The sequence below is a fragment of the Neomonachus schauinslandi genome, chromosome 1 (genome assembly GCF_002201575.2).
Source record: "Neomonachus schauinslandi chromosome 1, ASM220157v2, whole genome shotgun sequence".
In the NCBI taxonomy this organism is placed as follows: Eukaryota; Metazoa; Chordata; class Mammalia; order Carnivora; family Phocidae; genus Neomonachus; species Neomonachus schauinslandi.
In genome coordinates, this window is record NC_058403.1 from 15,385,883 (window position 1) to 15,491,264 (window position 105,382).

The window sequence follows — 105,382 nt, forward strand, 5'->3', positions numbered from 1 at the left end:
TTCTGTTCACACCTTAAAAGTTACCCTCTCACAGAGAAATTGGCTGGGCAATCTAGCTTATATAGCTACCTGATCATTCACGTCACTTTATTTTTTGTCACTACCCCGCAATTATCACTATCTAATATTTTTCCTTCATATTTACCTATATATTTCTCCCCCCCCCCAGCCCCCATACATACACAGAAACATGCAAATGTAAGCTCTTTGAGAGGTGGGACATCTTTGTCTTGGTCGTGGCTATCTCTAGTACCCAGAAGTGTCTGGAACATAGTAAATGCTCAATACTTACTGAAGGATAGTCATTAGAAATGAAAAATCTTGCAAGAATGTTCATAGTAGCCTTACTCATTTTAGCCAGAAACTAGAAACAACCCACATTTTGAACAAAAGAATAGGAAAACTGTGGTTTAGTCATAAAATGGGATTCTAAGCAATAAAAAGAAACGGTAAGGCACAAGAACGTGGATGAATCTTTAAAATATTATAGTGAAAGAAGACATACAGAAGTACCTACTATGTAATTCTATGCATATGAACAGGCAAAACTAATTATGGCAGGAAAAAATCAGAACAGTGGTTGCCTCTTGGGGGGTTCAGGTGGGGACTAACTGGGAAGGAGCATGAAGGAACTTTCTAAGATGCTAGTGATGTTCTATATCTTAATAGGATTTGAGCTACACAGGTGTATACATTTGTCAAAACTCAGCAAATGTACATTTAAGATGTGCATTTCATTTTTACCTCAAAATAAAAAATCAAACATTTAATCTTAATGCTATACATGCTGAAGTACTTAGGGAGAAGTATGCTAAGGTCTGCAATTGCTTTGAAATGCATTAAAACAGATGGATTGATGAATGGATTAGATATATGACAAAGTTGGTAGAATAAAATGTTACGATAGTGTCTAGAATCATGATAGCACCAGTTTCTTAACCTCAGCACTATGGACAGTTTAAACCAGCAAATTCTTTGTTGTAGATGGATGTCTTCAGCACTGTAGAAAGTTGAGCAGCATCCCTAGACCCTATCCATTAGATGCCAGAAGTACCCTTCCAGTTGTGACAACTCAAAATGTCTTCAGATATTACCAAATGTCCCCTGAGGAGCCAAATCACCCCCTTCTTTTCTTCTTCCCTGAGGGTCACTCCACTACTTCACTGTAAAATTTTCTCAACTTTACTGCATGCTTGAAATCTCTCATAAAAATTGGAAAAAAAGGGGCACCTGGGTGGCTCAGTTGGTTAAGTGTCTGCCTTTGGCTAGGGTCATGATCCCAGGGTCCTGGGCTCCAGCCCCACATCCGGCTCCCTGCTCAGCAGGGAGCCTGCTTCTCCCTCTGCCTGCCGCTCCCCCAGCTTGTGCTCTCTTTCTCTCTCAAATAAATAAATAAAATCTTTTTTAAAAAGTTGGAGAAAAATAGATTAAAAACATTGAAAAATGCCCACAAAGCACCAAGTCAAAGATGCAGCTATGAAAACGTATGTACTAATCTTATTTTCATTAAAAAAAAGTTTCAAGTTATTGATACATTATACCAATGAATATGTTCACAAAAAAATCCTGAGATTTCTAAAATGAATATGTAACATAAAGAAAAAAGGCATTACCTATATTTAGATTGTGAAGAAAAAATCTAAATTACTCTCATGGTGGAGTCGCCTTCAAATTGTCCTTTTATTATCAGTGACAAATTTCTATGCAGTAACACAGTATTTCCTAAAGTCGCCACGACCACCATCCAGGCTCACCTCTCCCTAATGCCTTGCTATTTAGGGGCCAGAAGCATCCCTCTTGTGTGGGAAGATAACAGAAACCCAGAAAAGGGAACCCCACTCTGACCTATTGAATCCCAAGCTACACATAACCGAACAATTCCTACGCATGTTTGAATCTGAGGAGCGTTACTTTAATGGACCATTCCTTGGCCCAGGAAACAGTGCCGTCTAATACTTCTCCGTGACCCTGGCAGCAGCTGGGAAATGCCGATAGGGTGGAATTTGTACTTTGCGACTGAGAAGCCCATAGCATTGCCAAGAATTCCAGCCGCTGAGCATCTGCCAGGACCAAACAGCCAGGACCAATGGGCTTCCGGGGCCTTTGGCCCCGCGCGCGCGCATGCGCCAAACGGAGAGGGCGTTGTCTCACTTCCCCTAGGCCGCCTCGCTGGAGTGGTTTGTAGGCTTCGGATTGCCTAGCACTGGAACTCAGAGGCTCCCTCTGGATGAGACTTGAGCTGTCCATGCGGCCAGAAAATCTATAGTTTCAGCACCGAGGGGTCCGTGGCTCCAGGTGAGTCTTCAGTCTACCGCCGCCCAAGCGAAACGGGAATTTCCCGTGTGGCAGAGGCCCGTTTCCGACTTCGGGAACTTGGCGACGTCGTGGCCCCGCCTTCCCGCGTGCTCATTGGTTAGAGCCGGCTGTTCTGACCCCGCCCGCAGTCGGGACCCTCCCTTCCCACATTCACCACCATCCCCAGGCCCAGGCAGCTGTTAGGGGCGACGGCGCCTGCGCACAAGGTTTCGGTAGTGGCCTTCTGCAACTTGCCGGGTGTCAGGGCTTGTGCCGCCTGGACCCGCTCTCCTCTAAAATAAAAATCTGCGAGGAAAAAAGAATGGTTCCACTTAGGAAACTCCGTTTTCATTCTACGTTCGTACAGAATTCACTGAAATCTTGAGTCCGAAAATTCTTTTCAAGGGTTTGGGTCTTTTTGCATTGAAATCTTATCTACGAAAATAATTGGACAAGTAAATAATATACCTGTAACATCACTCCCATGGTTGTTCGCACACGGGTTGCTTGGCCCCAAACTTCTTTGCTGGCTCTATTTCATCTTCCAGACCTCCGAACTCAGTAGGACTTTCTCCCAACTTCACTCACTCAGTAAGTGACAAAACAAACATGTCTTTAAATATATGTTGGTTACTCCCAAAATTACATCTCCAGCCGGATACCTCATAAACTGCATAATTGTACATCCAGCTGTCTTCTGAACATCTCTATTGAGAGGTGTCTTAATAGGCAGTTCATTACAGTGTATTTCTTTTTTTTTTTTTTTAAAGATTTTATTTATTTATTTGAGAGAGCGAGAATGAGAGAGAGTACATGAGAGGGGGGAGGGTCAGAGAGAGAAGCAGGCTCCTCGCCGAGCAGGGAGCCCGATGCGGGACTCGATCCCGGGACTCCAGGATCATGACCTGAGCCGAAGGCAGTCGCCCAACCAACTGAGCCACCCAGGCGCCCTCATTACAGTGTATTTCTAAAACCAGGCTTCGAGTGTCCACCATCTTCCCTACCTAAATGCCAAATCCATCCTTCCTGTCTCTTAATGCCTTGGATTCATTCTTACATATCACATATAATTTGTCATTAAATCCTGTTGGTTCTACTCTTTCTATATGTCCAGAACTCGAAAGTTGCTCACCACCTGGACTACACATCCTAATCCAAGCCACTGTCATCTCTCCCCAAGTCATTGTAGTACCTCCCTGGTCTTTCACCTTTCATCCTCATTCCCCTGCACATTTCACAGCATCAGAATTGGGCCTCTCCATAAGTAAGTCAAACCCCTGCAGTGGCCTTCCATATCAGACAGAATAAAATCCGAAGTCCTGGCCATGCCCTCTGAGTCCTAACGTAAACTGCCCCACATTTCCTCTCTAATCTTGTCTCCTAAAATCTTGCTCCAGGCTTAGTCAGCTCCAATACCTGGTCTAGCACTTCCCTTCCACAAGACCTTTGAATTTGCTGTTCTTCTTGCCTAGAAAACGCATTTTTTGTTGTGATTTTTTAAAATTTTTTGGTGATTTTTTTCGTGGTTATAGTCTTAGTGCCAAGGACAATGCTTGACACACAATAGGTGCTCAAGACACATTTGTGGATGAATGACAAATAACAGCAACCACTTTTATAGTACTTACTCTGTTGCCAGGCACTGTTTGAAGCACCTTCCACACATCATTTAATCCTCACAGCAACCCTATCATTCCCATTTTGGAGATGGGGAGACTGAGGCACAGAGAAAGTAAGCCACCTGCCTAAGGTCACACAGTTTTTAAGTGCATGTTGGCAGTCTAAGTAGCAGAGCACATATTTAAACCACTATGATAAAAATACAAAATAAGGGCGCCTGGGTGGCTCAGTTGGTTGAGCGACTGCCTTCAGCTCAGGTCATGATCCTGGAGTCCCGGGATCGAGTCCCGCATCGGGCTCCCTGCTCGGCGAGGAGCCTGCTTCTCCCTCTGACCCTCCCCCTTCTCATGTACTCTCTCTCATTCTCGCACTCTCAAATAAATAAATAAATCTTTAAAAAAAAAATACAAAATAAATTCACTTCCTCTAATAACCATCTAATAATATCTAATAACCTCAACTTTAAAAAAAGACTAGAAAAGATATTCATGGAATTCCAATGAGTTCAGGGATTTTGAATACTTACATGAATATTTTGTTTAATAACAGTAAATGCCTAAGTTAGGATGTCAAATGAAAATAGGGTATAAAATTATATGAAGTGACTGGTTAGTAAAGAAAACATAGATACACACTCCACTTTGAAATTCTGAAGAGACTGCTTAATGAAGGGACTGTTTACAGAGGTGTGGCCAGGCATTACTGCCTCTAGGCCTAGGACGATTTCCTGGAGCTGAGGAAGAAGGGCTGCCCACAAAAGCTGTGGTCTTAGGGGGTCATGGCCATTGTCAGAATCCCACCAAAAACAGGAAGCCAGTGGTGAAGAAACACCCTGGCTTCTTTCTCCTCCCATCCTCCCCGTTCCTGCCAGAGCATTAGCTGAAACTAACCACAAGAAAGACGAGTGGGGTGGTATAGGCTGTGGAGGTCAGTTTTTCAGTCTAGAGCAGGGAAAAGAAGGACCAAGAATGTGTTTAGGGGAAAAGAAGAAGTAACTAGCAGAAAATGGTCCAAATAATGAGCCCCTGAATTAGGCCTTTGTAGTCAAGGTTGTGAGGAAGGGACAGGCTCAGGGCTATACTGTTTTTCTTGTGCTTTCCTGCCTTACAGACCTTTCTTCTCTCCCCACTATGCTTCCTTCTCCACTTTTCTAAGTCTTAGCCTATCTTTAAGGCTCAAGTCAGGGTCACCTGGCTGGCTCAGTCGGAAAAGCATGCAACTCTTGATCTCAGGATCGTGAGTTTGAGCCCCACATTGGGTGTAGAGATTACTTAAATAAATAAAACTTAAAAAAAAAAAAATTGGAGAAAAGGTTCGACTAGATCCTGTCTCCTTCCTTAAATCTTTCCTGATAGCCCATTTCATTGATCATGTACTCCTCTTAAACCCCACAATAATGCCTATACTAGTCATTTAACACTTAGCCTTTTTTATGTGCATTGTTCTGTATCTTACTAGATAATATGTACTGATCCTCAAACTAAATAGAAAGCTCTGGAAAGGAATGAAGGATGAAGCTCTAAATATAGTATTTACTCAATAAACATTTACCCAAAGATGAGAAGGAATTCCATGAAGACGCCATTAACCAAGATAATGGTGTTTGATTTCACAGAGTAAATTCTCTTTGAGAAGGTAAGCCATATTTCCTTTGGAGCAATGGGACTGAGTTCTGTTTTTCTTTTCAGATGTGTAACTCCTTTTTTCTGAATTCAGAAGCACTGTATACTAATCCTAAAACTTCAAACAATATAGAAGCATACAAATTAGTCCTTCCCTTCTTCCTTCTACCCACATTTAACAAACTAATTTGGTGAATTCTCTGACTTTTTTCATGTATGTATAATGATATAACAATGAATAATATGATCATACCTATTTATATTCTTCTACAATCTACTTTTTTAGGTAACTGTTGTATTATGAATATCAGTGTTAATATATATATTTTGATCTCATAATATTCTGTTTAGATATATATTTATTTAACTAATCTATTGTTGAACATTTAGGTCATGTCTGATTTTTTTATTACAGATAATAAGCACTGAACATCCTTATAAACACCTTTTTTATATACTGTCTGATTTTTTCCTTAGATCAGCTTCATAGAATTAGGTCAGCTTTCCTTATACCAACTTTTTCTTCTATAACAATTACCAGATGTTAACCATCTTGTATGTGTGTGTGTGTGTATGTGTATGTGTGTGTTTGCACATGCATACTAATTCAGTAAGTTAAAAATATTGTGTAGGGGGAACTTCCACTTTTGGAACAACAGAGTAGATGTGTTTTTCCTAATTTGTCCAGCTAAGTACAACTAAGGATCCTGGACACTATTTATAAAACAAACACAAAAGACTCTGAAAAGTGAAAGGGAATGCAGACCAACTAGGGACCTTGGGACCCAAGAAAGGACACAGTGGTGACTTCCTTGGTTATTCTTTTTTGCCTCAAATATCTGAGACTTGATTAAAGAAGCAGCAACCCAGAAATACCAAAGGTACAGACCAAACGAGTTGTAAAGCCTCAAAAAATCCTGCTCTCTAGCTAAAGTACCAAGAAATGTGCAGCTGAGCAAGATGGAAAACACTTAGATAATAAATGCTCTACACCAGGCAAATACTAAAGAAAACACTGTGGCCTCTCCCCTACCACACCAGCAAAGGGAGCCTAGATTCCAACTTTACTGAGCTGTACTAAGCACTTCAATGCCCACACCTTGTCAGGATGTATCAAAAAATCTGATTAGGGATCTAGGACTTTCCTCTCTGCCTGGTGATAATGACCTTACCAGAGTTTAGTGTCAGACCCATGTCAGATCCATGTCAGATCACATGGGGAGCCTCTACTTCCACTCTGATGCAGCAATAACAAGGCATCCCTCCTTCACCCTGCTGGTATGATGTCCAAGAAGTCTAGTGGGGAGTCCAACTTTCACCAACACCTAGCATTAGCAAAGTGGCCCATCAACATGGTGTTAGTGGAGGCCACATGGGTAACAATAAGGAGGCTTTCCCACCCTTCCTGGGCATAAGCCCCCCTTTTTTTCTCCCTTCTGAAGCAGGATGTCAGAAAAAGTATGCTAAAATGGGAGATTTGAGTAATATTCAGAGTCTCAGAATACTTAAAATGTCCAGATTTCAATAAAAAAGTCACTCATCATACCAAAAACAAGGAAAATCTCAAACTACATGAAAAAGATGATAAAATAGATGCTGATGCCAGGATGACAGAGATGGTAGAGTTATCTGACAAAGATTTTATTTTTTTAATTTTATTTTTAAGTAATCACTACACCCAATGTGGGCCTTGAACTCATGACCCTGAGATCAGGAGTTGCATGCTTCCTACTGAGCCAGCCAGGTGCTTGATCTCAGGGTCATGGGTTCAAGCCCCACATTGGGTGTAGAGATTACTTAAATAAATAAAACTTAAAAAAAAAAACCTATCTTAAAAAATTTTCAGTGAGCAATTATAAACACACTTCAAGCAAATTAAAAAAAGGGTCCCAGTAAAGAAATAGAAGATGTAAAGAAGAATCAAATGGAAATGATAGAACTGAAAAATGCAATAACCAAAATTAAAAACACAGAAGATGGACTCAACAACAGAAGAAAGGGGACAGAGGAAAGGAGCAGTTAACTGGAAGATATAATAGAAATTATCCAGTCTGAACAGTGGAGAGAAATAGAGCAAAAATAAATGAACAGAGTTTTAAGAACATATGGGACTGTAACAAAAGATCTAACATGTCATTCCAGAAGGAGAAAGAGGACGGAGGGCAGAGCTGAAAAAAGTTCTTGAAGAAATGATGGTTGAAATTTTCCCAAATTTGTCAAAAGGCATAAACAGATTCAAGAAATTAAATGAATGTCAAGCACAAAAAAACTCAAAGAAATTCACATAGAGACACATCATAGTCAACCCTATGAAAACTACAGAGAAAGAAAAGATCTTGAAGGCAAGCAAGTAATGAACCTTTGCTATAAGGTTCAAATAAGAGATTATTTCTCATCAGAAACTATGGGGGCCAAAATGAAGAGGAATGATATTTTTCAAGTGCTGAAAATAAAGAATTAACAACCTAGAATGTCATATCCAGTGAAAATATCCTCAGGAATGAAGGGGAAATCAAGACTTTCTAAAACTTTTTTTAAATTATTTTATTTATTTATTTTTGAGAGAGCAAGCACAAGCAGGGAGGGGCAGAGGGAAAAGCGGACTCCCCACTGAGCAGAAGCCCAATGCAGTACTCAATCTAGGACCTTGGGATTATGACCTTATCCAAAGGCAGACGCTTAACTGACTGAGCCACCCAGGTGCCCCAAGAAATTCTAACATGAAGGAAGATTAAGATAATTTGTCACCAGCAGACCTACCCTAAAAAAAATAGCTTAAGGAAGTTCTCTAAATGGAAAATTTAATTAAGAAATAATAATTAGGGGGGCGCCTGGGTGGCTCAGATGGTTAAGCGTCTGCCTTCGGCTCGGGTCATGATCTCAGGGTCCTGGGATCGAGTCCCACATCAGGCTCCCTGCTCCTTGGGAGCCTGCTTCTCCCTCTGCCTCTCTCTCTCTCTCTCTCTGTCTGTCATGAATAAATAAATAAAATCTTTAAAAAAAAAAAAAGAAATAATAATTACGAAAATAATAAAGAAATTATTATGGAAGAAATACAGAAAAAGCAAAAGTATGGGCAAATAAAATGGACTTCTCTTCTGTCTTCTTAATTATATTTGATGGCTGAAGCAAAAATTATAACTCTTGTTCTAAATATATATAGAAGAAAATTTTAAGATCACTATTTTACAAATGCAGGAAGGTAAAGGTACATAAAGTTTCTATATGTCATTCAAGCTGTTTAAATAAGACACTGGTGGACTGTGATGTTTTATATACGTGTGTGTAGAGTAACCACTAAAAGAGCTATAAAAAGAAATACATGCAGAAACGTTACAGATTAACCAAAATGGAATTCCAAAATATTTTCTACCTGCAAAAGGCAGGGAAAGGAAAACAAAGAAATGGAAAACATAGAAAAAAACAGAAAATGAAATAGGTACTTAAGTCCAAACATATCAATAATCGTGTTAAATGTAAGTTGTCTAAATACAGTAATTAAAAGACAGAGATTGCCCCCCTACATACACACACACAGAATTATCTGTTCTGAAATATCAATAGTGCCAAGATTGAGAAATCCTAAACTGGAGTCTGGTTAAGTCTAGACTCTAGACTTTCAACAAATTCGTGTTTTCTACTGCACATTACACTGCTGCTTTCTAGGGAACCTGGTGCTGGTTCCTGAGCCTTCCTGAAGTTCTGCAGCTCCCCAGCCACCTGACCAAGCAGTTAATAGAGGGAAGGAAGCTGAAATATAAGTTAGTTATAATTCATTTCCCCTTTTCACCTTCCAAACTTTTGTTGATAGCTTTTGTTATTTCCTTTCCCTTTGTCTTTGAGAATTTATCCTTTTATTCTCATTTTAATGGGGTCACAGAGAAAGGGAAATATTTATACACGTGCTCAGCCTCCATGTTTTATCAGAAGTCCCTACACTTTTTCTTGCAAATGAAATTAATTTATCTAAAAAAACAAAATCCTATTTGATTGTCATCTTGGTGAACTTCATAACCCTGGAATGGTGAAGATTTTCTAACAAAGATTCAAAGTCCAGAAGCTATGAAAGCAGAAGTTGATGAATATGCCTACTTAAAAACTCATGAATGGTACACACAGACAAAAAACACCATAAAAAGACTATGTATTAAGAATTTTTTTAAAGAGTTTGCAGGGGCTGGGGAACCTGGGTGGCTCAGTCCATTGGGTATCTGCCTTCAGCTCAGGTCATGGTCTCAGGGTCCTGGGATCAAGCTCCGAGTTGGGCTCCCTGCTCAGTGGGGAGTCTGCTTCTCCCTCTCCCTCTCCCCGCCCCCACCCAATTCATGTGCCCTCCCTCTCTCTCAAATAAATAAATATATAAATAAAATCTTTTTAAAAATTAATAAAAATAAAAGGTGAGGGGACTATGTAAAAACTTACATTTCAATATGGCAACTTTTGGAAGGCAACCTGGCAATATCTACCAAAATCTAAAATGTTATACTTATTGACCCAACAAGCCACCTCTACAAACTTATCCTTGAGAATACAGTATTAACAGTTTGCCAAACTGTATATATAAAAAGAACTTCTATTAAAGAAATGTTCATAATAGCAAAAGTGTGGAAACAACCCAAGTGCCCATCAATAGGCAAAGAATGCAATAAATTATGACATATCAACATGATTCAGTATGACAGTCAACCACAGAAAGAATGAGATAAATCACTATGTACTGACAGTGAATATATCTTTGACATATATTTGGAGGGGAAGAAGTGGGGGAAAAAGATATGTTTATATGATCCCTATGGATACATTTTGATTATGTATCTCTTTACATATACTTAAACATTATACCACCATATATTTTCCATTTATGTATGTCTATATAATTCCTAAAATATTTTCTGTTTCTGTAACACCAAAACTCTTCGCCTTGGATGTGAGACTTAGGCAGGTAGGGGAAGAGATCACCAGCTGAAGCCATATCTTCATTTTTTAACCTTCTACCACTTGAATTTTATAACCTAGTACTTTTTTTTTAATGTTAACAGAGGGTACTTGAGCTGTGGGATTGTTAGCATATTTTCTCTTCTTCACATTCTTCTGCTTTTTAAAAACTAATAAACACTAATATTAAGAGAAAAATATTAACCATCCACAAAACTAACTCTTACTTATTCTGTTCATTCTAGGTTTCCAAAGTAACCAGTCATATAGCCTCTCTCCTGGCTATATCATTGATAAGGCTTTTGACTACACAATTAGTTTACTTAAGTGAAATTGTTCACTGTGGCAGCTCAAGATTCCAGGTCAACTATCCAGACACAGAGGAATTTGATGCCTGGTTATTATTAAAGTTTTATGGCTTTCACTGGATCGGCCCATAGTTTGGATCCTTAGTATATTACATCTGTTTAAATTTCACATTTTATGAAGAAATCAAACACACTTTCATAAGGATCTATATTGATCTATTGAGTTCTCCCAAGATTGCATTTGTAAAATATCTATCTTATCTTATCCTTACCTCCTTAGAAATTTACGGATATCCAAAAATGATTGAGATTGAACAGGCAGAGGCCCAGCTCTCTGAGTTAGACCTGCTAGCCAGTATGTTCCCTGGTGAGAACGAGTTCATTGTGAATGACCAGCTGGCTTTAGCAGAACTGAAAGATTGTATTGAAAAGAGGACGTTGGAGGGACGATCTTCTAAAGTTTACTTTACTATCAATGTGAACCTGGATGTATCTGAGGAAGCAATGGTAATTCAGTTTGCTTTTTGAAGAACTGAAAGCCTGTCAAGAATTAAAACACCACTTAGGGCATTTTCTTCTTCTTTTTTTTTAATCAGGTGATGTTTTCTCTGGCTTGTATTCTTCCCTTTAAATACCCTGAAGTTCTGCCTGAAATTACTGTCAGGTATGTTACAGAAATTGGCCAACATCAAAGGTTAAAATTAACCTGAGAATAAAAGCAATGCTTAAGTTTGTTTTCTGTTCCAAAAAAATTGATTTAATTTTTATACTCCATATCTTTTTCATCAGATCAGTATCACTAAGTAGATCCCAGCAGACTCAGCTAAACACAGATCTGACCGGATACCTGCAAAAGAATTGTCTCGGAGATGTCTGTATATTGAATGCCACAGAGTGGGTTAGAGAACATGCTTCTGGCTATATCAGCAGAGACACCACACCTTCCCCTGCTCCAGGAAGTACATTCCAGCCAGTTGATCTCATTCTCACAAGACTGTGGATCTATAGCCATCACATCTACAACAAGTGTAAAAGAAAGAATATTCTAGAGTGGGCAAAGGAGCTTTCCCTATCTGGATTTAGCATGCCGGGGAAACCTGGTGTTGTTTGTGTGGAAGGCCCACAAAGTGCCTGTGAAGAATTCTGGTCAAGGTTTGCTTTCACAAATGTTGTATGCTGTGTCAATAATTTTAGTAGTAAAGAAGATACTAGAGATGTGGAAATTAGTATGTCCCTGGGGTTGTACCTTATAGGGATTCAGTCTCAAGTCAATGGATAAAACAGAACTCACATATGATCAGCATCACCCCCTTCCCTGACATGGTGCACATAGATGTTCTGTGTATAGCTGTTTAATTGAGCCCCTGTCCAAGATGTTATGATCCCCTCCATTTCCATGGATCAGATTCTTAGTGATGTGATAAGCTGTGCATATCCTGTGAAACAAACAGGTTTCTAATCTTCTCATTTCTGTACTGACATCCTGAATGAGTTTCTAAGAAGTCCCTTTGGGAGTCTGAGACACAGCAATGTCCACATTTCTAAAATGTTGATATGAGGCAGTAGCAATAAATGAGTTTGGGGATAGGATCATGACCACCATCATATTGAATTAAAATAAATCCCTGTGAGATAAAAGTAAATTTCTTTACTTCTGGGAAAAGGCGTTGAAAAGTCTGTTTTATAACTTCTATTTTCAATGCTCTAGAAACAAAACACATTTTCAATATGTCTACTTTGAAAATTTCTTTTCAGACTCAGAAAATTAAACTGGAAGAGAATTTTAATTCGCCATCGAGAAGACATTCCTTTTGATGGTACAAATGACAAAATAGAAAGACAAAGAAAATTTTCAGGTTTTGAAGAAAAAGTGTTCAATGTTAGTGGAGCCAGAGGAAACCACATGGACTTTGGTCAGCTGTATCAGTTTTTAAACGCCAAAGGATGTGCGGATGTTTTCCAGATGTTCTTTGGTGTGGAAGGACAGTGACTGGGCAAAGGAGTCTTCAAAGTATTTTGTCACTGTTGGCCTTTTGATTTTTCCCCCAGTCTTTCTTGAAAGATGAAGTAATTTGGGGCACCTGGGCGCTTAGTCGGTTAAGCGTCTGACTTTGGCTCCGGTCATGATCTCCAGGTCCTGGGATGGGGCACTGCTGTCAGGCTTCCACTCTCTCTGCCCCTCCCCCAACTCATGTGCTCTCTTTCAATCTCTCCCTCTCAAATGAATAAATAAAATCTTTTAAAAATAAATAAATTTTAAAAATAAAAATGGATTTAAGATATCAAAAGAGAGAAGAACAAGTTAGATGGTCCTGCCTGCACTGTATAATGTAAAAGACACAATAAAAGCTATAAGAGGGGAGGGGCGCCTGGGTGGCTCAGTCATTAAGCATCTGCCTTCCTCTCAGGTCATGATCCCAGGGTCCTGGGATCGAGCCCCACATCGGCTCCCTGCTCCATGGGAAAACTGCTTCTCCCTCTCCCACTCCCCCTGCTTGTGTTCCCTCTCTCACTATGTCTCTGTCTGTCAAATAAAAAAAATCTTAAAAAAAAAAAAAAAAAAGCTATAAGAGGGGAGCCTGAGTGGCTCAGTCTGTTAAGCTTCCAACTCTTGATTGTGGCTCAGGTCATGGTCTCACAGTGGTGGGATCCGGTCTCAGTTGGGCTCTGAGCTTGGCAGCGAGTCTGCTTGGGATTCCCTCGCTCCCTCTCCATCTGTCCCTCCTCTCTCACTCAAATAAATAAATCTAAAAAAAAAAAAAAACTATAAGAAACTGTAGTTAAGGGCACCTGGGTGGCTCAGTCCATTAAGCATCTGCCTTCAGCTCAGGTCATGATCCCAAGGTCCTGGGATCAAGCCCCACATCTCCCTCTGCCCACCCCCCCCCAACCAGCTTGTGCTCTCTCTCGCTCACTCTCAAATAAAATGTTTTAAAAAAGGAAAAGAAACTGTAGTTAAATGTTAGGAAACATAGCTTTCTTAGATTATTACCAATGATTACATATTTTATATATAAACATCCCTATTAGGTAAAATTGACCAGTATGATTGCACATACATTTATTCCACAATGACAATCTGTCAGTGTATTAATTTGATATATATCTTGAACTGGAATCATCTACAAAGAAATAATAAATTCTGAAAAGAAACTATGAGTCCCAAATCAAACTATGGTTAAAAATTAAAAGGATTATTAGAAAACAAACGTGTGGGCAGGAAATAGTGACCATATGTCCACTTTTATTTGTAAAAGTAATTCCTGTACAAACTTTTTTTTAAGATTTTATTTATTTGAGAGAGAGAGAGAGAGAGCACCAGCAGGGGGGGAGGGGCAGAGGGAGAGGAAGAGGCCGACTCCCTGCTGAACAGGGAGCCCAATGTAAGACTCCAGGATCATGACCTGAGTCAAAGGCAGATGCTTAACCGACTGAGCCACCCAGGTGCCCCAAACAATTCTTAAGTAAAATTTTTAAAAATATTGTAAATTGTAAAATTAATCCCATAAATCCAAATTAGTTGAACTTGGACTAACAAAGTCAAAAGCCATTGTTGTCATTTGCACATTAATTTGATAAACTGAATTTTAAAACAAAATTACATCTGCTGTGCAAAACTGATGATCACTTTGAGCACTAATATAAAAACTTAGCTTTTTTTTTTTTTAGAAAGCTATATAATAAGATATTAGAGAAACCCAACAGAATATGTCGTTTGTGGACCTCCATAAAGACTGCAAGGCAGCTACGAGTTTATGGCATTTAAGGACTGATGCACTTGGTGCTTCCCAGTCACCTACCCCCTGCCACGATTACAACTATTTAGAACCATCTGAGCCCATAAAAATTCCGCAAAGGGGCACTGTGAGCCTTCCGGTTAAACACAATTTAGCAATCTGCTCCCATCAGGACTGGGGAGGGATGTGGGCCTTAAAATCTTTTGCCATCGCCCTCTCCCCGCCAATATCAAAGGCAGAACCCTTCAAGGAGCAGAGCAGATTCCAGCTCAGCATGAAAGGGAGTGACTGGCTACCTGCTGACACTCGGCTCCCCAGAGGCTTTCAAGTGCTCCGGGGTTTTGACTGACACTTTGGCCTTCCCCAGCCCCCGCAGCTTGAGCGCACGCGAGGGCTCGCACCGGGCGCAGCTGGGAGGGCCCTAACGAGGCTTAGCGCAGGTGCCGCACCTTCACCGACTTGTCCTGGAACTACTAGCCCGGGTTGGGGGCGTTGTGAATGTGGGAGCAGGTGGGCAGAGGCTTTTGACGTGGGGCTCTAACCCTAGACTGCGGACTTGCCCTTCAAGTAGGGATCTCTCCGCTGGACGGGTGCGGCTGTGCTGCCAGATGGCCTTTTTCTTTTTTTTTTAACCGCTCATTATCTTTTGGGGAAAAGGCTTCGATATGCATTCTTTTGGGATTTCCCAGATGCTGCTATAGCGGGAGAATTGGTGGAATTCTCCCTGAAATTCTGGTGGTGCAGTCCAGGACCGCCGTGTCTCCAGATTTTAACCAGGGAATTATCTAAGTGGAGGCTAATTTTTTCCTTCCAGGGGCATTTGGCGTTTTGGATTTTGTGAATCTCTTCTTTCTCCAGCCCCCCCGCCCCCATGTAATACATTTTTTATTAGAAAAGATGATTATTATAGGAAATGTAGAACTAACTGGATTTAAAACCTACCCACAAATCCGCCCCCAAGAAGATAATACTAAATTTTGGTTTTACGTTTTATTTTCTAGTATTTTTACTTACGGGTATATGTGATATTAAGTGATATGTGATATTCAGTTGAATGAATGCAGCATTTTAGTTAGTTCTGGAAATTCTTACCCACTTCAGTTTTGTTATTAAAGATATCAAGTACCTGTATTTGTCCTAAGAGTCCTTTTTATGAATCTCCTTGAAGATTAAACACGTTCACAAGAGGATAAGAACAAAACTATAAATGACAAAAGACTCAAAAATAGACATGGTTAAAGATCTGATGACAGCTCATTATAATGTACCTGACAAGGAAATCTGGTTATTTCTGTGACACATAACACCTCAATAATCAGAATACTGAGTGATGACCTTATACCAGAAGGTAACATACCAAATAAACATGCCTAATTGGTCAAAGAGACGTCATTTATGATTTAAATCTTGGGGAAGTTTGTTAAAACCTTAGAAAGTTTTAAAGCACTTGCCTTTATAGGATTACAGATCGTTAAAGACCTGATAAAGACAAAACGTAGACACTGGTTTTCCAGGCAGACAAAAGAAAAACACCCTTTGTTTACATTTTTCTTATCAAGAGCAGACCAACAATCTAAGAAAATTTAGTGTTTTTAAGAGAAAGAAAGCACGGGGCGCCTGGGTGGCTCAGTCGGTTAGGTATCTGCCTTCAGCTCAGGTCATGATCTCAGGGTCCTGGGATCGAGCCCCACATCGGGCTCCCTGCTCCGCGGGAAGCCTGCTTCTCCCTCTCCCACTCCCCCTGCTTGTGTTCCCTCTCTCACTGCCTCTCTCTGTCAAATAAATAAATAAAATCTTTAAAAAAAGAGAGAGAAAGAAAGCACAATTTCAATCTTATACAAGTGTACTTTTAAAATCCACTCATTTGGGGGCACCTGGGTGGCTCAGTTGGTTAAGCGTCTGCCTTTGGCTCAGGTCGTGATCCCAGGGGTCCTGGGATCGAGCCCTGCATCTGTCTCCTTGCTCAGTAGAGAGCCTGCTTCTCCCTTTCCCTCTGCCTTCCTGCCATTCCCACTGCTTGTGCTCCCTCTCACTATCTCTTTCTCTGTGTCAAATAAATAAAATCTTTTAAATAAATAAATACATAATACATACATACATAAAATCCATTCACTTCGGCTTTAGTCCACCCTGATGGCATATAAAATTCCTTTACAAAGATTTCCTTTCACAAACCTTCTACAACTTTCTTTTGCATTCAGATTTTGTCTCAAGCCATTTTTCACCAAACAACCGGTATCATTTTAAGACAAAATTTCTTTCTTTTGCCTTCAACAAAAATGTATTTCCATTCATTATATCTTTTATTAAGATTGATTTTATTTATTTATTTATTTACTAAAGAGAGAGTATGAGTGGGGACAGAGGTAGAGGGGTAGGGAGAAGCAGACTCCCTGCTGAGCAGGGAGCCTGACATGGGGTTCAATCCCAAGACCCTGAGATCATGACCTAAACTGAAAGCAGACACTTGACTGACCGAGCCACCCAGACACCCCCTTATATCTTTCTTATATATCTCCTACTTTCCTACATGTAGAGTTGCTTCCCTTATTTTCATCAGTTTTAATTACATTTAGCAGAATTTTAACTCTTAGAAAATTTAGTCTCTTAGTGAAAACTAAGTAGTAACCAATTGTGAACTGTTACACCAGAATTCTTTCAATGGCAAATTTATGAATCAATTAAGCACAAAGCATGCTTACCAACAAACTCAACTATCCTTAGTTTCTCCGCAATAAGAAGCCAACAAACCTACATTCACTAATCAATGCTTTAGCACTCCTTTCTATTTGGAAAAAACCTAGATATCTGATGAATTCAATCCCAAACATCATCCAGGCAAAACTTTAAAGTTTTAGGCTACCAAAGACTATCTTAACAATTACCCATGAAGGGCGCCTGGGTGGCTCAGTTGGTTGAGCGACTGCCTTCGGCTCAGGTCATGATCCTGGAGTCCCTGGATCGAGTCCCGCATCGGGCTCCCTGCTCGGCGGGGAGTCTGCTTCTCCCTCTCCCACTCCCTGTTTGTGTTCCCTCTCTCGCTGTGTCTTTCTCTGTCAAATAAATAAATAAAATCTTTAAAAAAAAAAAAACAAAAAACAATTACCCATGAAAACCTTGAGATGGACAAAATTAACCATCATTTTAAGTCATCTTTTTGCTGACAAATTGCAACAGAGATAACACAAGCTTATTTGACCTTTAGTAAACCTTGGTAGAATAAAAAGTTTCATATTTAATGCTGAGAACTCTAAAGACATGTCTATCTTAATTAAACCAACAAACTTAAATTAGTTTAAATAATGAATTATGTTCCACGTGGGTCCCCTTAAGAGTCAATCAATTTGTTTCCCATCGTTAATTTTTGCCTGGGGCACCAGTGTGGAAATCTGAAGTGGGCAGAGTTAGGTCCAACAGGGTGCTCTTTGCTCCTTGACAGCAAGGATAGGAGGAGGAGCCAATGGTGCCAGAGGCACTGAGGATGATATAGGAGACAGTTATGCAGGCTGCACCGAAGGTGGTGCAGAAACAGGAGGGGGGGAGGGGAAGGCAGAAGAGGTGAGGTGCTACCAGGAAGGCTGGAGGCAGATAAGAGTCCAGAGGGCAGAGAAAGTGGTCTCCTGGTCTTAAAGCTCATCCACTTGGACAGATGAAAAGACAGGTTGAAATGATGGCTGAAACCAAGTTTGCACTGCAGTTCAGAGTCTAGATGAGAAGATTCAGCCCCACATTGGACACCAAAATGATGTGGTTTGAAGTGGTGGGGTTCAGAGTCCATGGTCAAGAAAGAATTCTTGAGACACCTTTGGTGCAAAATGGTGGCTTTATTAAAGCACAGGGACAGGACCTGTGGGCAGAAAGAGCTGCTGTCCTGGGGTTGTGAGGAGTGACGGATTATATAAGATTTTCTATCCTATGGAGTGGAGGGTGATGTTAGGGCTCCAGGAAATTGAGTCTATAGTTTCCTGGAGATTGCTTTTTTTCTTGTAAATCATTAAGACAGTTGCAAACTAATGGAGACTCACGTCCTACATGATTGTGATCTCTATCAGTTAACCACTTGTTTTTTCCTTTCCTTTGTTCTTAGGCAGCCAGGAGTGCCTGAGGAATGTCACACATATACCCCAGGGTGGGGGGAGGGGGTTGCAATTTTTGTGCTGCAGTCTTTCGCTTTGCCTTCAACTTGCCTTTTGCTCCCTATCAATGAGATCGTAACCTTTTTCGGTTTTTGTTTTGTTCTGTTTTCAGTTTTGTTTTCCAATCATCAAAGCTACGGTGAGCATCCATTATGTGTCTTCATGTTAGATTTCCAAAAGTGGAAATTCACTCTTAAGCCCTGGATTTCTCTTGTCAAATTGCACTAATGAAAGGTTAAGAAATAAAAATTGCAATTCTGAAAATTCCTTTTCTCTAGATTTTAATCACCATTATTATTATTTTGTCTTTTTTTTAGATGAAAAACCTACATTTTATGTTATCTTCATTTGACTTTTAGAGTGGGTCAATTATATTTCCTTTGTGGTAAATGCCTATTTATGCTTTACTTATTTTTACTTAAATGGGCAGCCTTAAAATATTTATTTGTAAGCATTTTTTTTTAACAATAAGCACATTGGCCCCTAGGTAATGTTGCAGATTTTCCCATTTGTCTATTTGTTTTTTCTGACATAGGGAAAAAAAAATTTTAATTTAATGTATTTAAATCCATCAATAGTTTTCTTTATGGTTTTCTTTTTTTGGAGTATCAACTGGGAAGGCTTTCTGTTGGTTCAAAACCTTGGGAGCTTCTCAGGTGTAATCTGAGAGGCCACACCTCCCCCCTCCACTGGGAGGGCAGGGAGGGAAGGAAGAGGCATGCCACTCCAGAGTACTAGGTGGCATGTGGTTTTTGTTTGTTTTGCTTTGCTTTATTTTACAGGAGATTTATAGGGGAAAATAAAGACGCTTTTGAAACAAGGGGTTTTTAGCCTTAGCCTTAAGCTGTTTCCTCTTAGAGTTGAAATATGCCAGGAGTCTTTGTTATTCTGTAGTAAGAAAAGAAGAAATCCTTTCCTCCTAAAATCTTATAAAGGTCCTTCTGTTCAGTCCAATTTGCCAACCTAGGTCACTTACCCATCCATGGACCAAGTTTACTTCCCAACTTCTGTGTTTTGGACTGACTGGATGCTTTGTCCTGAAACTAAAAATGAATTTCTCTCTTCTAGAATCATGAGTGTAGGTGTATACCTGAACAAAATTTGTCCATTAAGTGGCAAAACTAGAGGGAGTCATCTTTGGTGGAAATTTGTTTATTGTGCAACTTAAGAATACTCTAATCTTTTCGAATATTTGCCTTTTGATCTCAAAAACTTGAATTTTTGTTGCTTCGGGGAGGTAGTCATATTTCTTTGTTGCCTTTTTAAGCCATATTATGGTAATTTGGAATACATTTTCAACAACTTTCTATTAAAGAATGATAATATATTTTAAGCAGAATAACAGAAAAAATAAGCTTTATTTTTTAAAGTGAGTCCAGAAAGAAGATGCTGGGGCACCTGGGTGGCTCAGTCGGTTAGGCATCTGCCTTCAGCTTGAGTCATGACCTCAGGGTCCTGGGGTCGAGCCCCGAATCAGGCTCCTTGCTCAGCGGGGAACCTGCTTCTCCCTCTCCCTCTGGCTGCCGCTCCCCCTGATTGTGCTCTCTCTCTCTCTGTCAAATAAATAAATAAAACATTTTTAAAAAATTTACTTAGGGGCGCCTGGGTGGCTCAGTTGGTTAAGCGACTGCCTTCGGCTCAGGTCATGATCCTGGAGTCCCGGGATCGAGTCCCGCATCAGGCTCCCTGCTCGGCAGGGAGCCTGCTTCTCCCTCTGACCCTTCCCCCTCTCATGTGCTCTCTGTCTCTCTCATTCTGTCTCAAATAAATAAATAAAATCTTTAAAAAAAAAAAAAATTTACTTAGTATGAATTTTATTGTGTGTGTTGGCCATGAAGATAATGCAAGCAGAATAAATCCACTATTTCAGCATTACAAAACGTTAAGATCAAAGACCAATAATCAAGAAAGTCTCCTATCTAAAATTCATTAATTGTATGATCAGAATGTTTAATAAATCTGACCCAGATAAACAAATAATTGGGATATACAATACCAAAATATCATATTCTTAACTTTTTAATGCATTTACTTAGGCTTAATAGAAATATACCCAGGGTTTTATCATCTTTCTAGATTTTAATAATTTTTTTTTCAAATATTCATCCACTGTTAGGCCTTTTAGTATTATAAACAGTCTTAGAAGACATGCAGCTTTCTCCTATTAGCCCCATCTTACTTCCATACCAGGTATTGTGACATACTAATTACCTTATAGCTTGAGATGTTGACCCCTGGGAGGTGACAGTTTTAATAAACAAAGGGAACTTACATAGGAGGCTTTCTTGGGTGGCAGCAAGATGAATGAATCCCACACCAGCCCACCAAATCTTAAAAGTTTATATAAAGAGGTTTTAACTAGGTTCAGTCACATATACTGTACAGGTGTTCTTAACACCATATCATTACCTCAAGGCTAAATCAGTCTCCGGGAGCAAGAAAGGCAAATGGAATACACATTTCAAGGGAGGGGGGGGCAGAGGGGTAGTGAGGAGCCCCCCCACTACCTGGGTCCAGCTCATGGGTCAACCAGCAGTTCTTTTCCATGACCTTCCCCAACACTTTCTGAACTCCAGGATAATTGTAAAATATATCTATTTATATAACCTTGTAATTTCGTTTGTTTTAAAAATCTTGTGAAAGGAGTGCCTGGCTGGCTCAGTCAGTAGAACATCCGGCTTGATCTTGGGGTTGTGAGTTCGAGCCGCATGTTGGGTGTAGAGATTACTTTTATAAAATCTTGTGAAAATGATATGCAACATTCATCCTATTTATCTATGAATATTTACCTTGTACAAAAAGGAAAAAGAATAAAACAATAAACAGTCATAGTCTTGCAACCCTGTTAAAGAAATAAAACTTTACCAGTATAGTTGAACTCCGCTTGAGTACTTTTGTTTATTACAACAATCCCTGGCAGATTAACCCCTACCCTGAAAGTATTTATCATTCCCATAAATTTCTTTGTACTTTTATGACATATGTATCTATCTCTATGCAACATCTTATGGCTTCATTTTTAATGTTCAGTCCTTAGCAATTCATTTTAGAGTGCTGCATGAAATAGGCATTTAAATTATTTTCTCAAAAAGTAACCAGTTGTTCCAATGATATTTGTTGGACAATCCATGTTCTTCAGACGTTTGAGATGCTACTCTTATCAGAGCCTGAAGGTGGGCTTCTGGATGTGCCTTTCTATTTCACTATTTATTCCTAAACAACACTGTTTGGATTGTTATGGCAGTATCTCACGTTTTAAAGTTTGTTAGATGAATCATTTTTTTCTGTTTGCTTTTCAAAATATTTGTAGCTATTCTTCATGTGTATCCTTTCAAATGAGCTTTTGAGATAGTTTTGTGATACTTAAAAACAAAATCTTGGGGCACCTGGGTGGCTCAGTCAGTTAAGCCTCTGCCTTTGGCTCAGGGCATGGTCCTGGAGTCCCGGGATCAAGCCCTGCGTCTGGGGTCAGCCTGCTTCTCCCTCTCCCTCTGCCCCTCCCCACTCATGATCTCTCATTCTTTCTCAAATAAATAAAATCTTTTAAAAAAATCTTACCAGGAATTTGATTGGGAATATATTAGATTTATATGCATAGTTTTTGAGATTGACACCTTTTAACTTTTGTGATTTTTTCATCATCTATTTATGACTCTGATTAAATTTTTGTAGCCTTTTTCCTCTTGGTACTGCTCTTATATACTATTCTTAAATTTTTTAAGTATTTTGGATTTAATAATTATCTTCAATTAGGTCTTTTATTTTAGAACTCATTTTTTTTTTTTTTTTAAGATTTATTTATTTTAGAGACAGAGCACAAGAGGGGGTAGTGGGAGAGGGAGAAGCAGACTCCCTGCTGAGCAGGGAGCCCGATGCTGGACTCAATCCTGGGACTCCAGGATCATGACCTGAGCCGAAGGCAGTTGCTTAACCAACTGAGCCACCCAGGCGCCCTTTAGAACTCATTTATTATAACTTCAAAATTGATATTACTGCCTGATTGAACAAATTCCTCTCAGTATTATTTACTAAAAACATCCTTTGATTCTTCCTTTACTCTCTCAGACATACTTTCAAACCATATTTTTGAAGTTCATTAAGACTTTTGGTTGCATTAAATTATATGTATTTTGATTAGAATGGACATAATACTAATAACTAATATGTATTAAATGCTTATCAGGTTTTGTGCAAAATCCTTTCCAAGGACAATCTCTTTACAGCAATCCTTTTGATAAATATACTTTACACACAATAAAACTGAGGATCAGAGCAGTTAAGTGAAATGTACAAATTTGCAGTTAGTAAGTTGAGGACCTGGACTAGAAAGTCAGCATGAACCCAGAACCTGCCTTCTGAAGAGCTAACATATAGTCCCTTGTCATTTTCCCATTATTTCACTTTTCTGTCCAGAAACAAAAGATATCTTTCCATATATCTTTTATGCTCCTCAGTACATTTTTTGTATTTTTTTCCATATAGGATATAAATTTTATTATTTTATTCTTGTTGATATATATTTTATTGCTACTTAGAATATCATCTTTTTTCATTATATTTTCTGTTATTGTTAGTCAAATCAATACCTTTATTATATTGGATATTTATTTAATATCTGACTATCTTTGTAAAGTATTTTATTCTTTTAAATATTTCTTTTATTAACACTCTTGTGTTTTTCAAGTAGACAATCACAATATGCCAATAATACTCCAGTGGCCTACTTTCCAATATTTACATTACTTATTTGTTTCTGATATATTTTTGTAGTACTTGGAACTACAGAACAACGATCAAGAATGCTGGTAATTGAATGCTGTTTTTTCCCCTAAATTTATTGCTAATACTTATTATTTATTCAATAACTGTTTACCCACTCTGGAATGGATAAAACTGGACCCAGTCCTCATCAAATTTTGATTCTGGTTGGAGAGAAAGACATTTGACAACCATTGAGACTGCTATTTATTTTCAATTTTTGTAAGTAGAACAATCCATGAGAATGCATACAGCAGAATCTGACCCAGCTGAACTTGGGAAGAGCAGGGTGTTTGGAGAGAGGGAGTGGCAAAGAAATTTTCACCCCAAAAGAATAGCCTTAGTGAAGATCCTGAAGCTGGAGAGCCTGTGACACATTTGGGGTGCCTGGGTGGCTCAGTCAGTGGTTAAGCATCTGCATTCAGCTCAGGTCATGATCCCGGGGTCCTGGGATCGAGCCCCCCATTGAGCCCTGCATCAGGCTCCCTGCTCAGTGGGGAGCCTACTTCTCCCTCTGCTGTTGCCCCTGCTTGTGCTCTCTGTCTCTCTTTCAAATATATAAATAAATAAATAATAAATAAATAAATAAATAAATCTTTTTTAAAGAAAGTAGCTCATGTTTGGCAAGTAATGAACAGAATGGCATGACAGCTTGGAGGGGTGGACTAGGGCCATGTAATATATGACTTTATAGGCCATTTTTAAATTAAATACTCCTCTGGCTACAGCATGTATCCTAGATTGAAGGTGGAATGTGTATTTGCAAATCAATGAGGAGGCTATTGTCAAGGAATGATTCTTGGCTTAGCCAGTGGAGATGGAGATGGAGATTGAAATGTGGATACATTTGGTGGTGCCTGGGTGGCTCAGTTGATTGGGTGTCCCACTCTTGGTTTCTACTCAGGTCATGATCTCATGGGTCGTGATCTCATGGATCTCATGATCTCTGGGCATCGGGTTCTGTGCTCAGCGGGGAGTCTGCTTGAGGATTCTCTCTCTCCATCCTTCCCTTACTCTCTCTCTCTCTCTCAGAAATGAATAAATAAATCTTTTTTAAAAAAAGAAATGTGGATACATTTGGAAGATATTTAGGAGGTTAAGTTGTTAGGATCTGAGAATTTATTGAATAGAGGTACAAGGGAGACAGTGATAGGAAGGTTTATTCTCACAAGTGTGGCTTGTGGAGGTGAATTTATTGTGGTGCATTTTACCAAGATACACAATATAGGACAACCAAGTTTGGGGGTAAAATAATTCCATTTTGATAAATTTGAATTTGAGTGCCCAAAATACATTCAAATTAAGCTTTCTTTTTTTTTTTTTAAAGATTTTTTATTTATTCATTTGAGACACAGAGATACGGAGAGAGAGAGCATGAGCAGGGGGGAGACAGAGGGAGAGGGAGAAGCAGGCTCCCTGCTGAGCAGAAAGCCCGATGTGGGGCCTGATCCCAGGACCCTGGAATCATGACCTGAGCCGAAGGCAGACGCCTAACCATCTGAGCCACCCAGGCGCCCCTCAAATTAAGCTTTCTAATAGAAATTGTCTACATAGGTCTTTATTGTAAAAAGGTCTGGACTGCATATAAATTTAGGCAAAAAGCTGTGAATATAGATGAAATTGCATAGGCAGAAACTATGGATGAAGAGAGCAAATGGCCTGAACCGAATCCTGCCGAATAATGGACTCCAATATTCAATATTTGAAAACTCCATAGAAGCAAATGAGTCACCAAAGAAAACCAAAGAAAAGAAAATTAGGAGGAACAGTCTGAAAGTATGGTATCAGAGTAGTGTAGAGAGTATTTTATAGGTACATTCACATTTCTGCCCCTACCCCTTACTCCACTGGATTTTTTGAACCAAATCTCAGACATTGTTATCTTTTTGTGTACAAGCTTCAATGTGTATCTTTAAAAGACAGACTCTTTTTTTTAACACAGCCAAAATACCTTTGTCATACCCCCAAAATTATTAACAACCATTCTTTAATGTCACCAAATATCCAATATATCTCAGAATTTTTTTTAACAGTTTGTTTGAATTATGATAAAAACAAGAGCCACACTTGCATTTGGTTGGTATGTCTCTTTAGTCTCTTTCAGTCGGTCCCCTTTCTCTTCCTTCTCTTCCCTCTCCTCCTGCTCGTCCTTCAGCATATTTATAAAACTGATTGCTTGTCTTGTAGACTTTCCCAAATTCTAGATTTTGTTGATTGTCACTGTTCTTTAAAAGCACCCCTTGCTACAAGGTTTGCCATTGTTTCTAGACCTTTTCAGGAGACAAAGATGGAAAATACTATTAAAAAACATATGTATACACATGCACATAGGAGTTCATACTATTTTTTTATTTCAAATTTATTTTATTTTAAACCTTTTTTTTTTTTAAAGTAAGCTCTACACCTAACATGGGGCTTGAGCTCACAACTCTAAGATCAAGAGTGTCATGCTCTACCAACTGAGCAAGCCAGGCACCCCTATCTTAAACCTTTTTGATTTTATATCTCTTTTCTTAGTTCCTAATGGCATTAACATAATTACATATTTGCTTTTTAAATCAAATATGAATTTAGGTAAAAACCCAACTTTTTTCATGTAGACTTCTATGAGTTTTGAAAAATGCTTATAGTTGTAACCATTACCTCAATCAAGATACAGAATATTTTCATCAGCCCCCCAAATTCTGTGTACCTTTATAATAATTACATATTTGATTTGATTTCAGAATAATAGTACTGATATTATTATGATATTATAATTATTGAAAATAGCTTAAGAATTTTTTGCAGTTCGTTTGTAAGATATATTCCACACAGATATACAGTCTAAATGAATGTGCCCTAGAGTTCACTGAAATAATTCCTCTTTGTGTTACAAAGCCATCAACTTTACTGATGTACAAGTGTATTTGTTTCATTTTGCTTTTCTTTTTTAGGGAGAGTTTTAGGGAGAGAATTTATTTTTATTGCTAAAATCATGTGAAATATTTACTTGATTCTGAATTCCAGTCTATAGTATAAGCTATATTCAGAGAAGTCTAGAGCTCAGACGAAGTGTCCCATGGAGCTAGGAATCAGCCCTCTGAGGGGGATGTTCCTGCCTGGCTGCTCAGTTACTGGTACCCCTGAGGTGCACAATAAGGGTGACTGATGATTGAAAAAAAGATGCAGAGTGAAACCGACTGCCACCTAAACGCATTGATGCTGCCAGGGCAAAGCACCACTGCTGGGATGATGCTAAGGGAATGGAGCAAGTCACTTCTCCTTCTTGTCTCACTCTCCTTCTAGTCCCCACTGTGGATGAAACCTAACAGGAAGCCAGTTGAATAAAGGAGAAAGAGTTTGCAGAGTCTCAGTATCATGGAGTTGAGTATAAAGGGGTGAGTATGTGGACATGAGAGACAGTAAGTAGCAATGTGTGCTTATATTTCTCTAGTGTCATTGAGAATCAAAATCACTTAGTACAAGATCTGTACATTTCAAATTTTACTAGACTTTTCTAAAAACCACACTTAACAATTTTGATACAAAAAAGAGGGGGGGGGGGGATTTAGAGAATATTGCCTAGAGCACTACTTCTCAAATTTTAACAACACCTAGGAATCTTGTTAAAAATGCAGAATCTGGGGTGCCTGGGTGGCTCAGTCCGTTAAGCTTCTGACTCTTGATCTCAGCTCAGGTCTTGATCCCTCCCCCTTGGGCTCCACGCTGGGCATGGAGCCTACTTTTTAAAAATGCAGACTTTGATTCAATGGTCCTAAGGTGGCCCCGACAGTCTGCATTTTTTTTTTAAGATTTATTTATCTATTTGAGAGAGAGAGCACAAGCAGGAGGGGTTGAGGGAGAGAGTGAGAGAATATGAAGTCCACTCCCGCTGAGCACAGAGCCAGAGGCGGGGCTCAATTCCACGACGCCCACATCAGGACCTGAGCTGAAATCAAGAGTTGGTGGCTTAACCAACTGCGCCACCCAGGGGGCCCTCTGCATTTCTAATAAACGCCCAGGTGATGCGAATGATTGCATTGTAGGTCAACCATTTCCCTGTTTTCACAGCCACTACCATGTCATTCTTCTGCTACCTTTATGTGAAAATGCCCTTATTACGGATCATCCCAATTGCCTACCCGCTAAGAGGGGAACAAATGCCGTTCCCAGAAAGCGGGAAAAAGACAGGGTTTGAAGCCTCGGGTCTCATGCTTGGCCTCTTATTGGGCATGGATGACGTCACTCAGACAGGCGTGGCTCTAGTTGTGACGTTACCGGCGGCGGATGGTGAAGGACGCGGCGGGAGGCGGGAGCGGAAGTGGGGGGCAGGAGGGCCGGTGGGTGGCGGAAGGGGAGGGCCGGGAAAGTCGCTCTAGTCGGCCCTTTTCCGGCGCGAGGAGCCGGAAGTTGTGGCCCGGCCGTGTCAACTAGGGGGCTGCGGGCTGAGAGTGCGGCTGAGACCGCGACCATGGGCGGGAAGAACAAGCAGCGGACCAAGGGGAACCTGAGGGTGAGTGTGGAGGTGTCTCGGCCGGCCGGGGAGTCCTCATCTCGCAGCGGCTGGTTCTACCACGCGCGCGTCCGGAGGGCGTGTGGAGCGCGGCTGTAGGGAGGCGTGTGTTTGCGTGTCGAGTGTGACCTCTCTGTTGTGTGTGCGTCCCCCCGAACCGGGTGGATTGTCTCTGAGCAGATTGGGGATTTGTGAGAGAAAAGATGTTCCATGCCAGAGCTGTCTCCACCCGAGCACACATCCTACAATTTCCATTAAGGAATGGTTCAGTATCCGTTTCACCTGGAAGGTTACCTGGCCGGGCTAGCGGGGTGGGGGTGTGTGGCACTAGGAACAAGGGAATTGGGTAGAAAGCATTTAAAGTGAGCCTGGTGTGCAGGGCATCTCGGATCATGTCGCTCTTTTGCTCAAAAACCTGCTGGGGCTCCCCAGATTCCTCGGGGTAAAGGCCAAATCCCTTACGATGGTATACATGGTATGTGGTCAGCCTCTGGCCCCTTCCTTTCTCTGGCACCGTCTTCAGCTTCCTCCTCGCTCGCTCCATCCAGCCACACTGATCTCACCAAGCCTTGACCTTGCCTGGAAGGCTCCCTAAGGCTCTTCTTTTAGGCGGCTACAAATTTGCTTGAGACACCCCAGTGAGGTCTGTCATGATCGCCCTATTTTAAATTGTAGCCTCCCACTGCCTGTGCTCCTTTCCTGCTTTATTTTACTCCTGTGCACTTAGGACTTCTCACATACTATGTAATTTACTGTCTTTCTTCATTTACTGTCTTGCTTCATTGGGATGTATTATGAAGGCAGGTGTTTTTATGAAGGCTGTTGTCCTAGGAGCCTAGAACAAGGACTAGTATATAGTAGAAGCTCACTAAATATTTTTTTAAAGATTTTATTTATTTATTTATTTGCGAGAGAGGGTAGGGGCACAAGCAGGGGGAGCAGCAGAGGGAGAGGGAGAAGCAGGCTCACCACTGGGCAGGGAGCCCACCACTGGGGGCTCCATCCGGGACCCTGGGATTATGACCTGAGCGGGAGACAGATGCTTAAGGACTAAGCCACCCAGGTGCCCCTAAATACTTGTTTAAAGAAGACCCAAAAGTGGATTAAACTTACCATTAGGGATGTTATAATGATATATTTTTATGGTATTAGGCTTGTTATGGCACAGTCCAATATTATGAGAGTGCATTTTTCCTGCTTCTGATCAAATTCTAGTGATATCAGTACATTTTCTGAGATCTGCCACTTGATCTGTTTTTGGCAGATAGTAGCAACTGTAATAATAGTAACTTGCCTTGTGTTGGTACTGTGTTAAGCACTTTACTTGCATTCTCATTTAATTTTAATTTTTTATATGGACAGTTTTTTTTTTTAATATTCCAAACATGAGGATAAGTTGCAAAAATATTAGACTGACAAGCCATATGTTTTTTACCTAGATTCATCAGTTGTTAATATTTGGTCACATTTGTTTTCTTTCTCTAAATATATGTATTTTGCTGAACCATATGAGAATTAGTTGCGTATATCATGACACTTAACTCCGGAGTACTTCAACATGTATATTCGAAACAAATGCCATTCTTCTTCATAACCATGAACAATTACAACATGCAGAAAATTTAACTTCAGTATACTACTACTGTCTAATAATACATTGTATTCAGATTTCTATATAGATGTCAATAATGTTCTCTATAACTTGTTTTTAGATACATTTTTAAAAACATCTAAGATACAATCAAGGAGTGATTCCATTCATTTAACCATTTAGCTCTAGGTAGTTTTCCTTTGGGGTTTTTTTCTTTTCTTTTTCTTTTGAGGGCAGTTCTTTTATGACAGGGACAATTTAGAAAAGTCTAGGGCAGTTCTTTTGCTTAATTTAGAATTGTCTAATTGTTCCTTATGGTGAGATTCAGGTTAAACAGTTTTTGATAGGAATGCTTCATAGATGATGTACCATCATCAGTGCATCAGGGTGCACGTGTTTGTCCCACTATTGGTGTTATTTAATCACTTGGTTAAGGTGATGTCCATTGTCAAGGTATCTTTTTCTGTTGGCTATTAACAAATAATATGGGGAGTGGTATTTTGAGACTGGGAATAATCTGTTTTCTCACAAACTTTCACCTAATGGTTTTAGCATCCTTTGATGATTCTTGCTGGAATCAGTTTTAATGGTTTAAAAATTTACATTTAATTTTGACAACCCAAGTAATGGCTTAATAACTTACTATTTTCTCATTTTAAAGATGATGGTACTGAGGCTTAGAGAAAGGGGAAGTTGCATAGTTGAGATTTGAACTTAAGAATGGCATTCTAGGGGCGCCTAGGTGGCTCAGTCGTTAAGCGTCTGCCTTCGGCTCCGGTCATGATCCCAGGGTCCCGGGATCGAGTCCCACATTGGGCTCCCTACTCAGCGGGAAGCCTGCTTCTCCCTCTCCCACTCCCCCTGCTTGTGTTCCTACTCTCGCTATCTCTGTCTCTGTCAAATAAATAAGTAAAACCTTAAAAAAAAAAACAACCTATTTAAAAAAAAAAAGAATGGCATTCTTTCATCCAACAGACTTTGAGTACTGAATGTCATGTACTCAAAGATCATAGACAGATGTTTCTTGTTCTTGAACTATTAATGATAAACATATAAGTAAGCAAATGATTATAATATATTAAAGAATTATGATATGGGTATGAGTAGAAAGAAAATGGGAGAACAGAAAAAGAATGATAATTGACCTGAGGGAGGCAAGCATTGAAAACAAGAGTGTGTTTTGAAGGATGAGTAGGAGTTTGTCAGGCAATGAAAAGGAAGAAAAGGTTTTCAGGTGGAGAGAAAAGATTACACAAAGATCAGATTGTGAAAGGCATAGCATATTCAGAGAACTGTGACTTCACTTTGGGACTGGAACATAAGTGGTGGTAGCAAAATTGGGAGAGGAGAGGAGGAACTGTGACAAGGGAAGAAAAGAGCGTAAGGAGATAAGCCTGGGAAAAGCTAAGGCCAGATGGGGAAAGACCTTGTAAGTCTTCCTGAGTTTGGCCTTTAAACTGTGTACTCAGGATTGCCACCTCTACTACTTCTAGAAGACAGGCACAAAAGAATGAAGTAGGTGTAATGTAAGAAAATTAACTTTCAGAAATAGAATCAAGGTTCTTATTTTTGAACTGTGGGTATAAGCATTTAACATGCAGTAGAGGAAGTAACAAGCAACAGTAACTATATTTTAAACTCAAAGTAGACATTGAATAAAAGATACAATTAGTATATTTTTGAAGTAATTTGTTACTTTAAAACTGGAAGTTGGAAATCTGATACCTTTTATTCTGTATGTAGTTATCACTATCAGCTTGGATATTTCTGGTCAGTTCAGAATTCAACCTTGAATTCTTTGGCTTTTTTTTTTTTTTTTTTAAGATTTATTTATTTATTTATTTATTTGACAGAGAGACCACAAGCAGGTGGAGTAGCAGGTAGAGGGAGAAGCAGGCTCCCTGATGAGCAAGGAGCCCGATGCGGGGCTCCATCCAGGCCCCTGGGATCATGACCTGAGCCGAAGGCAGTTGCTTAACTGACTGAGCCACCCAGGCGCCCCCTTTTGTTTTTTTAAATTACACTCCATGCTCAGCATGGAGCACAATGTGGGGCTTGAACTCATGACCCTGAGATCAAGACCTGAGCTGAGATCAAGAGCAGGATGCTTGACCGACTGAGCCACCCAGGCACCCCTTGACTCCTTTAGCTTTTAGCATTAATTTTTATATGATTTCATTATTCTGTTTTATAATAAAACTGTTTGTAAGTGATGTTATAGATAAAATTCTGATGTCCTAATATTATCATATTTAGTTTTCAGAATTGTATTATAATTCACTAATTTCCATTGTAGCTGTTTATCCATGTACCAGTATTGAGAAAGGTGAATTGAATAATGTTAGTTCATTTTAAGAAAGTTCTAAAATAGAGAACCTTTTCTGAAATCAGTCTTAAATGCTACTGTTTTGGGAAAAAAAAGTAATTCAGGTTATCATTTTCATTTCTGGTCACTCATTTCAGTTTAGAAAGTAGTCCAGATTATTTCCTGACAAATGAGTTTCCCAAACACGATTTTGCTAGGTATGAGCAAATCAAATCATACATTTGGGTAGCCCTTTCAACCATTCTTAGAAAGAAATCAGAAACAGATGAATTTATTTATTTATTTATTTATTTATTTATTTATTTATTTATTTATTAAGGAACAGGTGAATTTAAATGGATTCTAATGTCATCCTGGACATTGAACTGAGGCATTTTCTTTTTTTTTTTAAGATTTTACTTAAAATCTTAAATAAAGAGAGTGCACGTGAGCAGGGGGAGGGATAGAGGAAGAGAGAGAGAGAATCTCAAGCAGACTCAGCGCTGAGCATGGAGTCCAGCACAGGGCTCAGTCACACAACCCTGAGATCATGAGCTGAGCCAAAACCAGCAGTTGGAGACCTAACGGACTGAGCTACCCAGGCATCCCAGAGGTATTTTTCTATTAGATGACAATGAATATGTTATTCTTTCAACAGTTTAAATATTTTTTTTTTTGTCACAACCAATCCCCTTAACTTTTTGCACTAAGAAGCTACTATATTGAGTATCCATCTAACAAAATACTGACTATGGTTCAAAGGAGTGTATCCTTTATCCTGACCATTGTATTGATTTTATGTCCATAGTAATGTAATTTGTATCCATTATAGCTCAAAGAAGTTAGGGTAACTTTGGGTATGTAGAAATGAGTGTGTCTGCCCTCAAGGAACTCCTAATCTTAGAAAGAGCTATCATTAGACTTGTCCCATGGTGGTTGTTGAGTGGATGAATGAAAAGATGTAATTCATGTGTGAATTAATTTTATATCATTACATAGTACACATATGTGTGTATATATACTCTTTATACTAATTTGGAAATTAAAATTTTTATAAAATAGTACTTAGTCTTAACCATATGGGATGCATTCTGAGTTTTAAAGTTTTATTCTATTTTTTTGAAATGCTGTCATGACCCATTAAGTTGATAATCATGAGCCACTAATGGATTGTATCCAATTTAACCAACATTGTTCTGATGTTTAGCAGACCAGGAAATAGCACTAGGATCACTATTGATAGGTTCTTGGTGATGGGAACATTGCAGTAGATGAAATCTTAGGCTAGGAAATAAAAAGTTCTCAAATAAGGGTGCCTGGGTGGCTCAGTGAGTTAAGCATCTGCCTTTGGCTGGGGTCATGATCCCGGGGTCCTGGGATCGAGTCCTGTGTCAGGCTCCCTGCTCAGCGGGGAGTCTGCTTCTCCCTCTCCCTCTCCCTCTGCCTCTCCTCCTGCTTGTGCTCTCACTCTCTGAAATAAATAAAATCTTTAAAAAAAAAACAGTTATCAAATAAAAGCTTGTTCCTCTCTGAGAATTGTCAAGGACAAGAACTCAAAGTTAAATTTTGAACACTTCCTGGACTCTGACTTTTTTTCTCTCAACTTTCTTATCAGCCTTCTAACAGTGGCCGAGCTGCAGAACTGCTTGCCAAAGAACAGGGAACGGTGCCTGGATTTATTGGTTTTGGAACATCTCAGAGTGACCTAGGCTATGTTCCTGCTATTCAAGGAGCTGAAGAGATTGACAGTCTTGTAGATTCTGATTTCCGAATGGTGCTGCGGAAACTTTCTAAGAAAGATGTCACGACAAAATTAAAAGCAAGTTTTATGTTTTTCATAAAAATGATCAAGAAAATCCTTTTGTTAGAATAAAATGTCATTGGTATATTTTATGTAAAGAAAAGTGAGCAATCGTTTATCATTAATAAGTTCTTTTACAATTGTACTTTTTTCTGACACATAGACTTAAGCTTAGTTTTTACCTTTTATTTTCTGGGCTATAAATTAGTTTGTTGTTCTGCACTTATTTGAACCACTTTGGAATTCTGGGTATATGGTTTTTCCCATTAGAGAATGTTATTTTGACCCTATAGTATTAAATGGAGTTTTTGTTTGTATACATTTTATTAAAAAAAAAATGAGAAGTTTCTATTATAGTATGTTGTGAAGGAACTCTTCAAATTAGTCCCATATGGCATAAACAGAAGCAGTGTATTCTCCCATTATATAAAATAGACTAAGCTTCTAGAACAGAATAAATATAATCAATAGACAATATTGTGGCTGTTGATCCTTAGTAATGTTGCTAATTTATTTTTAGGCTATGCAGGAATTTGGAACCATGTGTACAGAGAGAGACACAGAAATTGTAAAAGGAGTCCTTCCATACTGGCCAAGAATTTTCTGCAAAATTTCACTTGTAAGTGTTAAAAAACTTATACTAGTTTTTTGTTGTTGTTGTTACACAGTTTTTGATTGAAGTCATGGGGACTGTTACATTTATATGATTCATTTTTGGTGAGGATTATAAAATGTTATGTCAGTATTATGCAGATTGGATCATGTTAGTTGTATAAGGTGTATTGGGAGTCTGTTTTCAGAAATTAGGTAATTACTAGAGAATTACCTAGATACTTTCTAGTCATAGTAAAATTTGACAGTTTAACTTCTTTGCATGTTTGCTGCAAAAGAGTGAGTGTGAATTTGAGTCTATCTTGAATAGTTTTTATCTCATTGCAAGAAGGGGCAAAGGAAAAATTAATCAAATTTCTCACAATTTTTAAACTTAATAATTTTAGTTTAGCTCTGCCCATAGGTGAATTCTTATTAATGGGTCATCATAGCATATCCAGAAATGTCTGTATTTGTATTTTTATGGGCTGGAGCTATTTTAAACCATGTTATATTTTTACTAGGATCATGATCGCCGGGTTCGAGAAGCCACACAGCAGGCTTTTGAAAAACTTATCCTTAAAGTGAAGAAACACTTGGCTCCTTATTTAAAAAGTTTAATGGGCTATTGGCTAATGGCTCAGTGTGATACTTACACACCAGCTGCATGTGCAGCAAAAGATGCCTTTGAAGCAGCTTTCCCTCCAAGCAAGCAACCTGAAGCCATAGCATTTTGTAAGGATGAAATTACAAGTGTAAGTTCTTGGAACTGTTTTCTATTTTTTTCCTCAAGTATTTAAGGGTTATAAGGCATATTATAATGATAGCTCTTTTACCTGGCCTTGTGAAGATTGAATAAGTAAGTGGTGTTTAACAAAATTGACCATTTTTGATTTTTAACGTAAGTAACATTTTGGATTGAATCTTTCTAAGTTATTTAAATTTTTCATCTTTAATTTATAAATATTAGTCGTAGTACCTAAAAGATTTGGGTTTATGCTTTATGCTACAAAATCTGAAGAAAGAATACATCTAAAAAATAAATGTAAGTTTATTTTCCCCATATTTCCATATCAGTACATGTATACAGATCTACTTCATTCTTTTTGTTGACTTTCTGATATGGATGTACAACAGTTTATTTAACTCCTTTTATATTAATAAACATTTGGGGTTTTCCCTCAGTTTTTTATTATAACAAATACTGCTTCAGTGAACATTCTTGAATAGATCTCTTCATACCCTGTGGAGTGATAGTAAAATTTATAGTAACCATATGTCAGGTCAGAGGATAAGAACATTTAAAATTTTTATAGATGGTGATAAATTGCCCTTCAGAAGTCTATATAAATAGGCTTACCTATCTGATCTTTCCACCTAATACCTCTCCTACACACACACATGCATTCTAGTTCCCCATTTAAGTTCTTGGTTCTTCCATTCTTTATTTTTCAGGTTTACCAAGTTTGTTTTTCTAGGGATGGGCTTTGTAGCTTTAATCATATTCTCAAAGGGAGTTGTCTAACCCAAGAATCATTGGTTTATTTAACATATCAAGTATTAAGTGTTGTGAGAGTGAAGTGTGATGAGTTGGAACACTAGGAGTTTTAGAAAATGGATTTTGAGATAACTCATTTGACTATTCAGGTTTTCATTTGGTTGGTTTTTTGTTCTTGGCTTTGTTATGGATGGGTAACTGATCATTGAATATGTGGATTATTTCCTCCATTATTCTCCCTTTACTTGGTTATGTCACAGTTCTTACAGGTACTGAGTTTGAACTTTCCCAAGTTCAAAACCAATTTTGTAGAGAGGAGTTAGGCAAATGAAGACCAAAATGTCAGATTTATAGTTATTACATTATACTGTCTGTAAGAACATAGGCTCCAGGTCATACACACAGTGGGTTCTAGTCCCACTGTGCCATTAGTTTTGCATGTGACCTTGGGCAAGTTTCTGTGCCTCTATTCATCTATTAAAGTGGAAATTGTACTTCATTGAGTAGTTGTGAGGATTAATTTAGTCAATGGATGAAATGTATTCAAAGCAATACCTAGCATGTGGAAAAGCTAAGTAAATGTTACCTATTGTTATTGCCGATAAAAGGGGTCCTAGAACAGTGGGTTCCCTAGTCTGCACCCTGGAAGTAGGCAGATTTACTCACTTTGAACGGAACCTTAGACATTTCTCCATGATGAAGCAGAGCACAACATGTGGTCTCCTCTATGAGCTGGGAGGCGCTCAAAAAGAGGGGAGAGGAAAACAACCTAATTTCTCTTCCAAACTTACTCATCGGGAATTCTACTTCACTGCTGTGTACAAGAGGAATGGAGGAGCAAGAGACCAGGAGTATTTAAGGGGAAATTCCTCTTGACAGGTATTGGAGATGTTCAGAAGAAGTATCCTCTCCTTTTTACCCCAAAAGCAGTCAACCTTGGGGATTGATAGGGAAAGAAAAATAGGTAAAATTCAAATCTTTTAGTTTTGCTGCTTAATTTGCTACTTTTTTGGGGAAGGGGTAAAAACTTTTAGGTCAGATAAGGTTTATGTTCTAACTGTTCACCATTGACAGTTCAATAAAATCTCAAGGTTATGGAATTTCCCCCCCCCCCATAGGTGCTGCAGGATCATCTTATAAAAGAAACACCTGATACACTCAGTGACCCACAGTAAGTTATGTTCTATCTGTGTAACTCATGTTAAGAATTTGTTTCGCTCATAGGTAATAAGACGGTCATTTCAAGGTCACATTTTTAAAAAAGGGATTGTAAAAGTAGAGATGAAAATACTTAATATAATACTATATGCCAGGTGCTGTTTTAAGTGTTTTTACTTGCAAGTTGTCCTGCTGTTTAATTTGAATTATCTGGGAGTTACGTGTTTTGTTCTTTTACAAAGAAATATTTTTATGTTTTTCCCACATTTACCTTTTGATAGTCCTAGCAGGAATCATTTTAAGGTCTGGTTGAAATAGTGAAGAACTATGAATAGTTCTGTTGAAAGAGTAGTAAAATGTCCCATTTACTTTTATGTACAAATAAAACTGAGAAGTTCATAATGGAAAGTAATCTTAGATGCACTGATACCCATTTCCTAGAATCATCTTGCTACTGAGAGCAATATATTTGCACACTTTTTTCAAGTCACAGCTTTTCATCTACTTTCACCTTGTATTAGTTGAAAAATATGTGATTAAAATTCTGTGTATGTTCATATTTTAAGGGAGGAGGGTTGGCACAGGGAGGTAGAATGTAGAAATAAAGCAACTTCAGTAGATATTTAATGATAAAACATTTAAAAAAGAAGTGCCAAATATGCAGTTTGGCTTATTTTCAATCCTTATGTATATTTATTTTCTTTTCACATCAAGAACGGTTGCAGAGGAAGAAAGAGAAGCTAAATTCTATCGGGTTGTAACTTGTTCCTTATTGGCCTTAAAAAAATTGCTTTGCCTCTTACCTGATAATGAGCTTGATTCTCTGGAGGAGAAATTTAAGTCTCTTTTATCACAGAATAAGTTTTGGAAATATGGAAAACACAGTATACCTCAGGTATCTTAATCTTTTATTGTAAACATTTCTGTGATTCCTTTTTTTCCACTCTGATATTGTTTATATTTTTGCTTTATGCTTATTATTTATGTTTAAAACTCAGTGAACACATCTTTGTGGTTGGACTGAATTCCTCTTTTACTGCAATGTTATTGTATTTTCACTTTTTTATTTAGTTATTTAGACCTCAAGTTCAGAGTTATATTATTACACTCCTCTGTTCATTGTGCTTTAAAATTGTTGCTTTGTGTGAGGCTCTTCTAACTTAATGCATTTTTTCTCTTTTGTCTCTGCTTCCCTTTTCATCCTCCACTTCTGCCAGCTAACCATTCTAAATGTGCTTAGTGTATGTCCTTTTGTATGTAAAGTTGATGCTTGTTATTCATGGTAATTAGGTTATATGAAGAACCCGCAAACATTGAATTAGTGAATACTGAAGCATTGCTCCTAGGGGAAATATAAGATTAGGTGTCTGCGAGTCTTTGGTCACAACATTTTTCTCGGTCAATATATAACCTTGTTTTATGTATGTTTGTTTAAAGACATCTTAATATATATTGCTGATTCATTAACATTGAACTCCTGGACAATAGCACTAGAAGTCATGCCTGAATGAAGCTTATCTAATATGCATTTTCTCTGTTAGGCGCATCATAGCCCTTTTGCATGTATTTTTAATTCAAATAAATGATACTATGTTATATTTCGTTCCATTTATTTTTTACTTAGTACTTTTTAAGTACTAGGTGCTCAGTTGGTTAAGTGTCTTAACTCTTGATTTTGGCTCAGGTCATGATCTCAAGGTTGTGAGATTGAGCCTTCATTGGGCTCCACTCTAAGCATGGAGCCTGCTTAAGATTCTCTCTCTCTGAAAAGAAAGAAATCAGAAGTACTAAAATACTTTAAATCTATCATGTTCTTATATGTATATTTGGTCCGTGCCTTCTAACTGCTCTGTAGTACTCAGAATTGCATTCCTTCCATTTTACCCCCCCCCCCCCCACATTCTCTCAGTGGTAGACGCCCTGATTGCCTCCAACTCCCTGCCTTCACAAACAGGCAGCAGTGAACATCTTCATTCATATCCCTTCAAATCTGCAAGGATTTCTTTTTTTTTTTTTTAAGATTTTGTTTATCTGACAGAGAGAGACACAGCGAGAGAGGAAACACAAGCAGGGGGAGTGGGAGAGGGAGAAGCAGGCTTCCCGTGGAGCAGGGAGCCCAATGTGGGACTCGATCCCAGGACCCTGGGATCATGATCCAAGCCCGAAGACAGACACTCAACCACTGAGCCACCGAGGTGCCCCTGCAAGGATTTCTTTTTATTTATTTGAGGGAAAGAGAGAGCATGGGTGGGGGAAGAGAGGGAGAGGGAGAAACAAATTCCCTGCTGAGTAGGGAGCCTGATATAGGGCTCAATCCCATGACCCTGGGATCATGACCTGAGCCGAAGGCAGAGTCGCCAGCTGAGCCACACAGGTGCCCCAAATTAGTTTTTTATAGAAGTATCCTGAAAGTTGAAAGACTGTCTTTTTTATTTTTATTTTTATTTTTATTTTTATTTGACAGAGAGAGAGATAGCGAGAGCAGGAACACAAGCAGGGGGAGTGGGAGAGGGAGAAGCAGGCTTCCTGCCGAGCAGGGAGCCTGATGTGGGACTCGATCCCAGGACCCTGGGATCATGACCTGAGCCGAAGGCAGACGCTTAACGACTGAGCCACCCAGGCACCCTGAAAGACTGTCTTATCCTTACTCTGGCACCTTTGTCAAAATTCAGTTGACCATATATCTTGGATTTTAATTTTAGACTCATTATTCCATTTATTTATATGTTTATCCTTACACCAATACCACACTCTCTTGATTATTATTGTTTTGTAATAAATTTGGAAACCCTCCACCTTTGTTCTTTTTAAAAAATTTTAGGCTATGTTAGGCTATGTTAGGCCCCTTTCATCCTAAAATAGTATTTTATAATGTGTTTCATCCTGATCATGTTTATAATTTTTGGTGCTGTTGTGAAATGGGTTTTGTTTTTTGTTACATTTTTTTTATTACATTTTTTATTTTGTTTGTACTGAGATAGGTATCCTATACTTTTGTATGTTAATTTATATTCAGCACCTCTCTCAAACTCTTGTTAGTTCTAATAGCCAGTGTTTAGATCTTTTTGAATATTTTTTTTTTAAAGATTTTATTTATTTATTTGAGACAGAGAGAATGAGAGAGAGAGAGAGCACATGAGAGGGGGGAGGGTCAGAGGCAGAAGCAGGCTCCCTGCCGAGCAGGGAGCCTGATGCGGGACTCAATCCAGGGACTCCAGGATCATGACCTGAGCCGAAGGCAGTCGCTTAACCAACTGAGCCACCCAGGCGCCCCTCTTTTTGAATATTTTTATAGCCTGTTATTTTGTTATGATTATAGCTACTTACTTGGGTTACTTTCCAATTCTTTTTTTTTTCCTTGTCTCTTAGTATTAATTAGGTCCTGCAGTTGAGTAGAAGTGGTGATAGCTGGCATCCTTTTCTTGTTCCTGACTTTAATGAAATAGTTGTAGACTCTTAATATTTTGAGTATGGGGGTGCCTGGGTGGCTCAGTCGTTAAGCATCTGCCTTCGGCACAGGTCATAATCCCAGGGTCCTGGGATCAAGCCCCACATGGGGCTCCCTGCTCTGTGGAAAGCCTGCTTCTCCCTCTCCCACTCCCTCTGCTTGTGTTCCCTTTCTCGCTGTCTCTCTCTCTGCCAAATAAATAAATAAAATCTTAAAAAAGAATTCCTTATTTAAAAAGAATATTTTGAGTATGATGCTTTCTCTAGATTTTATAAGGTTTCAAGTTTCCTTTTTATTCTTAATTTGCTGAGTATTTGTCATAAATTAATGATAAAATTTTCTTGATTGCTTTTTCTGATATGTTTAAATGATCATATAATTTTCCAGCCTAGCATTTAAGAGAGAAACTTAGTCATGCTGTGTATTTATCTTTTTAAGTACACTGCTAAAATCGATTTGGTAATATTTTATATAAAATACGCAGAAATAAAGTACTTTGTGAGGTTTAATATAGGTGTATATGTATTATTTATCCCAGAAAATATTATTATGATACTCTTTGAATCTTTTTACCTGCGTATTTATTGCTTTGTTTGCTCTTTATTCCTTTTTTCATCCTTCCATCTGGGGTCATCTGCTTTGTATGTAGAACATGTCCTTTGGATTTCTTTTTGTGTTGGTCTGCCAATGATGAAGTCTTTTTCTTTCCTCTATCAGAAGATATTTTTATTTCACTTTCTTTTTTTTTTAAGGTTTTATTTTTTCAAGTAATCTCTACATCCATTGTGGGGCTCAAAGCTACAATCCTGAGATCAAGAGTCTCATGCTCTGTTGACTGAACCAGCTAGACACCCCTTCATTCTCATTGACCTAAATTTTAACTGGGTACAGGATTAAATATTGGCAGTTGTTTTCTTGTTGATTTTATTGTTGCTATTGAAGTTAGGTGTCAGTCTTACTGTCCTTCCTTTGAAGGTAGTTTGTCTTTTTCCTCTGGCCACTTTTAAGGTTTACTCTTCGTTTTGGTTTTGTTTTTGCTTTTGTTTTTTTTGTAGTTGCACCATTTTGTGTCTTGGTGTAGATTCCTTTTTATGTGTCCTGCTTGGGATTTGTTGGATTTCTTGAGTTTGTAGATTGGTGTATTTCATTGGCTCTACAGAATGCGTAGCTATTAACCTCTTCAGATATTTCCATTACTTCATTCTCTCCTCTTCCTTTGGGATTCTGATTAAATATATATTAAATCTTCTTTATCCTTTGTGTTTTATGTTGTCCTTGGTGTTTTTCATCTTTTTTGTCTTCCCATGCTACTTGGTGGATAATTTTTTTATTTCTCATCTGTTCTTAAACTGTGAATTGAGTTCTAATCTATCTATCATGTATCTATCTTTCTTTCTGCCTGTTTATTTTTAGTTTAGGAATTGTGTTTCATTCTTTTTCACATCTGCTGTGCTTTTTCTGAGATCCTTTTCCTTTCAGATTTCTTTAAACTTTTGCTTCTTTATATATAATAAGAATTGTTGATAAGGAATTTGTAACTGATAATTCTAAGATTTAAAGTCTCAGATCTCTGTGTCATCTTTTGTTTCTGCTGATAGTGGCTGATGGTTTCTTAGTTTTTGTTTGGTTGTATTTAACTTTGTGCAGCCTAGTAGCCTAGTGCATCAATAGGAATAATTTGAGGCCCCAACTGAAGGCCTCAGAAACTAGAGAGGATCTGGCTTCAGCCAAAGAAATAGAAAGTTGAATTCTTTCTGCCTTCACTTTTGTGTGGTAATTCCTAATGTCCTTTCAGCCCACATACTCTACGGAAGATTTTAAAATGTTTTTTCTAGGCTTTTTAGTTTTATTAATGGGAGGGTTAGTATGAATAAACAATTAAGCTATTAAATAAAAATTTCATCGTAGCTCTACTAGGCTTTAATTTAATCCAGCTTTTCCTTTTTTGTTTTAGATCCGCTCAGCTTATTTTGAGTTAGTTTCTGCTTTGTGCCAGCGTATTCCACAGTTGATGAAAGAGGAAGCATCCAAAGTGAGCCCATCTGTTCTACTTAGCATTGATGACAGTGACCCCATTGTGTGCCCAGCTCTCTGGGAAGCTGTACTGTATACACTTACAACTATTGAGGTGTGTAAGAGAGGTACATTCAGTACATCGGGGAATATTTGTCTTCTTAGTTTGTATTTTAGAAGCCTTAGATATGATGTGAGAGAGAGCCTATCAGATTATACTATCTAAAACTTACTGGAAAAAAATATTTTCTTAGAAATAAAATACTTAATCCAAAACTTGGTATAAATCTTAAACTGACTATTAAATGGCATAGAGTTTTTATTGTACTTTTAGTTTAGCCAGTATCAATTATTCTTTAAACCTTATGTGGTCCAGTGAAGTCAGTATATCTGAATCTTTTATTTAAGATTGAATATTGCTGTCCCTTTTACAAAGCAGCTTTTATAGAAGTCTTTTAAGTTAATTATTTCTGATCAATTATGTGTTAAGCACGTATGATTACTATATGTAATAAATTTATTAAAGTTTCTGAGTTTTAGTTTAAATTTAGTTTTAGTTTTAGTGATGAGATTTTAATCTCTCTAGGTAGAATGCATGATTATTACTTTTGAGAGCTTATATGTCTCTTAATTGGGAAGAGTATTTTATGATCTCTAATTGTTATTATAATCTTTCCTTTGTTAGGACTGTTGGCTTCATGTAAATGCAAAAAAAAGTGTGTTTCCGAAGCTGTCAGCTGTGATCCGTGAAGGTGGTCGGGGTCTGGCTACTGTCATATATCCTTATCTTTTGCCATTTATCAGCAAACTCCCTCAGACCATTACAGATCCAAAGTTGGATTTCTTCAAAAATTTCCTCACCTCTGTAGTTGCAGGGTAAGGAGTTTAAATTTCTTGATCACAAGAGATTTTTCTTGTTTGCATATATGGGTAGGATGACATACTCGTTATTGTCTGATTTAAATTTCTCCAAATTGTTTTGCTGTTCATTAAGCACTTTTAGAGTTTTCAGAGAATTACAATTGGAATCCTTTTCTTGGGTACTTTCAAGGCTTCAGTTGTAGTACACAATAGAAAGTGCAATGAATATGGTAAGGCCTTAGATGGAAATAGACCATTTTTCAAATGTCATTTTTTGTTATGTTGATAAATACAAATGCCCAAATGGAAAAAATGAACCACTGAAGAGTTTGTAACTTCCATAAACTTAAATATGATAGCTGTTTTTAAAGTCATAATTTAAAAAAATCATTTCTTAGTGTAATTGTTGAACTTAAAAGATACTGTTTTATTAATGATTACAAAATTATTTTTTACTACATTATTATCTTTATTTAAGTCCTCTCTTTAAAATTTCAGATGGATTTATTCCTGAATAGAAAATAGATATGTATTCTCTTTTGTTGACATATTTGAAAATATGGTTTTTTCATACTTCTTCAAGTTCCTATTGTTCTGAGTTTTTAGTTTAAGAATTTTACTGTAAAAAGTTCTCTTCTTTTGGTATGATGCCTTATCCATGTCTTTATTTAGGTGTTTCTGAGTTGCTTATTTTCTTTTTTGTGAAAGAGTAAGCCATAGTTATTTATTATTTCTTAGGCTGTCAACAGAAAGAATAAAAACCAGCTTTTCAGAGTGCTCAGCAGTAATATCAGCTTTTTTTGAATGCTTACGTTTTATAATGCAACAAAACTTAGGTGAGGAAGAAATTGAAGAGATGCTCATCAATGACCAGGTACTTATAATGTAAAAATCATCAGTGCCTTTGCACACTGACTATAAAGAATCAAGCCCATTGTATCTTGTTGCCATTTTTATTAATTAGCCTTCATATAGATTTCATTTTTTATTATTTACAAATTGAGTAACGTGTATTGCTGACCAACTAAATAAAAATTCTATATTGTTTGTTGCCAGAATAATACCATAATTCTTGAGTACTAATTAGTCTCTGGATGTGCAAACCCTGTTTATTGTAGAGTTGTAACACAAAACATAGTTTCAAAGTTGCTATTTGTGGTCTTTTATATTAAGTGTAAATTATGCAATAATTTGTTACTTCTAAAATATTTAACAACATTTATCCTTTTGTGAACAGTTGTGCTTGGCTTTTAAATTTTTTTTTTTTTTTTAAAGATCTTATTTATTCATGACAGACAGAGAGAGAGAGAGAGAGGGGCAGAGGGAGAAGCAGGCTCCCAAGGAGCAGGGAGCCCGATGTGGGACTTGATCCCAGGACCCTGAGATCATGACCTGAGCCGAAGGCAGACGCTTAACCATCTGAGCCACCCAGGCGCCCTGTGCTTGGCTTTTAGAGCCAGTGATGAGAGCAAGTTCTGGAATATGGTTCCTTATGTTAGGAAATTAATGAAATTTTATAAGCGTAGATCCTGGTTGATGTCTCCGTTAACTTCTCTTTGTAATTTAAGAAAAAGAGTTCTGAACTCTGTGGGTCCTGTATGTCTTTCATATTGATTTAGAAAAAAGTAAAAAACTTGAATAAGTTCAGAGAATGCAAAGAAAACTATATTATTTGTTAGTGACCAATAATCTTGATTAATTATATCATAAAAAGTAATTTAGGGGGAATGCAGCGAAATTGTTAACCTCTTTGTATGATATGAAAATGATCTTCAAGTTAACTCTTCAGAGTTTTGATGGGGAAAAAATCAATGTTTTTCAGTTATTAAATATGGAATTTTATAATATTTTACAAATACCTTGTTTATTTCTTTTCTTTTTTTTTTTTTTAATTTTGAGAGAGAGCAAGCAAGCAAGTGGGAGGAGGGGCAGAGGGAGAGGTATAGAGAGAATCTTAAGCTGGCTCCATGCCAGCTCGGAGCCTGACTCGGGGCTCAGGGATCTCAAGGTCTTGAGATCATGACCTGTGCCGAAATCAAGAGTCGGGGGCTGCTTAAGGACTGAGCCACCCAGGCGCCGCCCCGCCCTTGTTTATTTAATTTTACTTGTTTTTTTACAAATACCTTGTTTAAATTTTATTGCTCCTGAAAACTGAACTTTTCTATTTCTACCTTCTCTTTTAGTTGATTCCTTTTATTGATGCCGTCCTCAAAGATCCAAGATTGCAAGATGGGCAGCTGTTTAACCATTTAGCAGAAACTTTAAGTTCCTGGGAAACCAAAGCAAATGTGGAAAAAGATGATAAAACAGCTCACAGTTTGGACACAGTGCTACTGAATTTTTGGGAAAGACTCTCAGAGATCTGTGTGGAGAAAATCAATGAGCCAGAAGCTGATGTGAAATCCGTGTCAGGTGTATCTAACCTGCTACAGGTCCTTCAGAAGCCAAAGAGCTCACTGAAGTCAAATAAAAAAAAAGTTGGTAAGGTTAGATTTACTGATGAGCTACCAGAAAGTAATAAAGAGAATGAAAAATGTGTCTCCTCAGAAGGCCAGAACAGTGAAGGCTCTGAATTAATGACTGAACCTTCTCTCACTCATAATTGTTCAGACCTTATATCGCCGCTAAGGAAGAAACCTTTGGAAGACTTGGTCTGTAAACTAGCAATGATGAGTTTTAATTATGTCAATGAGCAAAAGTCGGAGCAACATCTAAGGTTCCTTTCTACTCTGCTTAGCTCTTTCTCTTCAACCCAGGTATTTAAAATGCTGTTAGGTGATGAAAAATGGAGTATTGTCAAAGCTAAACCTCTTGAAATAGCCAGACTTGCACAAAAAAATCCTGCAGTGCGGTTTTTATACCAGAAACTGATTGGTTGGCTAAATGAAGATCCAAGGAAGGAAGCTGGTTTCTTGGTGGACATTTTGTACAGTGCCCTCCATTGCTGTGACAATAATATGGAAAGAAAATATGTCTTGGATGATCTCATCGAGGTATTGTTGTTGTGTATCTCTTTAAACTATAATGGTTTACATTGCCACACTAATTATTGACAAATAGAATGAGACCTGCATGGAGGTTATTCTTGTGTGGTTTCTTGGCTGTGAATATCTGTTTAAAGAAGAGAAATATATTCTTTCCAATTTTAGTATATGTGCTGCCAAAGCGAGCACAAGCAATATATTCTTGATTGTGATGGGGAGGTGTATGAGACTTACGGGTATGTGTTCAGTAAGAATGGTAAGATGACAAATGCTTGGTAATAAAAGGCAAAGTTCTTTAGTCTATACTTTTTAAAGTTGGAGTAGCTAAAAAAGTTTTAGTTTTGTAGTGATTACATAGCGACTTCATTCCTTCTAGCAGATTATTTCTAATTCTTTTTCCTCTTTCAGGGGGATCTGAAATGGAATTCTATTCTTCAGGTCATTGAAAAGGTATCTTAGGGATTTTTTTTTTTCTTTTTCTCCTTTTTTGTATTTATGGGTATAGAAAAATTAAAACCAATCCTATTCACATGCAGGTATGTGGTCAGGTGTCTCTGTTAGAGAACTTCCTTCTTATCGTAACTTTCTTCCCATAATTGGGAAAGCTTTTGTTGTTTGCCTTTCTTTAGTATTATTTTTTCTGGTTAGGAATATCAGCAAAGAGGGACTAGGCTCTGGAAAATCCAGTGTTTCTCCCCTAGCAGGTAACAAAGGGAGAGTTAAACATTTGATTACCTTTAAATTAAGACTATAGGTTTCTACCCTTATCCTAGTTACCTTTTCTTCTATAGAAATGGATTGAGTGGTTTTAGCTTTGGCTAGAACACTTCAAGAAATTAAGTTTGTCCTACTCTGGAATACTATGCAGGTAAATTAAGATCTTCCAGGTTTTGTCTGATTGCCACTTGACTAAATAAAATTAGTGATAGAAATAATGAAAAGAAATCAAGGAACCTAAGCAATTTAGAAGGTTTAAAAATGGCTTAAGTGTTTTATCCTAATAAAGATGTAAATGATGCAATACTTTTCTTTTTTTTTTTTTTAAGATTTTATTTATTTATTTGAGAAAGAGAGAATGAGAGAGAGCACATGAGAGGGGGGAGGGTCAGAGGGAGAAGCAGACTCCCTGCTGAGCAGGGAGCCCGATGCGGGACTCGATCCAGGGACTCCAGGATCATGACCTGAGCCGAAGGCAGTCGCTTAACCAACTGAGCCACCCAGGCGCCCGATGCAATACTTTTCAACCATAGAAATGTTTAGACTAGTTACCTAAAATTTTTATTTTAGCATTTTTTATTATTTTTAAATTTTGCACAGATAACTTTTTAATTTACAGGTTTTTTTTTTTTTGTATCTTTATTTTAAATTATGGTAAAAGCCCCATAACAAAATTTGCCATCTTAACTATTTCTGAGTTTACAGTTCAGTAGTGTTAAGGATATTCATAGTATTGTGAACCAGTCTCCAGAACTTATCTTGGAAAACTGAAACTCTATGCCCATTAAATAGTAACTCCCTATTTCCCCCTAATAGTTTCTTTTTACAGAATAAATACAGAATATTAATTTACTGTTTTTCAATGAGAAATATAACTTACCAACATTTCATTAGTTTATCCAGTACCTTCTCTTTCTATAGGCAGGGTACATGAAAAGCCAAATTATCAGAAAGCTACTTGGTAAGTCTAGAATCAGAGCAAAAGGAGTTAATAATTTGATAAGAGAAGACTAATGCCCATTTTTAACTTAGGAATGTACTTGCCAGGTAGCTCAAATACTCATATCCATTTGGAAGACTATCCTCTTCCTGGGTAGAGTTTAGAAGTTATGGGTGTGTTTGCCTCTTACACTTCCATGACTAACTGGTCTCTTCACCCCTCCTTAAAGCTGGTCAGGTTCTTTCTGTAGATTGGTTAAAACATTAAGTATCGTACTTCATGTCTTGCTAACTTGAGAGACATTTAGAAGTTTACTTCCTGGATTCTTTAAAATAGATCAGTTTTATTTAGTAAACTGTATTAGGAAAGCCAATATTATAGCTATATAGACTCTAGTTTTTCTTGTTTTTATGCAACTTTTTACTTTATGATCAGAGTTATAAAGTCAGCTTCTTTAAAAACAAACCTGAATTTTGTAACCAGAAAAGGACTTTTGAGATTTTCTAGGTTAATCTTCATTTCTAAAATGAGGAAAGAGGCCCAGGTTGGTTAAGAGATTTGTCCAAGGTCATAAAGCCAGAATAGTGGTAAAGCTTGGGCTAAAATAAAAGTCCTGGTTACCTACAGTTTCTTAAATAAGAGGATAAACAGTTTTTTAGGCACCACCCAATCCGCACTTGGATTTTTTTTTTTTTTCCAGATTGCTTTGAAATGAACCAAGTTGCAAATTCCTTTCTTGTCAGCCCTAAAGCAAAAGAAGCTCTGGAAACATGGATCAGCATGCTTTTGGGGGTGGATTTACAGTTTTTTTTTCCTTGCTTCCCCACTCCATGAAAATAAACCAGTTGCTGTTAGATATCTGGCCTCAGTTACTATTGCAGAGAATTAAGGGAAATAATAAGGCCCATTGTTCATATTGAAGTAACTTACAACTATTAAATAATGGTTGTTCTTTAATTTTAGTAAAATTAATGAACAAAAATTTAAAATACAGAGCATTTTAAAATCTGTCTTCAAAGTTCATCCATTCATTATTCATTGAACATATCTGCAGTGTTGATAGCAGGTATCAAAGAAGTTTAAGACAGTCTCTACTCTCAAGGAACTTACAATCCCATTGGAAACAAGACATACACAGATGAAACATTATAAATAATAATACAATCCAGTAAGTGCTTTAGAAATTCAGAGAAAAGCAGTGATGAGTATGGACTGGAGTGGATGGGGGAGATTTTGTAAAGCAGGTGGGCTTTGTAACAATTCTGAGAGAATGGATGGGATTTTGATAAGTAAAGAAGAGGGGAAGTATTTGTGGTTGGGAAGATAGCATGAGTAAAGCATGAAAGTGTACATAAGCAAGGCTTAGTGGGGAACAGGGACAATACCAGCCTTCTTAGAACTTGAGGAGGAGTGGGGATAGTGTTGGGGCCATGATGATGAAGGGAGGTAATATGGTACAAGTAATATTTTAGGTAGATATACTTTTTGATCTTGCTTCTAATCTTTGCTTTGATTTTATGGTTTTAGGCATGTTCTAGTTCAGATAAACATGCTTTAGTAACTCCTTGGCTAAAAGGAGAAATCATTGGAGAAAAATTGGTAACCTTGGCAGATCATCTTTGTAATAAGGACTTGGAATCATCCTCAGTACCTTCTGAATCTTACTTCTCAGAAAGATGGGCTCTTCTAAGCTTGGTATTATCCCAACACATTAAAAATGGTAGGCAAAAATATGGCTTTTGTTTTTTAGTAGGAAAAAAATCTTTTGCTTTTGGGGGGGATTCCATATTGCAAAGTTTGCATGTAATTGATTAAGAATAACAAGAGTTCATTCAGATATTTTAATCTTATAAGCACCCTAAATGTTTATTAATTTTTTTAGCATGACTTGGAAGACATTGTAATATTTTTAGTTTTATATTCTAAAGGGTTTTGAATAGCAAAGCTGTTCACTAATTTTATAGAGCATTGCTTTTTTTTTTACTTTAAAATTGTTTTTTTACATTAGGGCTTTTATGTGTGAGAGATCAGATTGATTTATTGATATAATTTTCTTTTGTCTACTACATTTTTTTTAATACACAGAAAGATTTAAGTGGTTATTGACCCAAAGTAAGGTAATAAAAAACACACTGTTAATATTTTTAAAATTTTTTGTCTCTGTGAACTTTTTTTCTCTAGATTACTTGATTGGAGAAGTATATGTTGAAAGAATTATTGTTAAACTTCATGAAACTTTATCCAAAGCAAAGGAATTGTCAGAAGCTAAAAATAATGACTCGTCAGTGTCTTTTATCTGTGATGTGGCCTATAACTATTTCAACTCAGCAAAAGGATGTTTGCTAATGCCATCATCTGAAGACTTATTATTAACTCTCTTTCAGTTATGTGCTCAGAGCAAAGAAAAAACACATTTGCCAGGTAATAGCTTACTGCTCAAATGTTTTGTTGGGAATCTCCGGCTCTGACCTTCATAGTGTAAGTGCCCAGGCTTTATTAATTGAATCATAATGTACTTGAAAGTTGAAGGCATTTTGAGTAAAGGGCTACAAATCTTAAACACTTTGAGCTTTAGAAACCAAGTTAAAGATGTCTGTAGACATTATGTCTAAATTCTTTCTTGATACCAATGACACAGTTTTAGAAGGGGCCATGATATATGAGTTGGAATCTTAACCCCTTCACTCAGTGGCTGTGGTTTGGCAAGTTGCTTAATTTTTTGATGCCTCAATCTCCACATTCATTAACGGGGGGAGGGGGGAGCGGGTAATTAATATCTCCTTCTCTTCCTCACTGTTGGTATATATCGAAATGAAATTGAGATTGCCTTTTTAAGGACTATATTGCCTTATGTATTAATCGAGACTTAATTTTGAAAGGAATGTTAAAAAATACTAGTATTGATACTCTTCCTCCCTTTTATACTAACTTCTCTATTTGGAAAAGGTATAATATTTTTCACATCTCCAAAAGGACAGTGCTCTTATAAATAAGTTCAGAGCAGAAGAAAGCTAACTTTAAAAATCTTAACATGTTTGTATTTACATGGCATGAGCTAGCTTGTATTATTGCACATTTATGACCATTATTTTGTTTTGGCAAAATTTTATGTTCTCCTTTTTTAGCAGTATCTTAAAAATCTTAAGTCTACATTGAGTTATTTCAGACATTTTGTACTGATTATAGTTGCTTCATAGGGATTACAAATTACTGTTGACATCTTGATTTTAGACTTTCTTATCTGTAAACTGAAAAATACTTGGCTCTGTGGTGTGAATTTATTGATCCACCAAACTGGCAATACATATAAACAGAGTACCTTCCTATGTTTGTCTGCTCTGTGGCTGAAGAACCAAGTTCAGTCTTCATCTTTGGATATCAAAAGGTAATATTTTTTATGCTCATTTGCTCTGTCTTTAATACCTGATCACTGTCTTTAAATAAGAGCCCATGATTAGTGTGAATGACTATGGAAAATGATTTGTTATATAAGAAATCTATAGGACTCGAAGAGAAGATCCAGACAAAAAGATTTTTCCAAAAGGAATTTGTTTTAATGATCATTCATTTAAATTCCATTAAATGAAGAGTGATTTGTCTTAGCATATCTGCTGGACTCCTAATTTATGCTCAGTGATGTGATGGTGGTGCCATCCTGTGTCTTGTGGGCTGGTGTGGATTATAACCATGACCCCTCATGGCCACCACACATAGTGATTATTCTTCATTGTTTATTTTGGGGGCCAGGTAGCCACTGCTTAAAGGTGTTGAATTGCAAATATATTTCATACCTCATGCCTAAATCCATATGTAAAAGTGAAAACCAAGAGAATGCATCCAGAGGCTGTTAGGGTTGGGTCATATATTTTGCTGAACGTCATGTTTTTTTTCATACAATAAGGTAGCTGTATTTCAGAAATATCTGATCTGAAATAGGTCAAGTTCCATTCATTCTGAGATAGAAGCAGCACTCAATTTCAGATCATAAATGTTGGATTAAATCCACAATTTGGCTGTGTGTATTTTGGATATAGGGTGGGAGGAGTTGCTTAGCTTCATTTTTACTAGTCTTTTTGTTCAGGTAAACTGTTAACCTGCCACAGGGTATTTTATGTGTACCAGGATGTTAAGTTATTCATAGCATAACTGTAATAGTTACGTTGTTTGCATTATTTTCAGTCTTCAAGTCCTCTTGTCTGCTGTTGATGACTTGCTAAATACGCTTCTAGAAAGTGAAGATACTAATCTTCTGGGAGTGTATATTGGAAGTGTAATGCCAAGCAACAGTGAATGGGAAAAGATGAGACAGTCTCTTCCTATGCAGGTATGTTTGAGATTGGACAGTGCTTATCTTATTCTGAACTTTGGACTTTGTGCAATCTTAAATATTTTTATTTTATTCTGGGGAAGAAAAAAGTAAACAAAATGACTATCTTCTGTTTTTTTTTTCTGGGGAGAAAAAAGGTAAATGAAATGAGTATATTGCTTTGCCTTTACATCTCTGAATGCTCATATATTGTATGTTTGTTGTTTGTAAGACAATGGCAGTTGCCATGGTACAAGGTGAATTAGACCTAGTTTTGTCCTGAAGGAGTCTTAAATACACATGTTGATAATTTCTTAAAGTAAAACCCAAACTTCTAGGCTTCTGTGATTTTACTAATAAACTAGTAATAACTTCATTTTTGAAGTTATTCTAATAACATTTTGAAGATATTCTAATAATTTCATTTTTGTTCCCTGTCTTAACTGCATAGGTAGTAAATAATTTAGAATATCTAATGATTTTGTATATAATTTAATGTATTCTTTTTACAGTGGTTGCATAGACCTCTTTTAGAAGGAAGATTGAGTTTGAATTATGAGTGTTTCAAAACAGATTTTAAAGAACAAGATACAAAGAAACTTCCCAGCCATTTGTGTACTTCAGCATTATTGAGCAAAATGATATTAGTTGCACTGAAAAAGGAAATAGTCCTAGAAAATAATGAGCTTGAGAAAATAAGTAAGTATATATGAGCATTCAGATATAATAGAAATGTTTTGAAATAATTATAATTTTGAAAGAATTTTGATTAACCTGCAATTTCGATAAGAATCTTCCATTCCTATTAGCTGTTTTAGTGATGAGAAACTTGAGGTTACTTGAGTGGTGAATGGTAAATTGCAAATTGGATGGAAACATACTGAAATCTTGCTATAATCTTATTAGCAATAGAGCAGAATTTGGTATAAGATCCATTACTTAAGCTGGCAAGACATTGATACAGGTAGATCCTATGGCATATATCCTTAAAGAAAATGGTAAAGTGAGTCTAACGTTTCATCAAGGATTCTGAATTTTCAGTTTTTGAACCACCAAACCTTTGTGTTCATAGGGATGTATGTATACACATACACACACACACTTTTTTTTTTGGCAAGTAGAGGTTCAAACAAAAAATTCCCCCATTCCAGGAAATGGTGTAGAATTGTAGGAAGCAGAGTGACCTATACAAAATGGTATTAAAGGTACAGAGGATTTGCATAATTTCTCTGTCAATCTTGTTTGTAAGCCTTCAGCTGTAGAATAGTTAGTAGTAGAAGAGAACATATGCCCTGGGGAAGAAAGCTGGAACCCCTCTTCTGACTAGCAGCTCCACAGGCAGTTAAGAGCAAGGAGATTAGTCTGCAGTTTACATTGCCCATAGAGTGAATCTGTCCAAAAACAAAACTGGAAATTGGAGTAATGATCTTTGTAATATTTGTTTTTGTTAATTGTGTTACTAATTACAAACTGACAACATTATGTATTTAATCTTCTTATCAACCCTATCAGATATTATTATTGTTGTTTTCCTCACCTTGTTGTTTTCTTATCTTGACTTGATTAGAGTTACTTAGCTTGGAAGGGATAGGATTAGATTTTGAACCAGGTCTCAGGTCTTCTGACTCCAAAATCCATACGTGGCTTTATAAGAGAGTGTTGTGACTAATTATGTATTAAAATCTACTATGATGTGCTAGGTTTTGTGATAGGTACTGGTCATTGAATTCTCACAGCACTCCCTGAGGCAGATTTTCGTACTCTAATTGATAACTGTATGTACAGCTCATTTGAATCCAGACCAGTCTGTCACCGAGGTCCACGCCCTGTTTACTATATCATGGTATTTCCCATTCCTTAACATTGGCTTGAACTTCTCATTTCAGGTGTTGGGTCCATTAGTGGTTTGTCCTGTAAGTAACTTGTTACCACTTGAGGCAAAAATAGTAGGAAGATTTTTCCGGTATTTCTGGTAACTTAGGCTAGTTGCATTCTTAACTAATCAGAAAAGGAACCAAGTAAGATTTGGAAGAAGAGTCTCATTTTGTATCGAATGTTTTCAGGTTTCATTATCATGGAACATCTCAAAGCAGATTTGAAAATCAGTTCATAGATATTTTGAGACTGGTGGGCGTAGCAGTATTAGAAAATGGGGCACAGAAGTGAAAGTGATAGAAGGCCTCTTCACAGAATACACTTGATGATGTGTCGTCCATTCTATAGTTGCAGAACTGCTCTATTCACTGCAGTGGTATGAGGAATTAGACAATCCACCTATTTTCCTAACTGGATTTTGTGAAATGCTTCAAAAGATGAATATTACGTATGATAACTTATGTGGACTTGGTAATACTTCTGGCCTTTTACAGCTGTTATTTAACAGGTAAGAATCCCTTTCAACATCCATTTTTATATGATTATTTTACTCATTTTTGGCTTTGTTTCTGTAAAATGTAAGCTCACATTGTGCTAATCTTTCAGTCAGAGGGTTGGTCTAAATTAAACCCAATTCTTTTTCTTTTTTTTTTTAATATGTATTATTTGAGACAGAGTGAGAAAGCACAAGCAGGGGGAGGGGCAGAGGGAGAGGGAGAAGCAGACTCCCCACTGAGCGGAGAGCCTGATTCCGGGATGGATCCCAGGATTCCGGGATGGATCCCAGGATCCCGGGATCATGACCAGAGCCCAACGAAGGCAGGTTCTTCACCGACTGAGCCACCTAGGTGCCCCTAAATTAAACCCAATTCTTAATGATAAATACTTTGTGGATTCTAAGTACTCGATTTACTCATCTGGGGAGATATTTGAACTTTGCTTACGTTCTTAAATCCATAAATACATTCAAGAATGGGACAGATGACAATGAAAGAAATAGAAACCTTATAGAAGTTGTTTTGTCATCTGTGATCCATCCTTCCACTACTCTCAAATCTAAGCTTTTACTTTGCATGTTGTTACAGATGTGTCTTAACAATATAACCACAGGGGCGCCTGGGTGGCTTAGTTGGTTAAGCATCTGCCTTCGGCTCAGGTCATGATCCCAGGGTCCTGGGATGGAGCCCCGCGTCAGGCTCCCTGCTCAGTGGGGAGTCTCCTTCTCCCCCTCCTTCCTGCTCGTGCTGTCACTATCTCTGTCTCTCTCAAATAAATAAATAAAATATTTTTTAAAAAAAAGATTATAACCACAGAACCCTCTCGCCTAGTTGAGGAAGTAGGTATGACAGCAGTCATACAGGTTATAGCAGTTACGTATTTAGCCTGTTGAAATTACTGTGTTGAACTGCTTCTGTCTTTTTCTCACTAGCCAGTAGTGTTTTGAGTATGCTCTGTGGTATCAGGGGCCCCAGGCTGAGTACATCTTTCACTGCAATCTCAGTCCACATACTCAACACTCAGAACTTTCCCCCGCTGATATTAATACCTTCTTCAGCATTAACCAGGCTTGGTGTCCTGTGGAATATGTCCTTTTCCCAGCTGCAGTCTCTGGTCCTCAAGGCTAATCTCCCCTATTGGGATTTGCAGGGTTTGGGGATGAGAGCTCAGTACCAGGAGTGTTGGAAGCTAAGCCTCTAGTCCATTCAGTAATGGCAGTTGTTTGGGGGCAAAATCCCTATGTGAATTAATACCCTCACAAGGTGATTTATTTAATTCTGTAAAAGGAATCAGGCAAACAGTCTTTAAAAATCTTAAACATTTTGAAAATGGATTTTTTCTTTTTCTTTTTTTAGATCCATGGAAAATGGCACCCTTTGGTCTCTCATTATTGCTAAGTTGATCCTTTCCCGAAGTGTTTCATCTGATGAAGTAAAACGGCATTATAGGAGAAAAGAAGGGTATTCTGATTTAAAATGTTTGTACTTTGTTGTATTTGGTCACTTTGGCAACCCCAACTAATGAATAATCTCTAATCAATCAAGGAAACAAGGTTTAAGAAATGAGGAAATGAGTATTGAAGACTTTTTTTTTAAGATTTTATTTATTTGGTGGGGGGAGAGAGAGAGAGCGAGCACACATAGAGGGAGAGGGAGAAGCAGACTCCCGGCTGAGCAGGGGGCCTGACGTGGGGCTTGATCCCAGGACCTGAGCCGAAAGCAGAGGCTTAACCAACTGAGCCACTCAGGAGCCCCTCAGCTGAGCCACCGAGGCACCCTGAGAGAATTAAAGACTTTAAAAGAATTTCAGTTGTTTTAGGGTCGGGACACACCTTATTTTATAAGTATTTTTAACTTTATAATATTTTGTTATGGAATTTTGTACTTGGTTTAAAAAGCATTTTGTTAACTTGCTCTCTTTTCCCCAGAAATCTTTTTGGTAGAAATCTTTCTTTTTCCCCTCCCTAACATCTTTCTTCTATTACTTTATTTGCTATTTGGAAGTGATAGGAAAAGTTACTTACTCTTCTCTTTAATAAGGATCATCCTGTTGAAAAATACTATAGAAATGTGATAAATGTGTTCTTAAGACAAAGAAATAGATTATGGGGTTGGACATACTAGAGATCTAGAGTTGGTCATATTAGAGAAGCTGAACACTCAAACACTTAGTTGAAATTTACCAAGAGGCATTTCAAATTTTCTGATTTACCAAGAATTCTGAAATGATATGTATATGTTCTGGTACAGTAGAATTGTAAACTAAATTTCTATTTTTTCGTATTTAGAAATGTTTTATTAGTTATTATTTTGAAGTAGTTATAGATTTACATGCAATTGTAAGAAATGATACAAAGAGATTCCATATACCCTTCATTCAGTTTCCCTCAGTGGTACCATTTTGCATAACTTTAATACAATTTCACAACCAGGAAAATGGCATCGATACCATCCATTGACTAAGTTTACATGTACTCATTTGTTTGTGTGTGTGTTCTAGGTAATTCACATGTCTGACCACTACCACAGACCAAGAGACAGAACAGCTTTATTGTAAGGATCCCTTGTGTTACCCTTTTATAACCAGGGCCACCTCTCTTCCTCCCATTTTCATCTCCAGCAACAAGCAATCTGTTCTTCTCTTTATCATTTAGGAAAGTTATATAAATGAAATCATATAGCATATGATCTTTAGACATTGGCTTTTTTATTTAGCATAATTTAATTTTTTTCTGATTATAAAAGTAATAGGGAATTAACTAGAGAAGTATTAGAACTAATTACTAATGATGGATTTACACTTGACAGAAAAATCAAAAACTTTTTTATTCAGTAGTAATAATTAAAAATGGCATAGGACGCCTGGGTGGCTCAGTCGTTAGACATCTGCCTTCAACTCAGGTCATGATCCCAGAGTCCTGGGATAGAGCCCCTCATCGGGCTCCCTGCTCAGCGGGAAGCCTGCTTCTCCCTCTCCCACTCCCCCTGCTTGTGTTTCTGCTCTCGCTCTCTGTCTCTCTGTCAGATAAATAAATAATAGAAGACTGCTTCTCCCTCTCCCACTCCCCTGGCTTGTGTTTCTGCTCTCGCTATCTTTCTCTGTCTCTCTGCCAAATAAACAAACAATATTAAAAATGGCATAGGAAAAAAGAGATTCTATTCAAAATGACAACAAAACTATACCTATAATTTAACAAGAACAAAAAAATACAGTATAAAACTTTAGTAAAGATTACAAAAGAAGGTGGGAAGATAAATTGTAAAAATGGTTGTGTCAATCTAATTGCAGTGTAATCTCAATCAAAATTCCAGCCATGTTTTTTGAAAAACTTGACAAACTGCCTTTCAAGGAAGAATGCTCAAGAGTTGGTAGGGGGGGGGAGAAAAAGAATCAGTAGGAAATCTCTGAAAGAGAAAAGTGGAAAGGACTTGCCTTGTCAATATAATAATTAAGCAGTATTAAATTGGTGAATAAACAAATCAGTGGATCAAGATATAGAATCCAAAAACTAATCCATGCAGATATGAGGATTTAGTTTTTGATGCAGGTGGCCTGTCAAATTAGAGGCATGAGTCAATAATACATGATGTTAGGAAAACCGGATATGTTTGAAAAAAATAGCAAGGTGCCCCTCTCTTACGTTATACACCAGAATGAAGTCCAGATGAAAGCTAAATGTAAATGTAAAATGTAAAACAGATCTGTATAAAAGTATCAAGGGAAAATAAGAGTCTCTATATAATCTTGTTATGAGGAAGATCTTAAGCAAAGCACAAAAACTCAGAATCTGTAAAAGAAATGATAGATATTTCATTTTGTGAAAATGAAAACTTCTAGCAACGTAAGGGCCCATCAATAAATGAATGGATAATCAAAAAATGTGGTATACACATACAATGGAATATTATTCAGCTTTTAAAAGGAAGGAAATTCTGACACATGTTATAACATGGATAAGCCTTGAGGACATTATGCTAAGTGGAATAAACCAGGCATAAATGACAAATATTATATGATTCCGCTTATATGAGATACTTAGAGTAGTCAAATTCATAGAGACAGAAGGTGGAATGGTGGTTGCGAAGACCTGAGGAGAGAGGAAATGGGGAGTTCTTGTTTAATGGGTAGAGTTCCAGTTTTGTGAAATGAAAAGACTTCCAGAGATTGGTTTACACAGCAGTGTGAATGTACTTAACACTACTGAACTGTACACTTAAAATAGTTAATTTGCTAAATTAATGTGTATTTTACCCATAATTAAAAATTTTTAGAAAAAGAAAACTTCTGTATGACAAAAATGCAGTAAATAATGGTTAAAAGACAAGTGACGAAATGGGAGAAAACTTTTACAAATTAAAAACTTAATATCCATAATAGCTTCTATTAATCAGTAAAACCATCCAAATTAAAAAATGTGTCAAGGACTTTAACAGGTAATTCATAGACGAAATGTTCAGTAATTTCATTTATAAAATGAAAAATGAAAGAATTTGTCATAGTAATAATGATAGAAATACAAATTAAAAGAAGCACATTTTATCTGCCATCTTTCTAGAAACTAAGAAGATTCATTAAGTGTGCAGTCACACTTGTCCATTTTTGGTGAAAGTGTAAATTGTGCTTTTTAGGAAAGCAATTTGAAATTATCAAAATGTAATACATTCATATCCTTTGCTCTTGTAATTCTACTTCTAGGAATCTAGCTTAAATAGTATTATATTTGCACATATGCAGAATAATACCTTGCTCCCAGACATTTATTGCAACTTTATTTATAAGAGCAAAATTTGGGGAAAAACTTCAATGCCCACTAATAGGGGAATAGTTAAATTATGATAGTATGGAATATTTTTCTTTTTTTTCTTAATTTAGTTATGGAGCTTTAAAATAGAAAGTAATTTATATCTATATGTTCTGACGTAGAAAGGTCTAAAATGTAAGTGGCAAGTGATTTCATTATGTAAATACATAAACACATAAACTAATAATAAATAAAAACATAAATACATAAACATAAAATTCAAGTATATATATGACATCTATGAATATCAGTTCGTAGAAAGGACACAACTAGTACTGTTTAAATGAATCAGTTGACTCTTAAAGAGAACATAATCATCATATATTGTTGTATAATTTTTGAAAATTATACATGGGGGTGAAGTTATATATGCTTATGTTAAAAACTAGAAGCCTTTCATCATCCAGAACCAGCAACTCTCAATCTCTTCATTGTTTCCTTTTTTTTTCTATAGGTATTTTATATAGTGGCATTATTAGTCTTTTTGAATATTCTGAAGGAATTTTCTGAAACCACTGCATGTTTAGGATAAATATAATTCATACTTTTCCTTTTCTTTAAACAGTTTTTTCCCACTAACGGAAGGTAATATGCATACCATTCAAAGTCTGTGTCCGTTTTTGTCAAAAGAAGACAAGAAAGAATTCATTGCTCAATGTATACCTCCCCTTTTGGCCTGGACTAAGGAAGATCTTTGCAGTACTAATGGTTAGTGCTTGATAATAAATATTTCTTTACTTTAATTATTGCTTGAGATAAAAGAAGTGGTTCTTAATATCTAAATCCAAATATAGCAGAGATAAATTGAATTGCAGCTGATTTATTCCTAGTTTATACTTTTGCTACATAACAAGTTGGCAGTCAATAGGATGAGTGTCGTTGGAGAGTGACTGTTACCATTTTGTAGTACAGAAATGCTACAGCCTTAAGGGAAGATTAAAACCTCAACTGTCCTTTCATTATTTATTTCCATCCATAGCATTTTTAGCTATGCTTAATTTCTCCCTAGTCAACCAATGACTGAACATCTAGAGGTAACAGAGAGAATAATTTTTGTTGTATTTTAAACCTTTTTGGACACTCTGTACCCTTATTAGTTCATTTGTTTATTAATAAACACTTACTGAACATGGCTCTTTGGCAGTTCCTTTGGTAGAGAGGACAGGCATAGAGTTATATCGTGATAACCGATGTATCAGAAACATGTCCTGTGTGTCAGAGCAGCAGAAAAGGAGTTTCCCTACTCTGCTTTGAGGCATCAATGGTGATTTCACAAAGAAAAATTTAACTGGGTGATGAAGGATATTTTTCCATATGGCTATAGTTGGGGATGGGCATATGGATATAGTTGGGGACAGACAACATGAAAGAGTGTAGAGAATTCAGTTTGGCTGGCATTTAAAGTAGAAGGTTGGGGACAAAGGGTGTAAGATGCACAGGTAGCTGGATTTTGAGAAAGGGTAGGGGAAAGGCCTTATGTAGGTTAAGGAATTTGGACTTTTAAGAGGTAGGCAGTAAGGAGCTATTGGCTCAAATTAGGTAGGAGAGTTGTAAGACTGTCTCATTAGAAAGATATTTTGAGGGGCGCCTGGGTGGCTCAGTCGGTTGGGCGGCTGCCTTCGGCTCAGGTCATGATCCCAGGGTCCTGGGATCGAGTCCCACATCGGGCTCCCTGCTCTGAGGGGAGCCTGCTTCTCCCTCTCCATCTGCCTGCTTCTTTGCCTACTTGTGCTCTCTATCTCTCTGTCAAATAAATAAATAAAATATTAAAAAAAAAAAAAAGGTATTTTGATAACTGAAGGGTGGATATGAGGGAAGAGAGATTGGGGGTAGAAGACAGCTAGGAAGCTATTGGAATGTCTTTATTTTTTAAAATTTTTACTTTATTTATTTTGGGGGGGGGAGGGGCAGAGAATCTTAAGCAGGCTCCATGATGGCAGTACTCAGTCTCCCAACCCTGAGGTCATGACCTGAGCTGAAATCAAAGAGTTGGATGCTTAATTGACTGAGCCACCCAAATGCCCCTGGAATAATCTTAATGAGAGATAAACAGAGCTTAAATCAAGGCATAGATGGAAGAGAGAAGTAGGAAATGAAAGAGATTACGGAAATAGAGTTGGTGTGGCTCTGTGATTCTATTTCTGAATTGCGTAGAAGAAAATACCAATAGGCTTTATAGAGAACCTTTAAAGGAGACTTGAAGGTTAGGAGGAAGTAGGCAAGGGGTATACAGGGAGCCAATGTTAAATTAAGGTGGCTATGGGTTATTACTCAAATGGAGATTGTCTATCGACTGGATGGAAATACTACTTTCCAAGCCCATGTCATGTAGGTAGTAGTATAATATGTAAATGAGCATAAGCTTGTCCAGGCAGAGTGAAGAGCGAGAAGAATATCAAGGGAACGCCAGTACATAGATACAAGGGGTATGTGGGTGGGGGAGAGTTGAGAATAAGGACTAAAGATAAAAGCAGAGGACTTTTAGGTAGTATTCATCCCCTGTGTTAAATATCACAGAAGGTCAAATAAATTTCAGGACTGAAAAGTGTCCATTAACTTTAGCATTTTTGGAATGAAGAGTGGTGAGAAAATGGAGGCAGATAGTTTGTTCTAAGTGTTCGGTGAAAAGGGATGTAGAAAAGTGAGAGCCAGAGATGAATTTAAGGTCAGAGGGAAAATTGGTGTTGCAGGGGAGAAAGAGGAGGAGTAGAAGATAGAGAAAGTGATGATAGCTCCCACTGAGGAGATGAGAGGGATGGAATCTACTTAGAAGATACTAACCTCGTGTAGGTTACTCCTCTTCTGAGAGGAGTTCGGAGAGATGTAGGATGGATGCAGATGTGAATAAAGAGGGTAGGGAACTTGATGTGTTCCTTACTAGTAAGCTTTGCATCTCTTTGAGCTAGATCATTTAATGAGTAGAAACTGGATTGCAGATTTTAAGAAGGATAGTGAAAGTTTGAAGTAGTGGAAGAAGAATACGCCTATCAACAAACATTTGTCAAGAAGAATTACCCTATGGCACCCAAAGCCAGCCGATGTCAAAAATAAATTATTGTGGCATTAAGCTTTATAGTTTTGTTCACTGATAGAGTTAGACTATAGGATCAGGCAGGGATTTGCAGTTTTGGAATGGGGATGCAGTTGAACTGGCTGTGTGTAGAGGAGAGGAGGACCTAATGGGAGTGCAGGTGGTTTCTCCAGTACGCATTATAACTGAAGGATGGCCAAGGGAAAGAAGGGGCAGGAGACAAGGCTGCAGTGTCACACAGCTGTGTGCAGTCACACAGACCACGGGTTCCTAGCTGTGTGGAGGCTCTACAGGAGGAGGAATGTTTTTGAGATTTGACAAGTAATTTTGCTCTTTCAACCAAAGTAATGAAATAGAATTAGCTAACAAATAGTTTTTGGTATATAGTTGTTAGAAAATCTATTGTTTCTGATTACACTTGAGCTCAGCCTATTCTATTTTGCCAGGATGATTAAAAAAAAATTATTCCTCTGCCTTTAAAGGACATTAAATACATTATACATTTTTTTTCTTTATTCCTCAGTTTCCTTTTACCTAAGGATAAAAACCCAAGTCCTTAGTTTGGCCTGTTGGACATTTTACAATCTTACTGCAACTGATCTCTCCAGTTTTACTTTTTGCTTCCATCCTGGACCAGGCAATGCTAAATCTTCATGATTTTTGGACATCATATACTTTTTTTTCAGTTTTATTGAAAAATTATTGACATACATCACTGTATAAGTTTCAAGTGTACAACACAATGGTTTGATTTATATATATATTGTGAGGTGATTACCACGATAGGTGCAGCTCACATCCATATTCTCATGTAGATGCAATAAAAAGAAAAGCAAAAGGAAAAAAAATTCCTCCTGATGAGAACTCAGGATTAACTTTTACCAGCTTTCCTATATATTAAAATAATAGTAGTGTTAGCGTAGTCATCATGTTGTACATTACATCCTTAGTACTTATTTATCTTATAACTGGAAGCTTGTGACTGTAATCCTTCCTCCAAGCCCCGCCCTCCCCCATCCTCCCTTCTGGTAACCACAGTCTAATCTCTTTTTCTGTGAGTTTGGGTTTGATTTGGTATGGTTTGGTTTGGTTCCACGTATGAGTGAGATTATACAGTATTTGTCTTTGACTTATTTCACTTTAGCATAATGTCTTCAAGGTCCATCCATGTTGTCACAAATGGTAGGATATCCTTTCTTTTATGGCTGTGAATAGTACTCCATTCTATGTATATACCACAACTTCTTTTCCATTTCATTCATTGATGGACACTTGGGTTGTTTCCATGTCTTGGATATTATAAATAATATTGCTATGAACATGGGGGTGCAGATATCTTTTGGAGTTAATGTTTTTGTTTCCTTTGGCTATACATTGACCTTTGAACAACATGGGTTTGAAATGTGTGGGTCCCCTTATATGCAGATTTTTTTCAATACAGTACTATAAATGTATTTTCCTTATGATTTTCTTTAAAATTTTTTTTTTTTTTAAGATTTTATTTATTTATCAGAGAGAGAGAGACAGAGGCAGGCAGAGGGAGAAGCAGTCCCCCTGCTGAGCAAGGAGCCCAATGCGGGACTCGATCCCAGGACTCTGGGATCATGACCTGAGCTGAAGGCAGACGCTTAACCGACTGAGCCACCCAGGCGTCCCCCTTATGATTTTCTTGACATTTTCTTTTTTCTAGCTTACTTTATTATAAGACTATAGTTAATACACATGTGTTAACTGTCAGTGTAATTGGTAAGGCTTCCAGTCAACAGTAGGCTGTTAGTAGTGAAGTTTGTGGGGAGTCAGAAGTTATATGCAGATTTTCAAGTGCATGGGTTGGGGGGGTTGGTGCCCCTAACCTCCACATTATTTGAGGTTTGTATTCTCAGAAATGGAATTACTGGATCATACAGTAGTTCTATTGTTAATTTTTTGAGGACATCCATACTGTTTCCCGTAGTGGCTGTGCCATTTTACAGTCCCACCAACAGGGCACGAGGGTTCCATTTTCTTCACAGCCATGCCAGAATTTGTTATATCTTATCTTTTTTGATGGCCCTTCTGATAAGTGTGAAATAATACCTCATTATAGTTTTAATTTTCATTTCCCTAATGACTAGTGATGTTGAGCATCATTTTATATATCTGTTGGCCTTAGGAATATTTTCTTTGGAAAAATGTGTATTCAGGCCCTTTGCCCTTTTTTAAATTGGGCTATTTGGTTTTTTGCTATTAAGTTGTATGAGTTCTTTATATATTTTGGATATTAATCCCTTATTGGATATATGGTTTGCAGATATTTTTCCCATTCTGTAGGTTGTCTTTTCACTTTGTTGATGATTTATTTTGCTGTGCAGAAACTTTTCAGTCTGATGTAGTCCCACTTGTTTATTTTTTATTTTACTTGTACTGTAGGAGTCATATCCAAAAATTAATTACCAGGGTGCATGTCAAGAGCTTCATTCCTGTGTTTTCCTCTAGGAATTTCATAGTTTTATATATTTAAATCTTTAATTGCTTTTGAGTTAATTTTTGCAAGTGATGTAAGATATGGGGCCAGTTTTATTATTTTACATGTGAATAGCCAATTATCCCAGCATCATTTATTGAAGAGACTGTCTTTCTCTATTTACTATTCTTGAATACCTTGTCAAATATTAGTTGATCATATTTTGGGCTCTCAATTCTGTTTCATTGGTCTGTTTGTTTTTATGACCTATTATACTGTCTTGATGACTATAATAGCTTTATTGTATAGCATGACATCAGAAGTGTGATGCCTCCTGCTTTGTTCTTCTTTCGCAGGATTTCTTCGGCTATTCAGGGTCTTTTGTGGTTCTATATACGTTTTAAGAGTGTTTTTTCTACTTTGTAAAAAATGCCAGTGGAATCTTGAATAGGGATTGCATTGAATCTATGGATGGCTTTTGGTAGTATTGATATTTTAACAATATTAATTCTTCCAGTCCACGAACATGGAATACCTTTCTATTTATTTGTGTCTTTGATGTCTTTCATTAATGTCTTGTAGTTTTCAATGTAGAGATCTTTCATTTTCTTAAATTCCTAAGTATTTTGTTTTTGATGCTATTGTAAAATGGGATGGATTTTTTTTTCCAGAAAATTTGTTGCTATTGTATAGAAATGTTACTGATTTTTTTATGTTTTGTATGTTAATTTTGTATCTTGCAACTTGACTGAATTCACTGATCTAATACTTTTTTTCTTTGAGTCTTTAGGATTTTCTATAATATCATGTCATTTTTTTTTTTTTTAAGATTTTTTATTTATTTGCGAGAGAGAGAATGAGAGACAGAGAGCATGAGAGGGAGGAGGGTTAGAGGGAGAAGCAGACTCCCTGCTGAGCAGGGAGCCTGACGTGGGACTCGATCCCGGGACTCCAGGATCATGACCTGAGCCGAAGGCAGTTGCTTAACCAACTGAGCCACCCAGGCGCCCCTATATCATGTCATTTTCTTAAGTTTATTCCTAAGTGTTTTGTTTTTGATGCTATTGTAAATGGGTTAGAGAATTTTTTTTTTCCCAGAAAATGTGGTGCTGTTGTATGAAAATGTTACTGATTTTTGTATGTTAATTTTGTATCCTGCAACTTGACTGAATTCACTGATCTAATACTTTTTTTGTTTGAGTCTTTAGGATTTTCTATATATTATATCATGTCATCTGTAAAGAGACAATTTTACTTCCTCCTTTCCAGTTCTGGTACCTTTTATTTCTCTTTCTTGCTTGGTTGTTTTAGCTAGGACTTCTAGTACTATGTTGAACAGGAGTGATGAGAGCAGGCATTGTTGTCTTGTTCCTAATCTTAGAGGAGAAGCTTTCAGCCTTTCAGCATTGGGTATGATGTTAGCTGTGGGCTTGTCATTTATGGCCTTTATTATAGTGCAGTATGTTATTTCTACACCTAATCTGTTAAAAGTTTTCATTATGAATGGACTTTGAATTTTGTCAAATGCTTTTCTCTGTGTGTACTGAGATGATCATATGATTCTTTTCTTTCATTTTATTAATGTGATGTATCACATTGATTTGCGTTTATTGAGCCATCTTTGCATTCCAGGGATAAATCCCACCACTCATCGTGAATGATCCTTTTAATGTACTGCTGTATTCAGTTTGCTAGTATTTTATCGAGAATTTTTCATCTATATTCTTCAGGGCATTTGCCTATAGTTTTCTTTTCTAGTAGTGTCTTTTTGTCTTTTTCTGGTTTTGGTATCAGGATAACGCTGGCCTGGTAAAAACAGTTTGGGAGTGTTCCCTCCTCTTCAATTTTTTGGAAGAGTTTAAGAAAGATTAGTGTTGATTCTTTTTTAAATATTTGGTGAAATTCACCAGTCAAGCCATCTGGCCCTGGGCTTTTCTTCATTAGGAGATTTTTCATTAGTGATTCAGTTTCTTTGTTAGTAATTGGTCTATTCAGATTTTGTTTCTTCCTGATTCAGTATTGGTAAGTTGTATGTTTCTAAGAGTTTTTCTGCTTCTTCTAGGTTGTCCAGTTTGTTGGCATATAGTTTTTCAACAGTAGCCTCTTATGATCCTTTGAATTACTGTGATACTAGTTGTAATGTCTCCTTTTTCATTTTCAATTTTGTTGGTATGAGTCCTTTCTCTTTTTTTATTCCCTTGGTTAGCCTAGCTAAGGGTTTGTTGGTTTTGTTTCTTCAAAAACCAGCTCTTAGTTTGTTTAATCTTACTATTTTTCTGTTCACTGTTTCATTTATTTCTGCTCTAATCTTTATTTTTTTCTTTCTTCTGCTGACTTTGGGCTCATTTTGTTCTTTTGCTAGTTCCTTAAGGCAAAGAGGTAGGTAGTTTATTTGGAGATCTTTTTTGCTTCTTAATGTAGGCATTTATTGCTATGAACTTCCCTGTTAGAACTACATTTGCTGTATCCCACAAGTTCTGGTATGTTGTGTCCATTTTTGTTTATCTCAAAAAAGTTTTAGTTCCCCTTTAATTTCTTTGATCCATTGGTTGTTTAGGAGAGTGTTAATATCCATAAGAATTTTTAAGTTTTCCTCTTGTTATTGATTTCCAGTTTCATGCCATTGTGGTCAGAGAAAGTATTTGATATGATTTCAGTTTTTTTGAATTTGCTAAGATTGTTTTGTGGTCCAATCTATGGTTTATCTTGGAAAGTGGTCCTTATGCGCTTGAGAAGAATGTGTATTGTGCTGTTGTTGGTTAGAATGGAAGCATAAATGTTCTAAATATTATCAACGTAGAAATATAAGCTGTAATTTTGTTATAAGTAAATACATATATATTAGTTAGGATATAGGAGTATGTTTTCTTCTGTTTATATCTGTTAGGTCCATTTGATCTATAGTATGTTTAAGTCCACTGGTTACTTACTGATTCTTTGAATAATCTATCTTCATTGTTAAAAGTGCAGTTAAAAGTCTCCAACTATTACTGTATTACTATTTCTCCTTTTAACTCTGTTAGTTTTTGCTTTATATATATATATATTTAAATATGTATTTGCTCCAATGTTGGATGTATAAATATTTACAATTGTAATATCTTTTTGATATATTGAACTTTTATCATTATATTATAACCATCTTTGTCTCTTTTTACCATTTTTAAAGTCTTTTTTTTTTTTTTTTTTTTTAAAGATTTTATTTATTTATTTGACAGAGAGAGAAACAGCGAGAGCAGGAACACAAGCAGGGGGAATGGGAGAGGGAGAAGCAGGCTTCCCGCTGAGCAGGGAGCCCGATGCGGGACTCGATCCCAGGACCCTGGGATCATGACCCGAGCCGAAGGCAGACGCTTAATGACTGAGCCACCCAGGCGCCCTTTAAAGTCTGTTTTGTCTACGTAAAGACACATCTCATTTTGTTGCATTTTGCAGATACTATGTTTTTTTCTTTTTAATAAATTGAAAATTTATGGCAGTTCTGTATCAAGCAAATTTGTCAGCGCCATTTTTCCAACAGCACTTGTTTACTTCATGTTTTTATATTTTGGTAATTCTTGCAAACTTTTTCAGTATTGTATTTTTTTCTGGTGATATGTGAGCAGTGATCTTTGATATTACTGTTGTAATTGTTTAGGGGTGCCATAGGCTATGCCCATGTAAGTTAGCTAACTTAATTGATAAGTTGTGGTGTGTTCTCACTGTTCTACTAGCTGGCCATCCCCCTGTCTGTCTCCCTTTCCTTGGGCTTGCCTAGTGCAGGCCAATTAATAATCCTACAATGACCTCTATGTTTTCAAGTGAAAGGAAGAGTCACATGTCTCACATTTTAAATCAAAGGCTAGAAATGATTAAGCTTAGTGAGAAAGTCATGTTGAAAATGAAGATAGTTCTGAAAGCTAGGCCTGTCACACCAGACAGCTAAGTTGTGAATGCAAAGGAAAAGTTCTTGAGGAAATGAAAAGTGTTCTCCATTGAACACATAAATGATAAGAAAGAAAAACAGCCAAGCTACTGATGTGGAGAAGTTTTAGTGGTTTGGATAGAAGATCAAACCAGCTATAACATTCCCTTTAGGTCCTAACTTTTTTCAGTTCTAAGAAGGCTAAACGAGGTAAAGAAGCTTCAGAAGAAAAGTTTGAAGCTAGGAGAGGTTGACTGATGAGGTTTAAGGAAAGAAGCCATCTCTATAACATAACAGTGCAAGGTGAAGCAGTCAGTACTGCACAGAAGCTATAGCAAGTTATCCAGAAGATCTGGCTAAGGTAATTAATGAAAGTGACTACACTAATGGCAAGTTTTCAGTGTAGATGAAACAGCCTTCTGCTGAAAGATGCCATTTAAGATTTTCGTAGCTAGAGGAAGAAGTCAATGGCTGGCTTCAAAGAACAAGCTGATTCTCTTGTTAGGGGCTAATGCAGCCGGTGACTTTAAATTGGAGTCACTGCTCATTTACCATTGTTGTTGCAGTTTACATTTTTTTAACATTATATAACCAATAACAGATTTTTGTAGTTATGGTTATTTTTACTAATTTTTTTTTTAGATTTTTAAATTTTATTTTAGAGTAAGCATACACGTGGGAGGAGGGGCAGAGGGAGAGAATCCTAAGCAGACTCCCTGCTGAGCTCAGAGTTTGATGCGGGGCTCAGTCCCACTACCCATGAGACCATGACTCAAGCCAAAACCAAAAGTCAGACGCCCAACCGACTGAGTCACCCAGGCACCCTGTATTTTTACTATATTAAGAAAATATATTTTTTATTTATTTATTTTTAGAAAGAGAGAAAGTGAATGCACACGTGCCCATGAGCGGCAGGGTAGAGGCAGAGAGAAAGGGAGAGAGAGAATCTTAAAGGAGGCACCATGCTCAGCACAGAGTCCAGTGTGGGGCTTGATCTCATGACCCTGAGGTCATGACCTGAGCCAAAATCAAGAGTCGGAGGCTTAACTGACTGAGCCTCCCAGGTGCCCCTAATTTTACTATATTTTTTAAAAACTTTAAACTAGAGGGTGCCTGGGTGGCTCAGTTGGTTAAGCGACTGCCTTCAGCTCAGGTCATGATCCCAGGGTCCTGGGATCGAGTCCCGCATCGGGCTCCCTGCTCTGCGGGAAGCCTGCTTCTCCCTCTCCCACTCCCCCTGCTTGTGTTCCTTCTCTCGCTGTCTCTATGTCAAATAAATAAATAAATAAATCTTTAAAAAAAATAAAAAATAAAAATAAAAACTTTAAACTAGAGTTGTAAGTGAATTATGTACCACTACTCTCATATTCCAGAATCCAACTATGACTATATATTTACCATTACCAATGAGATTTACAATATCTTTTTATGTTTTTATGTAGCTAACTAGTATTCTTTTATTTCCACTCAAAGAACTCCCTTTAGCATTTTCTGTAAGGCAGGTCTGGTGGTAATGAACTCCCTTAGCTTTTGTTTTGCCCAGGAAAGTTTTTGTTCCATTCTCTCCTGGCCTGAAAAGTTTCTGTTGAGAAATTTGCTGATACTCTTATGGAGGTTCCCATGTATATAACTTACTGCTTGTACTGCTCTTAAAATTCTTTGTCTTTGACTTTTGACAATTATGACTCAGTGTAGCCTTATTCACATTCACTTTATTCACAAATAATTATCCTTATGGATCTGGATGTCCATTTCTCTCTACAGGTTCGGGAAGTTTTCAGGCAATTTTGTTTTAAATATACTTTCTGTTAGTTTCTCTTTCTGGAATTACCATAATGTGAATTTTTTTTTATTGTGTTCCATAATTCCCATAGGCTTTCTTCTTTTTTCTTTTTGCTCCAGTGTCCTATCCTCAAGGTCTCTGATTCTTCTGCATTGTTGAGTCTACTTTTGAAACGGTTGAATTCAGTTCAGTTACTGTATTTTTCAACTCCAGAATTTCTGTTTGTTTTTTTTGATGGTTGCAGTTTTCTTATCAAACTTTGCATTTTGTTCATGCATTGTTCCTAATTTTGTTTAGCTTCTTTTCTTCGAGTTTGCTAAACTTCTTTTAAGAGAATTATTCTGAATTCTTTGACAGTTTATAGGTTTTCATGTCTTTAGGATCAATTATTAGAGCTTTACTAGTTTCCTTTGGGTGTCATATTTATCTGATTATTTGTGATCCTTTATTCCTTACGTTGGTATCTGCACATTCGATTATGCTCCTCTTCCAAACACTAATAATTTATAGGTTTGTTTTGCAGAGATAGTTCTTTACCAGTCAGCTCAGTTTGGGTTTTTAGGTGTGTCTGCTGGTAATGTCCTTGTGCAAGTAGGGCCTGCTATTACAGTCTGTTTTGGGGCAAAGCTGAGCTCTGAGGAAGTAGGGCTGGTGGGGTCAGGGGGAGGCTAACATTTGGAGAAGACTGCTAGCTTGGTGCTGCAGTTGCCTGGATTCTCTGGTCAGACTCACTAGATAGTTAGGACTGGGTACTATATTCATCAGTGGATTGGGCTATGAATTAGCTTCTCTGCCCTGCCAGGGCAACAGGATAGATTCCAGAATCTATACAGCTCATTGTTTGGGGACCTGAATTGGCAAGAGTGTGCACAGAATTCCCTTGTCAGGTGATGCTCCGCAGATGGGGGAAGCCACAGGTTGTGCTCACCACTCAAGTGCCGCTGGACACAGGGCTGTTGGATGGGCTGTGGAGCTTCCTGTGTGCTCTGGTTATTTAGGTTCCCTGGTCAGACTAGCTAAAGGTTGTATTCGATGATGAGTGGGGCTACAAATTAGATTTCCTGCCTGGGCACAGTGGCAGAAAGAGGTCTAAAGCCAGTAAAGCTCTATATTGTCTAAACTCAAGCAGAACTGCATCCCAAGCTCCTTGACTGAACAGGGCCACTGGTTTTGGTCTGCAGACTATCAGCTGTGCCCGCCCACCTCGGTTGTAGTGCTGCTGTGCTGTAGAGCTTTCAGGAATTTTTTTTTTTTTTTTAAGATTTTTTATTTATTTATTTGAGAGAGAGAGAATGAGAGAGAACACATGAGAGGGGGGAGGGTCAGAGGGAGAAGCAGACTCCCTGCCGAGCAGGGAGCCCGATGTGGGACTCGATCCAGGGACTCCAGGATCATGACCGAGCTTTCAGGAATTTTTGCGAGCCCTTTTGGTCAGATGGGCTGGAAGACTCTCCACAATGTGTGGGGCTATGTCTCAGCTCCCTTGCCTGGGTGGGAGGAGGAGGGGCCAGAAGTGACCCTCAGCTTTATCTGTGAATTAATCACTCTGCCCGTGTGGAGCCGGGGAAACCCCAATGCATGGCTTTGCTCTGGGGTGATCAGTCCCACTCAGCCACCTCTTGGCTTGAGTGCCATGGGGCCACACAGCTTTCAGGGATTGTCTCCAGCCCTTCTGGTCTGATGGGGTGGAAGATGCTCCACAGTGTGTGTTGGGGGGGGGGGGGAGGGGGGAGCTGTGGCTCAGCTCCTTACCTGGGAGTGGGTAATACCACTGGGCTTTAGGGCTGTCAGAACTCCTCCTTTAAGAATCAGAATCAGGCAGATCTCCACCCTGCTATGTTCACTGGTCAGTGTGCCCCTGGCTTGGTTCTGCAGATAAGCAAAGCCACTGGTTGGGATTATGCTGGGCACTGCAGGTATGAACTTGGTCTGCCAAGATCCGTGTGCTGGTTGTTACAAGCGCTTCATCCATTCTTTGTCAAAGTCAGAGTCCCAGTGGCTGAGCCCTGCAAATTTCCCAGCAGTCCTAGTGCTGTGAGATCAGAGTAGGAGCTCCCACAAAGGGACTCACAATAATGGGTGTGTGTGTGCTGGTTTCCCCCCTGGGTTCTCTTTTCCTACTGAAGGAACCAGAGTCTCAGGGGAGACCTCTCCACATGGTGCTGCACTGTCCTGGGGAGGGACAGTGCAATCAGTGGAGAGCTGCTTCTCTTACCTTCCTAATGCGTCTGTCTTGATCTCAGTGATGTAGGGGGTATTTCAGCCTGACCCCTGTAGGAGTCTCAGTGATGTCTTGTTCTTGAATAATTGTTAGTTGTTTTTCTTGTGAGGGGGAGCAAAGCTAAGAACAACCTATGTCGCCATCTTGGTGATGTCTCTCCTATTCTACACTTTTTTACCACTTTGTGCCTTAGCTAGAGTGCCCCTTTGCTACTCTCGCAGACTTGTTTATCTTTTGATAAATCCTGGTTCAAATGCCAGCTTTGAGAAGCCCTTCCTTCCTTCCTTCCTTCAGATTGATTCATTTATTTCAGAGAGCGAGTGAGTGGGGGAAGGGACAGAGGGAGAGAATATCCAAGCAGACTCCTGCTGAATGTGGAACCCAACTCAGGGCTTGATCGCACGAGCCATGAGTTCAGGACCTGAGCCAAAACCAAGAGTCACATGCCCAACCAACTGAGCCACCCAGGCGCCCCTGAGAAGCCTCTTCTGACACAACCTAGATGGAGATAGTTGTTTCCTTTTCTAGGCTCCCATTCTTTGTCCACATTATATTGTAATTTGTTTTTAAGTCTGCTAGTACTGCTGGATGAGTCCCTTCAGGGACTGGATTTTGTTCATCTTTCCCCAGCATCTAACAAGGTACCTGGTATTCATTATTTATTCATCTTCATTTAGTCAAAATAAATGTCTGTATCTCAGGCATTGTACTAGGAGGAAGTATACAGTGATAAGTAAAACGGACGAGGTTCCTTCATGGAGCTTACTTTCTGTTGAGGAGATAACAATAAATAAGTAACAAACATTAGTGCTGTAAAGGCAACAAACACATGATAATTAAGAACAGAGAAATGCAGAGGGCTGTATTTCATATATGTGGGAGTTACATAGAGTGGAGGCAATATTGAAGCTGAGTGTTGAAGGATAAGAAGGAACCAGGGATTCTAAAGAGGGGTGAGCCTATGAGAGCTTTCCAGACATAGTACATGCCTATTGAGTGAATGTATGAATTATGGAACGACATATTCTGTTTCCCATCTTTATTTAACTTTACACTCTAGCTATGTTTTTTGTATGTTTGTTTTTATTTGAGAGGTGGGTATACTGAGTGAATCCTATACTTAAGAAACCCAGAATAAAAAACAAAACAAAAAAAAAACCCAGCACAGGTTAGTGTAAAGCACAATATCATTTACTCACCCCACCTGTACCTCCATCCCCACCCCCACTCCCGGTTCTGTGTTAGGTGCTTGGTATGGAGAAAGGGTTTCTGCCCTGTGGAGCTTACACACTTATTTGTTGACTCTTCCATGTAAGCCCTTTTTAGAATTCTTAACCAGGACATTTTTGGAGAAGGTTTTTGACCTATCTCAAAATAGACTTTCTTTTTTTTATAGTAGGAATACAATTTTTTTTCTGAGTTTTCATTTTCTTTTTTTTTTTGGTCTGTTGCACACAATTTAACGATACAAGAATGAGTTGGTAGTTTGCCATTCTAAAGAGTGATTGATTTTTCTTGCATTTTCTCTTTATAGTAATGATTTGCACTAGAATTGCTTTTCCTCATTTCAAGTTTCGTATCGAAGAAAGAAAAGAATGCCTTTTCTCTCTTAACGTTAGCATGGTCTAAGAGAATGATCATCCCTATTTTTTATCAAAAACCAGTTTTTTCAGAGAAACAAAGCAATAATTTCTGCATCTGTAAGACAAGACTTTGGTTTAAGGCAGTATGTATAGATAGATGGGGGTGTGTATGTGTGTGCATTTTAATTTTCATTTTGAATTTTACTTTAGGAGGTTTTGGACATCTTGCCATTTTCAATTCTTGCCTGCAAACCAGAAGCATAGATGATGGGGAGCTATTACGTGGTATATTAAAAATTCTAATATCCTGGAAGAAAGATCATGAAGATATTTTTCTTTTCAGTTGGTAGGTGATATTTTATACTGTCTCCTTCCCCCATTACAATGTGTATCCAGATTGTGTATCTTATAGTCACAGTTTTGTACAGTAATAGGATAGTAAACATTTAAGCCAACCTTTCATAAGTATATCAGATTTAAAATAAAATAGTTTAATTGAATGTCCTTATCATTCTTCCATGTTTTTTTGTTTTTTTTGTCTTTATCACAGTAATCTATCAGAAGTAAGTCCAGAGATACTAGGTGTAAATATAGAAATAATCCGATTCCTTTCCCTGTTTCTGAAATACTGCTCATCTCCTTTGGCAGAGAGTGAATGGGACTTCATCATGTGCTCCATGTTGGCTTGGTTGGAGGTAAATTAACCCGATGTGTCATCACCGCTGTTAAGTCTTCATGCATATCTGTATACTAGAACCAACTACTAATCTTATTCTTTAAGTTATGATTGTAATTAGCTCTTTTGCAAACATTTAAACACTTTATAGATGTATTCCTCACCAGTTACTGTTTGATAGAACAGTGAAGTGATAGAGGTTTAATGTCTGCCAATATCATTCAGTGACCAAATCTCCTGCTCTTAAAGTGTTCTCTCCATTAGCTCATTTTAATACAATATTTGTAGCACAGCCCTTGGAGATTTTATCTTTCATGATCAGTTTTTTCATCTTTTTGGCTCTTAATTAAATTATTATTAAAATGTACTGTGCCAGTAATACATTAAAGATTAAGCAAATTCAGAGGGAATTAATGCTCTTTTTATGACACAAAGCAAGTATAGTATTTGTGGGCTCTGATGGCAGCAAATCATTAGGGTTGAATTGGTCTGAATCTCTGCTTTGTTTGCCGTTAGCTGTGTGGCTTAGGGTGTTCATACTTGACCTACTTGAGCCTCGGTGTCCTTATTTTATTTATTTATTTATTTATTTAAAGATTTTATTTATTTTAGAGAGAGAGATTATGAGCTGGGGAGAGGGGCAAAGGGAGAAGGAGGGTGAGAATCTCAGGCAAGCTCCCCGCTAAGCACAGAGCCTGACTCAGGGCTCAATCTCACGACCCTGAGATCCTGACCTGAGCCTAAGTTAAGAGTTGGACATTCAACCGACTGAGCCACCCTGGCGCCCCCAGTGTCCTTATTTTAAAAATAACTTAATAATGCCCAATTAGGAGGGCTCCTGAGAAGATTATAAATATGTTTTTATAATTTCACTTGGTAAATGGTACTTGATATTTTCCTTCATAGTTTTAGAAATAGAGAGCATTTCAGAATAAATGGATTGATTCTAATTCTTAGTATTTAATTTTTTAAAAAGTTATTTTGGTGTAAAATGTATAAATGTCTCTGAGACTCTACACTTCAACTGTTTTTTATTTTAAAATTTAGAGAACTGAGAGAGTTTTCTTTAATCCCTTGATTTGTGGTGTTCTGGTAGATGTCTGCTAACCTATTTCATTTTTGTTTCTTCAGACAACAAGTGAGAATCATGCATTGTATTCTGTTCCACTTATACAACTGTTTGCCTGTGTCAGCTGTGATTTGGCCTGTGAGCTCAGTGCTTTTTTCGATTCTGCAACTCTGGATATCATTGGCAATCTCCCTGTAAATCTAATCAGTGAATGGAAAGAATTTTTTTCCCAAGGCATCCACAGTTTGCTTTTACCTCTTTTGGTGACTGTTACAGGCAAGTGAAAGGGGAATCATAGTGGGATTCATTGCAAATGACTAGTTGAAAAATTCAAAACAAAAACTTTGGCTGCTTAAGTCAAACGCTACAGAAGAGTGAAGAAAAGAACCTGAGAGAAAGCTTGGCATCTCAGAAGCATCACATATGCTTCTGCTTTACAGACAAGAATTGAAAACTGGCAAAGTATCCAAAGACTATTACGAGTTAAAATAATAGTAATTCAGATAACCTGAATAGATTATTTATAACTCAAACTTCTCTCTTTTTTAAGGATGAGATAATAGAAGTTATGATTACTGTTTAAGATTACATTAAACGGTTTCTAGTGAGGACTGCTCTACTTTTGTCAATTTTTTACTTCATTTTCTTAAATGACGTTTAACTGTGAATCAGTCAAGCTCTATTACTCACTTTATTTTGGGATGTGCATGTTTCTTTCCTTTTTGTCATCAGAAGAAAGTGAAGATACATCTGAAACATCCTTTCAGAATGCAGTGCTGAAGCCCATGTGTGAAACATTAACATATATCCCGAAAGACCAGCTGTTGAGTCAGAAACTCCCTTCAAGACTGGTTGCTGGCCAAAAAACAAACTTACCAGAGTATCTCCAGACTTTGTTAAATACATTGGCCCCATTACTCCTCTACAGAGCTCGGCCTGTGCAAATTGCTGTTTACCATATGCTATACAAGTAAGAATTCTTCCAATTGAATCAATGTTGTGGTGGTTCAAAAAAAAAAAAAAAAAAAATATATATATATATATATATATATTTAGTTTTAACCCTTGGTCATTAAAAAAAAAGTCAAAGTAAAAAAAAAAATAAACTCAACCATGCACTTTAATAACAGGGATGCCAGATTTTGGATCATTTAGGTCACTGTTCTCTATACATCGTTTACATTTAGATAGTCCTGGCCATAGGTGATTATTTCAGAAAATAATCATTTAAAAATATACTCATTACAAAGTAAGTATTGGTCTTTCTGCTCTTAAGCATGATTTAACAATGAACAGTTTAATGTAGTATAATATATATTCTGACTTGTAGATTGATGCCTGAATTACCACAATATGATCAGGATAATCTAAAGTCATATGGAGATGAAGAAGAAGAACCAGCCTTGTAAGTTTTTTTAATAATTTATTTTATTTAATTCTCATAATCCACCTCACTTATAATAACTTCAGAAGATGGATAAACACAAAAGCTCTGAATTTAGAGCATATATTCATTCAGTAGATCTTTTAAAATCATCTGTAAGATAAAAATGAAAGAGTCCAGCCAAAAAAGATAGTTTCTCTCCTTAATTGTTCCTAAATCATATTTTCAGTTTGCTACTATTTGGCAGAACTTTCTTTGACCACACGGTAGCTGTGGAAAGAGTGTATCAATTTAAATACCTGTTGAGCACCCATTTTGTGCAAAGTATTAAATGTCTAGGGGAGAATATGGTGTTTAGTAATTGTTCTTATTCATAAGGAGCTTATAATCTAGACGATATTACTCTATAATAGAAAACAGTGTGTGGCAGGTGCTATGGAAGAGGATAGATAGCATGCTGGGGGAACACAGCTGCTTGCACCAGAAGGGAAGACTTTTTCTTGAGAAAAAGACACTTATTCTGGATCTGTCAAGTTAGGTAGCACTTCAGCAGGGCAGGGAAGACCATATAAATTAAGGGAGTACCATGTACGAAGGCGTGAATGTTCAGGATGTGCTGGGGAGTGTTGAGTAGTTGCCACTTAACATATTTTTTATTGTCTGTATCTTCCTCCACTGGAATAGAAACTCTGTAAAGTCAGGAAGTTTTGTCTCTTGTTCCCGACTATATTCATAGCATTCAGAATGGTCCCTGGCCTAACGCAGACTCATGAATACTGCTCATTTAATAAAAGGATAAATATTCGATGAATATATGTAGAGTAGGTAGGGAAGGTGTAGATAATGAAGGGCCTTAAAAATTACATTTTCTGGGATTTAGGGCATTATTTGGTAGAAGATGGGAAAAGTACCAGCTGATTCTGGCTATAGTATGAATCATAAATTATACAAAGAAGCACACAGAGATGGAGACCATTCTAGAAACAGTAATAGTGCATGGAGGGCAGCATGGAAATGGAGAGATACCTGAGCTGGTATTTGTAAAATCCAGTGACCGTTGGTATGGAATAGAGAAGGGTTGGTAGATGGGATAGTGGTGTTGAAGGTAAAAATCCAAGGGCAGAAGCTTGAAGACCTGTGTTTATGGGCTGGGAAAAGGAAGCCACAAGGGAAGAAATGTTGCACAGGTGAAAGGAAAGAACTGAGCTACAATGTCAGAGAGAGTTTGACAGGATATACACACGTATTTCACTTTTTGAGAATCTCCTAAGTTCATCTGAAAGTATTAAGGAGTGCAGTAGTTCAGTAAAGAAGAAAATTAATTTACATTGTCATAAATTAATATGAATATTGAATTTACTTTCCTGAAAAGACATACAGTCTTACTCTTCATAGGGATCTGGTAGGACCTGGTATTGCTAACTACTAGAGCTTATATTTTATAGTATTTATCATATATATTTTAAATAATATAAATATGAAAAATATTTTACATATTTATGAATATAAAATGTGTTTTGTTTACGTATGTTAATGTATTTGTAATTAAATATATTTAATTTAGCAGAATTAGCAGTTAAGATTAGCAGTTAAAGCTGAATCTGTAAAGGGGGACTTTTAAAATGGTTTTTGAAAAATAGAGAAAGATTTTTCTGAAATGCTTAAAGTGTATACATGCTGTCAATTTTTTAAGGGATAAGTTATGAAGAAAATTGTGGTGTTTAATCATTGGTTCATAGGTCACCACCGGCAGCATTGATGTCTCTTCTTAGAACTCAGGAGGACTTGCTAGAAAATGTTTTGGGGTGTATTCCTGTTGGACAGATAGTAACTATTAAGCCACTGAGTGAAGACTTCTGCTATGTTCTGGGATACCTCCTCACCTGGAAATTAATACTTACTTTCTTCAAAGCTGCTTCATCTCAGGTAAATAGGCGATAACTTTTGACAGTTCTGTCATCTGTGTGTTTCTGTTACTGTTCTAAACCCTTTGTTTCCCCTCTTTTTGAAAAAAGGGGAAATGCCTCACATTTTAATCTTCCCTGGCTAACTTCAGACATTCTGCTAAATTTGTATCTGTCCCTTAACTTCCTTATCCTCCCCCCGCCACACACACACACACACACACAGTTTTTTTGCAAAAGTAATCTCTGGAATGTGCTTGAATCAGTTTTTTTCTTACTGAATGTAGCCACCAAGTCCTTTTACTGCAGGAAACAAGATTTACATAATTTAATTTTGTGTTACTGCAGTAATAATTCCAAAGGACTTAGATCTTGCTGTTTTTGTTTTGTTTTTTCCCCTTTGGTCAGTTTCTGACCCGTTTGGAAATTTTATTAATACATCATTGGGAATTTACCTTATTTGAAAATCAGTTTTTAGAGCAAGATCTATGAAATGTTACTGTGTAATTCAAACTGTTATCTCAAAATGGTAAAAAATATCTTAAGATAATTATTTTGCCCAAATTATTCTAGCAGCCACTAGATGTCTCTGTTGTCTCATGTTTAGGAAGAAAGACCTCATTGTCTAGGAAGAAAGCTGGAAAAATTTCCAGGTTTTCTTTCTTTCTTTCTTTCTTTTTCTTTTTATTCTTTAGGCTGATCCCCACTTAAAAAGTTCCAATAAAGTGTTGATTGAATCAGTTTAATAAACTGATGGCTTTTTAAATATAAACAGTGGCTTTTTTGACAGGTCAGTACAATAACAGTTTATTACATCATATTTGAGGTGTGATTAAATATGGCATTCATTTCCAATGTGATTTTTCTGAATTCCTAAGTTATAATTTATGTCGTTGCTAATAACTCATACCTTGGTACAAATATATGAACATATGCATCTTTGCATTTGTATATCTAAGGGGAAGATCAAATTACAGAGGCAACGATGACCTAGATGTTTAAATTGTTTTATTTTTCTGTAGGCTGGCCACTTATGTTTGTGACTTGAGCTAGTTTTATTTGCTGGTGATGTATTTCAAGAACTCCTTGTTGGGCTTTTATATTTGTTTCTTAAAATATTGTTGATCTCTTATAAATTGCAGCAAAGTGAGTCTTCCATGTGTAAGAATTTTGTTCTTATCATTTTATATTCAGAAATTTTGAAAATGGCCATGCATCACTTTTTTCATTAAACCAGAATTGGGGTGGGGCACAAAGAATTGTACAGCAGCATTAATGAGCCTGGAACTTGAACCGAATGGTGACAATTAAACCAGAATAACTCAGTTAATAGCCTAATTAGATAAATCCTAAAGCAAACAGAATTTTTTAAAAAAGCACTGTAATTGGTCCTAAATCTAGGCTTTTAAAAAACTTTTTTCTTGAAGAAAAACAACAACTCCCAGTGAATCAGATTGAACTGGAACAAAGCCATGAGCTTATGTGTGTTTCATAACTTTACTAATATGTTTTTCACATACTATCAAATTTACTTAAAGTATACAGTTTGGTGTTTCTGCTGTATTCACAGAATTGTGTAAATATCACCACTTTCTAATTTTAGAACATTTTCAACACCTAAAAAAAGAAACCTTTACCCATTTGTAGTCAGTTCCCATTTCCTCTCAAGCCTTCCAGCTCTCGGCAGCCACTATTCTGTGTTCTGACTCTATGGATTTGCCTCTTCCTGGACATTTCACATATGTAGTCTTTTGTGTCTGGCTTATTTCACTTAGCATAATGTTTTCAAATTCATGCATGTTATGCCATATATCTGTATTACATTCCGTTTTATGCCCGAATAATATTTCATCGTGTGACGAGTATACTACATTTGTTTATTCATTTATCGATTGATGGACGTTTAGGTTGTTTCCACTTTTTGGTTATTGTGAATAAAGCTACTGGGAACATTGTATATGAATTTTTGGGTGGACATATATTTTCATTTCTCTTGTGTTGTACAGCTAGGAGTGGGATTTCTGGGTAATATACATGTGTTTTTAAAAGTCCATTGATTTTTTTTTTCAAGTTTTTATTTAAATTCCAGTTAGTTAACATACAGTGTAATATTAGTTTCAGGAGTAGAATTTAGTGATTAATCATTTATGTTCAACACCCAGTGCTCATCACAAGTGCCCTCCTTAATACTTATCACCCATTTAGCCCATCATCCTGCCCACCTCCCCTCTAACAACCCTCGGTTTGTACTTTATAGTTAAGAGTGTCTTGGGGTGCCTGGGTGGCTCAGTCAGTTAAGCATCTGCCTTCTGCTCAGGTCATGATCCTGGAGTCCTGGGATCAAGCCCCGGGATGTAGTCCTGGGATCGAGCCCTGCATCGAGCTCCCTGCTCAGCCGGGAGTCTTCTCGTCCATTTCCCTCTGCCCTGCTCGTGCGCTCTCTCTCAAATAAATAAATAAATAATCTTAAAAACGACAACAAAAAATAAAATAATTCTGCAGTTTCCCATTTAAAAAAAGTTTCTTACGGTTTGCCTCTCTTTCTTTTTCCCCTATGTTCATTAGTTTTCTTTCTTAAATTCCACATTTGAGTGAGATCATATGGTATTTGTCTTTCTCTGACTTACTTTGCTTGGCATTATACTCTGTAGCTTAATCTGTGTTGTTGCAAATGGCAAGATTTCATTCTTGATGGCTGAGTAATATTCCATTGTATATATACCACATCTTCTTTATCCGTTCATCAGTTGATGGACATTTGGGCTCTTTCCATAATTTGGCTGTTGTTGATAATGCTGCTATAAGCATCACGGTGTATAACCCTTCAAATCTGTATTTTTGTATCTTTTGAGTAAATACCAGTAGTGCTGGATCGTGGGGTAGTTCTATTTTTTTTTTTTTAATGAAATGCAACAGTACTTTAATTAGTTCAGTGCTACAGGTCAGTTGATCTGTGCCACCCACACCAGATCTATTTTTCTGTAAAGATTACCTGACATTTGTTGTTGTTGTTACTGTTTTTTAGTAGGCTCTATGCCCAGCGTGGGGCTTGAACTCACAACCCTTAGATCAAGGATTGTGAGTTCTACTGACTGAGCCAGCCAGTCATCGCAGGGTAGTTCTATATTTAACTTTTTTGAGGAACCTCCATACTGTTTTCCAGAGTGGCTGCACCAGTTGCATTCGCACCAGCAGTGCAAGAGGGTTCCTTTTTTTGCACAGCCTCGCCAACACTTATTTCTTGTGTTTTTGATTTTTGCCATCCTGACAGGTGTGAGATGGTATGTCATTAGTTTTGATTTGCATTTCCCTGTTGATGAGTGATGTTGGTAATCTTTTTTTGTGTCTGTTGGCCATCTGAATGTCTTTGGAAGAATGTCTGTTCATGTCTTCTGCCTATTTAACTGGATTATTTTTGGTTTTTGGGTGTTCTTATAAGTTCTTTATATATTTTGGATACTAACCTTTATCAAAAAAAATCCATTGATATGTATCATTAGCTTTTTAAAATTCTACTTCCAACTTTTTTTTTTTAATTCAGATTTACAGAGGAGGTAGAGGAGTAATTCAATGAAAAGTCATGTACCCTTTTCCTAGAGTCACAAATTTTTAAATGTTGCTACCTTTGAAGATTTATTTATTTTTGGAGAGAGAGAGAGCGCAGCGGGGAGAGGGAGAGGAAGAGAGAATCTCATGCAGACTCCCCACTGAGCATGGAGCCTGACGTGGGACTCAGTCTCATGACCCTGAGATCATGACTTGAGCCAAAACCAAGTCGGACGCCCAACCAACTGAGCAACCCAGGCACCCTAGTGTTGGTACCTTTGTACGTGTTTTCTCTATATTTACTTTCTTTGTATTTCCTTTTTCTCTGCTCATCTATTTGAAAGTTGCAGGTGCATGAATACTTTTACGAAAAGTATTTAAACATATATCTCCTAAGAACAAGGACATGTATTGATATAGTTATTATACTCAAATTTAATTTTAATGGAATAATCTAATTTGTATTCAAATAATTTTGGTTGTCCCTGTAATGTCCTTTATAGTTTTATTCCTTCTCTATTGAGGATTTGATCAAGGATCATGTTTGCATCATGTTTGTCATATTTCTTTAACCCATAATTTCCCTACCTGTCTTTTCTTTATTGTCATTCAGGTTGGTTATTTTGTAGACTCTGTTAGGATTTGAATTTGTCTGATTGTTTCCTCATGATGAGTTTCTGGTTGATTTTCAGCGAGAGTACTTATTGCACTTGGTGATGTGTCCTCAGTATGTCACCTCAGGAAGCACAGAATGTCAATGTGTCCTTTATTGGTGATACAAAGTTGGTTACTTGGAAAGGTAGTGTCCTCCAGATTTCTCCATTGTTAGGTACTTTGATCAACATATTTTAAAAATAAATTCCATATCCTATGGCTTGATACTTGTATGTGAGCATTTGTAGTGTTCAGAAAATGGTGTCTTGCACCAAGAGGAGATACATGCTTTAGTGGGAAGAATAATTTTAAAACCGGTACATATACCAAAGAGTTGCAAAGTAAATGTGAACACAGGAAAACTGGGTTATTGAGGAATGAGTTCTGAAGCACACAGATGACTTTAGTGCACCGAGTGGTGCCAGATTTTCCTATTTCTTAAAATTTTAATCCCCGTATGGTTAACATACAGTGTTGTATTAGTTCCAGGTGTACAATATAGTGATTATATAATTCTGTACATCACCCAGTGCTCATCACAAGTGCCCTCCTTAATCCCCATCACCTATTTCACACCCCCCCCACCTCCCCTCTGGGAACCATCAGTTTGTTCTCTATAGTTAAGAGTCTGTTTTTTGGTTGGTTGTGGCTTTTTTTTTTTTCTTTTGTTTCTTAAATTCCACATATGAGTGAAATCATATGGTATTTGTCTTTCTCTCACTGACTTACTTTACAAGATTTTCCTATTTTTAAAAAAGGAACCAGAAATCCATATATTTTTTGAAGATTTATTTATTTTGAGAGAGAGAGAGCACACTCATGGGCATGGGGATAGGGGCAAAGGGAGAGAATCTTCAGACAGACTCCCCACTGAGTGGGAGCCTGACACAGGGCTTAATCCTATGACCCATGAGATCACGACCTGAGCCAAAACCAAGAGTCGGACACTTACCCGACTGAGCTGCCCAGGTGCAGCCAGAAATCCATATTTTTGAGTGAAATCCTGCTTTACAAAACAAGACCCCAAGACATTTTGGACTACTAGTTTGTGCTCTCTTTTTCTAAAGGGATGCTGGAGTGTTTGCTGTGGTGTGAGGTCCGCCATAAAAATGGGATTAGTTTTAAGTAGGACTTTTGCAAGATTAAGAACTGTGTGCGGCTTAAGGGGTATGTAGAAGACTTGGGAGGAGAGGGAGCAAATCATCTGGGGAGTGGGGAGCAGATTTTCTTAGAGAAAGCAAGGAGATAGTTTGAGGAAGATGTTAGAATCCGTCTCGCAGTGAGGGGATAGTGAAAACTGCTTGTTCATGAAGAAGGGAGCAGTGCCGTCAGTGACACGTTTGGGAAGTAAGAACGTGGCATGTGTTTTGTAGGACTCTGCCATGTAATTCTAAGTCTTCAGATTAATGCCTTTTTCACCGTGTTCTTGTACAGTCTATTCTACTTGGATTTGTTCTTCTCACTGACTTGGTTTAATTGGGTTTACTAACAAAAATTCTTTACTCTCCACCAGCTTCGGGCGCTGTACTCAATGTACCTTCGAAAAACAAAAAGTTTGAATAAATTGCTCTATCACCTGTTCAGACTTATGCCGGAAAATCCGACCTATGCAGAGACAGCTATTGAGCTCTCAAATAAGGACCCTAAAACATTCTTTACGGAAGAGCTCCAGTTGAGTATTAGAGGTCAGTAAGATGTGTGTTTGTGTTCTTTCTTGGAGACTAGGTCCAGATTAGACTGTATTTATTATGCTGTACTCTTCAGAGTTTGGATAATAACCCCAAATGTGTGTCCTGCCTATCAGAAGATTGAAGTGCATGTTAAAATGTCTTGGAGATGTGAGGAGGGTACTATGTCTTGTGAGTACTGAGGTGGATATTCTAGGATTTTTGTATAACCTCACAGTGAGCTCTGGGGAAAGTGTAGGGACCAGACTCCTTTTCATAATTTATAAGAAGACAATCTTTAAATTTTTTTGAAAGTTTATTTATTTATAATCTCTATACCCAATGTGGGTCTCAAACTCATGACCTGGAGATCGTGCTCCACCGACCGAGCAGCTAGACACCCCTAAATTTTTCCTCCTTTTTATTTAACTTTTTTTCCCCACTCCCTGGGCGTAGGGGCTTGGGTTGTCCTTTTTAAAATATGTATGTTCCCTTTTTTTGTGATCTGTCATGTGAAATATAGAATGCTATGTCTAGGCAGATTTTTCAGTGTCATTTGGGATCTTCATTCTTTTTACTTCTTTTTGCCATTCCAATGATTCATTTTGAATGTGTGAGAGAAAGTTAATACTCTAGAGTTCTGGCTTCTTCGGTATGTTAGTTTTTTGAACTCTAGCTCTAGTTTTAAAGAATTGAAAATGATTTTCTAGTCTGTTATTCTATGTAAGAAATACATGTTATTAACTAAGAATTTGTTTTTTCTTCAGAAACAGCAACTCTTCCCTACCATATCCCACACTTGGCTTGTTCAGTCTATCATATGACATTAAAAGACTTGCCTGCCATGGTTAGGCTGTGGTGGAATAGTAGTGAGAAGCGTGTTTTCAATATTGTAGATAGATTTACAAGCAAGTATGTCAGCAATGTTCTTTCCTTTCAAGAAATTTCTTCTGTGCAAACAAGTACACAACTATTTAATGGCATGACGGTTAGTATTATCTTGAATTTTTTCCAGAAAAGTTGTTTAAATATTGGTTATGTCTCTCATTTGTAGTGAGTATCATCACAATATTAACCATTGGTTCAGAATTTGCAGAAATTGTCTTACTATATTTTCTACTTCATTCTTGGGTATCAAGTCTCAGTATTAATGTATAGATTGAAACAATGTTATAATTTCATTTACTCCCGTCAGAGTTTTTTGAACATTCATTAGTTCATTCAAAATATATATTGGAACACCTATAGATTCCGGGCACTGTGTGTCAATCACTTGGGAAATGAATGGTTTGGTAGGGTCAGATTCCTATTGTGTAATATTATACAACCTAATAAAGGGAAAAGAGTGATACCGGTATGTTTTTTGCGTTGGAAACTGGAAAGTGGCACATTAAGAGGAAGCGTGCTCTGCGATCAGCATAGGAAAGGCTCATCTGACTGAGGGGGTTAGGTGCACCTTTATGGAGGAAGGTTACTTTGAAGTGGGCAGGATTGTGTTTTAGGGGCAGTGAGGAGAAAAGTGTTGAATATAGAGAAAGCAGTATGGCAAAAGCAAAAAGCTTGGAGATGAGAATGTCATTTCTGTGATTGCCCTAAGAAATGCTGAATAAGCCAGCATTCATACAGAGCAGGATTCCTGAAGGTAAATAGAGAACCAGTTGCTTCCATGATGAATTACAGCCATACTGGGAAAGGCCTCAAATGATAGTTTAAAATATTTCGTCCTATTTGGCCACTGAAAATTTTCCTTTGAAGCAAGTGACACTGTCAGTGTTATAATGGGTAAAATTGCTCTGACTGTAATATATAGTATAGGCTGTTGGCATGGAGCTTGGGTTCAAATGCATAGTCAGGGAGACCCACTGGTGTAAACATTATGAATAACAAGGAGGGCCTGAGTAAGGCAGTATCAGTGGGAATGTTCCATTAAAGGAGAGGAATGTTAAAAATTTTGTGGTGATTTATCCAAACTTGTAGCTAGTTAATATCTGGGAGGAGGTGGAAGGAAAAATTTAAGATGATGCTATGGTTTTTAGCTTGGAAATAGGACAGTCAGAAGACTACATTGGTCAAGCATGGTAATTTGTATTTTATGTTGTTTGCAATGCTAGTATGAAAACTAAAACCAGGTGGAAATAATTCTAACGGTTGATGGTTGGCTATAAAGCTCAAGAGAATTCTGTGTCAGAGAAAGACTTAGAGGACTTCTAAATATAGATGATATTTGATACCCTGGGTGTGGAAGAAGAGCAATAATTAAGAATTCATTCTGTCACTGGTCTGTTCAAAACTTATGCAGCAACCCTAATATCATAAAACATACTTTTTTATGAGAAGGATTTCTTTTGAAACTAACTTTGAATTTCATAAAAATCACTATAAAATATGTCAGGTATATGAATGTATGTATTAAATATCTCTTGTCCAGTAAACCAACATGTTTACCTGTGTTGTCTTTGAATGAAGACTGACTGCCAATAGTCAACCTATCAAGATGTTTTTTTGAATGAAAGGAAAGAAATTTGCAAAAAGGTATCACCTTTCCTGTGTTGCAGGTTAAAGCTCGAGCTACTACCCGAGAAGTGATGGCTACTTACACTATTGAGGACATAGTTATTGAACTTATAATACAGCTGCCTTCCAATTACCCCCTGGGTTCAATAACCGTGGAGAGTGGGAAAAGAGTAGGTGTGGCTGTTCAGCAGTGGCGGAACTGGATGCTGCAGTTAAGCACTTACCTCACCCATCAGGTAAGTTTCTCTGTGCACATTCAGCTTTCCAGATGGTACTACTGACCTCCTCTTTGAAAGGTAAGTAAGACTTAAAATATATCACTTCTGCTTGAGGTTGGAAGAGATACTGTATTTCCTTGGGTCAACACAGATGTGTTCCTAAATGACCTGAACCTACCTACAGAGCTGTTTTCCTTTTTAAGGTTCTGCAGTTTTTTTTTCTGGTGTTTGAGAGGAATTGACTTTACTCCACTGACATTGTGGATGACACAGAACAATACGTGGTATTAAAGAAATTGTTTGAGAGGGAATCTTTGTAAGATACTGGATCAATGAATATCTTTGGAGCTACTTTTAGTCTAATATTTCAACTCTCCTTCTGTGACTAGAGAAATCACAGTACTCTCAAAGATCTTTGACTTTTAAACAAATGTTAGTTGTTTGCACGTTGAGACTATAAAACTTGATGTATTGATGCAAAACCTCTCTTTCAGGTCTGTCTTTAATGGAGAAAAAATTATATCTGGTTTCTAAAACTTGGGAGGTCATTTTAAAACCAACGTTCAGAAAACTTAGGAGATGTGAATATAGCCAAGCAGATTCTGTTCTTTCTAAATTAAAATTCAGGGGTGCCTGAGTGGCTCAGTCGGTTAAGCGTCGTCTGCCTTCAGCTCAGTTCGTGATCTCAGGCTCCCTGCTCAGCGGGGAGTCTGCCTCTCCTGCCACTGATGCGCGCTCTCTCTCTCTCTCTGTCTCGTGCTCACTCTCCCTCTCTCAAATAAATGAATAAAATCTTTTTTTAAAAAAATTAATTAAAGTTCAACTTTAAAATTTATGAAATTGAATTAAAAATAACTTCGGTGGTCTTCAGAGTATATTTACTCTATTTTTTTTCTTTTTGTTAACAGAATGGAAGCATTATGGAAGGCCTAGCCTTATGGAAAAATAATGTAGACAAACGTTTTGAGGGTGTTGAAGATTGCATGATATGTTTCTCAGTCATTCATGGTTTCAACTATTCTCTTCCCAAAAAAGCCTGTAGAACATGCAAGAAAAAGTTCCATTCAGCCTGCTTGGTAAGTCCAAAGAGAAATTAACTTACTTATATTTTATGTATATTTATATGTGTGATATTTAATTTTAGAAAATGATGTTAAACTCTTAATGGGAGTTAATGAGAGGCATATTAAAATGATTTTTCAAAATCTGTAAAAGATAATTAGTAATTCACGGATACTGGTAGCATCAAAGCACTTTAATAAATGGGTGTTTTTATTATAGCTCTCACTCAAACAGTAGATGGTCCTATACAATCTAGACCATAAAGGAGACTGAAAAAATTGGAACCAGGGGCCATCTGGCGTTAGAGCTCTTTACTGTTTTTAAACATCATATTGAAAAGAAAGCTGCCCAAGATACAGTTGCTTCATAAGGAGGTCTTCCTGACATGTCTTAGTGGTTGGGTGCGGGAACATAGGGAGAAAGAGTCATACTGTAGCCTTTGGAAGTAATGTGAGTTGTGTTGATTTTGGAGATGAATGGAGGAAGCTAAAATTTTGGTATTCTCCCTTTTCCACTTAATCACTGTTAAGCTTACCTTGGATGTCTATGTAAAATGACAGCTTTAAAAGGTACTTTTAACATTTAAAACCTTTTCTTTTTCAGTACAAATGGTTTACGTCTAGCAACAAATCCACTTGTCCACTCTGTCGTGAGACCTTTTTCTGAATTTTTTCCTTCCATTGGAAGTGATCCCTGAAGTAAATCAAGCAAAGACTGTGGATCTGGATCCATCTTAAAGTGTTGATGGGAGGAGGCCAGTGAGCATTACTTTTAAATAGGACCTTCTCTGGAAAATTATTTTGGTTAAAGTAATGATCCTAAAATCAGGTTTACTTATCTTTAGATTGCTTTGTAAATGTTTGGAAACCTTTTCTTTTACATAAGAATATTACATATTTGAGAGAAAATATTTATATTAATAGTTTAATCTTTTTGTATATTTAAAAATAAATATGGAAAAACTCTAAATTACAGAATTGGAATTTGTGAAAGCACTGTACAACTGTATTATGCTAAAAAGCCCGTTCAGTTTGTTGATCTATGTTCTAGAAGAGTCCAAGTGAGGCAAATGAATTGAGAGGGTTGATTTAATTCTACAGATATTTTAGGACTTATTTATTAGTTGTGACAAAATTAATTAGTATTCTGCTATTTGTAGATTATTTTAATGATAAAAATGAGGCTAAGCTATTAATATAGCTTATCATAAGCTATTTGAAGCATGCTCTGAAATCCTATATAAAAGAGTGTAAACTGAACTTTAAGGTGTCTCCATTCAAGGGTTATGAAATTCAGAAAATTAAATTCACGGCACTGACCTTTTGCTGTGGAAGAATTTCCATGTATTAGTGAAATTTGAATTGCAGACTTGTCAGTGAACTTACTACTCCATTTGAGTGAGTCTCTAGAGGGTATGAATTTGAGAGAAACAGAATTAGATTATTTCATTCATGAAGCAGAGTGGTAGTTACCCCTCTATCTAGAGGGAAGAAATAAGTAAGTATTTCTGAAACTTAAAATTGGTGGAAAAAACAAAAATTTTAAAATGTCGTAGGAGGCTTTCAATTTTGTAAGCAAATTTTGCTATTCTTACGGGCCAGAGTTACACTACATTAGAGATTTGGGGGAGCTTATTTTTTCCAGCCTTTAGAAGTACAAGTTAATAATTTTAGTACTAAGTAAAATTCACAATAATGGGCTGAAGTGGAATAGGTGAATACCTGCCATTTGCCACATCACTGTTACCCTTAAAAAAATTGTGCCCAAGTTATAAAAGTATGGAAGTTTAGAACTTGGAATAATTTTATTGCAGTCTTCCATTACATGGGAAATATTAGCATATCTAATAGCAAGTTTACTTGAAAGATCAGCTAATCATCTCTGTTGCAAATGTTTAATTGGCAAAAAGCAAGTCATGTTAAATAAAATCACTGCTTACCATCAACTGGGTAAAATGGTTATTATTGAAATAGAATGAATGTGGTCAGAGTATTGTAGTCAAGAGTGAAGTATTATGCATGAATTACAGATCTCTTGAGTTGAATTTGTAGATGCAGTATCCTACCCAGTTTTGTCTGTCTCTTGGATTTTTCTCCCTAGTGTTTATTATCTTACAGCCTTGAGACTCAAGGAGTCAGTCAATGAAGAACAGATAGCAAAATTCTACCTCTTCTTAACCCCTTTCTTAAAATATTCTCTTTCTATGTCTCTCTCTGACATAGTAATCCCAAAGGATTGTGTTACTCTGTGAAAGTTACACACTTTTCCTTTAAAAATGGTTTTATAATAAGACCTTGTTTATAACTTTTCCAATATTGGTACTTCTTGGCTTCTGACCCAAACCTCAAGTAGAACAGAAAAGGGAATAATGGAGCATTGTTTTTCCACGTTAGTATCTAGGGCATCAGGTTCTTGGTGAAACACTATAATTAAATGGAATACCTACTCTTCATACTTAGGACTCTTAACACATTTCTTTGAGACTTGTAAATATAAATGTAAAGCTTGTTACTGTTTATATGCTAAAGAAAAAGCTTTCCAAAATAAGACTGAAATTCAGAATATCATTGATTAAAGTTTTATTTATATAGCTTTAACAACTCTGCAGAGCATCCCTTAAAATTCTAGCATAAGGACATTAAAAATTGCATGAGATTCAAAGCCCATTAGCAAAATTATTAATTTAAAACCCTAATGTAAATTGCAAATTTTAGAATTTATTTTTAACTCTTATTTATCACATGCTCTAATGTATGTACATAAGTTTCTGTGGCTTAAATAATTAATGTTATTATTTGATAAGTTTTGGTGGTGTGAATGATTCATGTTCTTATTTGATTGTTATACCATATGTGCCCATTAAGATTCTTTTTAATTATAAAATATTTCAAGTATACAGAGTAATAATAATATAAATGCCCTTGTACTCTTCACAAACTATTTTGCCATATTTGCTTCTGATTTTTAAAGAAATAAAATATTCCTCTTTTGTACTTCTCCCTGATGCCATCTCCTCTTTCCCTCCCTAGAGCTAACCTACTGTTCTGAAGTTGGTGTGACTCTTTCCTATTTAAGATTTTATACTTTATCATGTGTTTGTATCCATAAATAATATATAGCAGTTTTAAAAATATTTTTATTTGCGATAGCCTATTGTATGTAATCTTTTGTAACTTGCTTTTTCGCTCAACATAACTGCTGTTTATAGAATATTAGTTTACTTGCCAATTCCCCCAATAATGGTTATTTCAATTATTATTTTTTGCTATTTTGAACAGTGCTGCAGGTGTACATCCTTGATAACATTTTCTCACACAGATGTCCTAGAATATTCTCTCATATGCCCCCAAATGTATATGTATACCATGTGATATGTATACCATGTGATATGTATACTCTCTGACTTTAGATCTTGTCAAGACAGTTGCTCTCCAAAGTGGTGTGCAAGTTTGCACTGCCAACAGTAAGGGAAGAGAGTTCTGGTTTTCTTGCCTCATCACCAATACTTAGTCTTCTCAGATTTTTAAATTTTTCTAGTCAGAGCTGTGAGATAGTAGCTTTTTGTTTTAATTCATATTTCCCTGGCCACCAAGAACCTTAGCTTCATTTCATATACTTATTGGTCATTGTGAATTTATTATCTGTATGCCTACTTTTCTCTATTACATGGCAGCTTTTAGTGTGTGGGTTGACTTTAATGTGGTCTGTGGCCGTCTTAATTATATGGAATTTTGCAGTTAAGTTTAGTCACATTTATCATCCTTTTCCTTTATGATTGAGCCCTTTCTGTGTTAGGTTTTAAAAATTTATTCCTTCCCTGAAGTCTGAAAAATTCTATTTTGCTTCAAAAGCTAGAAATTTCAAAATATGCCTAATTCACCTCAAATTAAATTTTGTGATTGCTATAAGGTAGAAATCCTACCCCATATTGATAGCCAGTTCTCATAACATCTCTTATTAAATAATATGCCTATTCCCCCATTAACTTTGTAGTGGCTCCTCTCTTATATTACCAAATCTCTTTGCATGTGCAAATTGGTTTCTGGACTCTGTATTCTATTCCATTGGCCTACTTATCTGTGTTAATTCTACACAAATTTTTAAATTTATTTAAAACATAGCTTTATAATTAATTTGAAGAGGAGGTAAGTAGTCCTCTACTCTTATTGTTCCAGGACTTTCCTTGGATAGCCGTATCCTCTGCTATCCAAGTACTCCCCTTCCCTTGCTTGTTTATTATCATGGCTAGTTTGTCCTCACTGTACTAAGTTGTTTTAGGAAAGAATTTGATAAATGCCCATGTTAGGTTTTATCTGGTGCAACTGGGTGGCTCTTATGGCTTAAGGTCTTCCAACCCAGTTACTCTGTTTGTTTCAAAATTGGAAACAAAAATTTTGTATATTTGTGATGGAATGCTTGAACTTCTCCATGATTTTGTCTTATTGTTTTATAAAAGTTCCTTGCAAAAAGACTTTGGGCTCAGCAAGGTATTTAGCATGGGGGTCTGCTAATCTAACAACTTTGATAATATCTTTTTTTTTTTTAACTCGATTTCTTTTTAAGGATAGTAACTTCTTTAGGTGGCACCAAAGCATCAAATAACTTGTATATTTCATATCGGATTTTATTAGGTTAAGGAGCCTCTGTTTCTGTAGCATTCCAAATTGATATGTTATTTCAAAAATATACTGGCTCTCTATTTACTCTTCTTAGCAATGTGATATGTCCTATAAAAGACTCTTAAAAAGAAACCTATAAAAGACTACAAGTTTGTCCACTTAGTCTATTTTTCTAAAAGACTTTGGTGTATTGTATATCCAGATAATAGTCTTCCTTTTCATTTTTTTAATATAAAACCCATTAACAAACAGTATTTGTAAGAATTTAGTAGTGCAGTGTTCAAAATGTCTGTTCTGGGCATAGACACTTCTTGAACTGCAGAACCATAATCATGGGATTCTTCATCAGCTAAAGATAATAAAGTTAATGGATTTGAGAAGGCTATACCACTGGATGGTAAAATGAGAAAGAGAAGGTGATAATATACTTTATGTGGTACCATTAGATTTAATTTGCATATTGATCTTGTACCTTCCAACCTTGCTGAACTACTTTATTCTTTTTTTTTTTTTTAAGATTTTATTTATTTATTTGACAGAGAGAGAGACAGCGAGAGAGGGAGTACAAGCAGGGGGAGTGGGAGAGGGAGAAGCAGGCTTCCCACTGAGCAGGGAGCCCGATGCAGGGCTCGATCCCAGGACCCTGGGATCATGACCTGAGCCGAAGGCAGACGCCTAACGACTGAGCCACCCAGGTGCCCCTGAACTACTTTATTCTAATAGGGGTGTGTGTGTGCGTGTGTGCGCACATATGTGTGTGTAAATTCCTTAAGATTTTCTGTTATATACAAGATATGGCAAATAAGGAGTTTTACTTCTTTTCCAGTCTGGATTCCTTGTGTTTCTTTTTCTTGCCTAATTGCCTTGGCTGGAACCTCCAGTGTTGAACAGAAGTGTTGAGAATAGATATGCTTGTCTTGTTCTTGATCTTAAGGGGTAAACTTTCAGTCTTCCAGCATTGTGATATTAGCTGTGGTTGATAATAATCAGACTTAAAGGTGAACTTAGTACAAATGTGAAGATGCTTCAACTAATTATAATTAGTCTAGTTAGCAGTTTCTCTGATGCAAGAGAAAATAAGCTATTGGATCAAAGGATAAGCTTGTAAGAGACAATGGAGTTTTTATGTGTGCCATGCTGCAGAAAAGCTATTAGAGCAGAGTTTCTCAACCTCAGTACTTTTGGCATTTTAAGGTGCATAATTCTTTGTTTAGGGAACTGCCCTGTGTATTATACGATGTTTAGCAGCATTCCTGGCCTCCATCTACTAGATGCCAGTGCAGCATCCCATTTGTGACAACCACAAATTTCCAGACATTGCCAGATGTCCCTTGGGTGGTGAAATTGGCCCTAGAGAACCATTGCCTTAGAGCAGGACTAATAAGCCCTATTGAATAAAAATATAATGTGAGCCACATGTTATTTTAAATTTTGCTAAGTAGCCACATTAAAAAATGTAAGAAGATGGGCGCCTGGGTGGCTCAGTTGGTTAAGCGACTGCCTTCGGCTCAGGTCATGATCCTGGAGTCCCAGGATCGAGTCCCTCATAGGGCTCCCTGCTCGGCAGGGAGTCTGCTTCTCCCTCTCCCGCTCCCCCCTCTTGTGCTCTTTCTCTCTCTCTCTCTCTCAAATAAATAAATAAAATCTTTAAAAAAAAAAATGTAAGAAGAAATAGGTGAAATTAATTTTAGTAACACATTTTAACTTGGTATCCAAAATACTATTTTGATATGTAATTGATATAAAAATTAGATATTTTACATTTTCTATATTATTTTTGAGATCCAGTGTGTTATTTTAAATTTACAACACATTTCAATTCAGATAGGAAATTTTCATCAGAATTACTTGATCTTTACTTAGATTTCAGAAAATTTACAGTTAAGAAAGTAAATTCACATACCTAAATTTTTCCAAACATACTTAAAAGTTTTACAATAACTGGATCACATGTCCATTTTGGAATTTAAATTAATTAAAATTAAATAAATTTTAAATTTAGTTCCTCAGTCACACTTGGCATATTTCAAGTGCCTACTTAGCCTTAGTCACTTAGGCTAGTGACTGTTGCATTGGACAGTTGCAGTCCAGGTCTAACTTTACATGTACAGACAGAAAGAAAGGTTTATTAGAATCTAGGAAGATTCAGTCTGGACTGTTGTTAAATTCAGATCCAAATACTTTACCTATGTCTTGAGAGTCTTTGCCTGTAAGAATTCTGGGATTATGGGTGCGTGGGAGGCTCAGTTGGTTAGGCCTCTGCCTTCAGCTCAGGTCAGAATCTCGGGGTCCTGGGATCAAGCCTTGCAGCCTCTCATTGGGCTCTCTGCTCAGCGGGGAGTCTGCTTCTCCCTCTCCCTCTCCTTCTGTGCTCTCTCTCTCAAATAAGTAAAATCTTAAAAAAAGAATTCTGGGATCATAGCTTACCACTTGATTATTTTTGAAATTGCACACACAGTGTAGTTATATGTCCAAATCAGCTATGCTTTAATCATATATAGAATTTTTCAGAGCTTTAAAAAAAAAAATCTTGCAGTATTACCTGGCAGTTTCATATATTAAGTAGAACCTTACTTATTAAATGGTTGTGTCATAAAGAAAGTACTATATCTTAATATTGGTCCCAGAATAACAGTTAAAGATTTAGACATTTCCACTATTTGGTTTTAGTACTCTGAGGGATCTGGTATTCTGTGGTAGTGGAATTATTAGTTTATAAAGTGACCCATATCTGTATTTTGTTACCCACCTCTATTTATAAACCTGTCTCCCTAGTTTAGAAGAAGGTCAGGGAATTTTTAAGTGCTGATGTCTCCTGGAGTGGCCTTAGTAGAGAGACTTTGGATAGTTGTCCTGTTTTTATCCATTATAGGGCATTCATTTTTCCTAAGGCCCCTTCTGCTTATGGTATCCTTGTCCAGAGCTGCCTAATTCTTACAGAACATAAAACCTTTTGGTCTTATTTTTGATACCAGTTGTTTTATCTTGAGGGTCAGAAATTTGTTTTGATTTCTAGCTTTTTGAAATGTTAAGTGACATCTTCTAAACTGTCATTTTTAAGTCCTATTTTCATTAAAAAAAAAAAAAAAAAGGACAAGCCCATCTGCCTTTACAAATTAGCTCTTGAGGGTACCCCAGAATATTGTTTCAATTTTCAGAGTCTGCTACTTACTCATCTTATTTGTTTATAATTTTGAATTTTTGTCCAGTCTGTCTATGAGGGAAAGGCTTCTGGAATGGCCTTATGTAGTACATTTCCTGTTTGCTTCCCCTTTCAGGGTCATACATTGAATTATGAGGAAACTGGGTTATTTAAACCATCTCCTAGTTTTGGGATCTTTGTTGTTATTGATTTTGCTGCTTTTAACTATTTTGTTCCCATCTGAGGGGCTAATAATTAAGTGAACTTGTTGGTACAGACTCCAGGACAACAAATATCTAACAAAATTCTGAATTCTACAGCAAATTTGTTTTCCGAAGGTTAAGAAAATCCTTGATTATAGCTCTCTACTTGACTCCAGACCAAGATTAAAATATCAGTTTCTTTAGATCTGCATTCTGCTCTAATAGTTTTGAAGGGATATGATATGATGTAATTGTTCTATCCTAAGAAAAACTTTGAGCAAAGGATCACTTTTTTTTTCGAGGTAAAAGAAGGTGCAGAAAGACAGAAGGAATTTGGTAAAGATCAAGAGGGAAAGGTGTGAGGAGGTGGATTTCAGAAGGCTTGAATGGCAGTGAGTTTTCAGTATTTCAGTTTGAGATCTCAGCATACCAATCAAAAGTTGACTGTTGAATACTTCAGGCTTTTCCCTCCTGATTTTTCTAGAGCTCCTTTGAATGTATTAATTTTGGCATATCAGAAGTTCCTTAAAATGGCTATAAGTAATTCTAAGTCATTTTTTAGCAAAATTTTGCCACTTACCAAGTTAAGCACAAGGGTTAGGATTGTAGTGAAAACTGTTAGGAGGAGGTTGTGCCTTTGACATAGACAAATCAACGACAAGAAAAAGGCACTGCATTTGTCCAAAGTGTATTTGTTAGCAGTAGATGAGGGTCCCCAACCAAGCAGAGGAGAGGAAAGAGCTGCTGATCAGTGACCCCAGCCATTGATGATCCTGAAATAAAGACTAAACAAAGTGAACTTCTTTTACAAATTGCCAGGCCTTGAGGAGTACTCATGAAGATGACCCAAAGCAAAATTCGACCAATCATTCTAGCAGCCAATTGTCATCAGTCTAATGGGCCATTAGTCTTTAGAGCCAATTTATACTGATTTGGAGCCTATTGCGTCTGTCTGTTCCCTATGAAGTACTTCCTTATACATTCAACACACGCAAGACAACAACGGACAAAACAGGAATACTTAAAACAAGATTTTGTATAAATAGATGAACAAAAATGTGAAAACAAACCAAGCAGTGGGAAAATAGGTAGGATAATGGCAAAAATATTTACCAAATAGTTCACCTCTAAATCAGAAGGTAGGTTATCATATAGACAGGACAAAGTATAATAAATAAACTTATATGGAGATCTATTTGTTTAGAAGTCTTAGATAAATTCAGCAATAAGAACTCAATGAAACTGGTCTAAGTTCAGATTGTTTTTGAGAAACTCACCTGGCAACAGGTCTGAGACCTGCTGGAGTGTGGGGCTCAAGAAGCCACTGATCTTTCCTGTTGGTCCAAGGATCCACTGGAATACCGTCAAATGAGGTATTCTAAATAATCTTCTTGTGGGAATTGTCCAAGGAAGAGATGAAGATTACCACTTGATAACTGAAACAATAGCTGGGAAAGAGAGAGTTATGCTGGTTAGGCCCATCATTTTGAATAAACCCAACTGCTAATTTTATATGAGGTTTTTGAGTGAGGGATTGTTATGGTGTTCAGTTGGTTGCAGAGGTCGAGTGGATTGAGGTCAGTCTTACAGACATGGTTATTCTGGCAAGATCTGGGGCCAGCTGGCTTTCAGCAGATTTACTGATAAGTTTATTGTTGATTGGTTGGCCTTTGAAGTATGAGACTGTCACTGAATGATTGGCTTCCAGAGGCAAGTTGTCATTGATCAATTAAGATAAACTGGGGCAAGTTTGGATTGATCAAATAGGTTTAAAACAGATTCAGATTTACTTGTTACTGGCTATAGAACAATCTTTTATTAGGACTTTCACTAGGCTCTTTTAATAAAAACCTATTCCTAATAGGTTTCTTGGTTCATAATTTTTGCTAGATTTACTTTTTAAAAAATGAAGTGAAATTCACATAACAGCCATTTTTAAATGGACAGCTAAGTGGCATTTAGTACAATTTAACAGTTACTCCTTAATCTCCCACCCAACCCCTGGTAACCACCAGTCTACTTTCTGTCTCTGTGGATTTACCTATATAACATGTGACCTTTTGTATCTGCTTTCTTTTACTTGGCATGTTTTCAAGGCTCATGCACATGGTGGCATGTATCAGTATGTCATTCCTTCTTATGGCTGAATAATATTCCACAGGATGTGTATACCACAGTTTATTTATCCATTCATCTCTTGATGGACATGTGAATTGTGTTTTTTGTTTTTGTTTTTTTTGCTGCTGTGAACAATGTGTCTATGAACATTCATGTACAAGTATTTTTATGAGTACATGTTTTCAATTCTTTGGAGTATATACATAGGAGCAGAATTGCTGGTAGTTCTATTTTTAACTTTTTGAGGAAACACCAAACTGTTTGCCATAGTAGCTGCCACATTTATATTCTCAGCAGTGTACAAGGGCTCCAAAATCTTCCCATCCGTGCCAACACTTATTGTTTTTTTCCCAGTTGTTGCCATCCTAGTGGATGTGAAGTGGTATTTCATTGTGGGTCTGATTTGAATTTCTCTAATGATTAATGATGTTGTGCATCTTTTCATGTGTTCATTGACCATTTTGTGTATCTTCTTTGGAGAATAGCTATATAAATCCTCTGCTCATTTTAAAATTTTTGTTGTTGAGTTGTAAGACTTTAAAATATATATTTAATATATATTAATATATTAATATTAATAATTATAGTATATATTGATCAATATATATTTATATATATATATTTCGGATACTAGACCAAGATCTACTTTTTATTTTTATTTATTTATTTATTTAAAGATTTTATTTATTTGATAGAGACAGACACAGCGAGAGAGGGAACACAAGCAGGGGGAGTGGGAGAGGGAGAAGCAGAGTTCCCGCTGAGCAGGAAGCCGGATGCAGGGCTCGATCCCAGGACCTTGGGATCATGACCTGAGCCGAAGGCAGCTGCTTAACCGACTGAGCCACCCAGGCGCCCCCAAGATCTACATGTTAATGCTCTTTAGTTTGGGGGGGAGTTCCTGAGACTTCAGTATTAATTAGATTTGGCTCTGAATGACAAACAGTCCAAAGCAAATTTCTTAAACAAGAAATTTCTCTCTTTTGTAAATGAAGTCCAGATGTAAGCAGTTGAGGGCTGTACTCCATAATCATGACAGACCGAGGTTTCTTAGTTGTTGCTTCACTATTCTCAAATTGTGATTCCACTTCATGGCCCAAGCTGACAGCTCAAGCAAGCCCCAGCTGTTGTGCACTTTACAGTCAGCACAAAGGAAGAAAGAGGAACGTGCTCGCTTGCTGTGAGGATGCTCTTCACAAGTCACACACAACACGCACATCCTTCAGGAAGAATTTTTTCTCCTGTCAATCTCGAGCTTCAAGAGCAGCTGGAGAATATCTTTATTCCTAGTAGCCATATGTCCAGCTCAAAGTCAGGAGTTCTGTTGCTGAAAAAGGTGGGGAGAACAGATATATGGAAGGACAATCAACAGAGTCTCTTACAACTGTTTTTTTTTTTTTTTTTTTTAAGATTTTATTTATTTATTTGAGAGAGAGAATGAGATAGAGCATGAGAGGGGGGAGGGTCAGAGGCAGAAGCAGACCCCCCGCCGAGCAGGGAGCCCGATGCGGGACTCGATCCCGGGACTCCAGGATCATGACCTGAGCCGAAGGCAGTCGCTTAACCAACTGAGCCACCCAGGCGCCCCTCTTACAACTGTTTTGATACTTGTGTGAGTGCTCGTCTTTCCCAGTATTAGTCAATATTTGCAAACCTGGATGACCATAATTTTCTAGAGTTGCATATGCCTGTAAAATGTCAGTGTTCTTTATCCAGTCTAACAACCTTTGTTTTTTAATAGTAATATTTAGCTCATTTACATAATATAATCATAGATAAGTTTTATATTTTTCTAATTGTCTCATTGCTTGTGTGTCTTTTTTCGCTTCTTTTGGACTCATGAGGTTGTTTGTTTTCCAGGCACCCGTAGTCATGAGTATCTTTTATTCTTACATCCTTCTATTATCTTAACTTTACATTATAAATGTGTATGGTTTATTATTCAAGGTTATCCTGGAGTTTATAACAATACACATTTGGCTTAATATCTCATATGAATTAATACTTTAACCACTTCCTGGAGGACAATTCAAGGACCTTAGAATAATTTCAACACTATTGTTTTTTTGTACTATTGTTTTCAAGCATTTCTTTATATTTTAAAACCCACAAGACATTACTGCTTTATTAGCCTGTATGTTAGTTTGTATTTGTTATATGTCCTCTTTGCATTGATTTGTGTTGATCTCCACTCTTCCCTGCATCTTTGGCAGTTCCTGTCTTTCATCACAGCACAGTGTCTTGCATCTTTGGGATTCCACTGTGTCTGTTGCAAAGAATCGGAGTTTTATTATTCCTTGTAAGGAATGTATCCCTCACCCCACCCTCCCCCGGCTGCTTTGATTTTCTCTTTGTTTTTGGTTTTAAACAGTTTGGTGTCTCTAGGTGTGGATTTTTGTTGTTATTGTTTGTTTGGGATTGTAAAACTACTTGAATCAGGGATTTGATGTCTTTAGTCATTTTTTGGAAAATTCTGAGGCATGAACTCTACAAATAGCACTTTTGCTCCATTCCTTCTCTCCTGTTCTACTCAATTTTCACCATAAACCATATGTGTCTTAGATTTTCTGTGTTGTTGTTGTCTTATTCTTTCTTCTCTTCATGTTTTTATCATTTGTGTTCTAGTAGTTATTTAATAACTTAGAAAAATGTATTTTTAATACCTATAGTCTGGTCACAGGAAATTAATTTTTTAAAGTTTCAACTTACATTTTGTTACAGAACAGTGTTATGGGGGTAAATAAAAATATTTTAAGCACTAAAATATGCTATAATTCTGTGAGGTAAGTGGAATAAAAATACTGACCCAATGAATGATGTTAAATGTCTGACTGTTGAAGAGTTTGTTCTTGTATTATTATATTGATGATGGTACACGACGAGATCAGTCGCGCCAAGGGTGGTATGACCACAGACGATATGATGATGGTGGGAATCAAATTGCTATAGTATTTAGATTCTGTTAGATACATTTAAAAGAATGATATAACAGTTTTTAAAAATGTAAGTCTAATATGCCACTGGAGATGATCTTAAACTTATTTAAATTTATGATGGTAAATGTTAGTTATCAATTTAAAAAATAATGTGAAGTGGTACATATTTTCCCAAAATGTGTTTAGAGGTATGCAAGCAATAAAGTTTGAAGTTACTGTTCTGGCAGATGCTAAGTGTAAGGTGGGCTATCAGGTTCTAATACCAGACCCACACAGATGTTTACTGATAGTTTTATAGAGATTTAAAAATATTTCTTGAGATTCGGTGCTAGAGAATCTGACATGAATAGCATGTCACGCTGTCTCTCTTCTAGGTGAGCTAGTCAAGTTACGGTGCTAGCAATGTTGAAGAAACTGCTTTACTGCTTGAGTCCCATCTTCCAAAGGCTCTGTGGTTAGGATTCTAGCCATTGCTGGAAAAGAGAGAGAAATCAAACATACCTGTTGTCAGAGCTTCCCTAATAGCAAAACCAACAGCCTTTAGGAAATGAAAAGGTTACATTTTCTATCAACAAAAGAATACACATTTTGACATGTCTTACTAGAAATGGTTTTGTAGTTAATTGTCACAAAATTACAATTAATTACATTTTTGGGAAAGCACTTTCCTTAATTCAGCACCTCCTCATGCCTACATAATGTGGAGCTTTGTCATGGTCAGCTTGGCAGTAGTTCTGAGGACAGTGCCTATGGAATGTCACATCTTTTTTTCTCATCTTACTGTGCTGGCAAGACTTCTTAGTAAACAGTCTTCCTTGTTTCTGGATTAGCTTTAAGATGGAATATTTTAAGTACTAAATGTGATACACATGTATAGATTTGGGGTACATAATACTCTGTATTAGGAAGTATCTTTCTATTCTTTGCTTATATTTTAAAGTCCTGAATGGACGATGAGTTTTATCAAATGCTTTTTCTACATCTATTTAAATGACAAGTTGTTGTTTTTCCTTCCTCTGTCCTTGAGGTGGATTACATAAATAGATTTTCTAATGTTGAACCATTCTTGCATTCTTAGGATAAACACTACTTGGTCATGATCAGTGCTATTATTACTAGTAATATATTTGTGAGTTTAAAAAATATTTTTTTCAAATTTTGCGTCTTTGTTCACAAATAAAATCAACCTATGATCTTTCTTGTATTTATATTCATAAGAGAAATTAACCTAAATTTTCTTATATTGTTTCCATTTGGTTTTGCTATCAATGATACACTAGTATCATAAAATGAGTTAGGATTCTTGAATGTTTGGTAAAACTCACCCATAAAATCACCTGGTGCTTTTATTTTATGGGGTGAGCGTAGAATGGGCAGATACTCAACTAATTCAATGGCTTTAAATGTCATAGACTCTTTAAAGTGTTCTACTTTTCACAAGTTAGTAAGTTTTATTTTTTTAGGAGATTATCCATTTCATCTGTTTTCAAATTTATTGCTATAAAGTTATTCATGTTATTTTCTTATGATTTTAACATTTATACTCTATTTGCAAATACGGTCTTTTCATCCCTAATATTTATTTGTGTCTCATTTCTCTTTTTCTTGGTCTACTTTATTAGACGTTTATCTTGTTAATCTTTCCAGAGAACATGTTTTTGTTTTTAACTCCTCAGATTCTCTTATGTTTTATTAATTTTTTTTCTTTTTTCTTTTTTTCCTTGTCTTTTGGGATAAATTCTTCTGTCTTGGCTTATTACTTTCTTCTATTTCTTTATACTTTCTGATAGTTTATTCTTACCCTTTTTGTACCTTGTTGAGTTGAATGTTTCCTTATTTTGTCTGTTTTTGTTTGTTTTCTGATAGATGCATTTGAGGGGTGTATTTCTCTCTACATCTTGAACTGTATTTCACAAGAGTTGACATGTGATGCTTTTTCATCTCATGATTTTCAATATGATTGTTAATTTGACCCAGTTATCTAAAAGTGAGCAGTTTTTTTTATTGTTTGTTAATATAGGAAGCATTTTGGCTATCCCTTTTATTTTCACTTTTTTGAAATAAATTTCTACATATACTTCATTGTGGTTATGATTTCTATTTCATCGTGGTTACTGTTTTCCCCCTGGCATGCGGTCATCCTTAGACGGGAATTCCTAAGCCCACTCAGGGTGCAGCAGTAGGCTCCACCTTTTGAAGGGGTGAGTGTCAGAGAATTTGTGGACATAATTTTAAAATCCCCACAATGGAGATAATACACATACAGATTCTGATGGAGCAATGTTACACCAAAAACAATGTTCTTTTTAATTTAAGAAAGCTATAAAAGACAAATGAATTTCAAATTGGTTGAGGTAACTATATAATTTAGGATTACATCTAAACTGTGTTATGCTATCAAATAGCCTCGGTTTAATTTATATATACACACACACTTTATACTGACTGAACACTGTAAACAAACACACAAGCTGATATTAAACAGTATACTTCAGCAGAACAATGCATTCTTTTTCTCTGGGCAGCCTTTCATAAATTGGGTTTTAGATACATTGGAGGTTTCAAGCTCATGCTGTAATTCACTCCAAGTGTCCTACAACGGCATCCAAGCTTTTCTAAGTCCTCTAAATTTTGATTACATTTGTTTAAGCTCAGAAAACTAATGAAAGAAAATGGCATTTACAATACACCATAGGAGCCAGGGAGACACCAGCACTTAGCAAATCCACTAAATAAGCAACCCCATCTACTTCAAAAATTCCTAATTATTTTAACATGACTGCTCAAAGACAATTGTTTCAGCACATGGCTACTGCGGGAAGCACGTTGATATATCACTTTGCGAAGCATGACTTTTCATTTAAGTAATTCAAGTGATTATTCTAAAATAATTTCATTTTCCGTTCCAGTTTTTCTTATTTCACATATGAGAAGCAAGGCTATTATTATTGATGTGTTTCATTAGCAGAACTTTGGAGTTAAATGATGCCAGTTTTATATTAATGTCATCAGATACATCAAAAGAAGTAAGTTTAAGTCAATGCCAAATGGGCTCAAAACTTTAAAAGTTCAGTTCGAGGAACTGAATAAACTTTTTGGAAATTCGTTCTGTTGATTCAACGTCTGACAATATTGTGCATGTTATGAATGAAGTTGAAAAGCTCAACACTGAATATAAACCTGTTTGTTTTGATGGTTTTATTAGTTCTCCAAACCACCCCTAATACAGAAGTTTAAAACAACAAACATGTATTACCTCACACAGTTTCTGTAGGTCAAGAGTTTGAGGTTGGCTTATGTGGGTGGTTCTAGCATGAAATTGAGGTCAGGACGTTGGCTGTATCTGCAGTCATCATGTGAAGGCTTGACTGGGGATGGAGGGCCCTCTTCCCAATGATTCAATCACATGGCC

At 37.0% G+C, this 105,382-nt stretch overlaps 2 protein-coding genes across 4 annotated transcripts; both read left to right on the forward strand.

The window, feature by feature from the left end:
- The first annotated feature begins 2,161 nt into the window (after positions 1-2,161).
- On the forward strand, positions 2,162-12,828 carry RWDD2B (RWD domain containing 2B). Its single transcript, XM_021678036.2, has 6 exons — positions 2,162-2,295; positions 5,374-5,550; positions 11,061-11,287; positions 11,377-11,444; positions 11,570-11,932; positions 12,536-12,828. The coding sequence occupies exons 3-6, from the start codon at positions 11,081-11,083 to the stop codon at positions 12,768-12,770; spliced, it is 873 nt and encodes a 290-aa protein (XP_021533711.1). The 5' UTR covers positions 2,162-2,295; positions 5,374-5,550; positions 11,061-11,080; the 3' UTR covers positions 12,771-12,828.
- A 14,933-nt stretch (positions 12,829-27,761) lies between these two features.
- LTN1 (listerin E3 ubiquitin protein ligase 1) lies at positions 27,762-91,946 on the forward strand. Of its 3 annotated transcripts, none has more exons than XM_021678091.2 (30): positions 27,762-27,906; positions 33,418-33,621; positions 34,124-34,222; positions 34,719-34,949; positions 36,811-36,863; positions 37,565-37,745; positions 42,253-42,426; positions 42,997-43,187; positions 43,911-44,046; positions 45,356-46,165; positions 46,565-46,606; positions 49,341-49,533; positions 49,995-50,234; positions 51,045-51,198; positions 51,993-52,137; positions 52,632-52,818; positions 54,343-54,502; positions 55,848-55,952; positions 59,859-60,001; positions 74,469-74,604; positions 74,809-74,953; positions 76,066-76,279; positions 76,739-76,973; positions 77,334-77,408; positions 79,127-79,313; positions 85,005-85,176; positions 85,926-86,146; positions 87,714-87,908; positions 88,799-88,966; positions 89,556-91,946. In XM_021678091.2, exons 1-30 carry the CDS (start codon positions 27,865-27,867, stop codon positions 89,616-89,618), a joined length of 5,301 nt encoding a protein of 1,766 aa, XP_021533766.1. In that variant the 5' UTR covers positions 27,762-27,864; the 3' UTR covers positions 89,619-91,946. The 3 variants fall into 3 exon arrangements, with proteins under 3 accessions (XP_021533766.1, XP_044775429.1, XP_044775432.1); XM_044919494.1 differs by having other exon boundaries at positions 76,066-76,283; positions 76,743-76,973; positions 89,556-91,939; XM_044919497.1 differs by lacking the exon at positions 46,565-46,606 and having other exon boundaries at positions 76,066-76,283; positions 76,743-76,973; positions 89,556-91,939.
- The last annotated feature ends 13,436 nt before the right edge of the window (positions 91,947-105,382 follow it).

Bases quoted from the DNA above. Each gene is read 5' to 3' on its own strand.
- RWDD2B (XM_021678036.2), top strand. From the start codon at position 11,081: ATGATTGAGATTGAACAGGCAGAGGCCCAGCTCTCTGAGTTAGACCTG. The intron at 11,288-11,376 runs GTAATTCAGTTT...TTTTTTAATCAG, and splicing joins ATGTATCTGAGGAAGCAATG to GTGATGTTTTCTCTGGCTTG. The intron at 11,933-12,535 runs GTTTGCTTTCAC...ATTTCTTTTCAG, and splicing joins TGTGAAGAATTCTGGTCAAG to ACTCAGAAAATTAAACTGGA.
- LTN1 (XM_021678091.2), top strand. From the start codon at position 27,865: ATGGGCGGGAAGAACAAGCAGCGGACCAAGGGGAACCTGAGG. The intron at 46,166-46,564 runs GTATTGTTGTTG...TTCCTCTTTCAG, and splicing joins TCTTGGATGATCTCATCGAG to GGGGATCTGAAATGGAATTC. The intron at 52,819-54,342 runs GTAAGTATATAT...TCCATTCTATAG, and splicing joins TAATGAGCTTGAGAAAATAA to TTGCAGAACTGCTCTATTCA.